This window comes from Rattus norvegicus, chromosome 1 (assembly GCF_021556685.1).
Source record: "Rattus norvegicus strain SHRSP/BbbUtx chromosome 1, alternate assembly SHRSP_T2T, whole genome shotgun sequence".
NCBI classification, from domain to species: domain Eukaryota; kingdom Metazoa; phylum Chordata; class Mammalia; order Rodentia; family Muridae; genus Rattus; species Rattus norvegicus.
In genome coordinates this window covers 91,823,648-91,945,891 of record NC_141534.1, presented here as the reverse complement: position 1 = coordinate 91,945,891, position 122,244 = coordinate 91,823,648, and the positions used below count along the sequence as shown (strand labels likewise).

The following is a 122,244-nucleotide window of genomic DNA, read 5'->3' as shown; positions in this document are numbered from 1 at the left end:
TTCCACCAGCTTGCTGTGCCTGCTTCAGTGGGCCTCTGGTGTCTGTGGGTCTCCTGTACCCATGGGACCATCTCCATTAGGAGACCTCTCCTTGCTTTCTGGGCTCTGTGTATGCTTCCTGGTTGCCCCTTCTGTGTATGGCTGACTCCCTATTCTGAGGAACCTTTCTGTGTCTTCTAACCTCTGTCTCTGGCCTCCCCACCTTCAGACACCTCTGTGTCCTATATGCTGTTCTCTTGTCCTCATGTGGCTTGCTTTTTATGTTTGGCTTTTCCCTGTCCTTGGCCTTGGGTAGTTTGTGGGCCTTGGCCCACCTCTCGAGGGTCTTGATGGCTGTCTTTCTGTTTCTCTGCATTTTTTCCATCTCTGTAGTCTCTCTCCCCATCTCTAGGCCCTTCCCTCTGTTCTCCCCACTCAGCTCCATGGGCTCCAGAACCCTAGGCTGCCTGGGCAGGGCGGTGGCATGGTGTGGTTGGAGGGGGTGGCCCCGGGGGTGGGCCCTTCATCCAATGCAGCTCGCTCTTCTCATCAGCATTCTCCTCGAAGGGCCCCCCAGCCCCGACCAATACGATCTCCCCCTCCTCTGCTCCCCTCCCTCCTTGCTCCCTGCTTGCCTCCCTCCCTTCCTCCTGCCCGCCCTCCTCCCTGCCTCCCTCCCTTCATCTCTCCCCACCACCACCACCACCACCACCACCACCACCACCACCACCACCACCACCGCAGCCGCCGCCGCCGCCGCCGCCACCGCCACCACCACCACCACCACAACCACCATCACCACAACCACCACCCTACCCACTCCCCCACCCCCCCGCGCTCCAGGACTCAGCGCGGGCGGCGTCGGCCTAGGAGGGGCGAAGGAGCGGTGGCGGCAGCGGTAGTAGCGGCCGACAGCAAGGAGGCAGGCCGGGCTGGGGACACGGAACCGCCAGCGGCTGCCGCTCACAGGGGACCAGAGTCCGCGGCCAGGCCCTCCCACCGCGAGCGGGCCGGCCCCGGGACACCCCACCCTCCTCCGCCTGCCCGTTCCACCTGCTTCTCTCCATCCTCTCCTCCCACCTCATCTCTCCACCTCGTCTGCCCCTCTTCTTGATCTCACCAGGGCTGCCAGTTACCCTGTCCTCTCCAGCCCCTTCATTGACCGGCCTCTCTTGGCCCCCAAGCATGCTTTTCCCCTGGGGACTGAGGGCTTGAGGACTCCCGGCCCTAGCCTCATCCAGGGCAGGGCCAAGTCTCTGGGGGGAGGGGGGGAAGGGGGCGGCCCCCTCCCCCCCGGCAGGCCCTCCCCTCCCCCACTTCCCCCGATGGCCGGCTTTCTTTTCTCCACCCAGTCCTCACCCCCAGTGCCCCCCCCAGGCCGGCCCGGCTAGGGGAGGGGGCGGGGGCCCTTTCCTGGGCCGGCTTCCCCCTCCCCCGGCTTTGCCTGTGCCCCCCTCCCTTCCGTTTTCACCTTCCTCTCCTCCTTTCCTCCCTCCTTCCCCTCCGTTTGCTCCTTCCCCCTCTCCTCTCTCCCCTTCTCTCCTCCATTTTCTCCTTTCCCCTTCCTCCCCTCCTGGCCCGCCCTTTGCTTTTCCACCTGTCCTTCCTCCCCGCTGCTGGGGAGACACCGTTTTGGATTAGTTGGGGGCCACCGCCGGCGGCGGGGGAGGGGGCCCAGTGGACTGCCCTCTCCCCCGGCCCCAGCCTCACCAGCACCCAGCGTCGGAGCACCTCCTGGTTGTCGTTCCTCGGGCCTCGAGGGAGCCCAGCCCTCCGTCCCACCAGGATCCGTAAGTGTCTGCAGGGCGGGGATTGGGCTGGGTCCTGGGTCCTGGAAGGCCAGGCTCCCTGCCCGGCTGTCCCCCCCCCCCCCCCAGTCCCTGCTCCCTGTGGATGGCAAGGAAGCTATTCCTCACTGCCTTGTGCCCTCCCTGTCAACCTCTCATTCTCCACGACCTCTTCTCCTTTTCTCAGCCTTACTTCTGGGTACACACCTCACACCTGCCCTCAGCCCAGCTTTCCGGGGTGCTGCGGGCTGACTGGCTCCCAAGGTAGCCAGCTCACTTCACTGGCTCCTGGTTTGTTCCTCCCCCAAGCTTGGGTCCCAGACCCACACTGGCTCCTGACTTGTGTGTTCCTCACTTGTGTTGGTTCTCTCTCTCTCTCTCTCTCTCTCTCTCTCTCTCTCTCTCTCTCTCTCTCTCTCTCTCTCTCTCTCTCCTTTCACTAAGCCTTACCATAGGCCCTGTCCCATTGCACCTCCTGTCTGTCTTCTGGAAATGCCTTTCTATCGTCAAGTCTGCATTTCTCCTGTGTCCGGGGCCTGTCCAACTCTGCCCAACTTCTCTGTTCCCGGCTGTGTCTCGCCGGGCTCAGCGTCTGTCTCTGATGAGATGCTAGTTCTCATCCAGTCTTCTTCCCACTCTGTCTTTCCATTCTCTCCTGATCCTCTCCACCTCCAGCCTTCATCTCTCACCCTTCCGCTTCCCTCCCCCAGACCCCACTGAGGGCCCCCAATCTTCCCCATCCACCCTTCTCTCCTCTGTTCTAACCTGGCGCTTCCGCCCACCGCCCAGTCTCTCCACTTCCGAACCACACCATCGGCCTTTTAGCTTCCACCCCTCCCAGTACCTATGGACTGGGGACTCTGGGATCATCTGTGCCAGCTGCTGTGGGCATCCAGTTTGACTCAGTTTCCCTCCTGACTCATCCCCTCTTTAGCCTTTGTGGTCAGTCTCCCTGTGCACTTCTTCCTCAAGCCTTTTTATCCTCCATTCTGCCCCCTGGCCTCAGCCTCTGTAGGCTGCTATGCAGCTGGTCCCTAGCTCACACTCTGTGTATCTGTCTCAGGTTGTCTCTGTCCTCAGAGTTTCATGTTTCTTTCTCCGCTCCCTGTCGTTTTGTTTGTTCTGCTTTTGGAGATAGGGTTTCCTATAGCCCAGGCTAGCCTGGGACTCACCATGGAGCTCAATCTGGCTTTGAACTCCTGACCCTCCCGCCTCTGCCTACTGATGGTAGGTATGGCAGGCATGTGTCCCTACACCCTGTTAGCCCCTTGGTTGTTATACTTGTTGTTAGTCATCTTCTGTCGGCCCCTTGTCCTTTACATGTGTCTCCCCTTGCTCATCTCTCCTCCAACCTGTAGGGCCTGACCCACTCTCCTCAGCTCCCCTCTGTTTCTTGCTCTGTTTCTGTCCATTTGTATCAGCCTGGCCTGAGTCTCCTGGTCTGTGAGTCCTGGACCTGCCTGACATTTCCCCTCTGCTCCTGTGGTACCTCTTTGTTTTTGAGACAGGGCCTAACTGTAGTCTAGGGATTCACTCTGTAACATAGGCTACCCTCAAGTTCACAGTGATCCCCTTGCCTCCAGAGCAGGAATTACATCCTGGTGTGAATGTCTTAGTGTCTGTTCTTTCCCCCCACCTAGCTGTAGTCACCACTTTCGGGAAGGGGCTATCTTTCTGTGCATGGCCCTCTCTGTGTTTATTCACTCCCCATAAGCCATTTCTGCACTGTACCTCTGTCCTTTGGTTCCCATCTGTCTGCCACCTGTGGGTCCCTGCCCTTCTGCCCTGCCTCCCTCTTTTTGTCTGATCCCCATTTATTCCAGATGTCCCAGGATGAACCCCTCCACCCCCACTCTTCCCCTTGAGAACTCTCCTCTAGCTCTCCCAGAATTCCTTGCTCCTCTGTCCTGGTCAAGTCTCCACATTAGATCTAAATTGCAGTCTGCAGCCACCAGTCTGTTGAGCATGTCCTCATATCCCTTAGGCTGTCCTCATCAAAGGCTGAGGAGTGTGGGGACGACTTTCTCAAGGTCACCCAGTGAAGTAGGGGCAAGTATGGGACTGATTAGGCACCCTTTCTCCTTGACCTGAACTTTTCAGGCCAGAGAAGTGCATTCTGAGCCTGGGCTTGTGACTCTGGCCTTTCTCGGGAGTTCTTTCCATGGTGCCAGGTGGGATGTCAGAGGACACTAGACACATGTCACAGTGCTCTGGGCTCCGCAAGAACCCTCTTCCATTGGACCATGGTCTACAGCCAGGTCCAGGGATCCATGTGCACATCTGGCAAAACACATCCTGCCCCGTAGTTACACTGTCAAAGGCCTGGAGTGCCCAGAACAAACCTGGACTCCCCGAGGCTGGATCTGTAAGGAGAAGTCATGTACCACACCCTAGCTCCCCCAAACAGGGTGCAGGCAGGGTTTCAGCACCCACCTCTTACAGGCAGTCTTCCAGCTTTCCTTTCTTCCTACCAGACTCTCTGGTCTCTTGAGTCAGCCTGTGCCTCCCTGTCCTCTGTCTTTCTCTTCCAGTCGCTCACCCACACCCCATGCACTGACAGCCCCTGGTCTGGCCTTGCCCTGCTCCCCTTCTCTGGTGTGTGTCCCTTGTGTCTACATCTTCCAGTCCCTTCCCTGCCTCTCTCCCAGTCCTGTCTCCGATCTCCTTCAGCTCTCCTTCCGTGTCTCTGTTTTTAGCAGTTTCTGACATCCGTCTGCGCTTTCACCTCTGCCTGTTTCCCTTCCATTCCTGTATTCTGAGTCCCGGCGTCTTTACTTTTGCGGCCTCTCGTCAGATACTTTTTCTTTTCCTTCCGTTCTCTCTCTTCTGTACTCTCTCTTTAGGTTCTTCGCTATGTTCCTCCCTCCCTGACTCCCTCTCTTGCTCCTTCCTCCCTTCCTCCCCTTCACCAAGTTTCCCAATTCTGAGATTCTTTCACCCTTCAGACCCTGGGTGCCCAGGCCTCTCTCCCATGGGATTGTGGGAACCAGGGACGTCGGGAAGGTGGCAAGTGAGGCTTGGGATGGGGTTGCCTAGCAACCACTGCATCCTCTCCAGCCAGTTTCTGTTGCCTAGTAACAGCTGCCTGCCCAGAGACAGGGCGGGACTGGGGTGGTGGTAGCACTTTTCAGTTTCCTGTTGGGGTGGGGCTGGTCCCCAGGATCACTCCTACTTGAAATTTCTAGTAATGCCTGTCCTTTCTGTAGCCTCTGACCTTTCCATGTTCCAGAGCTCAGGACTAAATGAGCTTGGTGTCCCCAGTGAACTGGGCCTTTCAGAACTGTGGCTTCCTCCCCAGTGATGTCTGGGAGGACTGTGCTTGCCACCCTACCCAGCGGCTTTCCTAAGGGATGCTGCCCCCTCACATCAGCCATCTCCCGTGGGGCTGGGGGGTCTCTCCGCAGGTGGCGAGTGGGGGCCGCGGCAGCTGCGTCCCCATGAGGAGGGGAGGAAGATGCCGGCTGAGCTGCTGCTGCTGCTGATAGTCGCCTTCGCCAACCCCAGCTGCCAGGTGCTGTCATCACTGCGCATGGGTGAGGCCCCAGCACCCTGCCTCCTCAGAAACTCTCCCTCCAGGCCCCTCCTGGGAGCTCAGCCATACTAGTACCAAAGTGCTCTGGCCCCAGCTTCTCCTCCTCTGGACCCAAGAGTGCAGATACTCTGCCATCCAGCCTCAGATCCAGGAGTCTAGGCCCCTTCATACCTATACCTCCCTCTACTCTAGAGGCCACAAATCTGAGACCCCACAGCTACCCTTTCTCAGGCCCCAGGAACCTGGCCCCTCCCAACTCCTGTCTCCTTTCAGCTGCAATCCTGGACGACCAGACCGTGTGTGGCCGTGGTGAGCGTCTGGCCCTGGCCCTGGCCCGAGAGCAGATCAATGGGATCATCGAGGTCCCAGCCAAGGCCCGAGTGGAAGTAGACATCTTTGAGCTGCAACGGGACAGCCAGTACGAGACCACGGACACCAGTGAGCGGGGTCTCAGGGGCGTGGGGTGAGGCAGGGCAGGTGGGGCCTTGGTCAGTCCCTCCATGCCTGGCCTCTTCAGTTCAGCCTTGTACTCCTCCGCCTGCACCTGCTCCCTCCCTGCCTGCCTGTCTCTGTTTCACAGAAGTGACTGCAGCTGGGTTGAAAGGCCCAGACTGAGGCTTGGGACTTTAAAATTCTCTGGTGGGTCAGAAAAGGTGTTCTGGGACAGTCTAGACTGGGGCATGCTGCAGCGAGCAGGAGGTGGAGTGTGGCACTGTTCAAGCTCTCCCTGCAGAGCAGGCTTGCCCTGTGGCAGGTAGGGCCACAGAAGTGTCTATTGATGATCCCAGACTCGGAAGTGCTAGTACCCGCTATCCTAGTGGCTTTCTGTGGCCGGAATAAAACACTGACCAAAATAACCTGCAGAGGAAAGGGTTTATTTTAGACTGCAGGTTAAACAGGACAGTATGGAGGGAAGCCAGGACAGGAACTCAAAGCAGGAAGCTGGAGTCAGGAACTGAAGCAGAGGCCATGGAGGAGCGCTGCTTACTGGCTGGCTCCTCTTGACTTGCTTTTCTATATTACCCCATTTCTACTTTCCCAGCAGTGGCACCACCCACAGCTGGTTGAGCCCCCTCCTCCACGTCAAGCAACAATCAGTTGCCCCTGTCGGCCAGTGTGATGGAAGAAAATCCCCACTTCCCCAATAACTGTAGCTTATGTCAGGCTGACAAGGAACTGAACAGCACACTGGCCTAGCTGTGCCAGCACGGATCATAGCTCTTTGTAACCCTCTGTATTAAAACATAACGGAGCAGTCTTGACACACACTTTTAATTCCAGCACTCAGGGGGCAGAGGCAGGTGGATCTCTGGGAGTTCGAGGCCAGCCTGGTGTACACAGAAAGACTGCCTCAAAAAACAAAATGAAAACAAAACCGAAAGACATGTTTCTATACTGGGCGTGGTGGCTCCACCTGTAGTCTCAGCACTTGGAAGGCTGAGGCAGGAGAGTTGCTGTGAATTTTAAGCCAATCCTGGCTACACAGTGAGATTCAGGCCAGTTTGAGCTATAGAGTAAGATCCTGTCTGAAAAACCAAACTAAACCCGAACTCAAAACAACAGAGCGGTTAGGACTGAGATGTGCCTCACTTAGTGTTCATAGACATGGGTTTGACTGTAAGCACAATAAATAAACAACTTAAACAAGTTTCTTTTCCACTGGCCTTACCATGAACTTTCTTAGATCATGTGGGTTTCAAATCACCAATGGGGAGAACAGGGTGTGTTTTCGGGCTTTTTGACAGGTACATCACAGACACAGTCTGGAAGAAGCTGGCCCAGATAGAGGCTTGAAGAGGCAGAGAGAGGGTAGAATAGGTGTGCTCCTAGAGTTGAGCCAAGGAACAGGGTGTGAGGTGAGGCCTTCTTGACCAGCTGGCATCAGTGTGTGTTTGAGGGGATCCTGAAAATGAAGCCAAGCCTGAGGAAAGTGGGGGCCCACAGTCAAAGTGAGATTCCTGGCATGTCTGTAGAGAAACTGGATCTAGCCATTCCTGAAATAATCCTAGGAAATCATGTTCCGTAGCCATGTCTGACATTAGTCCACAGTCCTGTCAGTGGTGTGGTCTAATTTATGTTCTTATCTGCTCTCCGTGTCTCTCTCCTTCCCTCCATTAACTCACCATGGCCTCACACATTCTAGGCAAGCTTTCTAAACAGTCATACTGTTCTCTTAAGCCATCCTGAGATCCTGCCATGGCTCGCTCACAGCATCTAAATGGGACGTCATGTCTCCAGCGGACTTGTTCCTTCTGTGCCCTCCATGTTGAAGGTCCCACTATTTGCATAGGACCAGATGCCTGAAATGGTCCATCTCTCTCCTGAGAGCCATTAGTCCCACTTCCTGTTTGTCTCCAGATTCTGTTCGTGTCCATCTCCTCTCTGTCCTCTGTAGCCCTGCCCTACTTGAGGGAAGGCCAGCTCAAGGCACACACCACCCACCTCATTCACCAGTCATCCGGCTTCAAGTGCTGCTTTTACAGGGAGGGCATTATGGGGAGTAGAGTGACTGAAGAAGTTGGAAGGGAGAGGAGGCCAGCTCTCAGTTTGTAGTTCTAAAGGAGGCTTACAGAGCTGGGCATAGTGGTGCAGACCTGTAGTTCCAGTACTTGGAGACCTAGGCAGGAACTTATGAATTCAAAGGTAGTCTTGTTTACATAGTAAGATCTAGGACAGCCTGGGCTGTATAGAGAGACCTTGCCCCAATACACACATACACACACACACACACACACACACACACACACACACACACACACACACACACACGATGATGTGCACATGCTTTCCCGTGTTCTCTTGGCTTGGCCTGTCTCTCTGTGCCTTTGTTCCCCCATGGCTCCCTCTGTATGAGCAGGCTAGGGACTGGTCTTCTGAGATCCAGGCTGGTGGAGGGGGAATCCACAGCTCTGACCCTCTTGATCCTCTCTTAGACCAGGTCAGTTTTCTGAGGGTGGGGCAAGAGCAGAAGCAGAGGGTCCCTGACTCTGGTTTCTTCTTTGCTCTTCACAGTGTGTCAGATCCTGCCCAAGGGGGTTGTGTCTGTCTTGGGACCCTCCTCCAGCCCAGCTTCTGCCTCCACCGTGAGCCATATCTGTGGGGAGAAGGAGGTGAGGTTGGGGCATGGTGGGAGAGGGTGTTGGGGTGAGACTTGAGTCCTTGACAAGCAGCATCTCCCCTTCTGTCCAGATTCCCCACATCAAGGTAGGCCCTGAGGAGACACCCCGCCTTCAGTACCTCCGCTTTGCATCTGTCAGCCTGTATCCCAGTAATGAAGATGTCAGCCTGGCAGTCTCCCGGATCCTCAAGTCCTTTAACTACCCCTCCGCTAGCCTCATCTGCGCCAAAGCTGAGTGTGAGCGAGGACTGGGTCTTCTGCCCTCATTCTCTTTAGGCACCCTTCCCAAGAGCCCTTGTGTTCCACAGGGTTCCCCAGTCCAACAGGAACCTGGCTCGTCTAGTTCCCACTGCGTCTTTCCCCTTCAAGAACTGGGTTATCTGCTTCCATGGACCACCTGCCCCTCTTGTCCTAGAGAGACCCATGTGACAATGAACTCCTTTTGCCCAGCTCTCATCGGGCTTTCGGGATAGCAGGGAGCGGGGCTGGCACATCATTTTTAGAAATGTATTACTAATTTTGAATTAGTGTACAAAATATTAGATTTTATTTGACATGTTTATACGTATTTATCATGCCATTTTGCTTATAACTGCTGCCCTCTGCGTGCAGCTCTTGGTCTAGGGAAGGCCTCAGGCCACAGAGTGGTCCAGGAGTTTAGAGAGCAGGGCACAGACACAGAGCCGGAGGAGATGTGCAGGGCCTTTGGAAGGGGTTCTGAGCCATCTGGGAGGCTCGGTGCCCATATCCTAGGAGTGCTGTCTCTAACTGAACTTGAAGCATTGGAGAGTATGTTCTGATCAGGGGCCTTGGTGGGACAGAGGCTTGGGGCCCCAGAATATAACTCCAAGAGGTCCTGAGGCCGGAGTATGGAACGGTGAATTCAAGGGGTCAGAGAACCCTTGGAGATTTCGAAGCAACAGCACAGAGTGAGGAGACATGGTCAGATCTGTGTATGGAGAAGTGACAGGCGGTAGCAACACACATGTATCAGAGAGACCAGAAGGACACAAAGCAGAAGTGGGTTAGGTGAGATGGTGGCAGTTGGATGTCAAGCCACGCCTCCTTGAGGAGAGTTGACTGAGGCAGGGCAGGGTGTGCAGGTGGTGAGTGATACCAGAACTCAGTAGAGAAGAGGAGAGCATTCTGTTCAAGTGAGCACATTGGCTGTGACATTCTTTGAGATGTTCAAGTGTGGTGGCCTGGGGGCGGGTTGTGAGTGTGGAGTTGGGGGAGGGTACTGAGCGTTGGAGCTCCTAGAAGGAATTTTTCTCGACGAGCAGCTGCCGTATGTCAGACTCTCGTGTTAGGACAGCCACGAGTGAGGTAGACACAAACGATTGTCCTTGTCAGACCTTTCCAATGACAAGTCAGGCAAAAGCCGTATCTGGTTGGTTGGTAGGGTCAGTTCTCTGGAGAAGGAGGAAGGTCAGACGATTGGAGTGGCTGTAGGGAAAGTAGTGGCTGTGGGCCTCTCAGAGACATCAGCTGAGGAAAGAAAGGTCAGGGGTCAGCCATCAAGGGACCTGGAGAAATGGGGTCCCAGGTAGAGAGACAGCCAAGGTAAAGCCACAGGACAGAAGGCTGACTGGGGACACTGAGGAGGCCCATGTAGATGGACCAAATACAAGCATTAAATGACAGAGGAGATGAGAAGCTTGGCACAGACCAGGGCCACATCTGTTTCCATCCGTCTGGCTGCTGTGTGGGGAGCAGGCTCAAGCAAGTGTGGCCGATGCAGTAGGCGAGAGATGGCAGTGGCTTATGCTGGGGCGGAGACCGTGTGGTGTGGTGTGGTGTGACAGGCTCCGATGTGTTTTAAAGATAGAGACTGGGTAAATGAGGGAAAGAAAGAGAGAACCCAGGCTGCCATCAAGGTTCTGGCCAGAGAACTGGCACATGGCTGTCAGCTGAAGGATGAAGACAAGTGGAGAGACAGTTACTTGCTGTGTCAGACATTGCAGTGAGTGATCAGGAAGGGGGGGGGGTCAGGCATTTGGAAATCTGGGAAGATTCTGTACAGGGGTTGTACTTGGGAGTCCCTCAAAGAATTAAGTCCCCAAGCCCAATGTCCCAAGAGACAGCCGCTTCGTCTTCTGAGCATGGCCTCCAGTCTCTGGCCCAGCTGCCATTGCTGGGAGAGGGAAGGAGCGTTTGCTGGCTGTGTCTGGGCAGGCAGAGGTAGGGCTGTAACACAGGGCCCGGCCCTCCTTCAGGCCTGCTGCGGTTAGAAGAACTGGTGCGAGGCTTCCTCATCTCCAAGGAGACACTGTCCGTGAGGATGCTTGATGACAGCCGGGACCCCACGCCGCTACTCAAGGAGATCCGAGATGACAAAGTGTCCACCATCATCATCGATGCCAACGCGTCCATCTCCCACCTTGTCCTCCGTAAGGTGGGTCCTCTCCTCTTATTTTCCATAGAACTGAAGCGGGAGCAGATAACCTCAGTGGTGGGAAGTGGGCTTCATAGGGTCTGTTTTGCAGCTCCCTGGTCACATGACCTGGGACTGTCCCTTTTTTTTTTGTCTGTGGAATGCAGCCATCAGTTGGTCTTACCTCTTTGGCTTGTGATGGTGGTGAGCCTACAGTAGGGAAAGTCCTTAGAGTGAGGCTGTCCCAGAGTAGACGTCAGAGTCATCAACAGGACTCTGTTGTTGCTATGCGTTTGTGTCTTATAAAAAAGAGTTATTATTTTAAGTATGTATAGGCGGGGGTAAGGGTGTGTGCAGATAAGTGCTGGTGCCGTTGGAAGCCAGAAGTGTGAGATTCCCCTGGGACTGGTGGTGGAGGCAGTTGTGAGCCAGGGGGGTGCTGGGAATTGAACTCGGGTCTTGTGCAGGTGCAGCACACACTCCTAACTGCAGAGCCATCTCTCTAGCCACTGTTGTTTTTGAGCCACTGTTGTTCGTTTTGGGTAGTTCAGGCTGATCTTGAACTTGAGAACTTTAGGGTTTCTTTAGAGCTCTGTGTATACCCTTACCTGGGGCTCTTCCCCACCATTTGGGGTAGATATCTTGAACATTGTATAGACATGGAAGCTGGGATTCTAGGGATTTTTAGAGGCAAGGGCCCAGAGCACATGGGCCCCCATGGGCTCAGCACATCCATCTATCAGTGAGCCACACTCATTAATCATTCATTCCTTTCCCCCGTTTAATGTTTCTTTATAATCAAATTTGTATTATTTTTCTCCGTTTGTTTTTCATTTATTTTTCTCTTAATGAAAACTGTATGTCACTGCTGATTGTAGGCCGCCGGAAGAAGTGTTGATCAGGCTCTTGAGGATATAGAGGGCTTAGGGAAGACGCTCTGGGTTGACAGGCCTCCTGGGCAGAGACCTCTCCCAGGGTACTGTGTGCATTGATTGAGGTCTCCTCTCTTCTGTCTTGCCCTGCCCTGATAACCACGTGTGCAAGCCCAGCTCCCGCCTCACTTGCATACAAGCTAGAACCCTGCAGTGTTAGTGTGGGGTCAGGATGGGGGTTTCTAGTGTGAGGAAGATGGTACAGCCTGTCCTCCTGGGGGGTCATAAGATGGAGGGGTCAAAGGATGAGACTGAGGGCATTGCCTTAAGCTGCAGAATTTCATTTTCTCCTTTCCCCCCTCCTTCCTTCCTTCCTTCCTTCCTTCCTTCCTTCCTTCCTTCCTCCTTTCCTCCTCTCCCTTTCCTATCCTCCTCTCTCCTTGCCGTCCCTCCCTGCCCCTCCCTCCTCCTCTTTTTCTTTTGATGTTTCTGGGGATTGGATCCTGGGCCCTGTGACTGTTAGTTGTGGGCTCTGCCATTGAGCTGAATCCTCGGCTACTCTGTCTCATTTGAGCCAAGATCTTCCAAAGTTGGGCAGTCTGGCCTTAAGCTCGCTCTGTAGCCCAGACAGGCTTAAGCTACTTGAGTAGCTGGAATTACAGGCCTGTGCCCCTAGGCCCGGTAGCTGGGTTTCTTTTTGATGGATGATCAACCAGCCTGAGCCCTAAACATTGACAGTGCCAATGACATTGGGTGTCTTAAAGGTAAGGGTAAGGTTCTGTCCTTGCCTGCCCCATGTCCCAGGTTTCCCTTTGTCTCTGGTAGAAAGTGTTGAATGCCTTCACTGGAAACAGTAGACATCCAAGGGCCCTGTTCTCTGTTCTGCCTGGCTCCAGTCAGCGTGGTGGGACGCAAGGGACCCAGGTCCCTCCTGCCCTCACTGTGTCTCCTGCTTGCTCATTCTGTCTGGGTGTCTCTTACTGTGTTCCCACCGGGTGTCTCCTCACCAGGCCTGTCTCTAAATCTCTCTTCCCCTCTTGGGTTCCCCCGTTCTCTGCCTCTCGGCCTCTCCTGTGTCCTCCAGGCTTCGGAGCTGGGAATGACCTCAGCGTTTTACAAGTACATCCTCACCACCATGGTGCGTACCCTGCCTATACCCTCCCCACCTCCCACCTACCTCACCGTGGCCCTACTTCAGTCCTGCCTCAGGCCTCACTTCTTCCTCTTGGTCCCAGGACTTCCCCATCCTGCATCTGGACGGTATCGTAGAGGACTCCTCCAACATCTTGGGCTTTTCCATGTTCAACACCTCCCATCCCTTCTACCCGGAGTTTGTGCGCAGCCTCAACATGTCCTGGAGGGAGAACTGCGAAGCCAGCACCTACCCTGGCCCTGCGGTGAGACACCCTGTGCGCTGACTCTGGGGACAGGGCCTGTGACTCTCATTCTGATCATACCGGAACCCTCTGGTACCCAAGACCTCATAGTGAGGCCCGTGATGAGTCTGACCCAAGTCTCCTCTCTGTAGTGCAGGCTTCTCCATCATCAGCCCAGGGCAGCATGGCCTCAGGCGTTTGTACTCCCAGCCCTCCCCTCCCTCACCCCTCCCCCGTTTCTTATGCACTGTCCTGCAGAGCCAGCAACTCCCCCTCACAAGGCTTTTGTTCAGATGTCTCCTTGGTTGAAAGACCTAACTTGTGCCTCCTATTTTATTTTATTTTATTTGTTTATTTAGAGACAGAGCCACACTACGTAGCTCTCAATACTGCCTCCCCCCGACCTTTGTTCTGAGGTGTGTTATCCCCTTGATCCCCGGAGCTGGGCTCAAGGTGGAGACAACTGTTCCTCCATTCTACCGTGGAGGAATCCCAAGTTCAGAAAGGGACTGTGGAGACAGGAAATACTAGAACCAGGATCTCAGCTTGGAGAGCTTCCATGCCCAGGATCAATACTTAAACTCCTCTGTCTCCTTGTCCACCCTGTGTTCATCCTTCCCATAGCATGAAGTGCCCCAGGTATGCGCAGATGGTACAGTGACTGTCTTGCCCACTTACCTTAGCCATGCAGACCTGGGAAGCTCAGGAAGAGAACTGGCTGTCTAGGTTAACTCCTCCCAGATAAGTCAAGCATAGTGGCACATGCCTATAATCCCAGCATTGGTAGGTAGAGACAGAAGGATCAGGAGTTCAAGACCAGCCTCAGCTACATATCCAGTTCTAGGCTAGCCTGAGCTATGTGAGACCCTGTCTTATAGAACCAGAAAAAAACAAAAACAAAACAAAACAGCAAACTCAGAAATAACTTTCTCCAAACAGACATGGCCACGTACAGTCTCAGCAAGCACGAGACACTCCACTTTCCCCTGGCTGCCCATGTCCCCAGAAAACACTATTAGCCCCTCTCTCTCCCTGACCTACCAGTTTTCCACTCCTGCAAAGATTGGCTTTGTCTGAGGGTTGAGGTGACCCCAGAGGGAGCCTTGGGAGATCCCTTACTACACTGATACTCTCACGTCCTGCCTTACCTCCTCTCACTCAGCTGTCGGCAGCCCTGATGTTTGATGCCGTGCATGTGGTGGTAAGCGCTGTCCGAGAGCTGAACCGGAGCCAGGAGATTGGTGTCAAGCCACTGGCTTGCACTTCGGCCAACATCTGGCCCCATGGGACCAGCCTCATGAACTACCTGCGCATGGTGAGCCAGGAGCAAGGGGCGAGGAGGTGGACGGGAGCAGCAGCCTCCTCAGGCAGGGGCACTGACTGTGTCCACCCTGCCCTCCCTCCGCCTTCTCCCACGCTGACTGTCCTGTGTCCCGTCTGACCATGCCACTGTCCCTGTGGGGATCGTGTGCTCTCTGGGTCTTACTCCCCTGCATCTGTTCTCTTGCATGTGTATTGTCCTCTCTCTGACCCTCCTCTCCCTCCTCCACTTCTCTCTGTGCCTTTCTCTGCTGCTGCCTCATCCCTGCCTGGCCTTTCTATCCATCTCCGGGCCCTGCCTCCCCTCCCTCTGCCCCGCCTCCCGCCCTGCTAGGTAGAGTATGACGGGCTGACTGGGCGGGTTGAGTTCAACAGCAAAGGGCAGAGGACCAACTACACACTGCGCATCCTGGAGAAGTCCCGCCAGGGCCACCGTGAGGTGAGCAGGCCCAGGGTGACGCCAGAGCCCTGCTGGGATTTGGTCTTTGAGGCTTCCAAGAGTATGAACAGGCTCTGTGCTGATGACACCCTGTCTGTCCCCAGATAGGGGTGTGGTACTCTAACCGGACCCTGGCCATGAATGCTACCACCCTGGACATCAACCTGTCACAGACTCTAGCCAACAAGACTCTGGTGGTCACAACAATCCTGGTGAGTGGCCCAAACAGTGCAGGAGGCAGTAGGTAGAGGGCCCTAGTTCTGGGTTTTCCTGAACAGCTTCCCAACCTATCCTAACACCTCGGCACGGGGAGGGGTCCCTCAGCTGGCACAGGTTAATATACAGTGTAACAGGGGCCATATCCCATGCACAGAGCAAGCCCAGACTCTGACCAAGATGTCACCTCCAGCCACAGCCAAAGCAGGAGAGGCACAGACTCTGAGGGGAACCGGGTTCTGTGATAGGCTCTTGACAATCGCCATCGCAAGAACGGTCATTTTGTCATACCTGGCCAGTCTAAAGTGCTGACACACCCAAGCCTGTTCAGGGTCCACCTTGAAATGTGGACACTGAGGACCAGAGAGATGAAATACCAGCCAGTGCATGGCAGATCCAGGACTGGAAGCCCCGTCTCTAAGGCTGAGTCTGATTCATAAATGCTGTGCTTTGAAACAATAGTCCTTGACCCCAAGCACCAAGCCAGGATACAATCCAGTGTCCCGGGGGTTTCTGCTTTCTATCTCTGCCTACATTGAGATGTGGGCCTTGTGTGTCAACAGCTCTTACTTAGTAAGGGCTGGGATCCCCTACACCACAGGCCCTGTACTCAGAGACAGGAGGCTCAGGAGTTCAAGGCCAGCCTCAGCTACATAAAATCCTGTCTCCAAAAATGGACATGCACTAGGCCTTGTTTAGGTGTTTCTTTTTCCACGAACTGCTCCATGATGTTGATGGAGGGTTTTGTTGTCCTGCTGTGACAGTAAAGAGAGTCCCCTGCAAGTCTCTGTCTGCATAGAGTGCCAGGCCGACCCTGACCCTCTCTGTTGCACCCTACTGCCTCCTGCCAACACTATGCCCTGTAGGCAGGGGCCTACACACAGGACCTGGTGGGCAGGAGCTTTCCTGAGCAGCTGGACCTGGGGCCGAGGGAGCTGGACAGCTCAGGTAGCTTTACTGTTCACAGCAGCCAAGGCCATGGCCTGCACCCTGCCTTCTCCACGTGCTCAGCGGCACTGAGCGGGGCCAGCTCACCACTGAGATCGGAAGTTCAGAGATGCTTTCCACAGGGTGTTAGGAACCCTTATTAGCAGACAGTCCTCGGGAAACTTCTGACCTAACGTGGACCTTGAGTACCCCTGGAGAGAAGAGTCAGTGAACCAGTTATAGAGGGACAGATTGCTTGCAGACGGGAAGCCTAGACACTCCCCAATATCCCCACTGAAGGGCCTTGAGGCATGGTTGGTGGGGGCTGTAGGTACTTTATGTGCTGGGCTCCATCCTGGAATTGAAAAAGATGAGACCTTGGTGGATAGCAGAGCTAGAGGTCAGGGAAAGGATTTCAGAAGAGTCCCCGAGGCCTGAGAACCAATATTATTCTTGATCCATGACCTCCATTCTTTTCTTAATTCCTTAAATATTTGCTGAAGCTGCTGTGTTCCTGGCCTGGCCCAAATTCTAGAGAGAGACATGAGTCAACAGGTGCTTTGGAGGAGCATTGAGGGGAGGTAGTGCTGGATGGAGGAGACACGCCAACACCAGGACACCCATTCCAAACGAGATCGGGAGGGGTTCACAGGGATAAAGGCTGACACGGAAGCTGGAGGAAGGGCTCACAGATGTGGTGGCAGTGCACAGTGAACATCCGGGCAGCAAGACCATTGGATGTCTGTCAGTTTAGACAAACATCCTCAATGTGTGTGGTTGGATACATCCCATTGGTCATCAACATTCTATTCTATTCTTTCTTTTTTTTTTTTTTTCTTTTTTTTTTTTCGGAGCTGGGGACCAAACCCAGGGCCTTGCGCTTCCTAGGCAAGCGCTCTACCACTGAGCTAAATCCCCAACCCCCGTTCTATTCTATTCTTGACACAGTGTCTGACTGTGTAGCCCTAGCTGCCCAGCAACTCTGTGTAAACCAGGCTGACCTCAGGTTCATAGAGATCTGCCTGCCTCTGCCTCCTAAGTGCTGGGATTAAAAAACCGTGCACTCACAGGCCTGTCTGGACCACGCATCTGTAGTGAGCATGGCTGTCGGAAGTGCTGGGGCTGAGCACACTGCTGAGCCGGCCTTCAGCTCTCACAGGCCTGAGCCCAGCCCCTTTAGGAAGTCACTTTCAGAGGAGACAGAGGCAGGGGAGAGTCCAGGAGCATGTTGAAGACTGCCTAACCAGAAAGTCTTCGAGCTGATTGGAGGTGCTTGTCCTTGATGACCGTATCATCTCACTTTGCACTTCTTCCTGTCTGCAGGGTTGTGCTCTGGGCTGACACTGCCATCTACACCTCATGTGACCTTAGCAGCGCTCGCTCTCCTCTGCCCCAGTCCCTTTAAAGTGAGGGGATAAAGGGCTGGACAGATGGCTCAGTGGTTAGAACACTAGCTGTTCTTCGTAGGATCTGGGTTCAATCCTCAGCACCCCACATGGTAGTTGACACTTGTCTGTAACTCCCGTCCCAAGGCACCTGATGTCCTTTTCTGGCCTCCACAGGCACTGCTATGTGTAGTTCAGAGATAAACACGCAGGCAAGACGCCCGGACACAGAAAGTAATAAGATTAAAACTTCTAAGTGAGGGAATAAGCAGGGTATGGTTGTGTATGCCTTTGATCCTAGTACTTGGGAGACAGAGGCAGGCAGATCTCTGTGAGTTCAAGGTCAGCTTGGTCTACAGAGTGAGTTCTAGGACAGTCAGGGCTAAAGAGACCTTGTCTCAATAAAAACAAGACAAAACAATAAAAAGCAAAGGGCTAAAGGACTCCTAAACAAAGACCAGTTTAGGTCAGGATCCGATAGACTGCACTCCTAGAATTTGTGCACGTGGATTTCAGTCCTGGCTTAATAATAGACAAGCAGCCAGTCAGGATGATCTAGAACCATTCCTACTTTAATTTTTGTTTATATTTCCAAGAGATTACCTGTCCCTATCCTGTCTCCTGGTGGGGATCAAACCCTCACTGGGGGATTCTAGGCAGGGGCTCTACCACTGAGCCACGCCCCCAGCCCCTCACTGGGGGATTCTAGGCAGGGGCTCTACCACTGAACCATGCCCCCAGCCTCTCACTGGGGGATTCTAGGCAGGGGCTCTACCACTGAGCCACGCCCCCAGCCCCTCACTGGGGGATTCTAGGCAGGGGCTCTACCACTGAGCCACACCCCCAGCCCCTCACTGGGGGATTCTAGGCAAGTGTTTTGCCACTGAGGCATACCTCCATCTTCAAGAGAGTTTTACAAAGTGTAACATACTCATACATATACTCGTGACTGTCATGAATTATAAACTTTATATCTTTCAATTTTTACAAACTAAATACACATCACCAGCTCCTTATCCTGAAACCATGTTCCAGTCACTAACTGCCTGCCTTTGGACATACATGAGTTGTGTGTGTGGTGTCACATCTGCACTTGCCCGGCACTGCTTATAAGAGCCATGTGGTTGTGCAGTTAGTCTCATGACAGTCTACATATCTGTCACATGGAGATGCTCACTGGGTTTTGATGTCCACAGTCATTGCACTAAGACACTGTATTGTGTGACTCTTGTGACCTCGTCTCAGTGCTTCTGTGTGTGTGTTTTGAGGAGTGGAGTTGCTGTCACCTCATCTCTGAGCTTCAGAGACGTGACTAAAAAGCCTTTTCCAAAATGGCTGTGGAGCGCCTTCTCCCTGCCGTGTATGACTGAGAGAGTGCTTCTCCATGCAGAAAGGACCACCTTTGTGTGGACTGCACATTTGAAAAGTCCTCTCTGGGCATGTTTTTGAGAAGCTGGAGATTAATAAGTGGATGCATAGCTGTCATCCCCAAACTTGGAGGTTCTAGACCAGCCTGGGCCACACAGAGAGACCCTCTCTCAAAAAACCAAGGACTGGGGATGTGGCTTCTTTGTAAAGCATTTGCCTTGCATGTAAGATGCCCTGAGTCCTGTCCGCACTGCCCCCCAAAGGGGAGGGATGTGACCTTTTCATTAACTTTGGAGTTAGACTTTCTGGAGTCATGTCCTTTCCTAATATGTGTATCACAGACAGCTTCCCACCCTCCATGAGTCACCTTGTCTAATTTTTCTTAAATGATATATTTATAATTTTTAAATTTCATTTTATTTTTATTATTTTATGGGCATCTTGGTTGGGTTTCTCTTGCTGTGGTAAAACACTGTGATCAAGAGCAGCTTGGGGAAGAGAGGGTTTGCTCTGACAGCTGGTAGGTCCATCGTGCAGGGAGCTCAGAGCAGGAATCTGGAGGCAGGAACTGATGGAGGTCAGGGGATCGCGCTTAGTGGCTTGTTCTCCATGGCATCCTTAGCGTGTTTTCTTATAATTCCTGGGACCGCCAGCCCAGGAGTGGCGCCACCCACAATGAACTGAGTCCTCCTACATCAATCGCTAATTAAGAAAACACCCTACAGGGCTGCCCACAACCCTATTTGATGGAGGCATTCTCTGATCTCATTCTCTGAGTTGAGGTTCCTCCTCTCAGAGGCTCCAGCATGTGTCAGGTTGACATACAAACCAACCAGCGCAATGTGCATGAGCGTTTGCCTGCGTATGTCTGTGTGCCTAAAGAGGCTGGAATAGGCGGCGGCAGATCCTCTCAGGCTGGAGTCACAGGTGGTTGGGAGCTGCTGCGTGGGGCTAAGACTCAAACTCTAAAAGAGCAGCCCTGAGTGGGCTCCAGCCTGCCTTTCATTCTTGGTTGTATCTGTCGATAAAAAGGTCTAAGCCGGGCCAGCAAGAGAGCTAAGCCAGCTTAGCAAGTGAAGCACTTGCTGTGCAAGACTTTACCTGAGTTCAATCCCCAGAACCCACCCACAGGCCAGACCCTGCCTCAGAGTCAGAGTGAAATGAGGCCTGCAGCTAGCTCAGCGGCAAGCTGTCTGCCTGGCACGTGAGTGCCAAACCCGTACTCCATTTCCAGTCACACAGACAGGGCACGGGTTTTAATTTAATTCCATTTATCTATCAAGCTTTGTGTGTATGTATGTCGGTGTCTCTGTATGTGTGTGTCTGTCAGTGTGTGTGTCTGTGTCTCTCTGTGCATCTCTGTATGTGTGTATGTGTGTCAGTGGATGTGTGTGTGTGTGTATGTGTGTGTACAGTTTACAGGAGTTGATTCTTTCCTTCCATCATGTGGGCCTTGGGTATGGAACGATTTTCTTTAGGCTTGGTGGCAAGCATTTTTACCCACTGAGCCCTTTCATGGCCCCCTGACTTAACATTCAATGTTTCCATGTGTGGAGCTCAGGGGATATGACATCTTCCTGAGAACTGGCTGTTCTCCCGTCTCCTGTTCCTCTTACTATCATGTGTGCTCTACACAGGTTGGCCTGTGAGATTCCAGTCAGTTCTGTCTCTGACCCACCTCACCCTCTTGTAGGACTGCTGAGATTACAAACTCCACCCATCAGATCTGGCTTTTGGGGTTGTATTTTTCTTTTTCCCTAAGACAGAGTTTCTCCGTGTAGCCCTGGCTGTCCTAGAACTCACTCTGTAGACCAGGCTGGCCTGGCACTCAGAGATCCTCCTGCCTCTGCCTTGCAAGTGCTGGGACTAAAGGGTATGCCACAAACGCCTGGCCACATCTGGCTATCACTATTTCACTACTTTTACCCTCTAAGCCATCCTGCCAGCCCCTCCATCTTATCATTCATTCATTCATTCATTCAATCTGGAGTGTGTGTTCATATGCATGTACGTTTGCTCAGTGGCTCCACATTGCCATTGTGGATGTCAGAGGAAAACCTGTGAGAGCCAAGTCCCTCCTTCGCCATGTGGCCAGTGTCTTAATCCACTGAGCCATCTTGACAGCTCTCTGTCTTGTTTTGAAAGAGCTCTCCTTCTCTTCCTCTCTCTTTCCCTCTCTCTCTTGGCCCCTCTCTTCCTCCCTCCCCAAACCTCTCCCTCATTTCTCTTTTCCACTTTCCAGTCTAGAGCTTGATGTTTTGTTAGATTGGCCACAGGCCTTACTGCAGCCCCAGATCTGCCAGTTTCCTCCCCACAACACCATATACCTATACCATACCTACACCATACCTACATCTATACCTACACCATACCTATACCTATACCATACCTACACCTATACCATACCTATACCCACACCATGCCTATACCTATACGATACTTTTACCTATACCATACCTATCCTATAACTATACCTATATCTATCTGTAGCTTTTAAAGTCTTCATCAGCCCAGTGTAGTGATGCTCAACTGTAATCGCAGAACTTGACCAACAGTTTGAGGGCACAGTGTGAGGTCTTGCCTTAAAACAGAAATTTGAGGGGTTGAGGGTTTAGCTCAGTGGTAGAGCACTTGCCTAGCAAGCTCAAGGCCCTGGGTTTGGTCCTCAGCACCAGAAAACAAAACAAAAACAAAAGCAGAAATTTGATGGCATTGGTTAGGGGACAGATGATAAGGCAAAACAAGGGGGAGGGATGGGATTTTTATCAAGAGTTAATAAGGACAGAGGGACATGGTGGCACACACCTTTAATCTCAGCATTCAGGAGGCAAAAATAAATGCATTTCTGAGTTCGAGGCCAGCATGGTGTACATATAGTGAGAGCCTGTCTCAAGCCAAACAAAAAAGCCCCAAGTTAATAAGGACAAAAGTAGCCTCCCTCCCTCCCTGGACCCTCATTCCCTTTCTTGGAGGCGAGCAGCTTCCAGAAATGTCTCTATATTCAAGCACACCCCAGCTCTTTCTTTCCCAGGGAACAGGTTGTTCTGTAGCTGGCGCGTTTTCCCTCTTAATATATCTTATAGACCTTGCTATTTTAGTGGTTGCCTGGGATCCTTTTATGACACTGATGATCTCTTTAACATGTGCCAAATTAGGTCTTTGTTCCCACCCAAGCCCCGCTACAGTGACTTTTCTTGGACCTGTGTTTCTGTGCATAGATGGCAGAGTTGTGGGGCTGCTTCTTAGTGCTGGGCTCAGCAACACGCTAGCCCGTCCACAGGGCTGGGTTTCTTAGAGTCTGATAAACTCGGCTAACAGCCTGGGCTTCAAGGCCAGCCTGGGCTACAATTCAGTGCGACTCAGTCTCGAATGAATGAATGAATGAATGAATGAATGAGACAAACAAATGAAAAGCCCTAGGGGCATTGCTCAGTGGGAGCCTTGGGCTCAATCCTTACTATGGCAAAAGGGGGAGGAGGGGGAGTGGAGTTTGGGCCCTTTTGTTGACTGCCCAGGGCTGGAGTTATGTGTGTGGCATCCTTGCTGCCGACAGACAGAGCCCAGGTCCCCCGGTCTCAGATTCCGAGGTTAGCTTGGCACACGGACCCAGCAGAGTCCCAGCGTGTGCAGGCCATGTGTGGATCTCAGCTCTGTGCTCTCTTTCCCTCTGTTCTGCTTTGGCTGGTGGCCCTGGGCTGGATGCCCTACCCCTAACCTGTTTCCTCCTCTGTTCTGCCCTAGCAGGAGAATCCCAACCCCAGCACACGTTCGTGCTTCTTGTCTCTTACTCTCCAGCTCCCCTCCCCTGACTCCAGTCTGTCTGGCTGCTCCTGCATCCACTCCCCGACTCTGTCCACTTGAGCTCAGTCTGGCACAGGGCTTAAGAGCAGAACCTGGGGCTTTGGAGTCACAGTGACTTCCCTCTGTGTCCTCAGCTGTAAGACAGAGGTAATAATACCGCCCGCCCTCCCACGCTGACAGAGCTGTCACACAGCAAGCCCACGAGAAACGCTAGCGGCCGCCGCTATTATTAGTGCCATCTCACATCCCCGTCCCCGCGCGCTAGCTCCACACATTTGCATTTAGAGAAGCAGCTTGGGAGGGAGAGAAGCCCCAGCCTCCCTCTATCCCACTGGCCCTCAGCTTTGTGGTCTGAGCGCATGGGCCTGTGGTATAACCTGGTCTCCTGGGAAGAATGGCTGTCTATGGCTTTTCAAAAAACTCTCCCCAAACTCCGAGACTTAAAACTATTACTTTTTATGATTCTGAGGCTTGATTAGGTGGTTATCAATTTGTTCCCACTGGAGCTCACCAAGAGGTGGCTGGCCAAGAAGTAAGAGAGCCTGAATATCCATGGGTGCTCCTGTTGGCTTCCAATCCCTGACTCATCTGTCCTCCTTTTGGCCGGCCTTGGCTTTACTTACATGGAGGTCTCAGAACTGCTCTGAAAGCTGGGGCTCCAGAATTTAGCCAGCTACCAAGAAGTAGGTGGCCACCTGCTGATGGAAGGGGGTGATAAAGTGAGGGGGGCAGTGGAATAGGATAGCCACATCTGCCACCTGCTCTCAGGACATCAGTGCATGTGCATTAAAAACAAGCCCAGGCCTTTCATCCCAGCTATTAGGGAGACTGAGGCAGGGGACTCCCAAGTTCAAGGCTCCCTTGGTCTGCAGGGGTCTGGGCAAGTTAGTGAGACCTTGTTTCAAGACTCTGCCCGTGAGGAGCTGGAGGCCTGCCTTAGAGTTAGTGCTGGTTTGTCTACCCTGCCCTGGCCCTAGATTCAATCTCCAGCTTTGCAAAGAAAAAAAAAAAAACAGTCTAAAAATACTTCCTTTAGGGGTTGGGTATTTAGCTCAGTGGTAGAGAGCTTGCCTAGCACGCGCAAGGCCCTGGGTTCGGTCCCCAGCTTAAAAAACAAAACAAAACAAAAAAAACAAAAAGCAAAAAAACCCCACCCTTCCTTTAATATAGACTTCTGTGAGAATTTAAGGCCGAATCACCTGGGGTTGATGAGAGGACTCAGCAACCAAAGGCACTTGTCCCAAAGCCTGAGGAGCAAAGTTCATCCCTGAGACCCGTGAGGAGGAGAAAGGAGGGATAGACTATGTAGAGCGTCCTTTGACCTTTACATGTCTTCTCTGTGTGTGTGTGCTGTGTGTTTATGTGTGTGACATTTTTACCCACATAAACACACACACACACAGCACACACACAGAGCCTACATAGTGAGACCTTGTCTCAAAAACCAAACCATATTGGCTATTCTTGTAGAGGACTCGAGTTCAGTTGCCAACGCCCACGTGGTAGCCTCACAATCCTCCATAACTTCAGTTCCAGGAGATCCAGCGCCCTCCTCCGACCTCTTTGAGCACCGGGCATGTATATGGTATGCAGACATCCATATAGGCAAAACACTCTTCTGCATAAAATTTTAAAATCTCAAAAGGACACCAATCAAAAGAACACACACATAGTAAAAGGTCGGGCATTGCAAACTGGCAGGTGTGTGCGTGTGGCCTTAAAAAAAAAAAAAAAAGCAATATTACAATTTGAATGACTCGCTAACATTCATAATCAGGAGATTTTACAAAACAATCCAGGCTTCCAAATTCTCTGCAGTTTCACCATCTGGCATGTCGTGCCTGCCTGCCTCGAGGCAGCTCAGGCTGCAGTGAAATCCTGGTGAGGGACACTCTCCTGGGGCACATTGGTAAAGTTGGTGTAGTGACTCACCACTGGCTGTGTGAAAAAAATATGGAGAACGCTAAATTGAAACCACCCATGTATGCGACGACAGAGAGCGAGGGCTGTCTGGTGGCATCGAATCTGGTCGTGTGTGTACTTGTGCGTGTGATAGGGATAATTTGGGTAATTCGTGTCCTAAGAGAATCTTAGAAAATTTCGTTCTACTTCGATGCAAGCCCCAGTCGGATTCCCCTGAAGCTCCCCCTTGATCCTGGCATTTGGGTGGGGGGTGGAGCCCAGTGAGCTTTTTGGCTGTAGAGAGTCACTTGTCTCCCTGTGACAGTCTGATAAGAGGCTGGCAGAGCCACTGCCTTCATCCCCAAACCCCTCAGCTTTCGGACCTGCATTTCTAAAGGAATACGCTCAACAGCCAGGTGTAGTGTGTAGCCTGTAGTGTGAGCCCTTGGGTAGTAGACGCAGATGGACCAGGAGTTCAAGGCCAGTCTTGTCTATTCATTGAGTTCAGCATGGGTGACATGAGACCCAGTCTCAAAAAAAAAAAAAAAATCACAAACAGGGCCCTAGAGGCAGCTCAGTCCGGCTTGTGATCCCAGTGCTTGGGCAGCAAAGTCAGGCACACCCCAGGGGCGTGCTGGGCAGACAGCCCACCTTACACTGAGTGTCCCGGGCCCGTGAGACATTGTCTCTAGAAAACAACAGTGAGCAAACGCAAGGAGGGCTGCATAGATGGCTCAGCAGTTATGAGCACCGGCTGCTCCCAAAAGAGAGGGATTCAGTTCCCAGCACCGACATGGGGGCTCATACCCATCTGTAACTCAGGATTGTGGGATCCAGCCTTACTTTCTTGCCTTGGTTGGCAACAGGCATGTATACACAGACAAAATATTATACACATAAAATAGATTTTTTAAAAAAAATCAAGGCAGATAGCTCCTGAGGAATGATACCTGTGGTGCTCCACGAATGTGTACAATCATGTCATAAACGCACAATAACAAACAGAAGAAGCAAGCAAGCAGGGATTCCACTGTCCAACTGTCCATCCCTAGCAGATGACCCTGGGCCTCAGGGTCCCTGCCTCAGACTCTGACCCCTGCTTTCTCTTGCCCACCCAGGAGAACCCGTATGTCATGCGCCGGCCCAACTTCCAGGCCCTGTCAGGGAACGAGCGCTTTGAGGGCTTCTGCGTGGACATGCTTCGGGAGCTGGCCGAGCTGCTGCGCTTCCGGTATCGCCTGCGGTTGGTGGAGGACGGACTGTACGGGGCACCTGAGCCCAATGGTTCCTGGACAGGAATGGTTGGCGAGCTCATCAACCGGGTACGGCTGATAGGGGGTGGGGAAGGAGGAAGGGAAGGTGGGGCCAGATCACAGCCAGTGCAAAAGAAAGAGGCAAAAGGTTGAAGGTATGCCAGTAACCTCTGCCCCGAGTGTCCTGGGGCTAGGGAGGAAAGTCACAGCCTTGTGTCACCTCCTGTGTTTTCCCAGGATGCTCCTCTTGGGCGCAGAGGTTTGATGAGTGAATGATGGTGACATAGAGTAGGTATCAGGTAAAAACCTGAAGTAGTCAAAGGAGGCTTCGTGCAGGAGGCAAGGCCAAGACCAAGGTCTGCGGCCTGCACAGAACCACCAGGGAGGCCTGGCACACTTCAGGCACCAAGAGTTGTCTGTTTGGGTTTGGGAATGCAGATCTGTGTTTGGTAGAGTACTTGCATAGCGTTTGTGAAGCCCTGGATTCAAATCCACATAAACCAGGCATGGTGGTGCACCTGTGATCCCAGCGCTTGACAGGTTGAGGCAGGAAGACTCTTTGTTACATTGTAAGTTGGAGGTTAGTCTGGGTTATGTCACTTGAGACCTTGTTGCAAAACCAGCTTAAAAAACAGAACAAAACAAAACAGAGCTCTCATTAGGTGCTTGTGGAGCACCTACTATGTGCTTTGCCCTGTGCTGGATTCCGTGAACAAGGGACCTTGCCCTTCGAGCGCTTAAAGCCTTGTTAGGGTCCAAGAAGTAAATGCCCACAGTCCAAGGCCAAGTAGATTCTGATGGAGCAAACTCAGAAGAAAGGCCCTGGCCCAGCACTCAGAGCTTCCCAGAAGGGGCCATGCTGCCTGAAGTGATGAGCAGGGGCATACAGGGACTCAGGTGTGGGGTGCCCGCCTGCCGTCCGAGCACAGGGAAGGCAGAGGCGGGAAAGCATAGGTCTAAGGGTAACCTAGGCTGCAGGACAAGACCTGTCTGTCCCCCACCCACACAGACACATATAAACTCACTCCAAAAAAAAAAAAAAAACAAAAAACAAACAAAATAACTTCTTGGTGGCCCACGGCATGTAATCACAGCAGACAGGGAGCAGAGGCGGGGGATTACCAATGCCAATCTCAGTCCAGCAAGGACTACATAACGAGACCATATCTCAACCCCACTCCCAACCCACCCCACTGCCCCCACCACCACCACAAAAAAGGGGGAATGATGAAGTGAGGAGGTGAGGAGCAAAGGAAACCAGGTTTACAGAGGTGGAGCCTCTAAGAGTGAGACACTCTGGGTGAGCCAGCTGGGCCTGCCTGTGTGTGGGAAGAGCTTGGATGAAGGTGAGGAGGGGGAGAGCCAGGTCAGAGTGGAAAGAATATTCTGGAGTCAGACCAACCTGGACTGGAGTTTCCGGATGGGTCTTTTCTCTACTCCAAACCCCACTCTCTCCCCTCCCTATGGCAAGGATTATACCTGAGAGGGTCTGATGTGGTCGCTTGTCAGACACAGAAGACCATACTGTTTTCTCTCTCCATTTCCCGTGTGTGTGTGTGTGTGTGTGTGTGTGTGTGTGTGTGTGTGTGTGTGTGTGTGTGTGTTCCTGACTGTGTGTGCACATGTGTGGAAGCCTCAGTAGCTCAGGCTGCGTTTGTGCGCTCTCTCTCTCTCTCTCTCCCTCCCTCTCTCTCTCTCTCTCTCTCTCTCTCTCTCTCTCTCTCTCTCTGTTTCTCTGTATAGTTCTGTCTGTCCTGGAACTCTGTAGACCATGTTAGCCTGGAACTCAGAGATCCATCTGCCTCTGCCTCCCCAGTGCTGGGATTAAAGGCTTGCACCACCACAACCAGCTCCAGGCTGCTCTTACTCAGTTTGTAGCTGAGTATGACCCCGGTCATCCTGATCCGTCTCCAGTTACCGGTATCCGATGGCACTTGACACCAGTTTATAGAAGGTGCTGGGGTTTGAACTGAGGGCTTCATACATACTGACAAACACTGCTAATGAGCCCCATCCCTGACCCTGTAGGCTTTGTCTTTCAGTCCAGAGAAAACCAGGAGGGAAGTCATTAGAGACAAGAGGAGCTGATGTGCAGAACAGGGAACTGCAGTGAGGGCAGCCTTGACATTGGACTTGGCCCTTCTCTCTCCCAAGCCAGAATTTCCTACTTTGGAACCCCTGAAAGTCATACAGATAGACACAACCAGTGTACTTTGGCACAAGGACACTTATCCCTCCGGGCTTTGAGTCTCTGAAGTTATTTGACGATAGAACTTTTCCTCACTGAGAGCAAAGCCTTTTCTGAAGCCCACACAAAGCAGAACTGATCCTGAGGAGGAAGGCATGGGGTTGAGTCCTGACTGCTTGGTCCCCCCACTTCAGCCTGCAGGCAAGCCCCAAGGCGTGGTCCCCTGAGCCAGAGGGCTGGTTTAAAAGCTTCTGCCCCAGAGTAGGTAGTTGTTTAGGCCTGAATCCCCAAAAGGGGGGGCCTGGGCAGAGGGAAGGAGGGCCAAGGCTTTGGTCCTGTACCCAGGGTCAGATTCCCCAGGGTCTGTGTCCACAGCCTGCTCCTCTGTCTAAGAGTGTTTGTGAATGTGTGCAAACACCTATAGATCAGGCTTTACACACTGGCCCACGGCATCAGCCCCAGGAGTTTCCTTTGAATGGAGCCCCCAAAAATAGGCACCCTTCAGAGAAGGAAGAGCTTCCAGCCTGACCTTCATCTTGGTGGCTCTGGCTTCATGAGGTAAGCGCAGGGATTTGGTACCTGGGACCACTGTATCTAGTTCCTGCACAGCCAAACCCTTTAGTCCTGCTTCTGCAGTACAGTACCCATGTGACCTTTGGCAAATTACTCAACACTGTTGTATACCCTGCCTTCTTATGAAACTAGAGAAGGGCTCCTGGCCCGTAGCATGGCTGAGAGCAGAAATGAAGAAAGACCTGGGGCAGGGGCTGGGAGGCAGAGGTGCCCCTTCCTGTGACCTATCCTGTTACTGTTCTTACGCCTGCCAACCTGGTCAGATTGTGCCATCCAGCTGGCTTTTATTGAGCACCTACTGTTACCAGGATCTCTGCTTTACCCTGAAATAAGCAAACCAGACTTGGCCTTGCCCTCACTGGGCCGATAAAGGAGCCAGAACCAGCAGGTCAAGCTGGTTCAAGTGAGAGCCGGGGATAGGCTGGCCCGAGATTGTAGATGAGATAATGGGGCCAGGGCCGGAGTGCAGCAGAGATTAGAGGAAGAAGGGCCTGGTGATTGCAGGGCCCAATGGCTCCTGGGAAGTCAGGGCAAGGAGGAGGATGCAGTACAGCTTCCTCGGTGTCTGGCCAGGGCAGCTGTCGACATTTACAGAGGGAACTGTAGAGAAGCAGGCTGGGTGCACCAGGAGGCTGAGACTGGGTCCTGCCGAGTCTGTGCTGCCTGCTGTGGTGTGGCCATGCTTGCAGAGCCCTGTGGGCGTCCTTGCTAGATCACCCAACAGCAGCAGCTGCCCCTGCTTGACTTCACACCATGTGCTGGCAACTTCCCAGTTGTTACTTAACTCCGGAGCGTCCCTACCCACCTGTCTGTGCAAGGCCTGCAGCCCAGCGACACAGGGATATGTCTGAACTTCCCGGGGGTGCAGCCAGGTGTGTCTGCCCCCAAGGCAACATCCTTTGCCAACCTCCCAGCAGACAGTTAGGAAGCCTAGGCTACCAGGACAGTGGTTGCTGTAGCCAATCAAATGTTCCTTCAGGACTTTGTCCCAGTGCCCCATCCTCAGAGCCTCACAGTGGAGGAAGGATTAGTATTTACCTCAAGTGCAAGTGAGGCTGTTGGGTTAGTGACTGGGTGAGCCACAGTGGGCATCCCATCATCTGGTCGCAAGCCAGCGAATGACTTCTGGACGGAAGGCAACCCGATGCACTGACCTCAGCCAGGGATCCTTGGTTGTTCTCAAAATCCCATCCGTTTATCCCACCCAGTGACCACTGCTGGAGACTTCCATTCCCACTGTGCCAAGGATTCAGGCTCTGCCCCTCTTTTCTTTTTCAAAGATTGATTTATTTTTATGTACGTGAGTGTTCGCCTGCATGTATGTCCATGTAGCACATGCGTGCCTGGTGTCCATGGAGGTTAGAAGAAGACAAAGACGTCAGACCCCCTGAACTGGACATACAGATGTTTCTAGCTGCCGTGAGGGTGCTGGAACCAAACCAGGCTCCTTTGCAAGAGAAGGCTGTGCTGTTAGCTGCTGAGCTGTAACGTCAGCCCTAGTTTTTCTTTCGCCTCCTTCCTCCCTTCAACAAGGTCTCATGTATCCCAGGTTGGCCACCTGCAGACAGGCAGCTGCCCATCTTGAGTCTTAGGCCATCATTGGGGAATCAAACCCAGGGCCCCATGCATGCTAGACAAGCGCTCCCCTAATAGAATGGCTTCCCCAGTCCCATCCCTGCCCTCTTGCTAACCTCCTCACCAGCTGCCTCACCTTGGGCCATTCTACACAGTCTCCACAGTGCAGGTCTGACCTATAAGGTATACCAGACATCTTAGGCCGGCATCAGAAGGCAGAGGGCTTGGATTGAGGGAGCGAGGAGTTAAGCTCTGACAGTTATGCCTACTCCACCAGCCATCCTTGGCTGGATGAAGACATTCCCCCCTGACCTACCTTGAGGCCTTGAGCTCTTGATAGTCTTATGCTGTGAGCTGCCTCAGGGAGCCTTAGGACCTCAGTCAAGGGGTGTTACATTGACAGAGCTGTAAGCTTCCATCACCCAGGGCCGCTTGGGCAGCCAGTAACCTGAGCCTGATAGAAGTCTGAGGTCCACTGTGGCATCCAGGACAGTGGGCATGCACAGTGGTTAGTAGCTGGCCAGTGAACTTCCGGCCTGGGGGTGAGGGGATCATGTAGGATTTCTGGCAAGCCACCATATCACTCTGAGCCTCAGTTTCCCCTTTGGAAGTAGTACAATATCCCTCATCCACCCCCGACACACACATGCACACGTGGAACTTTGAATTAAGTGGGAAGATTTGTGAGCTGACGTGGGTGCTGGGAACTGAACCCAGGTCTTCTGTAAGAGCAGCCAGTGCTCTTAACCACTTGGCCATCTGTCCAGCCATCAAATGGGAGTAGGCCATAGCACATAGGAGCTCACTACTGATGTTGTGGTCCCAGGGTGTTAGAACATTGCCTGTGGGCTCAGGTAACCCTGATTTGGGCTGAACTTACTCATTAGGGTTGTGTGACCTGCAAGACAGGCAGATGCCTGTCTGAGTCTCAGTGTACCCCAAACCGGAAGGCCATCACTGGTAAAGAGATGAGATCCACACACATGCTGTCAGAACCAAGACAATGTCCACATCACTTAGGATATCAGGATATGGGTGTGCCCCGTGAGCTGATGTGGAACAGGGAACAGGTGGCTCTCCCAGGGGTCTGTGGAGCTGCTGCCCATCCCCGCATGTGCAGGCACACGGTGTTTCTTCAGACAAGCACTGTAGCTGATTCCAGCTTGCTTATGGTCTTTATCCAGCCCTGTCCCCGGGGACTGCACCAAGTCCCCAAGACTGGCATTTTTAAATACTCTGCTGTATTGCTGTTCTAGCTCCAAAAATTGATATGTTAAGGAAGTTAGATAGGTAGTGCAGAGATGGAAAGGAATATTACCATAAGCAGATCTTGTGCGCTTATAAAACCATCATCTTGGAGCTGGAGAGGTAGCTAAGAGCACTGGCTGTTTTTCCAGAGGACACAGGTTCGATTCCCACCCACCCACATGGTGCCTCACAACTGTCTATAATTGCAGTTCCAAGATACCCACTAACCTCTCTGTCCTCTGCTGACACCAGGCATGGTGCCAGCATACACGCAGGCAAAATACCCTACCCATAAAATAAAAATTAAAAACAAAAACAAAACCTCATCTCATAGCCAGGCATGGTGATGCATACTTAGAATTCTGGTGCTAAGAAGGTCAAGACAAGATGGCAAATCCAAGGCCAGTCTGGACTGGACCCTGATTCCAAACGAAACAGTAAACAAAATCAGTTTGCTGCAGGCATGGATTATCTAACTGTGTTATACAACAACAGTATAGCCGGGTGTGGTGGTGACGCCTTTAATCCCCACACTCAAGAGGCAGAGGCAGGGAGGATCTCTGAGTTTGGGGCCAGCCTGGTCTACAAAGTGAGTTCCAGGACAGCCAGGGCTACACAGAGAGACTCTGCCTTGAAACAAAAACAGTGTTATCGTTATTTTATTTTGCATAAAATACATATCAAAATTGCATTCCTACATGTTATCGAAAGTTATGATGTGACCGGAGGAGTTGCAAGCTCATCGGTAGAACGTTTGGCTTGCACAAGCTTGGCTCTGCGTTTCGGGTTCAACCTCCAGTGTTACAGAACCTAAACAAAAACACAAGCCGTTTGTTTGCCTTGGTTCAAAGGCGCAACACAAATTGATACCCATGGGAGGGATTAGCAGGAGCACTCAGTATGGCTTGGCATGGCCATGGTCTCACACCGCAGAGACAGCCAGGATATAGGGCAATCTCTCAGTCTTTTTCTTTAAATTCATTAACTCACATTTAAAAAAAAAAATTGAAACTAAGTCTCACATAGCCCAGGCTGTCTTGGAACTCATCATGTAGTCAAGGGCAACTGTGAATTCCTGTTTCTTCTGCCTTTGCCGCCCAAGTGGTATGATAGGCACACATGGCCACACCCAGTTATGTATCTACCACTTTTATTTATTGTTGCAAAAATGGAATCATGTTACGTGCAGTGATGCTGTGTAATCCACTCTTCTTCTCTTTTGTCTTCACTTGAGTGTGTATGTGCGACTCCTCCCCAGAGTAGTCTCACTGTGTAGACCAGGCTGGCCTCGAACTCACAGAGATCCACCTACCTCTGCCTTTAGTTCCTCTGCTGGAACTAAAGTTGTGGGCCACCACGCCCTACTTCATTTCTTTGTTGTCCACCTATCGTGTGCTGGTCTGTGCTCCAGACACCAGCAGGATGCTGTATACAGACCAGAGAGAGCTCCTGTCCTCTAGTGTGGAAACTCACAGCGAATATATCATATGGCAGTGGGGGCATTGTGGATAGAAACAAAACGTGATGGCGACAAAGGAGCCAACAGATGTGCATGTGTGCGTGCGCGAGTGTGCGTGCATGCGTGGAAGAGATCACAGAGGAGGAAGACAGCCCTGCGGGGACTAAGTACTATGTACTTCGAGTCTGTATCCTTAGCATTCTAGAACATTTTGCTACTCCACAGGCTCCCATAATAGGAGCTGAAATGAAAGGAGGTTCTGGTCTGAGGGAGGAGTATTCCCTAGCCGGAAGGTCGCCTGGAGGTTAGATTGAGCTCACTGGCATCTAAGGAGTAAAAACACCACTGTGAGAGGAGACGGAGTGAGAGAGTGGAGGCAGCTGTGTGGTCCAGCAGGGCACAGAGCACGGGGTGCTGACCGGGAGGTGGAGGTCTGGAGTGCTTTTGAATCGTGCTGGGAAGCCACTGTGTGATTTAGCAGGGACGCTATGGCAGGACCAAGGGTTGTCAGATGACCCGGGCTCCCTCTCTTTCTGAGACAGGGTCTTACTCTGGAGTCCAGGCTGACCTGTAACGTGCCGTGTAGTCCAGACTGGCTTCAAACTCACAGATCTCCACCTGCCGCTGCCTCCCTAGGGCCAAGATGAAAGATGTGCACCACCTCTTATAAGTCCTCGTTTGTTTCTCTTTCACATATTATAAGGTTAGCCATGTTATCCACCTGGCTGGTTCTTTCCAACACGTATTTATTGTGGGTGGGGGAGGGGAGCACAGAAGCACTCATGCTACAGCATGTGTGCACGGAGGTCAGAGGACAGCTCCTAGGAGTCTGCCCACTCCTTCCCCCATGTGGGTTCCGTGGACCACACTCCAATTGTCACTCGCTTGCAAGCACCTTTCGTCATCCAGCCATCTCACCGCCCTTAGTTTTGATTGTTTCTTGAGACAAGATCTCATAACCATGTTTGCTTTGAACACTAGACACACCTAGAACACTAGACACAGGTTCCCAAGTGCCCAGATAGAAAGTATTTTAACTTTTTAAAAAATGTATTTAACTTTATTTTACGTATTTGAGCATCTTGCCTGCGTGTACGGAAGTGCACCATGTGTGTAGTTCCCTCAGGGGCCAGAAGAGGGGGATGGATTCCCTGACACCGAAGTGACAGGTGGTTGAGCCTTCATGAACCAAACCCTGGTCCTTTGCAAGAACAGGAAGTGCTCTTCCGTCTCTCCAGCCCCAGAGAACCATTCTAAAACCCTTCAGCCAGGCACAGTAGTGATCACTGTGTATGTGTGTGCTTGTAAACCTAACATTTAAGATGAGGAATGTCGGGGTTGGGGATTTAGCTCAGTGGTAGAGCGCTTGCCTAGGAAGCGCAAGGCCCTGGGTTCGGTCCCCAGCTCCGAAAAAAAAAAAAAGAACCAAAAAAAAAAAAAAAAAAAAAGATGAGGAATGTCGTAAAGTGCAGCCTGGGCTACCAGGGCATGGATAGATGGCATAAAACATATTCATTGCTGTGAAACCAGCACCTATACCTGATTCCAAACTCATCACACACACGCACACCACACACACACACACACACACACACATGCACACACACCACACACACCACACACATACCACAGACACACACACCACACAGACACACACACCACAGACACACACACCACAGACACACACACGCACACTCACACACCACAGACACACACACACCACAGACACACACACACGCACACTCACACACACCACAGACACACACACCACAGACACACACACCACAGACACACACACCACAGACACACACACACACCACAGACACACACACACCACAGACACACACACACGCACACTCACACACACCACAGGCACACCACAGACACACATACCACAGACACACACACCACAGACACACACACAGAAAACACACACACATACACACACACCTCTGGATTCATTAGTAAATGTTTCCTATTCCTCCCTTCACTGACCCAGTCTCTAGAGGCCAAGAATCTTTCTGTCTCTCAGTTATCTGTCATGGATACTTCAGACACGTGAGATCATCCCGCATTCAGACTTTTCAGTCTGGCTCTTTTCACTCGGTGTGATTTTTTTTTAATGTTTTTATGTATTTGAGAGTGTGAGTATATGCCTGTGCGCCATACGCACGCAGTGCCTGTGGAGTTCAGAAGAGGGCACCAGGTCTCCTAAAACTAGAGTTAAAAGAGCAGCCAGTGCTCTGAGCGCTCTGCGCCATCTCTCTTCTGAAGTTCATCTTCATCATCACAGATATCAGCACCACAGTCCTTTAAAAAAAACAAAACACTTTGTGTGTGTGTGCGTGTGTGTGTGTGTGTGTGTGGGGTGTGTGTATATGTGTGTGTGTGGTGTGTGTATATGTGTGTGTGGTATATGTGTGTGTGGTGTGTGTGTGGTGTGTGTGTATGTGTGTGTGGTGTGTGTGTGTGGTATGTGTGTGTGTGGTGTGTGTGTGTGGTGTGTGTGTGGTGTGTGTATATGTGTGTATGGTGTGTGTATATGTGTGTGTATGGTGTGTGTATATGTGTGTGTGGTGTCTGTGTATGTGTGTGGTGTGTGTGTGGTGTGTGTATGTGTGTGATGTGTGTATGTGTGTGTGTGTGGTGTGTGTGTGGTGTGTGTATGTGTGTGTGGTGTGTGTATATGTGTGTGTGTGGTGTGTGTGTGTGGTGTGTGTGTGTGTGGTGTGTGTGTGTGTGTGGTGTGTGTGTGGTGTGTGTGTGTATGTGTGTGTGGTGTGTGTGTATGTGTGTGTGATGTGTGTATATGTGTGTGTGGTGTGTGTATGTGTGTGTGGTGTGTGTATATGTGTATGTGTGTGTGGTGTGTGTATATGTGTGTGTGTGGTGTGTGTGGTGTGTGTGGTGTGTGTATGTGTGTGATGTGTGTGTATGTGTGTGTGGTGTGTGTGTATGTGTGTGTGGTGTCTGTGTATGTGTGTGATGTGTGTGTATGTGTGTGTGGTGTGTGTGTGGTGTGTGTGTATGTGTGTTTGGTGTGTGTGTATGTGTGTGTGGTGTGTGTATGTGTGTGTGGTGTGTGTATATGTGTATGTGTGTGTGGTGTGTGTATATGTGTGTGTGTGGTGTGTGTGGTGTGTGTGGTGTGTGTATGTGTGTGATGTGTGTGTATGTGTGTGTGGTGTGTGTGTATGTGTGTGTGGTGTCTGTGTATGTGTGTGGTGTGTGTATGTGTGTGTGGTGTGTGTGTATGTGTGTGTTGGTGTGGTGTCTGTGTATGTGTGTGTGGTGTGTGTGTGGTGTGGTGTGTGTGTGGTTTGTGTGTATGTATGTGTGTGGTGTGTGTACGTGTGTGATGCGTGTGTGGGGTGTGTGTGTGTGTGTGTGTGTGTGTGTACATGGATGTCATGGGACATGAGTGAAGCCAGAGGATAACCTGTGGAAGTCAGTTCTCTGTCCACCACATAGGTGCCAGGCATGGGACTTGGGTTCTCAGGCTTGGCGGTGAACTCCTTCGCTCGCCACTGTGCTCCATCTCTGCATTCCCTTTTTTTTTTCTTTTTTCGGAGTTGGGGACCGTTTTTTTTTCTTTTTTTTTTTTTTCTTTTTTTTTTTTCGGAGCTGGGGACCGAACCCAGGGCCTTGCGCTTGCTACCACTGAGCTAAATCCCCAACCCCTTCTGCATTCCCTTTTATTTGTCTGCTTTTACTGAACAGATAGACCTCTTGGGTCTTTTAAATCACTAGGGGGAAATGTGTGTGCTCTGGATATTCTCTTGGGAAGCAGCTACAACAGGGAGAGAGCAGGAGCAGATGGCTCACGTGGGAGACTGCTGGATGAGAGGAGGTTTAGACATGGAAGACTTGGCCTGGGCTGGGGCGTCAGTCATGGCAGGTGTGCTCCCAGACCGGATGTGCATGGGAAGGATGTGTGGGGTTGGGCTGGACCAGCCGGACAGGTGACGTATCCTGTCTCCACCGTGCAGTGGTCAGATCGTGAAAGGGGAATTACATTTGGATGCCAGTGTTTGTTAGAAACTGAAAGGGAAGACTGGGGAATTCCATTTATGGCTGGGGCGTGAATTATTAAGCTCATCCCCTATCAAAGGCTGGCTGGCTGGCTTCCAGTCTTCACTGGCACAGCTGCTGCCCCTCTGAACTCGGCCTGTGGGTTTATGGGAATGTCCCTGAGGGATGCATTCTGAGAAGTAGGAGGGTCGGGTCAAAGACTAGGGATCGTGTTGAAGCACAGACTGCCAAATGGCTGTTCAGAAAGTCTCCACCTGCTTATATTCCTACGAATACGAGGATATGTGTCATCTGAGGATAATGTCAGGTTTCTTGAGCATTTGCCAACCGTGGATGTTATCAAGCTGGGGGTGGGGGTGGGGGAGCTGTGCCAATGTGGAAGGCCCAAAATAGTATCTGATTGTTTTAGCCTAAACAGCTACAGGGCTGCAATCCCCATGTAGATGCACTATTTAGCATTTAAATAGATTTTTAAAAAACTCTCTCTCTCTCTCTCTCTCTCTCTCTCTCTCTCTCTCTCTCTCTCTCTCTGTGTGTGTGTGTGTGTGTGTGTGTGTGTGTGTAGAGAGAGTTTTTACCTGCATGTGTGTCTGCATGTGTGTATGTGGTGCCGGTGCCTGTGAAGGCCAGGGAAGGTGTCGGTTCCTCTGAAACTGGAGTTACAAATAGACAGGAACGGCCATATATGTGCTGGGACTTGAACCTGTGTCCTCTACAAGTGCAGTACATGCCCTCTCTTAACCTCTGAGCTGTCTCTCTTCCATTCCACCAATGCCTTCCTTTCATCCTTTGATCCTTTCTTTCTTTGAGATAGAATCTTGCTAGTCGTCTGTGTAAACCTCCACTCCCTGGGCTCAAGTGATCCTCTCACCTCAGCCTCCAGAGCAGCCCCGAGTACAGGTGCCAGCCATCACACTCAGTTTCTTTTCTTTCTTCCTTTTTGGTTTTTAGAGACAGGGTTTCTTTGTGTAGCCCTAACTGTCCTGGAACTCACTGTGTAGACTAGGCTGGCCTCGAACTCACAGAGATCCGTCTGCCTCTGCCTCCCAAGTGTAGGATTAAAGACGTGTAGCACCACTGCTAGGCTTTTAATTCATTTTGAAATAGAATGTCACATAGTCTAGGCTGGCCTTGGAACTTGCTGACGATAACTTTGAACTCCTGATCCTCCTATCTTCCTCTCCTGAGAGCTGAGATTGTAGACATGAACCACCATTCCTGGCCCCTTCTTGTTCCCGGGCAGATTCTCACTATAGAATGACCAGTTAGTCAAGCATGGTGGGACACACCATTAGCCCCAGCAAAAGCTGGCATGTCTCTGAGTCTCTCAGGTCTCTTGAATCTGAGGTCAGCCTTGCCCATGCAGCCAGGTCCAGAGCAGCCAGGCCTACACAGTGAGCCCTGCCTTAGAAGGAGAAGGACAGAGAGAAGAAAAGGGAAAAAGACCAGATAAGGGCTAGAGATATAACTCAGTCATAGAGCAATCGCCTGTTATGTGAGGCTGTGGGTTCCATCGAGAGAGAGAGAGAGAGAGAGAGAGAGAGAGAGAGAGAGAGAGAGAGAATGCATGCCAGCCTTCTTAATGGCTCTGTTGTATATAGTCTAGTTGCTCTTCAGAAGGACCATGGCCACCCCTGTCACTTTCTGTAGGCCGTCCCCCAGCTTTGCCTGCTGGACCACGGAGAGGCTGATACGGTCATGTGGTGGACAGAGTCTAAGCCCAAATTCAACCCAGAATGTGTCTGATAGGGTGATGGGCCCGCCTTGTGCTTTCCCAGTTCCTGGCTGTAGGGTTGAAATTCACACATCTGGAAACGTAGAGCTCCAGGTTGGTGCACTGACCCAGGGAACCAGGGCCACCGTGGTAGCAAAAGCCTATTCCTTAGACTGCTCCATGTTTCCCTGCCTAGTAACTCAAAAGCAGCTCTTCCTCCTCCAGGGGCAGCTTGAAAGGAGCAGGGACCTGTCCCACCCCCATGTCACTGCCTGTTTGGTAATGCAAAGGCAGGCGGCTCCTGGAAAATGGTTGTGGGTCATTGTACCCACGTGGTGGCTGAACTGCAGCTGCTGTCCCAAGTGAAGTGTCTTCACCAGAGTCAACCAGTACACCTGTCAGCCCACATGAGTGCCCTGGCAGACGTCTTCTCAGCCAGACTGACTTCTAAGGACCACCCGGAGCCCAGTACACATCCTTGAAGCCTTGTCTTGGGGCAGCATCAATGTTTCCACTCTCTGCCCTGATACAGGCTCCATAAACCTTGGTCTCCAGGGTCCCTGCAGCCCCGTGTGACTGCTGCTTGGGTGACGCTACACCAATTGTGTCCAAGGAGCCAAAGCCTAGTTTCATTAGTAGGATTAGCAGTGGTCCCTGCTGATGTCAGTCAAGACCAGGCTGCAGATAAAAATAACCTCATACCTCACTACAGTCACCGAAGGCATCAGGCATGCACTGAGCCATGGCCATAGCCCGTAAACTTTTTTTTTTCTTTTTTTCGGAGCTGGGGACCGAACCCAGGGCCTTGCGCTTGCTAGGCAAGCGCTCTACCACTGAGCTAAATCCCCAACTCCGCTCGTAAACTCTTAATCCTCCTCCCTCAGGCTGCCAAGTGCTGGGATTGCTGGGCGTGAGCACTCATGCCTGCCTTGTGGCTATTTGAACGGAAGAATCGTGGTGTGTGTGTGTGTGTGTGTGTGTGTGTGTGTGTGTGTGTATAGTGTATGTGCATGCTCATTTGTGTGTGTGTGCAAAGCTCATGTGGGGGCCAGCGGTCAGTATCTGGGATTCTCTTCTGTCCCCTCCACTCTATTTTTACTTTATGTATATGAATATACACATTTTTAATATATGTACCTCACATGTGTGCTTGGTGCCCAGAGAGGCCAGAAGAGGGTTTCGGATCCCCTGGAACTGGGCTTATAGAAGGTTGTGAGCTGTCGTGTGGGTGCTGGGGATTGAAGCACCTCTCCAGCCCTCCATCTTATCTGAGGCTCTTCACTGAGCTTGCCAGCTAGACTGGCTGCCCAGTGAGCTCCAGGAATCCCTGTGTTCCTCCTCCCGCACGGACCGAGGTTACAGTGACACATCTCTCCATGCCAGCTTCTATGCGGGTGCTAGGCTTACACCTCCCCAGCTCCGCAGAGAATTGCCAACTAACCAGTAACGGCAGGGCCACCGAAATCCCAGCATTCACGTGGCTAAGGCAAGAGGATTACAAATTTAAGCCTACCTAGGCAACGTTGTGAGATTCTGTCCCAGAATAAAAAGGAAAGGGGGGGCCAGCAAGGTGGCTCAGTGAGGAAGATCCCTTGCTCCCAAATCTGATGGTCTGAGCTTAATCTCTAGAACCCACACAGTAGAGACAGAGACTACTCCTGCAGATTGTCCTCTCCTGCACACACGAGCACCATGGCCTGCACACATTCGCGCACGCACGCATGCATGCGCACACACAGTTAAAAGAAATCTGGCGGTGCAGCTCAACGCTAGGTAGGAGCTCATGGTAAGAGCTCCTGCCTGAAGCCTGAGGGATCCAAAGATCCCTGTTAGCGCCACTGTTAGCTTGGCGCTGTCGACACTTGGCAGGTGTTTGGGATTTCATGGCAATTTTCACCACATTCGATAGTGTGACTTCCACACACCTGTCTGCCAAAGGGCCCATCCAGCTTTGCATTTGGAGTAAGGCTGCTCAGTCCCCAGAAAGTATCAGGATGCTGGTGTCCTGTGAGATGCTGTCTGTGGCTGTAGCAAGTGCTGTGACACATGTGGAGGCAAACCCACACTCTCTGTGGTCACTTGTCCTTTGAGACACCCGTCCTGGCTGCTGGAGGGCCCCACAGGACACCCAACACCTGACGGTCTGTCTGAGGACTGTGTGGCCTGAGTGCCCATCGGGACTTGACTTTGCTACATCACTGACTTGCTGAGTGAGGGAGTAAAAGACCTCCAAGTCAGGATCTGAGACTTCCCAGTGAAGAACCACACAGGAAATACTTTTGGGACTCAGCCTTTCTGTCATATGGACATGCAGTCCCACAATATATAAACGAGGAGCTGCGTCCCAGCTTTGCAAAGGCACCTGAGCTAAGCTGCAGGGCCACTCTTGCCCACCCTTTCTTTCTGGTGCCGTGCTGAAGGTGACCACACCCTTAGTTCTGACAGCAAAGGGGAAAGCCAGAGCGGTTTATCAAAAGCTAAAAGATGCTGCAACTTGGCCCCCCTGAGGCTGGCACTGGCCGAAGCCAGCCCAGCAGTTGTTGCTAGGACAGAGCAAAGCAGAACCTGGAGGGAGGCAGGGAGCAAGCCCTCCATCCTAGAGCGGTGGTTCTCAACCTTTGGGTTGCTACCTTTCAGGGGTTGCACGACCTTTTCATAGGGGTTGCCTAAGAGCATTGGGAAACTGATATTTACATTACGATTCATTCCAGTGGCAAAATTACAATAGTAACAAATTGATTTCATGGCTGAGGGGCGCCACAACTCGAGGAACTGTATTAAAGGGTCGCAGCGTTAGGAAGGCTGAGAACCACTGCTCTAGAGCCCCCTAGGAGAGGAGCCTGGCAGAGCAAGCTTTTCTTCGCACTACAGCCTTGAAGCCTTCCCTCTAGCGCCCCTACTGGTGGAGCCTAGTAGAGCATTTGGTAAAACAAACGTCGGTTTCAGGCTGGCTTCCCTCCCCCCATCAGGAGTGTGGGTTTAGACATAACAATCACAGGGCTTCTTCCATTGGCTTTGGGTCATTCAAGTGACCTTTCCTCCATCGTTTCTTTTGTTGTTTTGTTATCAGTCAAAATAATAGGGTTTTTTTTTTAATTATTACAGTGTTTTCATACATAATTTACTTCTACTGATCTTCAATTTCCCTGCCCCAGCCTTGGGTCCTTTTACTTCCAACAGTTCTTTCTGCCCCCATATCACATGTGTTCTATTACCCTACCTCTCCCCCACCCCCTTTTAAATTCTTTCTATCTTATCTATCAGTTATTTATTTTATATTATTTTTCTCCCAGAACTGGCTTCACACAATCTAGCCAAAAGCCTATTTCTTTCTTCCCATGGACTCCTTTCTACACCCACATGACGGAATTTTATTCCACCATAAGAAAACAATCACCACAGCACTCCTCAGGGCTCGGCTTCTTACTGATCTCCTGTGAGGCTTTGCCCCGCCTGCTTGGCCAACTCTGGGGCTCAGTAAATATTTAGAGCTCTGTTGGATGGATGAATGAGTAGAACGGGCAGGTGACTGCAGTGTGGGGTAGAGAGTGAGATGGTGGGAGAGGCAGGTGGGGCAAGGCCTCATGGGAGATGTTTGAGGTAGGGTCTTAAGGATGCAGGCAGATGTGCTCAGGGCTTTACAAAGCCGCTGAGGATGCTGGTCAGTAGTTGAAGGAGTGTGGCTATAGCCAGGGTGAGGGAGACAGATGATGGGAACTGATCTCCAGGCTTCCCTCAGGGCAGGGTGAGGCAGACAGGACTCAGTACTGCTGGGGTACAAGAAAACACTGAGGTTGCTGCAGCTTCCCCAGAACTGGAGAGATGGCTAGGCAGTTAAGAGCGCTGGTTGCTCCTGCCAAGGACCAGGATTCTATTCCCAGCACCCACGTGGTGACTCGCAGCCATCTGCAGCTCAAGGTCCAGGAAGTCAATGCGCTAATCTGATCTCCACGGTACACACACATACGTGCAGGCAGACAAAACGCGCATGCATATAAAATAAAGTCAGTCTGCACTCTAGGCTGAGCTCCCTGCACACAGAGTAGTCAGGCCTGTGACTGACTTCAGATGCCCCCAACTTTGGACAGTGGGAACAGCAGACAGGAAAACTCCCATTGAGGGCAAGTGGCTCCAAATTCCAGAACCAACTACATCAAAGTGTCCGCTCCTTCCATGTTTCCGTTTCTTCAATTGTAAAGTGGTGGGTATGGAGGTTCCTCTGCATAGAGCAAGAATCTGGGGATCAGACACCCTGCTCTGGGGAGCACCCAGAATGGTGGCCATGCAGGGCAGCGTCATGTATGTGGAAGTGTTTAAACTTAGCAGGGTTCCAGTGTGGTACAGGGGAAGAACTTGGAGGCCCAAGAGACAATGGTGATATTTCAGGCCCCAGCAAAGGATTATGAGATGTGAGATTCAGTGGCACGTGCCCTGATCTGATCTCTGTGCAGTTGTCATATTGAAGGTCGACAGACATTTTTATAGTTTGAGCTAAGTGCTGTGGTCAAGGGATGTCTGGACCATCTGAGGGGCTTGGAGGAATGGCTGGGATCACCCCCCCAACCCCTCCCTTCTTTTTTCAAAAAAAATATTTATTTTATGTATATGAGTATACTGGTGCTGTCTTCAGACACAGCAGAATAGGTCGTTAGACCCCCATTACAGATGGTTGTGAGCCACCATGTGGTTGCTGGGAATTGAACTCAGGACCTCTGGAAGAGCAGTCAGTGCTCTTAACCGCTGAGCCATCTCTCCAGCCCAACCCTTCCCTTCATAAAGACAGAGTTTCACTATGTAGCTTTGGTTGGCCTGGAACCAGATATGCAGGCCAAGCTGGCCCCATAGTCACAGGGATCCACCTGCCTCAGTGTCTGGATCAAAGGTAGTCCATTGCTGAACAGACACTTGGGAGAAAAGAGGACCCTGGCGTGAGGGTGAGGTGGGCTCTGTGCTCTAGGGAGGCCTAACTCATTGACACTGACAAGTCAGCTGTCCTTGAGACCTGTCTTCATTTTCCTTGCACTCGAGTTTAGTTTTCAGCCTTTGGTGGTAAGGAGGTGCTGGGGAAGAACAAGTGCAGAGAGAGGTCCTGTGGTAGCCATTGAGTCTTCAGAGTCCAAAAGCAAACAGCAGGCCACAGAGGCCGGAGTAAACTAGATAGAGGCCTGTGCATGCAGACGTGCCAGGCAGGAGGTGGCTCTCAGAGCCACTTAGTGATGTGGGAAGCCATTGTGTACATTGGTCTGTTTTTTGTTTTTTTTTTTGTTTTTTTTTTTAAAGATTTATTTATTATATATAAGTACACTGTAGCTGTCTTCAGACACACCAGAAGAGGGCATCAAATATCATTACAGATGGTTGTGAGCCACCATGTGGTTGCTGGGAATTGAACTCAGGACCTCTGGAAGAGCAGTCAGTGCTCTTAACCGCTGAGCCATCTCTCCAGCCCCTACATTGGTCTGTTTTTAAGGCTTATTTAATGTATATGAGTACTTTGCCTGTGTGAAAATATGTGTACCACGTGAATGCCTGATGCCTACAGAGGTCAGAAGAGGGTGTTGGATTCCCGGGAACCTCAGAGACAGATGTTGTGAGATGTCATGTGGATGCTGGGAATTGAACCCTGGTCCTCTGGAAGAACAGCCCGTGCTCATAACCACTGAGCCATCTCTCCAGCCTCCCTTTGGGTTATGTGTGGGGAGTGGATATAGACTTGTGAGAGATGGGGGTGGTGATGATGACAATTTTGGAATTTTTGTTTTAATCCCAGGTGTGGGATATGGGGCTGCTTTGGACTGTCTGCAGCAGCTGACTAAGATTTGCCTTGTGCTGTGGCAGGGGTGTGATTTTACCAGCTGCAGAGAGTTTCTGCAATTGTGTGAGGTTTGGGATTCTGGTGACTTTCCAGAGGGTACATAAATGCTGGGGCCCCGAGAGGCACGGTGGGCTGCTGGTTGTCGTTGATTACAGTTTGTTAGGTACTCATGCACAAAGAAGAAACAAGAAGAAAGTAGATCTGCTGACAGCGAGGACTGAACTCGCCCCAATGAACTCAATGCATCTGTTCGGCAGGAAGTAGTCTAACGATAATGTCGCCCCCTTTCTGACCCCTGACCTTATCCAGGCATCTCTTTCCTCCCCTCTCTCCTTTCTCCTCTCCAGTCTAGTGTTAGGGGGTTGAAGGAGTGGACAAAAAGGGAAGGAGAAAGGTGGGAGAGAGAAGAACCCACAAAATAGTGAAAGACAAGCTACAGGGACATGAGGAGGAGGCAAGTGTGGCTGTCAGGAAAAGCCCTGGATGCCACAGACCTGCCCGAAGGTGATGGGGAGGAGTAGGCAGGCCTGGAGTATTCCAGAGCAGAGCCACGACCCTTACTGCTGGGGCCCAAGGCCTGACTGAGTCACAGAGACAGCAGAGAGCCAAGGGGAGCCCTACAGGCCTTCAGGGGAGGAGGGGTCTCCAAACAGTTGGCTCAAGGATCACAGAGCCTTGGGCCATGTCTAAAGGCTGATGTTTCTATCTGTTTCCATAGGATCCTGACCACCAAGGAGGGACTATTGTGAACACACACACACACACACACACACACACACACACACACACACACACACAAAATACTGAATGACCTCAAGCAGGGGCGTTCATGTGCCTGGGCCTGGTTTAAAGCTCTATAAAGGGAATTTAGACCACTGGGACACAGCTCCTGCGTGTACCCTTTCCTACACTTTCATCCCCTAGACTTGAGCCAGGGCTGTAGTATCAGGGGCTGGGGATAGAAGGGGATGCCCAAACCCAAATTTAGGAATCGAGCGCCTCCTGGAGGCCGAGGCTGAGAACACAAGAGCTAACAAGAGCTGGGCAGCAGGGAGATTGCAGCCCCTGGAATAGGCTAGGACTGGGGAGACAGGCTTCAGGGCCCTAACAGAGTCGGTCTCGAGGAAGGAGGACACAAACTAGGGTAGAGCCCATGGTCCAACCTAGGAACCAGATCATGAGCCTGGACAAGAGATCAGCCCTAAACCCGAGAGTCTGGAATAGGTGACATGTAATCCGAAGTCCAGGAGAGATGCCACAGCCCTGAAAGATAACCATAGCAGTAATAAAACTCTGCGCCAGCGATGGAGAGGGAACGCAGCCTGAAAGTGCTTTCCTGGCCAGCACAAGACCCCAGCTAAGTCCCTGCAACCTGCACGGAAAAGCTGGGCACAATGGGATTCACTTGAGACCACAGCGTCAGTCAGGCAGAGACAGGCGGACCCTTGTGTCTCACTGGTCAGCCAGCCTAGTGTAACTGGTGAGCCCCAGACCAGTGGAGACCCTGTCTCAGACAAGGTGGACAGCGATGCTGAGGACAATACCCAGGATTGTCCTCTGGTGTGCACACACAGACAGGATAGATGGGGTGTGGTTAATCCCAGCACCCGGAGCTGGGGAGGGGGAGAGGCAAGCCGTTCTCTGTGACTTCAAACCAAGGCCAGCCTGGTCTATATATCGAGTTCCAGACTAGCCAGGGCTATACCGAGAGATCCCATTCAAAACAAAACAAAAAACAACCTCAAAAAGCAAAACAAAACAAACAGAAACGAATGAACTCAAGGTCAAGGAGAGAGCAGAGAGAGCAGAGATCCCCAGTGAAATGCAGGGCGGGAAAGAGAGGAGGCAGATCTGAAAGACAACTTACTCTTCAGTGTTGGGAACCTGATGACTAACCAGAGCCAGGAGACCCAGTTCAGGTTGAGCAGGGAACGCAGGGCGAGTGAGGAGTAACCTAATACAGCCTGGGTGCCGGAGACAACTCAGCCCTGCGGCATCACAGAGGAGGAGGGCTGCGCTGATGTACACAGGGATTCCTGGGGACTGAGACCTCGGATTTACAGACAGTTGTGAGCTGCTGTGTGGGTGCTAGGAATTGAACCCCAGGTACCACAGGAAGAGCAGCCATGCCCTTAACTGCTGGGCCATCTCTCTAGCCCCCTCATCCCTTCTTTTAAGCTGGCCACATTTATGACTAAGATATGAATCGTTGTGAGAACCATCACTGCTAATGCAGGTGTGTGTGTGTGTGTGTGTGTGTGTGTGTGTGTGTGTGTGTGTGAGAGAGAGAGAGAGAGAGAGAGAGAGAGAGAGACCAGGACTCTTCATTCCTTTACCCACACTACCTGCTCTGTTTCTCAGCTGTGAGATTGAGTGTCACATAGCACTCATTGGCCCCTGAGAGATGTCACCGCATGTCCCTACTACATATGTGTGAGGTCACATAAGCATTGTGTGTCGCTGTTGGCCAGTATCCCAGCACACTTGGAGGCACAGTGTTGGAAACCCACTGTGTGGTAGAAGTTCCCGGACTGTGTGCCCAGTACTGCATGTGCGTGACTGTGGACGAAACATGGGCTCTTCCCTCTTCCCTGTCAGCCCTCAGCTCACAGCAGGCTAATGTCCACAAAGTGAGATGTTCCCATAGGATCACTCAGTTCATTCTGAAAGGGGTTCCCTGCAGGTCAGGACAGCCCAGCCTCCAGTCGTCTCTCTGTCCCTGCCGTCACCACTTCAGGCCTGTCCCCTGTCCCCCGTCCCCACTGGAAGCATGCAGATTTCCCAAGGCCATTCCTGCTGAGCTTCACCCTGGCCCTGTGTTCCTCAGACCCTTGTCTAGAGCACCCATGTCTGCTGGACACTTCATGGTCCCCAGCTGCTCATGTCCCCAGCCACTGCCCTTTCTCCTGGGTGCCTCTCCGAGACTCAGTTTTCCTATCTATAAATGAAACTAGCCATGGCTCAGAGAGTTTTGGGAGCTGTCCACAAGATGATTGATAAGAAGTTCTGCCCAGGGGTCCGGTTGGTAAAGCGCTTTCCGCACAAACGCGAGGGCCTGAGTTCACCCAGCACACGTATAAAGCTGGCCACGGCGGCAGAGACAGGAGCATCCCTCGCTTGCTGTCAGCAGTCCACCATGCTGATTCGGTGAGCTCCAGATTCAGGTGGAAAGTGGAGAGCAGAGGAGGAAGGCGCCCAACCTGGGCCTCTGGCCTTCGTGTGTGCACACAACACATGTTGTCCTCCGTGTACACGCACATCCACACACTGAAAACAAACAAAACAAAACACGTCTGTCTGCTCTTGTAAACAATTAAGTGCTGCCTGTTCCCGAGGTGAGAGCAAGCCTGTGTCTGGGTGCCTGGGTACCAGTCTCCTGCTTCCTCATGACGCAAGTATACAGGGCAGACAACCACACACATGGGGCTTTAAAAGCAAGGCCGTCACCAGTTACACTAGCATTTGGGAGGCAAAGGAAGAAGAGGAGTTCACTGCCAGCCTTGGCTATGTAATTAGTTCAGAGCTAGCCTGAGCAACCTAAGATTCTTTCTCAAGGTAAAACAAAAACAGGGTTGCCGTGATAGACTAGACCATAGTACAGGTAGGAGCCATGAGTCTAGAGGGACAGGGACATAGCTTCATCCAGTCTCAGCCTGCAGGTGTCTCTAACTGCCCACTTCTGTCCTGTGCCCCACCCTCCGCCCCACCCGCTTCCCCTCCAGCAGAAGGCAGACCTGGCTGTGGCAGCCTTCACCATCACCGCGGAGAGAGAGAAGGTCATCGACTTCTCCAAGCCATTCATGACCCTGGGGATCAGCATCCTCTACAGGGTGCACATGGTACATACGTTTCCCTGGGAGTAGGGAGTGGCTGTGACCTAGCATCGGGAGTTGGGGGGGGGGTGCTGAAGTGGACTTGCGGATGGATCGGCCACTGTGGTTTCTGGATTCTGAATTCCTGGAGATTGCCGTAGCTGAGCACACAGCTTGTGGCAGGGGTGGCTACTCTCACTTGTCCTTTGCCCCCTAGGGCCGCAAGCCTGGCTACTTCTCCTTCCTGGACCCTTTCTCCCCTGCCGTGTGGCTCTTCATGCTTCTTGCCTACCTGGCTGTCAGCTGTGTCTTGTTTCTGGCTGCCAGGTGAGTGGACTGGTGAGGGGGTGGGGAGCCCAGCCCACCAGCCTCCCACACCCGCACTGTCCTTCTTCTGTTGGCTGAACACTGTGGGGCCACAGGTGCCCTGTACCTGCCCTGTCTCCGTTTCTCATCTCCCCTCCCTCCCCCCCGGGGATCTAACTGGGCCTCTCTCCTTCCTTCTCTCTGCTTCTGTCTTCTTACCTCCACTGCAGAGTGTATTCCTGTGGTGTGTCAGCATCTCTGTTCCCTGCACCCCTGCCCCTTCCCTTCTCATCACAAAAGCTTTACTACCTCTTGAAACCCCTCCTTTCCCTCATCCACCCGCTTGTCTCTCCACAGGCTGAGCCCTTATGAGTGGTATAACCCTCACCCGTGTCTTCGGGCGCGTCCCCATATCCTGGAGAACCAGTACACGCTGGGTAACAGCCTTTGGTTCCCTGTGGGTGGCTTCATGCAGCAGGGCTCGGAGATCATGCCCCGGGCGCTGTCCACACGCTGTGTCAGCGGAGTCTGGTGAGCTGTTTTTATCTACACTGGGAGGCCTTCCATTCTGGGGATGTGGTCTGCAGTGCTCTCCCAGACGGCTTTCTCTCCCTCCCCTCCCCCCGCTCCCTCTCCCTCCCCCAACCACCCCCACCCCCACCACCGCACCCCACCCCCACTCCCCCACCCCCCCCACCCCCGCCATGGCTGAGCAATGAAGAAGAACTGAACGTCAACCAAGCAGCCCACTGTCTCCATGGCCTTGGCTAGGGGGCGCCCTCTCTCCTGACCTCAGTCTCCCTCAACCGAAATAAGACAGAAAGGCCCATGTCACATTTAAAATCACAGCATTTGAAAATGTCTGGGGCAGGAGAATTATGAGTTTGAGATTAGCCTGAGCTTTGAAATCAAGCTCAAGGCCACACTGGGTTACTAATAAGACAGGGATACGGCTCTGTGGCAGAGCATGTGGCTGGCATGTAGAAGCGGAGAAGTCTAATCCTAAGCACACGAGGAAAGGGCAGGCCCATGGTTTAGGTGTCACTGAGTTATGCAAAGGTGACGTGAGCTGAGCAGTCTTCGGAGTCATGAGAAGCATTGCTGTTAAGTCTGTGACATTGCCCTAGTTGTTAAAGACACTGAGTCCTTGAAGTCTCTTTGGTAAGATTCAGTTTCCCCTGGTGCACGCGCCGAGAAGTCCATGCCAGCTACAGGTCATGATGCCTGTATTTGGGTGCTTGTGTGTGTGCAGGACAGGTGCATCCATGTACATGAGGGTTATGCCCAGATCCAAGGGTCCCCAAAGACCTACAAAAGCAAAGAGTATTCAAGTTTGAGCTCGAACCCTCAGGACCCTCCAGCGCAGCAAGGTAGTGCAGAAGGCCCCAGCACCTTTCTATTGTGGTTACAGCTTATCAAGTCGGCAGTTACATGACTGGCTAACAGTGGTTTCAGTTGGCTTAAGCAACCTATCTCTACCTACAGCCTCTGGAATGTTAGGTATTTTCCTGCTGTGGCCCATGTCTAGGGTGGTTCCTTCCTGGAACGGTCTGTGGTTTTTCCAGTAATCAGAGTTCAACCTGAGGACAGGCCTAGTGTATAAAATGAAGGCCTGGTTACAAGATGGAGTCAGTCTTGTCAAGTTGGGGCCCTTCAGTTTTCGTTTGTTGTGTGTGTGTGATGCGTGTGGTATGTATGCATGGGCACATACATGCAGGTGTGTGTGCACAAGTGTGCAGGAGTGTGTGGAGGCTGACACTGTCTCTGTTGCTCTCCACTTTCTTTTTTGAGGCAGGGTCTCTAACTGAATCTATGGCACACTAACTTAACTAGAAGTCCAAAGAGATGGTTCAGTGGGTACAGATGCTTGTGGGACAAGCCTGCAACCTGAGTTCAGTACCCAAACCCACAAAAGGTGGAAAGAGAGAATCAATGCTGTAGAGTCCCCTCTGTCTTCCCCAGGCTCATGTGACTATGTGTGCACGCACACAAACAATAATAATAACAATAAACAAGCAAGTCGTGGGAGGGGCTAGGGATGTAGCTCTGTACATAAGCAGGGTATGGTGGTTCACCCTGTGATCTAAACACTGGGGATAAAGGCAGGAGGATCCGCTCAAGGTCATCCTTGGCTACAGACTGAGTTTGAGGGAAGCCTTGGCTACAGAAGACCTTGTCCCAAAAGAAAAGGGTTGGGGCTAGGAATATAGCTCAATATGGCCCACTTGTCTAGTATGCTCAAGGCCCTGAATTTAATACCTAGTGCTGGAAAAGCCCACAGTCAGATGCCACCTCTAGGTTAGTTCCTATGTCTGCTACAAAGATCACCACTGATTTGGTGGCTTAAGATGACACAAATATACTAACTTTTAGTTCTGGAGGTCAGTAACCCAAACTAGATAGGACAGGGCTAAAAGTCGTTAGCTGGCCTGCCTCCTGCAGCCCCCAAAGATCCCTTTCCTTGTCTTTTCCAGCGTTTAGAAGCCTCCTGCAATCTCTGACCTGTGGCCTAATTCTTCAGAAAAACAGCATAACATCATCAAATCCCTCTCTGACTTATTTATTTTTGCAAAGCTAGATATCGAACCTAGTGATTTGTGCATGTAAAGGAGAGTGCTATTTCCCCTCACTGGGGGATTCTAGGCAGGGGCTCTACCACTGAGCTATATATACTCCGGCCACATTCGTTGCTCTTGTATTTTGAGACAAGTTTTCATTAGGTTGCCTAGGTTTGTCTTGAATTCATTCTTGCAGCCCCAGCTTACATTGAGCTTTCTGTCCTCCTGCTCCAAACTTTGAAGAGCCAATGCTTTTCCACCAGACTCTTTTTTTTTTTTTTTTTTTTTTTTTGGTTCTTTTTTTCGGAGCTGGGGACCGAACCCAGGGCCTTGCGCTCTTGCGCTTCCTAGGCAAGTGCTCCACCACTGAGCTAAATCCCCAACCAGACTATGATCCCTTTCCTACCCCTGCTCTTGTCGTTCACCAGGCCTGCTGGGGACAGGGTCACTTCCTCAACATTTTGTTTTGGAGACAGGGTTTCTCTGTGTAGCCCTGGCTGTCCTGGAACTCACTCTGTAGACCACGATGACCTCAAACACAGAGATCCTCCTGCCTCTCTCTAGCTTCTGAGTGTTGGGATTAAAGGCGCGATCCAGCACTGCCCGACCTGCTTTCTTTTTTTTTTTTTTCTTTTCTTTTTTTCGGAGCTGGGGACCGAACCCAGGGCCTTACGCTTGCTAGGCAAGCGGTCTACCACTGAGCTAAATCCCCAACCCCCTGCTTTCTTATCTCAATCCTTAATTTCATCTACAAAGTCCCTTTTACCCTGCAGGTTGACAGGTCCACCTTTTCCAAGGATTAAGGTGTATATGTCTGGTGCTGACAGTGGGAGGGGCTTATTCTGTTCCCTCCCAGCCCAGGTGAAAACATTACTGTGCTCTGAGCAACGGTGCTTCTGCTCTACACTGTCTGCTTTTGAGGGGTGGCCAGGTACTCTGACAGAGCAGTCTAAAATGTTCCCAAGGTTATGAATCTGAACAGTCCTAAAGGCAGGGGACTAGTGGTCTCTAGTCTGCGAGCCCCCATGCTTTCCCCTCAGCCTGAGACCTGCTTCTTGAGGGCCATGCTATCTATCCAATCGTTCCCCACGGTCTCCCATTGCAGCCACCCAGGAAGCCATCCATCACACTGCCACTCACTGAGCCGGCTGCCTAGTCTCATGCTCTCCCAAACCCTGAGTCCTCCCGCACAACCCACTCCCTCAGCAGGCACCAGTTAATCTCCAAGCTTGACTCAGTGGCACAGTGACCTTAGCCACCCTGGGACCCACAATCCAGTGGGACTGTAGGGCATTGCTGCTACCATCACGGGATTCTGTGAGCACCCAGCTAGGACATGCCTCTGGGCAGCAGCCACAGTCTTCTGCAGCTATTCCTGCCAGCTCATCACTGAAGACAGGTTTGCCTCAGAAATCCGCACGCCTAAGGCTGCCTTGGACCACAGCCCTTCCCCCCTCTCCCCCCGGGGCTCTCCTTTGGTCACTGTTTGGGCAACGGGTCCCCTGACCTCACTCTCCTTGAGCCCTGCCTGCCTTCACATCTCAGTGTCCAGGTAGGTCTCCATGTTACCCCCTTAGCAACTGTCATCACACCTTTCTGACAAGAAACCTTGTCCAGCTATCAGGAGGTCCTTCCCCCAACCCTTAACTTCACGTGTGACTCCTTAAGCCATGATTCCAGGCACCACCTCACCTTAGCAGCATGTCCTCAGCTTGACACTGCACACTGCTCCTCGGCGAGCCCACGGGCACACACAGGGTCTGCATGCTTTTGTAACAAGTATTGATTTAACGCTTTTTCATCCTGAGCTGATACTCAAGGGTCAGGCTCTCTTAGGGTTTCATTGCTATGAGGAGACACCATAATCAAGGCAACTTGTATAAAGGCAAACCTTTAATCGGGGCTGGCTTACAGTTCCAGTGGTTCAGCCCATTGTCATCATGGTGGGAAGGATGGCAGCAGCCAGGCAGACTTGGTGCTGGAAGAGTTGACAGTTCTACATTTTGATCCATAGGCAGCCGGGAGAAGACTCTTTCCACACTGAGTAGAGCTTGAACACAGGAGACCTCCAAACCTGCCTACACCATGACACGTTTCCTCCAACAAGACCACACTTCCTAATAGTGCCATTCCTGTGGGCCAAGCATATCCAGATCATCACACACACACACACACTGAAATCTTTTTAGGACTGGTGAGATGGCTCAGTTCCCAGCATTCCCCTCATTGGGCTCCCAGCTGCCTGTAACTGCAGTTCCAGGGGGGTCCAACCCCCACTTAAGGGCTCCAGTGGTGCCACACTCACATGCACAGACACAAGATTTTTTTTTTAAACCTTTAGTATAATGCTCTAGTTGTAATGAGGAGAAAGGGGGATGTGATTTCTTTCTGTTTGTTTTTTGAGTGAAGGTTTCACTAGGTAGCCGTGGCTGTCCTAGAACTCACTCTGTAGACCAGACTAACCTTAAACTCAGAGATCCACCTGCTTCTGTCTCCCAAGTGCTGGGATTACAACCGGGCACCACCATGCCTGGCTAGGCGACATGATTTGTAATTGGATCAGAGCAGTAAGCCAGTGCTTGTGCATGACTATGTCAGAGGACATAAACTAGGAAGGTGACTTCTGTTCGCAGTGTCAGTTTTGGGTGCTGAGGAGTGAGGCCATTGGCTGGATCACTGCTGGTGCTCCACATCTGACACTTGGAAGCAGTTGGCAAAGGAGTGTGCTGGTGCCAGTGTGAGCCCCCCAGGAACTGGCGCCGCTGGCTTCAGCATCTTGACTGAGCGACTCAAATACCAATGGAGTTGCTATCCCTGCCATGACTTCTCAGAAAGGTGAGCAAGTCTGGCAGAGCTCCCCTCATGACTCGAAGTCCTCACGCTGAGTGAGAGCTCCCCTCTGCTGATTTCAGTCCATGCTGTGACTGTGCAGGAAGTATGTGTTTCCTGCATCAAGGAGTCAGCGTCTGGGAGTGGGTCCCTCAGGCTCTGTGGTTCAGGCCGGGTCTTGCATGGTCAGCCTGCCCACTGGCAGGAACCAGGACAGCACACTCAACCCAACACAAAACATGCATGTCCCCACTGCAGGCCACTCCTGTACACACCAGGCTGCAACTGGTCACTTCCAGAATCCTCATCTGAGCCTCCTCCCATATCCAGCTAACTTAGGCTGCTTCTATATTAATAGGTGACCCCAAATTCACCTTGTCCAAAATAGCTCATCTCTTTGCTTCCAGATCTTTGTCTGTCTGCCTGCCTGCCTGCCTGCCTGTCTGTCTGTCTACTCTATCAGTAAGCAACCAGTCCTATCACTCCATACTTCATCACTACCACCTGCCTGCCATGTCCCAGTCTCGAGGGCCAGCAAGGCACCTGATGTGTGCTGGGCAGGCACTGGGTCATTTCTTCGTAGCGAGTAACATTGGCCCATGAGGATGTGGTGAGACAGTCAGTCCCTGAGCCTTGTTGTCAGGGTTAGAGGTTTTTCTACCTGAAACTGTATTCTTCACACTTCTGTCCATTCACTCCCAACCCAGAACCTAAGGCCAGCAGCCCGTTCTTGTTACTGTCTGATAATGAGCCCAGGTCAGGGAGGCCCTCAGTCTGTGGCCTGCAGGGGGCCTGGCCACTTTTATTTGGCAGGAAGAAGCCAGAGTACAATAAATGGCTGCCCTGGTTGGCTGCACCTTCTTCCCAAGTCAGGCCATGGCACTAAGATGATGACAGTAAACACTTGTCCAACACATTCTGTGTTGTGGGCTAGCCCAGTCTGCACAAAGCCCCTGTGGAAGAGCACATTCTGTGTTGTGGGCTAGCCCAGTCTGCACATTCTGTGTTGTGGGCTAGCCCAGTCTGCACAAAGCCCCTGTGGAAGAGCCAGCGGTGATGCGTACTGAGTAGGTGGAGGTGCCAGAGCACAGCCTCAAGGTCACCCAGCTAGATGCGGGTGCAGCCAGGACTTGGGGATTTTCCAGTTCTTTCCATTATTTATTTCTGCTCACTTCCACTGTGATGAGAGAGCATCCTCTGCAGGTCTTCAGTCCGTTTCAATTCACTGAGACTGTTTCATGGCTCTGCAGCCTGGTCTGTGTAGGGAAACGGTCCCTGTACACACCCTGGAGACGTCTGCTGTTGGTGGGTTAACTGTCCTAGAAGGGCTGTCCAGGGTGAGTGGGTTGTTGTCCATGGCTTCTGGCCATGGACATGTCATGGCCTCCTTACTCACTGATTTTCCATCTGGCTGTCTTGCCAACAAAAGAGAGAAATGGCAAGAGTGTTGCCGTGTGGTCTTGGAGAAACAGAAACTCCTCCTCTCTCCACTCCTCTGTCTTTCTCAATCTCTTGTAGCCAGGAGAGCGGAATTCCACACTGGGTGGAGCTTATGCATAAAGACCTCAAAGCCCACCCTCACAGTGACACACTTTCTCCAGCAAGACCACATCTTCTCTAACAAGGCCCCATCTAACAGTACCACTCCCCATGGGCCAAGCACACACACACACACACACACACACACACACACACACACACACACACGAGTCGGCGGGGCCAAACCTATTCAAACCACTACGTCTACTTGGCGGTCTCTTGCCAACCTTGCTTTATGAGTTTCGAAGCCCTGTGATTACATGCACCAGTGCCAGGGACTGTTCTGTACCCCTGAGCTGACTGACCCCTCTGTCATCAGGTCATGTCTCAGTCCTAGCTGCTTGTTTGTTCTGAAAGTCACGGTGCAGTGCAGCTCTCTGACTCCTGGTGTTTATGTGGTGTGTCGCTTGCCCATCATTTTATTCTACGTCAATCAGTGTGTGTGTGTGTGTGTGTGTGCGCGTGTGTGTGCATGTGCATGTGTTTGTGTGCAAGTGCGTGTATGTGTGTGTGTGTGAAATCCCAATTGATTATTTTATATGGATGGCTATTTTGCCCGCCTGTGTGTCTGTGTGCCGTGCATGTGCAGTACCCAGAGAAGGCAGAAGGGGGGTGTCAGATCCCCTGTCACGAAGGTGCAGGATATCAAATGCAGATCCTCTAGAGGAAAACACCAGTGCTCTTAACTACTGAGCCATCTCTCCAGCCCCTCCCATTGCTTATTATCAACTCTGCCTCCGCTTGGAGGAACCTCAGCTCTGTGAGAACCCCGTGGGACTGTTCTTTGCTTGAGAGGATTGCCCGTCTGTCCCTGTGGAGTCTCACCTCGTTCACCCACAAATTCAGCAAGAGGCTCATACTTCCCACCCCTCAGGTGGGCCTTCACCTTGATCATCATCTCCTCCTACACGGCCAACCTGGCTGCCTTCCTCACGGTGCAGCGCATGGAGGTGCCGGTGGAGTCTGCAGACGACTTGGCGGATCAGACCAACATTGAGTACGGCACTATCCACGCTGGCTCCACCATGACCTTCTTTCAGGTGGGGCTCCGCTAAAACCTCTCGGGCTGTGCGTGAGGGCGACGACATACTTGACCTGTTTGGGGGCGGTACTGACTTCCACCTGTCGAATGAAAACATGGAGGCAGACAGGGTTCTAATGTGGGTCAGTACTTGGAGGCTTGGGCCAAGGATTGAGTTGTCATCAGGAGGGTGGGAGAGCTGGAAGGTGAGAAGAATTTACAGGGCTCAAGGGAAATGGTCAGAGTGGCCCTCACCCGTCTTCCTTCATACTTGCTCTGCCAAGAACTCACGGTACCAGACGTACCAGCGGATGTGGAATTACATGCAGTCGAAGCAGCCCAGCGTGTTCGTCAAGAGCACAGAGGAGGGGATCGCCCGTGTCCTCAACTCACGTTACGCCTTCCTGCTGGAGTCCACCATGAACGAGTACCACAGGCGCCTCAATTGCAACCTCACCCAGATCGGGGGCCTCCTCGACACCAAGGGCTACGGCATCGGCATGCCGCTGGGTATGTGGTGAGGGGGGGGCACGCAGGCCAGGACCTGCGAGTGAGCCCAGGAGCAGACCACGCCCACCATGGGAGAGGTGGGCCCTGTGGCCCTGGGCAGGCGCAGTCACCCTCCTGAGCCTCTGCACCTTGAGCATGCAAACCGTCTGCCTAGAATCCAGCGAGCTCCAGCCTTGGATACTAAGGGAATTCTGTGATTGCATGGACACCTCAGCAAACATGAGCTAGGAGGCACACACCATAGCTGTCATCAGACACCAGAAGAGGGCATCAGATCCCATTGCATATGGCTGTGAGCCACCACGTGGTTGCCGGGAATTGAACTCAGGACCTCTGGAAGAGCACTCAGTGCTCTTAACCGCTGAGCCATCTCGCCAGACCTCATTGGTTTTTTTCTCCCCCCTTTGAGACAGAGTCTCGCCATCAAGTAGGTCAGGCTGTAGATGAGGATGGCCTTGGACCTCTGATCCTCCTGCCTCCACCTCCCAAGTACATGTAGTACACATACCGCCATGCTCAGCTAGGTCTTGGTTTTCCTTGCTTCATCTTCTCCATACGGAGCGGAGCGTACGTCCTAGCTCAGCGCAGGTACTTGGTGAGCGAGCGCAGGAAGGAAGGAGCGAGGCGGAGAGGCTTACGCTTCAGGACACACTTTTCCAGGGCTCGGGGCTAGAGACACAAACGCTAATTTGTCTCCCAACTTTGGTAACGTTTGGGAATCACGGTGAGCCCCAGAGGAGGACACTGGGTGGGGGTGGATACAGAAGCACTGTATGAGGAGCCACTAAGCAGCTGCTCCAGTGCCCTTCCAGGGGAGCAGGCGTGGGGGCTGCAGGGGAGCTTGTCCCAGTGCAGTCAAGGGTTGTGAAGCAAGTGTGGGGGAGACTGGCAGGGAGTGGAGGATTTGCCGCCATTTTGAGTAAAGCAGCCAAAAGGGAGCCAGTGTGTGCACAGAGACCCGAGGGGGTGTGGGAAAGAGCATCTCAGGTAGAAGTGAAGGCTCTAAAGTAGCGCTCTGCCTAGCAGGTGTGGGGAATTGTCAGGCGGCCAGTGCAAGCCTTGGGCGGGGGCGGGGGACTTGGGGAGGTGCTTAGGAATGGCAGCCCCATTACAGGAGAACCTCATTCTAGCTGCATTTGGATTGGAGAGGGCTGACCTGTGGCTCAGAGGGCTCCCTCCCTCTGGCTGTCCAATGGAAGCTGGGAGAAGTGGCAGGGCAGGTGTGCTTTCTGTTAGTGGGGCCCATGGTGAAGCCCTCATGTGCCCTGCCAGGCTCCCCATTCCGGGATGAGATCACGCTGGCCATCCTGCAGCTCCAGGAGAACAACAGGCTGGAGATCCTGAAGCGCAAGTGGTGGGAGGGCGGCCGGTGCCCCAAGGAGGAGGACCACAGGGCCAAAGGTCAGCATCCCCTCCCACCTTGCTCTTTCCCAGAAACCCCTTGATCCCACGCCCACACCCTAGCTGTGTCCACCCTCAGGTTTGGGCATGGAGAACATTGGCGGTATTTTTGTCGTGCTGATCTGTGGCCTCATCATTGCTGTCTTCGTGGCGGTCATGGAATTCATCTGGTCCACGCGGAGGTCAGCGGAGTCTGAGGAGGTGAGGAGATCGACCAAGGTTTGGGGCCAAGCAGGGGAGACCCCTAGGGAGATTAAGGACACCAAGTGATGGGTGGCAGAGTCTTGGATGGAGGAGGGATGCAAGGTATGAAAAGGGGTGGGGGAGCCAAGAGGTGAGAGATGAGCTCAGAAAGTCCTGGTCAGATAAAGGGGGTAGCAGGTCAGAGGGGGGACAAAGGAGGGAAAGGACAGAGGAGGGAATTGACAAGATGAGAATTCAAGAGAATTCAAGGATCCGGGGAAGGAAGGGTATGGAGGACCCCAGAGTCTGAGAGCAGGACACTGGAATAAAAGCAGCCGGTGTCGGTGTCAGGTTGGGGATTTAGCTCAGTGGTAGAGCGCTTGCCTAGCAAGTGCAAGCTCCAGAAAAAAAAAAAGAAAAAAAAAAAAAAAAGCAGCCGGTGTCAGGGTGCACTCAGGAGGCAGAGGCATTGCATGGATCAGCAGTTCAAGACTTCTCGTCTATATACTGATGAGTTCGAGTCCGGCTCGAGCTACTCAACATTCTATTTGCGAGAGGCAGAGACTGGCAGACAAACGAAGCATAATGGCTTCCTAATCCTCATACTTGGGAAGCCGAGGAAGGGGGATTGCCGGTTTGCCTCAGCCCCTCAGCACTGTAGGAGCATCCCGTTCTACCCGCACCTTCCCCCATGAAAGACCATCCCTGAGAGGCCGTTTATTGCTTATGGTCTCTAAGAGGAGAGGGATACGTCCAAAGAGGGAAGCAGGGAGGAAGTGGCTGGGCCAGGCTTCATTATGGTTTCCCTGGAAAAGGCAGGGCAGAGAATAGATATGGCAGAGAAGGGAGCAGGGGATCTAGGAGAGGAGACAGGACAAAGGAGGGACTGGCTGTTTTGAATCACGTTGGTAGGTTTGAAATAGGGGAGCTGTTTGTTTGCTTGTTTGGTGTGTGTGGTACTGAGACCAGAGCCCAGGGCCTCATGTGTGCCAGGCAAATGTCTACCATGACGCCGCTACCACTGAGCTTCATCCTCACCCTTACGTTTTAATTTTTAAGACAGGGTCTCACTAAGTTGTCCTGTCTGGCCTTAAATTCACTCCTCAGCCCAGCATGGCCTTGACCATGAATCCTGCCTCAGCCTTCTAAGGTGCTAGAGTCAAAGGTCAGCAGCCCCGGGCCCCTCTAGATTCACTACTATTTGGTTTGTGTGTGAGAGGTGGCTCAACCCTTCGATCTCTAAAATTTGCTTGTTTCTGAGAGGCATGGCCCACTTAGTGGAAGCCGGCAGCAGGCCTCTCAGTTCCTTGAAGGAGGGTGTCTTCTCCGGGCCGTTTAAATGCCCTCCTCCCTCTGCAGCTCACGCCCGCCAGCAAGTGACCCAAGCGGGAGCAAGGCGGGAGGAAAATGGGTGATTCTGGCCACATCCAGTCGCTCCGAGCAGCCCTGCTAGAATGTCAGAGAGGACTGGCGGGCAAGACTTAGAGACTAGCCGCCATGATGCCCAAATGTGCATTTCCCCCACCAAGATTTATTATTGGTTTGGGTTTTGTTTTTGTTTTTAGTTTTGTTTATTTTTTTTAAAGATTTATTTATTTATTTTATTTGAACACACTGTCGCTGTCTTCAGACACACCAGAAGAGGGCATCAGATTCATTACAGATGGTTGTGAGCCACCATGTGGTCACTGGGAATTGAACTCAGGACCTCTGGAAGAGCAGTCAGTGCTCTTAACCGCTGAGCCATCTCTCCAGCCCTTAGTTTTGTTTATTAATCCATGATTGCAGATGGGCGTCCGCACAGCGTAACCTAGAGTTTGGATGTGTGTGGTAGTCAGAGGTCAACTTTTAGGAGTCAGTTCTGTCCTTCTGCCTCGAGGGTTCCAGAGATGGAATTGGGTCATCAGCCTCCATGGCTGGGTCATCTTACTGACCCCAGTTTGGATTTTTGGGATAAGGTCTTGTTATGCAGCCCCCGCTGGCCTGGAACTCACTATGCTGGCTTGACACTTAGAGCCATCCTCCTGTCTCAGCTTCTAAAGCGCTGGGATTTCAGGCATGTGTCATCACCCAGCTCCAAAGTCTGTAAACACAACCCCCTCTCTGGTGCCCAGGGTCCAAGCTTCGCTCACCCCACCCCCACGGCAGAGCCAAGTGTCCGGTTGCTCAGCCCACTGTGGGCCTTTCTCAGCCACTCCCTCCTTCCTCTCCACGGTTTTTAGCAAAGCCCGTGGGTTCCTCCGCAGCATAGCCCAGGAAAGGCTCAGTCCCTGTGCCCCAGCCTGCAGATGATATCCGCAGCCTCCTCGCAGGGCTCCCCGCTCACTTGGTCTCCCTCCAGTCAGTTCTCAGCACAGCTCAAGTGATCTGACCAAAGCCAGCAGCCACCACTCCAGATACCCAGTGGCTCCTGGTAGACCCTGGAGAAACCATAAACTTTGGGATGGTCTAAGGGCCTTACCAGTTGGCCTCAGCTCCTCGGGCCTCAGCTACACCTCTCCCCACTCCTCCCGAGGCAGGCCAACCTCCATCCAGTACCTTTGCACTGGATTTCTGCCTAGAATGCTCTCCCAGGTCTTTTATGGAGGGCTCACCCTTTACATAATCTCACTGGGGGCCTCCTCATCTGCCCTGCCTTAGATACAGCGTCCTGCCCATGCGCACTCTGCCTCTGTGTGGTGTCTCTCGGAAGCACTTCTCTGACAGAATGTCTGTGTTGATTTTGTCGTTTTCTGTTTCTGCATACCTGAGGAGGCTGAGGGGGATTTTTTTGGTTTGGTTTGGTTTGGGGTTTTTTTGTTTTTCCTTTTCTTTTCTTTCCTTTTCCCCTCCATTCCTGGGGATGGAACCCAGAACCTTAGACGTTTTAGGCAAGCCCTCTACCGCTGACCTATATCCCAAGTCCTAAAGTTCTGTTTTATTCTTTGCTATAACTCAGGTGCCTGGCACTCAGTAAAGTTGCCTTGTAATAGTGTGGGGCAGAAATGGTGTGGTGCGGTTATGGGCAGTCAGAACATATTGTTTAGAAAGACGAGTCAGGAAGTAAGTGGCAGGTTCCGGGACAAACCCAAGAAATGATGGAGCCGAGAGACGAATACAAGGGGATGGGGGGAGGGGTGCGGTACGGGAAACGAAAGCGTTGACTGAAGGAACAGAATTGGGAGGGATTGAGGGGTGGGAAGTGGGGGGGGTGCAGAAGGTGCAGAAAGGAGGTGGGAGGCGGGAAGGGAGGACTCGGCGGGCCTCGCAGTGACTGTCTCGCCGCCCCAGGTGTCGGTGTGCCAGGAGATGCTGCAGGAGCTGCGCCACGCCGTGTCTTGCCGCAAGACCTCGCGTTCCCGCCGGCGCCGGCGCCCTGGCGGCCCGAGCCGGGCCCTGCTGTCGCTGCGCGCGGTCCGCGAGATGCGACTCAGCAACGGCAAGCTCTACTCGGCCGGCGCGGGCGGGGACGCGGGCGCGCACGGGGGTCCGCAGCGCCTCCTGGACGACCCCGGGCCTCCTGGGGGACCCCGGCCCCAGGCTCCCACGCCCTGCACGCACGTGCGCGTCTGCCAGGAGTGCAGGCGCATCCAGGCGCTGCGAGCTTCAGGGGCCGGGGCGCCCCCGCGTGGCCTGGGCACTCCGGCCGAAGCCACCAGCCCGCCTCGGCCGCGGCCTGGACCCACTGGACCCCGCGAGCTGACTGAGCATGAATGACCGTGGACGGGGCCGGGCGTGCGCCCCGACTGACTGCAGGGACGCGATGCGCCCCAGGCGGACAGGACGCCGCGATTTTGCCTTCAGTTTCTGGTGAAGTCCAAGCCCGGCTCCGGAGCAGGCCTGCGCCTCCTAGTGGACTCCAGCGAGGGTGTCGCGGACGCCCGCATTCCATCCCGCGCCGCGGGCGGGAGGAGCGCAGAGACCGAGGACTCTTAAGGGCCGTGGACTGTGAGGGCCGCTCCTGGCGTTGGAAAGCGGTCCGCGGGGAGGACCCCAACCTGGGACTGCCCAGATGTCCCAAGACTTGACACGGCTCTCCACACTTCTGGAGGTCGAGAGGGCCTCTGGACATGTGGGTGTCCCCTGGTGCCCCTCTCTTCTTTCTCTCTTTTTTGGGGGGAGAAACCTCAGAATTTCTATGAGACGCCCCCAGGAGAGGGTCTCTTGGGCCCCTATATCTCCCCCTGCCACATCTCAGACCCTGTTGGAATAAAAAAAGAACAAAACCCCAAAACTGGGGATACCTGGGTTTGATTTTCTGGGTCTGGGAGGTCAACGGGAGTTTTTAGGCCCTTGGAGTTTGCGGAGAACTGCAAGAGATTTGCATACTCGCCACATTGCGCAATGCCTGCTGCATGCAGGTCAGCTCAGGTCCCAGCAGCCGCCCCCTCTCCATTGACCTTCTCTCAGGACAGAAGGAGGCTGCGACAGAGACCCTGAGACAGATGGAGAGATGCAGGATCTGGGAAGGCGGAGTAACTGGGAGGGAAGACTCGAAAAAAGGAAACCAGATGGGGTTGGGGGGGATGGGAGAACCTGGGAGCTGTTCCTGTTAAAGCCTGAGGTGGCATCTATAGTGTCGACATGGGACTGGACTATAGTGAATTGAGAACTTGGGGGTCGTGTGTGTGACCCCTGCTAAGCCACCTTTAAGAATGGCTAGCCCTTGAAGTCATATCCCTCTCCAGCCCTCAAAAGAGGAAGTGAGAAAAGTGGGGGGTGGGGGGAGGAAGGGGCCTGAGGGCTGGTTGAACAGGGAGAACGGTGGGTCTGCCTTCTGTCCCCGCCTTTCTCACCACTCTGGAGGTTTCTGTGGAGAAAGGACGACTGAAGGTCACACAGCCAGAGCCAGAACGAGGCCGAGCAGAAAAGGGAAAGAGATGCAGCGGGGGTGGGGAAGAAGCAGACGGGTAGAGAAGAGGAAAAAGATCTTGATGCGGACAGAATGGGTGAGGGCTGGAAAGAGAGGCGAGAAGAGGGCGGGCAGAGACTTTAAGAGGCAAAGAGATTGCAGAACGGGACACATTCCTGTGGGCGAGACTCAAATGAAACATGGAAGTGAAAGGACACAGGGAGTTAAGGTGACAGACAGGAAGCCGTAGAAAGCTAAAGGAAGACCGAGGGGACCCGAAGGATGAAGAAGACGAGATTAAGGAACCCGCAGCTGGCGAAGCCCGCCCTTCAGCCTTTACAAGGACTCGGGAGCTGTCCGTTCAGCACCCCGCTGCCTGCCTGGCGCAGAGACCCAGGGTCTGGTCGGTCTTACGTGGTCCCCCGGCAGAAGGACACGTCCCAAGGTTCCCTACCCCCGCCCCCGTGTCAAGCTGCTTCGTGCGGTGTCCTCGGGCTCCACTTGGCCGTCTCTGTATCTCTGAGGACTTTTACTGTGTGTGTCATTCCAGGCCAGCCCCAGCCTCTTTGCCATCTCCCTGTCTCTGAGAGACTGACTAATCACCCTGTCCTGGGGCTGGATGCAGTTGAAGTGGCTACCATCGCGGATTTTTCTGTTCGCGCCCCCTCCCTCTTTGTGCTCTTCTCTAATTTTGAACCCACAGAATTTCTCCTCTTTTTCTCTACATTTGGCAAATCTATCTTCTGCCTAGCTCTCTAAGGTGCCCCGTGTCTCTGTCACCCTCACTGAACACGCCTGCTACAGTCTCCCTGGCCTTTCATTTCTGCCTTTGCAAATCCTTTGTCATGCTTCCGTAATTCTCTCTATATCTGGGATGGCTCCTGTCTGTATTTCTTCTCTCTCTCCTTCCTCCTTTCTCTGAGCTCTTCCGCCCTCCTCCATCCCTGTGACCTTCCAAAGTCTTCTTTCCCCACCCCCACCCCCCCACTTCTGCAGAGCCTCGCACTGGGAGCACGATCACCAGTCATCAGTCTAGCCAGCCTGGTGTCTAAGGAAGAATTTCATGAAGGAGCTGAGCCTGTGTCTGGGGTGGGACCTCCATCCCAGTCAGAAGGCAGGAGAAGCATGTATCTCCTGAGATCTATGACCCCCCCAACCCTTCCCTCCCCCCGCCCACAGCCTCCCCTGCATTTCTAACCTGTCCTCTGTGGACCAGGCACAGACCTCCAGGCTTATTATGTCTTGAGAGAAGGAAAGGATAAAGGAATAAATGTTGGTAAAATTTCTCCATCCCGGGGGTAAGGAACAGACTTGAGGAAGGGGTGTTTGAGAGCCATGCACCTGAGCTGAAAGGTGCGGCTTCTCCTCCTTTCCTCGTCTCCATGGCAACAAGCCTGATCCGCAGGCCCAACCTCCTTTGCTGCAGAGTCAGCCTCCCTGTAACTATGGCAACAAGGGACAGCAGGAGAGATGGGAACGGGCCAGAGAACAGAATTGTGATGAAGCTCTAGGTGCTGGGGGAAGCCCCCTTCCTCCATCTAATGTGGCACTGTCTCTATCCCTGCCGAAGGCCATTGCTCTGTGTCTCTGGGTCCCTCCTTTCCCATGTCCCCTTGAGGTCAGGATCATCTTAATCCCCTAACCCCTTTTTGAGCAAGGTCTCACTCACTAGAGTGTCTTGGTGCTTGCTGTGCAGACCTGGCTGGCCTTGAACTCAAAAAGATCTGCCAGCCCGTGCTTCCCGAGTGCCACCATGACCATCAGATCCTTAATCTTAATGTGCACCAACCCCTAAGCCTGCACACCCAGCTCACTCCTGCTCCAGACCGGAGTGCTCTTCCCCCTGCTGTCTTTTACCAGCATCCCTAGGGAGAGTCTGAAATGTTCCCATGAGCAAAGTGGTGTCGGGGTGGGCACGGGAGACTCTGGCTCCTCAGGCTCTGATGTGAAGGAGAGTGGGTGCTGTGTATGTGTGGAAGAGCGGGAGGCGGGACACAAGCGCACCCTTTTATATACACACACGGGGATGTGGGTGTGGTGTGTGGGTAGGGACGTTGGGATATGTTTGGAGGTGCAACAAACTCATACATGACAGTGCCATACTGTGGGATGTGTGAGATGGTGTCCCGTGGCTGAGTTCTGAATGGCTGTTATGTGTGAGTGTGTGCACATTTGTGCCTGTCACTCACAGCAATTATTTGGCCAGTTTGTACCACGAGCCTTGTCTCATGCCCCGACACACTAGGGTACGTGCAAGTGTGTCTGACAGTATGCTTGTGCACCAGTGGCCTCACAGGTCTCTGTGGGTGTCTAGAGGAAATGTGGGTCCTATGCTTGTGCAATGGTGCTAAGTGAAGCAATCTCTTGGCTCTCCGTGTGAGATGGCGCAAGGTCAGTTGTGGTGCAGTGTGATGGGAGTCTGTGAGGTGGTGTTCTGAGGGCGTGGGCCCTCCACAGCACTTCCGCATCGTGACTGGGGTTCTGCTGTGATATGGTGGGTGTGAGCCCTTCATGGATTCCCCTTCTGCTGGTTTTTGAGCTTCTGGTTGAAGGATCGTGGTGGTGGTGGTGGTTTCGTGTGCGTGCGTGTGCGTGCGTGTGTGTGTGTGTGTGTGTGTGTGTGTGTGTGTGTGAAGGTGTGATTGGGATGTGGTTAAGAGCCTTTGGTGGTATATGTGGAGGTGATGGTGGTACCTAACTGTAGTGGGGGCATCTTCAGAGCCTCCTGGTGTGAGCTTCTGGCTTTGTTGTGTCTCCTTTGTGCTGTGTGGGGTGGTATGTCTTAGGTGTTCAGTCATGGGGACACAGTGCAGAGGATCTTAGGAGCCCCCTCCCATCTCTGTAGCACCCCTCCACCAGTCTCCCCATCACGCGTACCATCTTCTTCCTGAACAGTATCAAACACAGATTCCTGGGGTCCCCTCTACATACTGCAAGATGGTGGTACTCTGGGGCCCTGCATTACTGCAGTTCCTTGAGGCGTCCCTCCTACCCTGAATCCACCCCACTCCCAGAAGGAGGTAGATTCTGGGGTGCTTCCTCCCTCAAAGCCTCAGTCCCTAAGGTCCCTCCCTACATTGAGCGGGGTCTCTAGGTCCCCACCCTGGGGGTGTCCGGGATCCCCACCCCCCACTGCGCTTAGCTTCTCGGTGGCGCCGCCACTTTGCAGAAACAAGGTTGGAGCGGTGAAGGGGGAAGGGGGAGTACAGCTGCAGTACCGGGGGCCGGGCCTCTAGCTGTCCGTCTGCTCAGGGCCGCTCCTGATTGGCCAGAGCCGCCTCCCCCCGCGGGCGCGGGCATATGAGGAGGCGGAGGCCCGGCCGCCGCAGCCTCTGTGCCGTGGGACCCACGGACCGACAGACGCACGCTCCCAACGCGGCGCGGGCGCTGCAGAGGCCCCCAGCCCGAGCCCGCGCCTGAGCCCGTCCTGCGGCCACCGCTCACCAGCCTGTCCGCCGCTCTTCCCGCGGAGCCGCCAAGATGGGGGTAGGTGCAGGGGTCGGCCGGACGCTGTGTGTGTGACATTGTGGGTCCATTGACTTTGGGTGTGTGCGGGAGTTGGGGGGCTCCTGCACTCCTAAGCCCCGGGGCTGAGTCTGCGGGGACCCGGGAGCTGGCTGACCTGACTAGTTCATGGGGCTGGGAGGGTGGGCTACTGAGTCTAAGGGGGGGGGGGTGTCTGTGGCGCATGTTGGTGGCTTTGTCCACGGGAGGCGGAGGGCTGACCCTTAGCATCTCGGTTTGACCTTGTGCGGTTGCTCGTGTGCCCCTTGCATGAGTGTGGCGGCACGAGTGCAATTGCTTGAGGGTGAATGCGTGTGCGCGTGGCACTGGCTTCATCCAGCCCAAACAGCAGGGTCTGCAGCCATCTGTGCAACCCCCCCCTAAAAGCCCGCAACCTGTCTGGGTGTGTCTGAGAGCTATGTCAGCGTGTTTAGGGGGCATCAAGACCCTATTCCCTCCTTCGGTCCAATGGAGACAGATAGAGGTTATGGGATAGACATAGGATGACCTCTCTTTCTCCTTGCAGACCTGGATAAGGGTGATCTGCAGTGACCGACCTGGGGCTGCAGAGTTTTCGCAGCCCCTAATCTGGGGAGGGGGGGGCGGTGTACAGACATGAGGGCTAGGAAGAGGGGGAGGAGCAGGAGATGGTTGACAGACAAGTGCCTAGCTGAGGGTGTGCTAGCACAGACGTGTGGTGGGGGTGGGGGGAGCCTGCATGCCTGCTATGTCCTTGCCTCCGTGTCCGTGTGTCCTTCTCTGTCTGTGCATCTCTCCAGCAGATGCAGCCTCCTTCCTTGACCGACCACTTGACCCCTGCTGCAGCTCTGGATTCCTCCCTGTGTGTCTGGGGTGGGACTGGGGGAGGGCTGTCAGTGACGGAAGTGGATGGATTGGGGACCCCCCCATAAAGAGAAAGGGATCAGCATGGGGATCCAAAGGGAAAATGAACGATGGGGAGAAAGATGGCGGATGAAGGCTGAAGGGCCTACGGATGAAGATGGGGGATGGAACTGCAGATCTGTGGGTTGGGGTGGGTGAGGGGGGATGGGAGGGAGAACTAGATGGGGGAGGGTTAGGGGAGGAAGGGGGAGATGAGAGTTAGCGATGGCTTTCAGGTAAGTGGAATGGAGGTGGGGAGACGAGAAGGAGCAGTGCTTTGGGAAATGGGGGTCTTAGATAAAGGAATGGGGATGGGAGAGGAAGGAAGTGATTCAGATGTGGGAGACAGATAAGGCAGAAACAGAAAGAGACCCTGAAAAACCAAAGAAAGGGACAAGACATCGAGACAAAGAGGGAGACTGAGGTAGGAGACAGATGTGGAAAGACACAGAGAGACAAAATGAGAAACTGAAAGATGTTTCTATCCAGAAACCAAATAAAAAAATAAACAAACAAATAAACAAATACACCTGAATGATGGGAAGACGGGAATGAGGTCAGAAGGGGAGGTCAAGGTAGGGGTATTTAGAAAAGACAGTCACAGGTACCCCGAAATGGAGGCTGGGGAGGTGCAGACACTGCGTGAGCCATGCAGGTGTCAGGGAGGTGGACAGATGGCACGGAAAATATCTAGGAGCCACAGAGGTGGACTGCAATGAGTCAGGCAAAGCCCCCACCCCTAGAGGTGCTCCCACCCTGCCGTGTGCCCATCTGAGCTTCCTGCCGTCCCTGGGAAAGCCTCAGGTTCTCATGCCAACAGATGGGAGCCACCCCGAGGGGAGTCTGTCCATGGCAAGGTCCCCGGGGACATGGCTGCCACTGTCCTCCCAGGAGACCGGACTCCCAGTCTTCCCTTCTAATATATGAGGGTTCAGGCCCTCAACCCATTTCCTCAGACTCAGGATGCCAGGCCAAGCCTCCTCCCTCAGACTCAGGAGGCCAGATCCAGCCTCCTCCCTCAGACCTAGGAATCTAGGCCCCAGAGCTTCTGTGCCAGGGCCAGAAGTCCAGCCCACTATTTCTCATAAAGACACTGCAGCTCCCAGTGATTCAGGGATGGGGCGGTCGATTCCCCTTTTCCTGCCAGACCCTATCTCTCTCACCCCTGCCACACTGCTCACTTCTCTACCTTGACCTCAAGACTGGCTGTCTCCACATCTCTCCATCTGTCTGACTCATCTGCAGGGGCTGACATGCCACCCTGTAGCCCGTAGTCCAGGATGAAGGATCAGCCTCTCGTCCCCAAGTCTCTGTTCCTCCTTGTCTGAGACGCAGTCCTGCTGCAGGGCTGGCCCGGGGCCAAGCTCCCGGCTCCCCAGTGCACTCCTCCTTGGCATTCCCAGGCTTCCAGGGTTAGGGCTCTCCCTATACTCTGAAGCCAGCCCTGGGTCTGGGGGCAGACAGCAGGCAAGTCTGGCTGCTCCAAGGTCACGAGGAGATTAGCGCTGAGCTGCACTGAGCCTCCGATCCCAGCTTGGCCCTGGGCCTGCAGGATCTGTCAGCAGCCCTCTGCAAGCACTCAGCCTTAGCCCACCTCTCCTGCCAGCCTCAGACACCATGCTCCCGTCTGCCCAAGCCACCAAACTGTCTCAGACCGGGCCTAAGGCTTTTTTTCCTGCTCCTCTGTACCCCAAATCTACCCCCTCCCAGCTCCCGCTTGTTCCTCGAGGGCAGAACATGCCCATCCCCTGTTCAAGACTGTCTGCAGGACACAGCTGTCCATGGCAGAGAAGTCAGGGTCACATGTTGTCCATGAAGTCCCTTGGGAATGACTCCTTATAGGTGGCACACTGCCTCCCACCGGAGAGCCTTTGTCCCAGCTGACATCTGGAGTGCCCTTTCCTCTTGTGATTTGCCTTGCCTGTGTGTGTGTAGGGGGTGAGGGGTGGGGCCTCCCAAGACCTGCTGAGTCCTCTGAGACATGCACAGTGCAGGAGACAGGTCCAACAAGGAGCTGCGCTGGGCAGACAGGCATGACCTCCACAGAGACCTTGTGCTGGAAAGACAGGTACCAAAGGCAGGAAGAGAGAGAAATAAGTAGAGCGGGGAGAGACAGACACACAGACACAGAGCCGGGCATCCTACTCATGCCTGGCAGCCAGACATTTAAGAGGCAGGAGAAAGAAGAACGTCAGGATTTGAGATTAGCTTGGTCTACACAGTGAGACACCTGCTAGAGATAGATAGATAGATAGATAGATAGATAGATAGATAGATAGATGATAGATGATAGATAGATAGATAGATAGATGATAGATGATAGATAGATGATAGATGATAGATAGATGATAGATGATAGATAGATTGATTGATTGATTGATAGATAGATAAATAGATTGATTGATTGATAGATAGATAAATAGATTGATTGATTGATTGATAGATGACGATAGATAGACAGGCAGATAGATGCTTGGTAGAAAGAGAGATAGATGATAGATGAATGAATGGGTAGATAAATGATAGATAGACAGAGACAGACAGACAGAATGTTCTGAGAAAGAGAGAAGACCCTAGAGTGGGACAGACACAGAGAGAGGGAGAGTGGAAGATCTCAGCGTGGGATAGCAGCAGAGACAATGACAGAGAGAAAGATCTAGATCAAAACAGAGAACCCAGAGGAGAGGGAGACACAGGCAAGAGCTTGACAGTAATCTCAGGAAACGCCCTCAAAAGATGACAATGACAACGCCAAGCTGAGCAAGACAATAGCCAACACAGGTCCACAGAGACCATCTGCAATCCCAGCAGACTCCAGGAAAGAGAGGACCCCAGAGGCTCAGGGATAGGGAGGACCGGGAACTAAAGAGAGACAGAGACAGCAGGAGGAGAGGAGAGATAAAGGAGAGACGCTGCTTAGATGAGACACAGAGATAGAAAGAGACAGAGGTGAGCTGGCAAATAACAAATGCAGACCCAGGGACACAGAGAGAAAGAGTTAACCACAAAACCAGGAAAGACACAGAATGCCGGGAGGGTGGCTCAGTGGGCAGCGTGCCTGTCTGCCTTACATGGACGGAGCTGTGGGTTCCAACAGTAATTCCAGCCCTGCAGAGGTGACTACATAGGGAGGTAAAGGCTAGCTTACACTATATGGGACTTTGTCTCAAATGTGAACACACACACACACACACACACACCAGACATGGTAGTCTATGGCCATAGTCCTAGCACTTGGGAAGTTGAGGCAGGAGGATTGTTATGAGTTCTCATCTGGGATCCATAGCGATTTCTGGGACAGCCCTGGCTAAAAAAATAAGAGCCTATTTCCTAAAATAGTGTTAATATTAATAATAAATAAAATGAGACAGAGAGTAGAATCACTGAGCAAAGGGGTTTTCCTCCTACCCCGATGATCTGCATTTGACACCCCCCCACAAGCACACAGTGAAAGGCTGTCCTCTGACCTCCACCCGTGCACTATGGTAGGGACACACACACACACACACACACACACACACACACACACACACACTAAATAAATAAATAAAAATAAATAAATAAATAAATAAATAAATGTTTTTTGAAAATAAAATGGCAAAGGGGAGAGACTCATAGACACGAGGGAAGAGAGACAGACAGGGACCTTGAGTCCCAGAAATACCTGGAACCAGACACAGTGAGACCCTGACAGACACAGAGATAACCCCAGTCTAGAGATACAGAGGCCAGGCCAAGAGGGCACGCAGGGCCGGTGTCGCTCTGGAACCCCTTCTCGCCCGCAGTCTGGTGGTTCTGACAGCTACCGTGTCGCCACCTCGCAGGACAAAAAAGATGACAAGAGCTCGCCCAAGAAGAGCAAGGCCAAAGAGCGCCGGGACCTGGATGACCTCAAGAAGGAAGTGGCTATGGTAAGTGCCGCCCCCTCTCCAGTGCCATCCCAGAATAGTCCCCCGTGCCCGGAGAACTTGTGTCTCACAATCTCCCCCATATCGTTCTTCAGACAGAGCACAAGATGTCAGTAGAAGAGGTCTGCCGGAAATACAATACCGACTGCGTGCAGGTGGGGATGGGCGGAGCCAGGGCTGACGTTGGGGGCTGGGTCTGAGGGAGGAGGGCTCTGGGTACTCGTGGGTGCTGGTTTTGATTTGGGGTACCAGGGCTTCTCAGGGAAGGTTTCTATATGAGCCCCATGTCTTCTTTAGGGTCTGACACACAGTAAAGCCCAGGAGATCCTAGCCCGGGATGGGCCTAACGCCCTCACACCACCGCCCACCACCCCAGAATGGGTCAAGTTCTGCCGACAGCTATTTGGTGGCTTCTCCATCCTGCTGTGGATCGGGGCGATCCTTTGCTTCCTGGCCTATGGCATCCAGGCAGGGACTGAGGATGACCCTTCCGGTGACAATGTGAGTGTGCCCCAGCACCCTGGCAAGTGTAAGCCCACACACATTGAGGAACACACCCACAGCTCATCTAGACTCCCCATGCCCACACCATCCAACTGCCACCATTGCCTCTGAGAAAACAAGGTCAAAAAATAAAGAAATGGCAGCTCCCTGCAGCCTAAAACAGCTGGGGTGTGGCTCGGTGGCTGGGTATTTATTTCCCAAGCTTTCATGAGAGCCTAGGCTCAATTCTCTGCGTTCATAGAGGACACATGTTGTGGCACGCAATGGCTATCCCCTCACACAGGGAACTGAGGCAGGAAGACCATGAATTCGAGTCCAGCCTACGCCTCATAGCAGAGTCCTGTCTCAAAAAGTGTTGACTAGGGAAATGGCCCTTGCTGCACAATGAGGAGGGCCTGCGTTTAAATCCCCAGCACCCACACGAAGCGGGGCACACTGGCACGTATCTGTAGTACCAGGGCTTCTGTGGGAAGATAGGCAAAGACAGGGGAATTCGTGGAAGCTCACAGGTCAGCCTATAGGGAGGGGGGGGAGACGGATGGCGAGAGGGAGGAGGAAGAGAGAGAAAAGGGGGGTGGAGAGAGGAAGGGAAAGGGAAGAGAGAGAAAGGGGGGAGGGAGGGAGGGAGATGCATGGGGCTCAGTGACTCAGAGAACTTGCCTAGCAGAGGACCTGGTTCGATTCCCAACACTCACATGGTCGCTCACCACCCTCTATAATACAGTTCCAGGGCTTAGGTCCAGTGTCCCCTTCTGGACTCTGTGGCACCAGGTACCATGGTGTGCAAACGTATATGTAGGCAAAACACTCATACACATATACAAATAGATCTTTAAAACAAACAAACAAGGGCTGGGGATTTAGCTCAGTGGTAGAGCGCTTACCTAGGAAGCGCAAGGCCCTGGGTTCGGTCCCCAGCTCCGAAAAACAAACAAACAAACAAACAAACAAACAAAAGGCCCTCTCCCAAACAAAATGGACGGTGAAGACCAATACCAAATGTCATCTGACTTCCACAAGTATGCCACGGTGTGTGCACACATGCACACACACACACGCACACACACACACACACACACAACCTTGTTCACACAAAAGAGTGCATTACACTCACTTTTTAATTATAAAAAAAGAAAAACTGTGTCATTCACACGGTAGAGCCCTTACATAGTGTGGGTTTGGTCCCTAGCACCACACAGGACTGACTGGATTTGGTGATGTAAGCCTGTTGTGTAAGCACTGGGGAGGCTGAGGCAGGAGGATCAGGACTTTAAGGCCGACTGAGCTACATGAGACCCTGACTAAAAAGAAAAGGAAGTGAGTTACAGTTCTGGTCGAAGGCTCTCTGACCTCAGCACCTGGAGACAGGTGCCACCAAGTGGTCACAGCCTGACAATGACCAGAGAGGATGATCATCTGCCCCACAGAGGAGACAGGTGTGAGACAAGGCTGGCGAACCTCACATCTGTGGACACAGATCCTCACACAACCACTCAGACACACACTCGAACACACAGGAGTGATCCTGGAGAGTCCCAACAGGAGGATACAGGTCCTACGGTCACCTCATATAGACACAGTCACACCACACACGTGCAGCCTGGACAAAAACAGGATCTACAGAGCCGGGCATGGTGGCCCATACCTGTGAGGCCAGCATCAGGGAGGCTAGCCCAGGAGGATCAAAAGTTCAAGGCCAGAGGCTGGAGGTAGAGGTGGCACCTGCCTTTAATCCCAGCACTTGGGGGGCGGAGGCAGACAGATCTCTGTGGGTTCAAGGTCATCCTGGTTTAGTGAGTTCCAGGACAGTCAGGGCTACCCAGAGAAACCCTGTCTCAAAACAAACAAACAAACAAACAAACAAACAAACAAAATACAAAAAGTCCAGCTAACAAATAAACATTCTTATAAAGGCAAGATGAGGCCTTCAGGCATACAAGCAGACAGACACACCACACAGAGCAAGGACACAGACGTGTTCACAAAGCTCCCTCGCAGACTCCAGTGGCCCGGGGATGGAGGTCGGTGGGGAGTGGGGACAGCTGCGGTAAAGCCCTGTCGGCGTGTCCCCGCAGCTGTACCTGGGCATAGTGCTGGCCGCTGTGGTGATCATCACCGGCTGCTTCTCCTACTACCAAGAAGCCAAGAGCTCTAAGATTATGGAGTCCTTCAAGAACATGGTTCCCCAGGTAAAGAGGGTTCCGAAGGGGACAGGAGGGAGTGGCCAGGTGGGCTGTGCCCAGGGACTCCCTCCCAGGCAGACGGAGTCTGAGAGGTGACTGCTCTGTGTCACACAGCAAGCCCTTGTGATCCGGGAAGGTGAAAAGATGCAGGTGAATGCGGAGGAGGTGGTGGTCGGGGACCTGGTGGAGATCAAGGGTGGCGACCGGGTGCCCGCTGACCTGCGCATCATCTCGGCCCATGGCTGCAAGGTGAGGCAATGCCCCGGGTTCCAGCTCTGATTTTTTTTTTTTCTGAGGAATAAGGAGGAAAAAAAATCTCTGAATTTCTCCTATAGACCGACCCTAGAATTTCAGGTCCCAGCCTTCCTCCCTCAGACCCAGTTCAGGCCCCAGCCCTCTTCCCTCAGACCTAGGGGGTCCAGGCACAGCCCCCCTCCCTCAGACCCAGTAGTTCAGGACCTGCCATCCTCCCTCAGACCCAGTAGTCCAGGCCCCAGCCCTCCTCCCTCAGACCTAGGGATCCAGGCACAGCCCTCCTCCCTCAGACCCAGTAGTCCAGGCCCCAGCCCTCTTCCCTCAGACCTAGGGGGTCCAGGCACAGCCCTCTTCCCTCAGACCCAGTAGTCCAGGACCTGCCCTCCTCCCTCAGTCCCAGTAGTCCAGGCCCCAGCCCTCCTCCCTCAGACCTAGGGATCCAGGCACAGCCCTCCTCCCTCAAACCCAGTAGTCCAGGCCCCAGCCCTCTTCCCTCAGACCTAGGGGGTCCAGGCACAGCCCTCCTCCCTCAGACCCAGTAGTCCAGGACCTGCCCTCCTCCCTCAGTCCCAGTAGTCCAGGCACAGCCCTCCTCCCTCAGACCCAGTAGTCCAGGACCTGCCCTCCTCCCTCAGTCCCAGTAGTCCAGGCACAGCCCTCCTCCCTCAGACCCAGTAGTCCAGGACCTGCCCTCCTCCCTCAGACCTAGGGATCCAGGCACAGTCCTCCTCCCTCAGACCCAGTAGTCCAGGACCTGCCCTCCTCCCTCAGTCCCAGTAGTCCAGGCCCCAGCCCTCCTCCCTCAGACCTAGGGATCCAGGCACAGTCCTCCTCCCTCAGACCCAGTAGTCCAGGACCTGCCCTCCTCCCTCAGACCCAGGGGTCCAGGCCCCAGCCTTCCTTCAACCTAGTAGTTCTGGCCCTGGCCCATCCCACAGAAATTCTGAGGGATTTTTGACCTGGGCCTTTCTACTCTCTTTCAACGTCTTGCCTCCATTTTCCCAGATACCTCAGGCCAAACAGGGCTCCCCTGCTTTTCTTCTGTAACTTCCTGGGACAGGCTCTACTCCAGGCCCCACCCCACTCCCACCTCTGTTTCCTTGGTCTCTGATCCTGGGCTTGTGCTGGACATAACTCCCTGCTCTATCCGCAGGTGGACAACTCTTCCCTGACTGGCGAATCTGAGCCTCAGACCCGCTCCCCGGACTGCACACACGACAACCCACTGGAGACCCGGAACATCACCTTCTTTTCCACCAACTGTGTGGAAGGTGAAGGGGAGGGGACCCCCAAGGACACAAAACCAGAGATGTGGCTCAGGAGGTGGGGTACCTGCAGCCTTCTGAGTCCCAGCCGACCTGAGCCTCTCCCTTTGGTCCTGCAGGCACCGCTCGTGGTGTGGTGGTAGCCACAGGTGACCGCACCGTCATGGGCCGCATTGCCACCCTGGCCTCAGGCCTGGAGGTGGGCAAGACGCCCATCGCCATTGAGATCGAGCACTTCATCCAGCTCATCACTGGCGTGGCCGTGTTCCTGGGCGTCTCCTTCTTCATCCTCTCCCTCATTCTGGGCTACACCTGGCTGGAGGCTGTCATCTTCCTCATCGGTATCATTGTGGCCAATGTCCCAGAGGGGCTGCTGGCTACTGTCACGGTAAGGCGGGACCCCAAGGGACAGTCACCCCGGGTCTGAGGGAGGGGATGGGGGTCTGATCCCTGGGTCTGCGGTGTGCCAGATGCCCTGGAACTGGAGCTAACAAAAGGTTGGGTACCATGTAGGTGTTAGGAGCAGAACCCAGGTCCTCTGTAAGAGCAACAAGCGCTCTCCCTGCTGAGACCTCTCCAGCCCTTCCCCACCATTATTATTTTATCTTATTATTTATATTTTATTTTATTTTGGTTTTTCTTTTTTTTTCCTTTTTTCTTTTTTCTTTTTTCTTTTTTCTTTTTTCTTTTTTCTTTTTTTTTTTTTTTTATTTATTTATTTAGTGTGAGTGCCCTGTTGCATATTTATCCGCCTGCCTGTAGAGGGCACCAGATTTCCCTATAGATGGCTGTGAGCCACCATGTGGTTGCTGGGATTTGAACTCAGGACCTCTGGAAGAGCAGTCAGTGCTCTTAACCGCTGAGCCATCTCTCCAGCCCTATTTTGGTTTTTCAAGACAGGTTCTCTCTGTGTAGCTTCAGAACTCACTTTGTAGAACAACCTGACCTCGAACTCTCAGAGACCTACCTGCCTCCCAAGTGCTGGTGTTAAAAGTGTGCACCACCACGCCCAGCGCTTTTTTTTATATTTATTTATTTTATGTATATGAGTACACTTGTTATCTTCACACACACCAGAGGAGGGTATCAGATCCCATTTCAGATGGTTGTGAGCCACCATGTGGAAGCTGGGAATTGAACTCAGGTCCTCTGGAAGAGCAGTCAGTGCTCTTAACCACTGAGCCATCTGTCCAGTCCTTACTTTTTTTTTTTTAAATCACTTTATTTTATGTGTCTGAGTGTTTTGCTGGTGTAGATGTCTGTGCACCATGTGAATACCTGATGCCCCTGAAGGTCACAAGAGGGCACTGGATCCCCTGGAACTGGAGTTACAGACAGTCGTGAGCCACCATGTGGGTGTGTTCTCTGTGTTCTCTGCAAGAGCAACAAATGTTCTTAACCACTGAGCTGTCGGCCCAGCCCCTGCCCCTCGTGCTTTTAATTCAACCCACAAAGTTAGGATGCACCCACTCATGGCAAAAGTGAAACCGATAGGTTTTTCTTGTATTTATTACATTTGTGTGGCCCAGCACGGCAGCACACGGTGTACGTTTGTGTGTGCGCAGTGTGTACACACTGTGGTCCCCATGTGGAGGTGTGCAGACAACTTTGTCTCCTTCCACCATGTGGGCCTTGGGATCCCGTCATCAAGCTTGTCAGCGAGCCCTCTCAGTCACTGAACCATCTTGTCAGCCTTTTTGTTCTGAATAAAGTAATGTGCCACTGCCCCCCCATACCCAGTCATCAGCCCCACCTCAGACACACGCAGTGAGTGCTTTGCTTAAACATGGTCCTTCTATCCTTCCCTCCCTCTTTCTTCCTTTCCTCCCTCTTTGTTTTTTGCTTTTAATATAGTGGTTTATTACTACTTTAAGAACCCCATACTGGGGGCTGGAGAGATGGCTCAGAGGTTAAGAGCACTGTCTGCTCTTCCAGAGGTCCTGAGTTCAAATCCCAACAACCACATGGTGGCTCACAACCATCTGTAATGAGATCAGATGCCCTCTTCTGGTGTGTCTGAATTGAGTGACAGTGAACACATAGAAAATAAAAAAAAATAGTTGTTTTTTTTTAATTTATTGATTATATATGAGTACACTGTAGCTGTTTTCAGACACACCAGAAGAGGGCATCGGATTCTATGACAGATGGTTGTGAGCCACCATGTGCTTGCTGGGAATTGAACTTAGTGAAGAGCAGCCAGTGTTCTTAACCACTAAGTCATCTCTCCAGGCCTCTATCTGGCTCTTTTTAACTGAATGCTGCTTTACTGAGTTCCATCCGTGTGCTTGTAGACAGTAATAACTTACTCTTTTTCACCAGTATATAATATTCCACCCGAGCCCCAAGTTTACTCTCCCTGCTGTGGTAGATACTGCTGTTTTGTTTTGTTTTGTTTTTTCTTTTAAAAGATACTAATCTTTTATATATATTTTTTTAAAGATTTATTCATTCATTATATATAAGTACACTGTAGCTGTCTTCAGATACACCAGAAGAGAGCATCAGATCTCTTTTTACAGATGGTTGTGAGCCACCATGTGGTTGCTGGGAATTGAACTCATGACCTCTGGAAGAGCAGTCGGGTGCTCTTAACCGCTGAGCCATCTCTCCAGCCCCCGATACTAATCTTTTTTAAAAACCCATTTTAGTTTTCTTAATGTTAATTGTTATTTGGGAGCGGGGGGGGGGGGGGGAGTGAAAAGGTATCAGATCACCTGGAGCTGGAGTTACAGGCGGTTGTGAGCTGCCTGGTGTAGTGCTGGGACTCAAACGCGGGTCCTCAGAAAGAACAGTATGTGCTCTTCATCACGGAGCCTCCCAGAACATTCTAGCATGTGTTTGGGGGCCACCTCCGAGTCTGTCTATTGTTTAACCCCTGCGGCCCCGACATTGCTATTCAACAGGCGTTCCACGGCCCTGGGTGCTCCCCCTGAGCTGAGACCGGGCAGGTGAGCTGTGAACATCAATCAGTGCAGTTCCCCTGTCCTTTCCTGTCCTTCAGGTGTGTCTGACGCTGACCGCCAAGCGCATGGCTCGGAAGAACTGTCTGGTAAAGAACCTGGAGGCGGTGGAGACGCTAGGCTCCACATCCACCATCTGCTCCGACAAGACCGGCACCCTCACCCAGAACCGCATGACCGTCGCCCACATGTGGTTTGACAACCAGATCCACGAGGCCGACACTACTGAGGATCAGTCAGGTCAGTGGTGGCTCTGCGTGGGGACTGGGGCACGTGTTCCAGCAGTTTCTTGGTCTCACATGTGACTCCTACAGGGACCTCTTTCGACAAGAGCTCACACACCTGGGTGGCCCTGTCCCACATCGCCGGTCTCTGCAACCGGGCTGTCTTCAAGGGCGGGCAGGATAACATCCCTGTACTCAAGGTGGGTGCAGCTGCCTGCCCACCCCGACCCTGCATCCCACCTCCCCACTCTGCCCTGCTGACCCACCCGGCTCTCTCCTGCCGCAGAGGGACGTGGCGGGTGATGCCTCAGAGTCCGCCCTGCTTAAGTGCATCGAGCTGTCCTCGGGTTCCGTAAAGCTGATGCGCGAACGAAACAAGAAAGTGGCCGAGATTCCCTTCAACTCCACTAACAAATACCAGGTACGAGGGAGCTCCAGCTCCGGGTGCTGTGTGAGTTCTCCTGGGACGCTATAAAGAAATGTCTGTTTAGCTGGGCTATGGTGACACACACTTTTAACTCTAGCCCTGGGGAGACAGAGGCAGGCAGATCTCTATGAGTTCAAAACTACAGAGTGAGTTCCGGGACAGCCAGGGCTACACAGAGAAAGCCTGTCTTGAAAAAGAAAAAATAACAATAGTAATAAAATACATGTTTGAGCTGGATGTGTCCGTGCACATCTGTGAGCCCAGCATTTGGAAGGTAGAGGCAGGAAGATCAGGAGTTTATGATTATCCTCAGCTACGTAGTGAATTCGAGGCCAGCCTGGGCTACGTAAGACCCTGTCTTAAAACGGGGAAGTCAGGCATAATGGTACGGGCTGTAATCCCAGCACCGAGGAGGTGGAGGTAAGCGCTCGGAGCTATCCTCAGGTACCCAGCAAGTTCCTGGCCAGCCCGGGCTATATGAGACCCTATCTCGAAACAGGAAAAATACGTAAATAAACCCACAGGCAGTCCAGATAGGTAGGACGCTAACAGACCAAGGAATGGTTTCACCCTGGCGCAGCTTGGCAAAAGAATGGGATGGTTAGAGTTAATTATAGGAACAGGGGCGGAAACGACTTACAGTGACTCAAAAACAGCTGTACCACCCAGAGCGGGTGGTGACTCATGCATGCCGCTGAGTTACTGGAGTCCCAGCTCCCGACCAGCTGTGGGAGGAAGGCGAGGGTGGGCGAGCGAGTGACTCTCCCCTTCCCACCCTTCCATGAGGGACCCTTAGCGACTGACCACCATTAGCACAGCCCTAGCCATCACTGTACCATCCTATGTGGGTAAAGGCCTCTGGAACTGTCCTATGACGGTGGCCATCATGACCAGAGGAAGTAGTCACATTACCAGTAGCATTGGGACAGCCAGCAGGGACCTCGTGGTTTCTCTATAATTCCCAGATGCAGCCACCTCTCTTCCACTCCCTTACAGCTTTGGGGCAAGATGCTAACTTTTTATTAATTAGTGCTTTAAGTTCCCATCTAGAAAATTGAGGATGATGCTAGCCAGAGTGGGGGAGAGGGATAGGAGAAGTTGAAACGGGAGATGCGGGAGCAAAGAGCTCCCTAAAGTAGAGGGTGGGTCCTGGCCACCATCTCAAGCGTAAGGGTAGCAATTTCAACACATTTTTCCCGATATGTTTTTGAGGCTTTTGGTCTTGTTTTAGGTACTCAGTCAGGTACATGAGGTGGTGAGCTCTAGGTACTAGCTCTAGGAGACAGACACTCAACAGATGAGAGGAGGAGCCCTGAGGGTATAAAGGAAAGAGGGTTCAGAGAGTGGCACGTGCAAAGGTCTTGCGGCAGGAGTGCAACCTGCCTGAACTGTGCGGTGAGGGAACCCAGGCAAGGCATACAGAGCTGTGGGGCTCCAAGGGCTGTGGGGGGAGACCCGGCCTTGTCTCCGAGGTCAGCGAGAACCATGACAGGAAGCAGAGGAGAGCAGATGGGACTTGATGCATATTGCAAAGCTACAACTCACCTACCATGAGTGCCTATGCTATACTTGGACACAGGCGACGACCTACACGGTTACGTTTAGGTCATCTTTATAGCCTCAGAAAGAGACCCCACAACCTCTCAGCTACCACCCATCCCTTCGCCTGCACACCCTGCCCCCAGCCTCATGCAGATGCTAACCTACTTTTTGTCTCTGTGGATTCACTTGTTCCGGACATTTCATCCAAAAAAAAAAAAAAAGGAATTGTGTAACATTTGGCCTTTTTAAAAGTCATTTTTTCAAGGATCCATCCACACGTCTACCCAAGCCTCACTCTTTTTAAAAGACTTTTATTAGTGTATGTTTGTAGTGCAGGTTGGTGTAGAGGTCAGAGGGAGTCGGTTCTCTCCTACCTATGTGGAAGTTCCAGGGAATGAGCGCAGGCCTTCAGGCTGGCAGAGCAAACACCTCTAACCACTGAGCCATTCTACCAGCTTCCTCCTGACGTTTTGTCACCCCACCCCCAACCCCTTTTGAGACAGGGTTTCTGTCTGTACCCCTGGCTGTCCTGGAATTTTCTCTATAGTCCCGGCTGACCTCAAACTCACAGAAATCCACCTGCCTCTGCCTCCTGAGCACTGGGCTTAAAGGTGTGCCCACCACACCTGGCCATACCTCTTGACTTTTTTTTTTCCTCTTGACTTTTTTGAAAATAAGAACATGAATAAATTTTATTTATTTATTTATTTATTTACTTATTTATTATGAGTACACTGTAGCTGTCTTCAGACACATCAGAAGAGGGCATGAGATCCCACTACAGATGGTTGTGAGCCACCATGTGGTGGCTGGAATTTGAACTCAGGCCTTCTGGAAGACCAGCCAGTGCTCTTAACCACTGAGCCATCTCTCCAGCCCCCCTCTTTTTTTTTTTTTTGGTTCTTTTTTTCGGAGCTGGGGACCGAACCCAGGGCCTTGCGCTTCCTAGGCAAGTGCTCTACCACTGAGCCAAATCCCCAACCCCTTTCTCTATCTTTTAAGATGAGGCTTCACACTATAACCCAGTCTGGCCTGGAGCTCCCTGGAAAGCCCTGACTCAAACTCATAGTGATTCTCTGCCTCAGCCTCACATATTCTAAGGCTGTAGATGGGAGCCACCATCACCATGCCCAGCTGCTGTGGGAGAAAAGAAAATGCATTCCGTTGTGTGAATGTCACATCTTGTTCATCTGTTGATGGACAGTTGGGCTGGTGGCACCTTTTGGGAAATGCTGAGCTCTTTATCAGTGTGGCCGCATTTCTCACTCACTGACTTATGGTTCCCTTTAGGTTTTAATTTTCGTTGGGACTAGGGATGGAAACCAGGACCTTATATTAGCAAGGCTTGGCCTCTGAACCACACCCCTACCTCTTCTTGATGGATTCTAGGCAGGGGCTCTACCACTGAGCCACGCCCCCAGTCCCTCATTGGGGTATTCTAGGCAGGGGCTCTACCACTGAGCCACGCCCCCAGCCCTCATTGGGGTACTCTAGGCAGGGGCTCTACCACTGAGCCACGCCCCCAGTCCCTCACTGGGGGATTCTAGGCCATTGTTCTGCTGTAGAACAATGCCAAGATGCTCTTAGACATCTGTCCTATCCTGGCACTGGGACAGTGCTCTCCCTAGCTGAGTACAGGCAGCCTCTGGGTCCCTGCATGGTCTAAGCATACACTGTGTTTCATTACAGCTATCCATCCATGAGACTGAGGACCCCAATGACAACCGATACCTGTTAGTGATGAAGGGCGCCCCTGAACGCATTCTGGACCGCTGTGCGACCATCCTCCTGCAGGGCAAGGAGCAGCCTCTGGATGAGGAGATGAAGGAGGCCTTCCAGAACGCCTACCTGGAGCTTGGTGGCCTGGGCGAGCGTGTGCTGGGTGTGTATTATGGGTGGGGCAGGAACACGCTGAGCTCTAAGGGCCTGTTAGAGCACAGGAGGCACACCATGAATGAGTGAATGAATGAGAGTGTGAATGAATTAATTAATTAATTAATTAATGAACAGATTAATGAGGCCATTGCTGAGAAACAAATGGCTGTGTGGGGAGACTGCAGGGAATCCAGACCCCAGCAATCCACCCCATTGCTGCGAGCAATGGGATGCAGCCATGAAGGTCCTGAGGCTGGCGCCTTCCTTCATATGCCCTCTGTGTCCCTATCACCAGGTTTCTGCCATTACTACCTGCCGGAGGAACAGTTCCCCAAGGGCTTTGCCTTTGACTGTGATGACGTGAACTTCACCACAGACAACCTTTGCTTCGTGGGTCTCATGTCCATGATCGACCCTCCCCGGGCAGCTGTCCCTGATGCTGTGGGCAAATGCCGCAGTGCAGGCATCAAGGTGGGTCCTGGGGCAGCCGGGTAGATGTGATGTCAGGGTGTTTATGCAGGAGCCCAGGCCGTCCCTAAAACACAGCACTTACAGGTCATCATGGTCACCGGCGATCACCCCATCACTGCGAAGGCCATCGCCAAAGGTGTAGGCATCATCTCCGAGGGTAACGAGACTGTGGAGGACATCGCTGCCCGGCTCAACATCCCTGTCAGCCAGGTCAACCCCAGGTGAGTGCCACACCCCCTCCAGGCCGTGCAGGGTCGAAGAGGCAGTCACCACACAGATCTTACTCCTCTAACTCCTCCCTTCCTCTCTGGGACCCTCCTATCTGCTCCTGGGCCTGGATCCATCATTCTCCCAGAGTAAGAGAAGCAACCACAGGGGTTTTGAGAGGTTGAGTTTCCCTCCTCCTCGCTCCTCCTCACCCGCTGTGTAACTGTAAGCAAGTCAGTCACGCTTTCTGAGTCCCGGCTTCTTCCTCTTCTACAAGGAACTGGGTGGAGTGGTTCACACATTTAATCCCAATATTAGGGAGGCAGAGGCAGGCAGATCTCTTTGAGTTTGAGGCTAGCCTGGGCTACATAGTGAGTTCCAGGCTAGCCACAGTGATGCAGTGAGACCCTCTCTCAAAAAAACAAAAGCGACACCAGAAAACCAGCCAAACAAACAAAACCACGCTACGAGGGTGAGGATAGGGTTCAGGGAAGAGGCACTTGTGGAAAATGAATGCACAAGGCCCTGGTCTGCATCCTCAGTACTGCCCTAAGCAATACAAATATAAAATAAAGTAAAACCAGGTATGGTGCTGCACACCTGTACGCCAGCACTCAAAAGAGAAGGCAGGAGGATCATTAATTTGAGGCCAACCTGAGCTACACAGCAAGATCCTGTCTCCAAACACTAAGGACTAGGAATGTAGTTCAGAGACAGTGCTTTTCTAGAATCCCCCAACGAGGGGCTTGGGGGTGTCTCTCAGAGGCGAATGCTTGCCTAGTAAGGAAAGGCCTTGGGTTCCATCCCTAGAACCACAAAAAATGACATTGGGGAGGGGGATCAGGTTACAAATAATTATAGATAAGTACTTCTTTTGAGACACGGTCTCACCTTGTAGCCCTGGCTGGCCTAGAACCTGTTATGTAGACCGCACTGGCCTAGAACTCTTAACTTTTGCTTGCCTCTACCTCCCAAGGGTTGGGATTAAAGGCATGCATCCCCCTGCCTCATGCTTAGATTATAAATAGTCACAAACACGTGCTGTCAAGGATTAAAGGAAGCCCCGTATTTCTTTGCTTTGCCCCCCTATACATCTGTATATTTGTGTTTGGCTTTTCTGACTTCCAGCCTTTCAGTCCCTGTACCTGTCTCTGTCTCTCTTCTGTTGTTCCATGCACTCGTGTGCCTATTTCTGGCCCTTCAGGCTTGGCTGTCTCTAACCTTATCATGTCCCTCCCTCAGACCTTCTCCTCTATCTCCCTTGTCCATGGTTTGTCTCTGTCCTGTCTCTCTTTCTTCCTATCAAATTCCCCAACTCCTCACTCTGCCTTGGCCACTTTCTGCTCTTCTCAGGGATGCCAAAGCCTGTGTGATTCATGGCACCGACCTCAAGGACTTCACCTCTGAGCAGATTGACGAGATCCTACAGAACCACACTGAGATCGTCTTTGCCCGAACCTCCCCTCAGCAGAAGCTCATCATCGTGGAGGGCTGTCAGAGACAGGTGAGTTCCCCAACCAGTCTTAGTGAGGAGAGCCCAGGACCCCTGGGTCTGAGGGAGGAGGGCTGAGCCTTGATCCTAAATCTGACGGAAGAAGGCTGGGTCTGGACCTTAGGTCTGAGTGAGGAGGGTTAGGCCTGGGTCCTTTGGTCTGAGGGAAGAGGGCTGAGCCTGGAACCTGGGTCTGAGGGAAGAGGGTTGAGTCTGAGGGAGGAAACCTGGGCCTGGATGCCTGGTCTGAGGGAGGAGGGCTGGGTCTGAAGAGTTGGTTCTCACCCTCACCCTTCCTGCTTCCAGGGAGCAATTGTGGCTGTGACTGGCGATGGTGTGAATGACTCCCCTGCTCTGAAGAAGGCTGATATTGGGGTGGCCATGGGCATTGCTGGCTCTGATGTCTCTAAGCAGGCTGCCGACATGATTCTGCTGGATGACAATTTTGCTTCCATTGTCACTGGTGTGGAGGAAGGTGAGTGGTCTCAGGGGTGGGGGTGGGGTGTAGGGTCTGAGTCACTGCTAGAATAGAAGCTTTAGGGAGGGGAGCAGGCCAAGGCTGCATGGGAATCGCAGGGCAGGCTTGGCTTCGGTCAATCATGCAGTCTAGTGGACGTACAGTATAGGACCTGTAGTCATTGTGAAGCAGAGGATCCTGGGAGGTTTGGAAGGCGCCCTCTCCTGACATGGGCTGGGCTTCAGTCATCCTCCAGAGTGGACATTGAGACATTTGAAAGGATTGGGACGGGGGTCAAAGGCAGATAAATGTCAGGTCCTGCGAGGTTAGGTGTGGGGGCCTGGTGTGGGGCTGGGATGGTATGGCAGGGAAGTCCCACTGCAGAGCTGACTGACGACAGCCCCACCTCCTGGAAGGTCTAGTGTAGGCATGAAGAAGGCTGGTTCATGTTTTATTTTATCTAATTGTCAATAATTACATCGATAATTGCAGAAAACGTATAAAACTATTAGGGACACCATGTTCTCACTATGGAAGAATAACTGTTTATGCTTGTATCAGTTTTACCCCTGGGTCTAACCCCATCTGAAATGTCACTCCTTGCTGGGAATGGCATTTGCTGGGAGTGGGTGATGCCTCATAAGCCCAGGGCTCAGGGACAGAGGCAGGTGAGTTGCTGTGTGTTCTAGGCCAGTCTGGGCTATGGGTGAGACCCTGTTACACACACACACACACACACACACACACACACACACACACACACACACACGAAGGGAAGAGGGAGGGAGGGATAAAAAGGTCAGTACTACAATGAACTGAATCGATAACTCACAGGAGTCGCCTAGCATGTGCAGGATTTGAGTTTCATCCATAGTACCAAAGGAAAAACAAAACAAATGAACAAACAAACAAAAACTCATGATAAGCAGGGCTATGATATTGCACGCCTTTAATCCCAGCATTCAAGAGGCAGAGGCAGGTGGATCTCTGTGAGTTCAAGGCCAGCCTGTTCTACAGAGTGAGTTCCAAGACAACCAGAGATACATAGTTTAGTCTGTCTTGGGGGGGAATAAAAGGCATAGTCAACCAGATGTGGTAGTTCCACACTTTTAGAACTCTGGAGGCAGAGACAGGAGGATTTCTGTGAGTCTAAGGCCAGCCTAGTCATACAAAATGAGTTCTGGATTCCCGGGGCTCTGGGACCCTGTCTCAACACAAATAAAGCCCAGAGTGGACTCAATAAAGCTGAGCCCGCTGGGACAGGCTAGATGCCGTTAGCCCTTGCCTCCAGCATCCCAGGGTAAAGCCCAGCTACCTCTCTCGTTCCCTAGACATCTCTGCTGGACAAGGCCGGCACTCCTAAGTGGCCTCTGCCCTTGGCATCATGCAGGCTGATGGGTGCACTCTAGGTCAGTCCTTGCTCTCAAGGCTGGGAAACAAGTAATCTAAAACGATCAACACATAGTAAAGAACGAATTCGGGGAGGTGCTAGGAAACCCACAGAACCCAGTTTGGTGGTGCAGGCCTGTAACCCAAGCTACTCTGGAGGCTGAGCGGGATCTACAACCCTGTGCAGCTTACTGGAACTTACTACTGCCTCCAAAGGCAGAACTTACAAAGAGAGCTGGGGGTGTGGTTCAGCAGAAAAGCACAGGGGTGGGGGTGTTCTGGAGGAGACGGAGGGGGAGAGGAAAAGGTGGGAGGAGACAGAGGGGGGAGCGGGGGAAGAGGGGAGAGACAGAGAGACAAGCCACAAGGGCAAGACCTGGAGGTGGTGTTGGTGGGGTTTTAACTTCCCCAAAGGAAAATTCCAGATACTGAAAATACAGTGAATGGCATCTCCTATTATTGTCATCCAGCTCCAAGCGAGCCAACTTCTTCTCTGCCCACTCCGACGTGCGTGCGTGCGGTGTCCCTGGAAGCCTCCTTAATCCTTTTTCCTTAGGAACAGTTTAGAAAGAGGAGCAAAGGGGCTGGGGATTTAGCTCAGTGGTAGAGCGCTTACCTAGGAAGCGCAAGGCCCTGGGTTCGATCCCCAGCTCCGGAAAAAAAAGAACCAAAAAAAAAAAAAAAAAAAAAAAAAAGAGGAGCAAAGAGCTTCGTGAGAGGAAAATGATCATCTCACGAGGACACCATGAGGGAGGGCAGAGGTCTTTGGTACAGTGACCACTGTGCCAAAACCTTTGTTTTGTTTTGTTTTGTTGTTTTGTTTTGTTTCGACAGGGTCTCAGTTAGTAGCCCAGGCTGGCCTGCAATTCACTATGTAGGTAGCCCAGACTGGTCTTGAACTCAGAGCAACCCTCCTGCTTCAGCCTTCTGGGTGCTGGAATTACAGGTGTGAGCCACAATAACTGGCTGGATTTGTTTTAACCGAGACATAAAAACATGGACAGTACACTTATTAACCAGGCGTGCTTGGTGTATGCAGGTAATACTTGGCAAAAGACTTAGTTCCAGGCCAGCTGGCATTACCCAGCTAGATCCCACCTTGAAAAAGATGAGGTCTGGGGCTGGGGATTTAGCTCAGTGGTAGAGCGCTTACCTAGGAAGCGCAAGGCCCTGGGTTCGGTCCCCAGCTCCGAAAAAAAAGAACCAAAAAAAAAAAAAAAAAAAAAGATGAGGTCTGAAGATGGCTCAGCAGTTAAGAGTGAACCGTTAAGAGGGCCCCAGTGTAAAAAAAAAAAAAAAAAAAAAAAAAAAAAAAAAAAAAAAAAGAGGGCCCCAGTGTGGTTCCTAGCATCCACACCAGGCAGCTCGCTAGTGTCTTTAATTCTAGCTCCGGGGCTTCAGTGCCCTCTTCTGGCCTCCACAGGCACTGCACTCATTTACAGAGCAACCGACACTCACCCCCATACAAACCCATATACACATAATTTTAAAAAGCAGCTAGCCGAGCCTTTGATCCCAGCACCCGGGAGGCAGAAACAAGTGGATCTCTGAGTTCAAGACCAGCCTGGTCTACATAGTGAGTTCCAGGACAGCCAAAGAGTGTAAGATTCTGTCTTCAAACAAACAAAGCAAACAAAACTCCAGCTGCTGGGTGGCATATGCCTGTAATCCTAGAACTTAGGAGGTAAAGGTCGGGAGATCAGAAGTTTGAGTCCAATCTGGACTACATGAGACTACGAAAAATTGTAGCTCCTAATGGGTTGCTGCTAATGTGATATTTTGATATACGTGCGTGTTAGTGACCGGTTAAATGAGCTTACACGCATTTGTCTCCCCAGTTAGCATTTCTTTTTTTTTTTAAGATTTTTTTTATATGAGTACACTGTAGCTGATTTCAGAAGAGGGCACTGGATCCCACTCACTACTGATGGTTGTGAGCCACCATGTGGTTGCTGGGAATTGAACGCAGGACCTCCGGAAGAGCAGCCAGTGCTTTTAACCACTGAGCCATCTCTCCAGCCCCCAGTTAACACTTCTTAGGGGAGAAAATATTCGGCGCCTTTTCTCCTGGCCTTTGAGACATTTGCTGTGTGTAATCTACGATTGACCAGTTCCACAGCAGCATACCGGAGTTTCCTACGTCTGTGGATTTTTTTTTCCCTTTTAATGGTGTTGGGGATGCAGCCCAGGTTCTTGTGCTTCTCAAGCACATGCTATGTCTGAGCTACACCATAACCCGTTCCTCCGCATCGTACCTTAGGCCAGCTCTCACCTGTGCAGGGACCCAGAGAGGCCAGGAGTGCTGGATGTCCCAGAGCTAGAGTTAGAGCAGGTGGGAGCCATCTTACAAGGACGCTGGCAAAAAAACTTGGGTCCTCAGCAAGAGCAGCATCCACTCTTAACCATGGAGACCGCTCTTCAGAGCCCCCTTTTTAGGGGGTGGGGAATTTTTGAGACAAAAGCTCACCATGTAGTCCAGGCTGGCCTTCGACTCAAGGCAATCTCCCTGCCAAGGAAGGCTTCCTGAGTACTGGGATTACAGATGCGTAACACCACACCCGAATAAAATGAACTCTCGGATCCCATATGTGAGGGAGATCATGTGGTTCTTGGGCTCCTGTGCCCAGCACAGAGACCTTCATTACCATCTATTTCATTTTTTAAAATTCTTTTAAATTATTTTATTTGGGCTGTGTGGGTGGGTGTTTTGTCTGCATGTTAATGCCTGTGCACCACATGCGTGCAGTGCTCATGGTGGCCAGAAGGGGGCAGTAGATCCTCTGGAACTGGAACAGTTGTGAGTCACCGTGAGAGAACCTGGGACCTCTGGAAGAGCAGCCAGTGCTCTTAACGACTGAGCCATTTCTCCAGTCCCCATTATTAAGTTTTTTAAAAAAGAAACCCTGTGTGCTATTTTCCGTGATAGCTGTACTAATTGACATTGTGGAAGGCAGCTATGCCCGCCAGTGGGCCACCACCGCCACACCTAATGTGTGTCCTGACCTTTTCCCTGCCTCCCCTCCAGCACCAGTCTTGTCATTTTGATAGTAGCTACCCTTACTGGGGTAATGTAATGTCTCATTGCTGGTTAATTTACTTTGTATCCCCGGCCCTTTGCTTCCCCAGTGGTGCAGCCCTGATATTGAATACAGTGTATCTTCTTTGTTTTTGTTTGTTTGGTTTTGATTTCTTGAGCCAGGGTTTCTCCATGTAGCCCTGGCTGTCCTGAAACTTGCTCTGTAGACCAGGCTGGCCTGGAACTCAGAGATCTGCCTGCCTCTGCCTCCCAAGTGCTGGGATTAAAGATGTGTGCCACCACTAACTCCCACCTCTGGGCTTTGTTTGTTTTTAATATTCTTTTTTTGTTTTAAGACTTACTTATTTTATGTGAGTACACGGTTGCTCTCTCCAGACACAGCAGAAGAGGGCATCAGATCTCATTACAGATGGTTGTGAGCCACCATGTGGTTGCTGGGATTTGAACTCAGGACCTCTGGAAGAACAGTCAGTGCTCTTAACCACTGAGCCATCTCTCCAGTCCCATTTTTAATATTCTTCCTTCTGCTTTTTGAGACAGGTATCACTCTGCACAGCCTGGGATTCCTGGAGACCCAGCTGCCTCTGTCTCCCAAGTGCCCTGGTTAGAGGCGTGCACTGCCATATCCAGCACTGGTTTTATTGTTGAAACAGGCTGCCTGTACAGTCCCGGCTGGCCTGCAACTTGCTATCTAGACCGGCTTGGGCTCAGAGTTGCTCTGACCTTATTCCCTTTGCCTCCTGAGTGCCAGAATCACAGGCATGTGCTGCTATGCCTGGCCTATTTGTGTATTCTCTTCTGAGAAATGCCTATTTTAGTCTACTGCCTGTTTTTTTTTTAAGATGGTATTTCATGTAGCCCAGGCTAACTTTGACCTCACTATGTAGCTCAGGATGACCTTGAGCTCCTAATTCTCCTGTCTCCTGTGCACTATCGCACCTGACAGTTTTAAAAGTGGGTTATTAAAAAGAACCAATAAAACAAAAGTGGGTTTTTTTTTTAATGATTTCCCTACAGCTTGATACATGGGGAAGACCGTGGGTGGGGCCGGCCATGCTAATTCTTAGGTTTTGACCTGGTGTGCATCATACTGATGGCGTGTTTGTGATTGAGCATTCGATCAGGCGTGAGTGTCACAAGTTAACTTGATAGGGTTTTGCATGTAGGGACACCCATACGCTCTCCAGATTCTAGACAGTAGAAACAACATTGAGAGAAGGCTTGCCTGGCATATAAAAGGTCCTGAGTTTGATTCACAACACTGTAGAAATAAGAGACAGACAGACAGACAGGCAGACAGACACTCCTCTCCATTAAAATCCCTTCCCGGCCTGACCACTTGCACTGCAGATTCACTGTTTTGCTTGTTGTCTTCTATATAAGTGGGATTAGTCTTTTTTCTTGATTTTCTTTGTTGTTGTTTCAATATTAATCTGAGACAGGTCTTAGGTAGCCCTGGGATTAAAGGCCACCAGGTTCAGTATCCACACCTGGTTGGTTTGTTCGTTCGTTCGTTTGTTTGTTTGTTTGTTTGTTTGTTTGTTTTGTGGTGCTAGGAGTTGAACGCAAGGTCTTGCCCGTGTTCGACAAACTCTCCCAGCTGAGCTACAGTCGCAGCCCTGGGTCTGACCTTTGTCACTCAGTGTAATGTCTCAGACTCACCTGTAGGTTCGTGAGTCTCCCTTTCCCTTTCTGTAAGGCTCCACAGTTTAGGGTCTGCTCACCTGGCTTGAACTTTCAAGGTTGGCTCTGGCTTGAGGCTACTATGAACGATGCCATGGAAAACCTTTGTGAACATAAACAGTCATTTCTCTTGGGTGTAAACCTGGAAGCAGGGTTAAGGATGTTTAACCTTGATAGAGGCTACCAGACTCCACACCTTCGGTGTGGCTGTGGTCCAGAGGTGTAGATGTGAATGTGAGTGGGTGAGGGTAAATTAGATAGCATACAAAGGTCTGTATGTGGGTAGAAGGTCTCACTGAAAGAGCCCCTGCCTAGAATCCCCCAGTGAGGGGCTGGGGGCGTGGCTCAGTGGTAGAGCCCCTGCCTAGAATCGCCCAGTGAGGGGCTGGAGGCATGGCTCTGTGGTAGAGCCTTGTCTGGCATGCAGGAAGCCTAGGTTCAATCTCTAGTATCTCTATATTAAAAATGTCAGTTCTAGACAGGAAAGGAGATGGGGCTCCAGTAGACCCCAAGTTCTAAGCCTGCTCCTCCCTGTACAGGCCGCCTGATCTTTGACAACCTGAAGAAATCCATCGCCTACACTCTGACCAGCAACATCCCTGAGATCACACCCTTCCTTCTCTTCATCATGGCCAACATCCCACTGCCCCTTGGCACCATCACCATCCTCTGCATTGACCTGGGCACCGACATGGTAAGCCTGGCTCACTTAGGGGAGGGGAGGGCCACCCTCACAGGCTTGCGCTTTCTCTCTCCCCGTTCACACAGCATGCCTCTCTCCGGTCCAGGTCCCTGCAATCTCCTTGGCCTACGAGGCTGCAGAGAGTGACATCATGAAGAGGCAGCCCAGGAACCCACGCACAGACAAACTGGTCAACGAAAGGCTCATCAGCATGGCCTATGGGCAGATCGGTGAGGACTGCCGGGGCTCAGAGTCAAGGGCCAGTCCAGCAGAGTGGAAGTGTGCCTAGTCTGAGGGCTCAGAGTATGGGGCGAGAGACCTACATCCCCCCTCTTCTACTTCTTGGGGGGTGTGGGGAGGCACGTAAGCAGAGCCCTAGAAAGTCTAAGAGAGCAAAGCCCATGAGGCCGAAGCAACCAGTCTAGCCTCCTCTCGGCTGCCTCGTTGTACTTGTGTCTCAGATAACCGATTCACTGGCTTCCAACTCACTGAGTGGGCACGACAGCCTTGAACTTCTGATCCTCCTGCCTTTACCTCCCAAGTGCTGGAGTTACAGGCATTTACTAACTGTGGGTTAAACCCGGGACTTCACCGCATGCAGGCAAGCCCTTTGCCCCAGTACATCCCCAGACCTCTTACCTTTTGTTTTGAGATGGGGTCTCACTAAATAGGCCAGATTGACCTTGATTCATGATGGTACCCGGCCAGGCCCTGAGCTCATCCTCATGTCCCAGTCTCCGAACAGCTGGGGTCACAGCCCTGTGGGATTAAGTCGGGTTCCTCTGGGGTATTTACAGTGTTTGGGAAGCTCCCAGTCAGGGAACAGTGGGCCTGGGAGTCATACATATGGATAGCCCCCTCCCCAAGGGGACCGCCGTGGTGGCCATCTCAGGACCCAACCACCAGGGGCTGGAGATGACGTGGCTTTGGCAAGTTAATGGAGCAGTCCACAGGCTGCTGTGATGGTCTCGGCTGGTGTTGGGGGAGCACGGAGCTGCCAGCTCCTGCCTCATCCTCCCCTCCACTCCCTTCCCCTCCAGGGATGATCCAGGCCCTCGGTGGTTTCTTCTCCTACTTTGTCATCCTGGCAGAAAATGGTTTCTTGCCCGGTAACCTGGTGGGCATCCGGCTCAACTGGGATGACCGCACTGTCAACGACCTGGAAGACAGCTACGGGCAGCAGTGGGTGAGTGGGGCTGGGCATTGAGCCTCAGCAGCAGACCAACATCTACCCCCAGTCCCATGCTCACCCCTCTGTCCTGAGGGCTGTAGCCAACCACTCGCCCTGAATAAGGGACCTCTGGGACTCCCTACATAGCCCAGCTCAGGCTTTCTTTCACAAACCTGCCCATCCCTTCAAAGCCAGGCTGCTGTCTGTCCTTCTTGGAGACCCACAGGGACATGATTAAGGCTGTCTAATTATTTGTTCTTCTTGGAACACATGCCTCTTTCAGTGGTCCCAAGAGGCTATGAATCCAAGAAAGAGGGCACGTCTGAGGTCCTGGGAACCCAGCACAGAGGGCAGGGTGGAGAGGGAGCCTGGGGTGTGGTCCTAGGATGCAACCCAACTCTCATATCATTTGGTTTTTTGTGTGTTTGTTTCTGTAGACTTATGAGCAGAGGAAGGTGGTTGAGTTCACGTGCCACACAGCCTTCTTCGTGAGCATAGTGGTGGTCCAGTGGGCTGACCTGATCATTTGCAAGACCAGGAGGAATTCCGTCTTCCAGCAGGGCATGAAGTGAGGGCCTGCAGCTGCACCCCATCCTGGGTCTGGGGGTTGCCTGAATCTCTCCTCCCTCATTTCACTTTCTGTTTTGCCTCTGTTGATTTCCTCTTGAGGGTCTCGTGTTTTAGACCTTAAGCTTGTCTATGTGGGTGGAGGAGGGGGCCTTGGGTCCCCAGATGTCCCTTTTTGCCATTGCTTCCTTGAACCTGTCCCTACTTCTCTTTCTCCCTCCCCCTCTCTCCTTCCTTCCTCCTTCACTTCCTTATCATCATTGGCTGGTGACTCAGCGTTGTGGTCCATTCATGTCCATTTGTGTCTGAGTGTCTGTCTGCCTCTGTCTCTGTGGGTCAGGGGAGCCTGGTGTGGGGTGCCCCAAGTCTAGCCTCTCACCTGTACCTCTAGGAATAAGATCTTGATCTTCGGACTGTTTGAGGAAACGGCCCTCGCTGCCTTCCTGTCCTACTGCCCAGGCATGGATGTGGCCCTTCGCATGTACCCGCTCAAGTGAGTGCCCGGTCCACGTGGGAACTCCACACCCCCATACCCTCTGTAGCCTCCACCTCAGACTTAAATCTTTGACCCATTTACCCTGGTGTTTCTCTGGATGTCCTGTCCCCTATCCCCTGTTGCCACCCCTAGGGTGATGCCACCAAGTCTCCCCACCATCCTCACAGAGGGACACTGCAGATCCCAGCCCTATTCAGGATCCAGGGCATCAAAGATCCTGAGAAACTGGCCATCTGGTCTACACACACACACACACACACACACACACACACACACACGCACGCACGCACACACACACACGCACACACGCACGCACATGCACGCACGCACACGCACACACACATGCACACACACACGCATGTATGCACGCACACACGCACGCACGCACACACACACAGGCACGCACGCGCACACGCACACAGCCAATATAATAAATCTTCCGTGTCCCCTTTCCTCTTTCATCTCCGCAGGCCCAGCTGGTGGTTCTGTGCCTTCCCCTACAGTTTCCTCATCTTCGTCTATGATGAGATTCGCAAACTCATCCTGCGCAGGAACCCCGGGGGTGAGGGCTGCATGGCCAGGGGCAGTAAAAGGCTGGGAGGGGAAGCAGAGGGCAGGCGGCTCCTTCTCCCTGTGCCTCTCAGAGTGTCCTTTCTCTTCCTCTTTCCTCTCCCCCACTCCCTTTCACTCTCTTTCCAAGTGTGACTGTACGTCTGAAAATAGGTTCTCCTTAGGCGGCTCGGGCTGCGTGAATCATGTCCCTCTTGCCCTGAGTTTCTCAGTGCTGGGATGACAGACCTGCCACCACACCTGTGTTTGTGTCAATGCCCCTTGTTAAGATGGCTCTCCTGCCTGCCTTCCTCTCTCACTTCCTCTCTGTGTCCTTCCAGGTTGGGTGGAGAAAGAGACCTACTATTGACCTCAGCCACCACGTCGCCCATGTCTTCCCTGCCCCCCAGCCCAGGACAGCCCTCTCCGGTCCCCCATTTTGTACTCTGGGGGGAGGGGCCTTCTCTCCCCATGGCCCCCCTCTCTCCTTGTGGCCCAGTCTCCTCTCCCACACCTCGGTTACCTCTCACTTTCCCTCATTTCTCCCTCTGGCTGGCTTCTCTCCCCCCACAGCCCCTGCCTCTCTTCTCCTTCCCTTTTCTGTGTCTCTCCCCCTCTCTCCCTTGCAGCCCTGCCCCTCATTTTCTCCCTGGGCTCTTTTTTACACCCCTGGGCCCTGTCTCCTGGCTAATGCCATCTCCGGTTCTAAATCTGAACAATTATCAAATATATCAGTGGGGAGAGAAAAGACGTGTGCGTGTTGTACTTGCCTGCCAGAGCTGTGGGCAGATGGGGTGCCCCCTGCCAGCGCCCACTGTTGGGTGACTCACACGAGCCCTGTTTAGCTCGTTGCAGTGCCACAAAATCTTTCAAGGTGCAGAGTCATGGGTTTTGGATTCTAAGGAGCTAGATTTCTCGACCCAGTTGGATTGTGGACAGGGAAAGCAGAGACAGGGACAGGGATGGTGAAAAGGTTCTGCCTCCTGTGGAGAGGGCCCTGAGAGAGACCATGGCCTGAGAGTGGTGACGAGAACCTTCCTGAGCACAGTCCTAACACTCATCAGTATGAGGGACAGGGACGGAAGCAACTTGATGGCCACAGAGCTGCGCAGATGATGACAAATCTGGGCTCTGCACTGAGACCGTATCCCAGCTCTGAGTCACCGCGCTCACCTCTGTCACTGAGGTCAACCCTCACGCCTTCACACCACCAAGTCACGAAAAGAACAAGAAACTTCGGGGGGACACACAAACGGCTCAGTGCTCTTGCCCAGGTTCAATTCCCAGCATCCTCATGGTGGCTTACAACGATCTGTGACTCCAGTTCGAGGGGCTCTGATGCCCTCTTCTGGCTGCTGCAATCACTGCATACACACAGTGCACAGACGCACACGCAAACAAAACACACACAAAGTCAATCAGGCCAGGCATGGTGACCCACCCTTTAATTCTGACAGGCAGGTGAATCTCTCTGAGTTTCAGCCAGCCTGGTATTCATAACAGGTTTTAGGCCAGCGATAAGGTCTCATAGTGAGACCGTGTCTTAAATAAATTGTTTTTAATTTAAAATTTAAAGAGAAAAATTAAACTGTGTGTTTTAGTGTGCATATGCAATACCAAAACTGGAGAGGTGGAACAGGTGACTGCTGGTACTCTGAACCACACCTCTACCTCTTTTTGATGGATTCTAGGCAGGGGCTCTACCACTGAGCCACGCCCCCAGCCCCTCATTGGGGAATTCTAGGCAGGGGCTCTACCACTGAGCCACGCCCCCAGCCCCTCACTGGGGGATTTGCTCTTGAAGTTCATACAAATGAACTCTTAAAGAATGTGCTTTCATGGACTGGAGAGATGGCTCAGCGGTTAAGAGCACCGACTGCTCTTCCAAAGGTCCTGAGTTCAATTCCCAGCAACCACATGGTGGCTCACAATCATCTGTAAAGAGATCTGATGCCCTCTTCTGGTGTATCTGAAGACAGCTACAGTGGACTTATATATAATAAATGAATGTGCTTTCGTGCTTAGGGCCCTGTGGCACACAGATGAGCATCTCCACAAAGCCATGTGCATTGTCTCTGCTCTCTCCATGCTGGGACTCTAACCCCATTTTTGTTATTGTTGTTTTATTTGGTTTTCTTTGTTTTTTTTTTCTTTTTTTCGAAGCTGGGGACTGAACCCAGGACCTTGCGCTTGGTAGGCAAGCACTCTACCACTGAGCTAAATCTCCAACCCCGTTTTATTTTGTTTTTAATTGGGTCCTCTGTGATCCATGTTTGAATTATGTCCACATTGGGGCTGCTGGCAATAGGAAGAAATAGCCAGTCATCTTTTTATGACTTATTCCTTTGTTTATTTGTTTGATATTCGTTTGAGGTAGGATGCTCATATATAACTCTTACTGGCCTCAAGCTCATGGCAATCCTCCTGTCTCAGCTTCCTAAGTGTCAGATACCGTACCTGCTTTTGGGTTGTTTTGGAGGGGGTCAGGGTGTTGTTTTGGGGTGTTGTTTTGTTTTGTTTGTTTGAATTTTTAAACAGGGTATCTTCGCGTAACACTGGATATCCTTAAATTTACAGAGATCTGCCTTCCTCTGCCTCCTGAGCTGGGATTAAAGGAGTGTGCCACCACCATCTGGCCCCTTTGTTCTGTTTGTTTTTAGAGATAGGGTTTCTCTGTGTAGCCCTGGCTGTCTTGGAACTCACTATGTAGATCAGGCTGGTCTTGTCTTGTACGCAGAGATCTGCCAGCCTCTGCCTTCCGAGTGTTGGGATTAAAGGTGTGCACCACCATCCCCTTGGCATGGTTTTTAGGGTTTTCATTTTTTTTTACTTAATTTTTAAAATAGGGTCTTGCAATGTAGACCAGGCTGGCCTCGCATTTACAGTGATCCTCATTCCTCTGACTCCCGTGTCAGGTTTACAGGCGTACACCACCACTCGTACTTCTTGGGCTGTTTAATTTTATCTTTTTTTTTCTTTTCTTTTTTTCGGAGCTGGGGACCGAACCCAGGGCCTTGTGCTTGCTAGACAAGCGCTCTACCACTGAGCTAAATCCCCAACCGGGCTGTTTAATTTTAATAGACCCAGAACCTATTTCCAAAGCATACACTGGGCATTTTGTACCCAACGGTGGAAGAAAAGCCCCATCTATTCCACTTCCCCGCCACTAGGTGGCAGCAGCGATCCTTCTAATTTTAGCTACCCTAATTGGATAGTTAAACTTCTTCCCTGGAGGTGAGCCACTCAGCACGCCCGTTTGAAAGAGGGCATCAGGCCTATCAGCCTCCCAGCGCATGGATCTAGGTAGTGGCAAGGATGCTCTGGGCCCCTATGAGTGAATGTGTCACATGCCAACACACCAGAGCCAAGCTGACCATCTTAGTTAGGGTTTCCACTGCTGTGAAGAGACACCAAGACCGGGGCAACTCTTATAAAGGACAGCATTTAATTGGGGTTGGTTTACAGGTTCAGAGATTCAGTCCATTATCATCATGGCAGGGAGCCTGGCAGCATCCAGGCAAACATGATACTGGAGAAGGAGTGGAGAGTTCTGCATCTTGATCTGACTGCATTCGGGAGGGATTACCTCCCTGCCAGCCAAGAGGAGGATCTCATTGCCCACCTCACACTGACGTACCTCTTCCAAGAAGGCCACACCCACCTCAAGGCCACACCTCCTAATAGTGCTACTCCCTGGGCCAAGCATATTCAAACCATCACCCTGATGCTGTGCATGGTACATATATATGCCTTTAATCCCAGTTTTCCAGAGGTGGAGGCTGAAGGAGCTGAGTTTGAGGCCAGCTTGGGACTACATAGTAAGACCCTACCAAAAGGCCAATGTGGTAATCCTTTTTCAGGTTACAGTATCATCCAGCCGCCAAGCCTGGCAACCAAGTCTGAGCCCAAAACACATAGAAGAGAACCATCTCCAGAAAGCTGTCCTCTGATCTCCACACACCCTGTTCTCTCTCTGTCTCCCTGTCTCTCTCTGTCTCTCTTTCCCTCCCTCCAATGATAAATAATATAAAGGTTTTAAAATAACCAGGTGCCTGGGGTGTGGCCGTGGTGGCAGACTACTTACTAACCAAAGCTCTGGGTTTGACCTGATCCCTGCATACATAAGGTGACTCAGACATCTGTGATCCTTTAGTTGTTTGTTTGTTTGTTTGTTTGTTTGTTTGTTTGAAGCCAGGGTTCCACTGTGTAGCCCTAGTTGTCCTGAAACTCACTTTGTAGACCAAGCTGGCTTTGAACTCACAGAGATCCACCTTCTCCCCTCACTCCCCCAAGTATTGGAATCAAAGACATGTGCCATCAATGCCTGGCCACCTCTGTGGTCATACAGAATTCTTGAACTGGAAACAAAAAGATCAGAAGTCCAAGGTCATACATACACCCCTTGACTGCACAGCTGTGGTAAAGAAAGAAAAAAATATTAAAACTGGCCATTTTCTAGTGGTACACATCTGTAATCCCAGCACTTGGGAAGCAGACCAGGGAGGATCAGGAGTTCAAGGTTATGCTTGGAGCCCTTTGTACTGTGACCTCTGGTGATCTCGGGAAAAAAATGATTCTGGGAGGGGTGTCCTGGGACACCCACAAATTCTGCTTCAATCATCTAGTGCCAGGGAGGAACATGGCTTTGACAGAGGGGCTCAGCACAGGACAGAAGTGGGGAAGGCTCCTTGAAGTCATGCATTGGGCATTTTTATCCAGTTTTTGAGTTCCTGTTAATATTTTTCCTGGCTTTCGCAGTGCCACAGAGAGCTCAGAGCCAAGCCCCATCTCCCACAGCCTTCACGGGTACCATCCTCTCTTACCTATCCACTGATTCAAAACCCATCTACCACGAGCCTCCTCTCTCAGGAACCTGATTACCACCACCCACCACCCCATCACATCTCTACCTGAGGGTCCTGGCTTCCACTGTCCCAAAGGACTCCTTTCCCAATTGCCCCAGACACCAAACGTAAAATCCCCTGTATTCAAGGCTCCTGCATTCTCCCAATTAGCTTGCCACTTTCTGCAACATACCTCTGCCTTCTCCGGAAACCCTGCCTCCCACATGGCTGCTCTCCATCTTTGCTGTGTTTGAGGAGCAGAGACTTGAGAGTTATGAAATAGAAAGACTTTTGCGTAGTCCTCAAAAAGAAACTGAAATGATTTCCACAACTGTCAAACCCAGCTGACCTTTGCCACCAAATGGTTCCCAAGGCTGGCCTTGTGGTGTCCCTCATTAGTCTTTAGGCTAACTGTACACTATATGGTCGTCCACTGACCTTCTGAAGCAATGCTGGACCTCAAGTGGGAAACCCAAACACAATTTCCTGCTGAGTGGCCCAGACTGGAACCCCAACTGCTCATGATTGCCCTGTAACACCAGTTCCAGGAGATCTAAAACCTGTTCTGGTGGCGCACACACATAAACATATAAAAGTAAATCTTTTCTTTTAAAATAAAAACACTTATTTTGATATTTAGTATATGAGTACACTGTAGCTGTCTTCAGACACACCAGAAGAGGGCATTGGATCCCATTACAGATGGTTGTGAGCCACCATGTGGTTGCTGGGATTTGAACTCAGGACCTCTGGAAGAGCAGTCAGTGCTTTTAACCACTGAGCCATCTCTCCAGCCCCCGAAACACTTATTTTTAAATAATGTGTATCTGAGTGTGGACATGTACACATGAGTATATCTGATCCGCTAGAGCTGGGGTTACAGGCAGTTGTGAACCACTGGGTGTGGGTGCTGGGAACCAAGCTATGATCCTTTGAAAGAGAAACAAGTAAGCTCTCTCCAGCCCCACTTCCAAAGTAAGTACTTTTCCTTTTTTTTTTTAAGATTTTTTTTAAAGATTTTTTATTTATTGTATATGAGTACACTGTAGCTTGCTTCAGGCACACCAGAAGAGGGCATCAGATCTCATTACAGATGGCTGTGAGCCACCATGTGGTTGCTGGCATTTGAATTCAGGAAGAGCAATCGGTGCTCTTAACCACTGAGCCATCCCTCCAGCCCCAGTACTTTTCTTTTAAGGAAAGAAAAGGTAAATGAACTCTTTCCCAGGCTTGCCCAAACAGAATCAGCTTTCTGGAGTCAGAACGACAGCTCTGCATGGTCCACGGAAGCATGTAGATCGCCTGTTTTCGCCTGTTTTTGCTATTCCAACTCCTATCAAATCCTCTGTCCTGACAGCCCACCTGCTGTATTCCACTCTGCGCCTCTTGAAACTACAATTCCCACAATGCCTAGTGGCTCCCGAGCTCTTAGCATACATCTCCCAAGATGTCTTGCGAGGCAAACCTGCCTCTTGACGCCACGAGGACTACAACACCCACAATGCTCCGAGGCACAACTACCGCCCCCTAGAGCTCCCAGCGGCGCCACTTCCATTGAGTCCGGCTCGGGTGGGGCCGCCTAGGTGCTGCTGGGCTCGGGGATATTTACAGCGGTTCTATTCACTGCAGCGCAGACATGGCGGCCCAGAAGGACCAGCAGAAGGATGCCGAAGTGGAAGGGCTGAGCGCCACGTGAGCAAGCAGGGTGTTACCCCCAGATCCGAGACGCAGAAGTCCCTGCCCCCGCAAGCATAGATCTCTCCCCTTCAGAGACATCTCAGCCCCTCACCCCCTGGGAGGGACTCAGTTGTGTTACCTTCCTCCTAGGACCCTTCCCCCCCCAGGGTTCAAGGTCAACCTTGGGACCATGTATGCTAGAATCTGGGGTCCGGTACCCTATTCCTGCCTTCATCTTCTCTGCCCCGTCCTTTAGGACCCTGCTACCCAAGCTGATTCCCTCTGGCGCAGGTCGAGAGTGGCTGGAGCGGCGCCGTGCTACCATCCGGCCCTGGGGCACCTTCGTGGACCAGCAACGTTTCTCGCGACCCCGCAACGTAGGCGAGCTTTGCCAGCGCCTGGTTCGCAACGTGGAGTATTATCAAAGCAACTACGTGTTTGTGTTTCTGGGCCTCATCCTGTACTGCGTGTGAGTGCCTCCGCGGCCCCGCCCTCGATAGTCCGGCCCCGCCCCCGGCTGCCAGGCCCCGCCCAGACCAGTTAGCACCTTTGTCACCACAAGACCTGGTCAGTCTGTACTCTTGCATCCACTTGACCAGGGTGCAGTGTGACCTTCGCTGACCTAGAAGGACGTAACTTCTGTTTGTCCAAAGCTACAGGGACCTGGCTGATGCAGCCTCGGATACCTAACTCCTGTCTCCCACACTCTTCCAGGGTGACATCCCCCATGCTGCTGGTGGCTCTGGCTGTCTTCTTTGGCGCCTGTTACATTCTCTATCTGCGCACGTTGCAGTCTAAGCTTGTGCTCTTTGGTGAGAAATCCCCTGCCCAAATGGCTTCCCAAGCCTTTCTGATCGTGGTCTCACGGAATGCAAACCTCCGAATATTTGGGACTCAAGTCGGCCCCTACCGAGATGCACACTAGAGTCATTTAACCTGGTCCTTAAGGGCTTAGACCTACCAGGTGCTCCCCTCCAGTCTCAGCTTCTCAAACCCAGAGAGACCCCAAAGCCCCTGGCACCTCTGTCTCAGGTAAATGACTTAATCCAGTTCCTCCCAAACCCCGACGTAAAACATCAGCTGCAGATACCCATACTGGACACCAGATGGCGACCTTATGCAGGCTTAGATCCGTGTTCCTTCCCAAACCTTCGGATTCTCAGAGGGGAAAGGCCCCACTGGGAAGAAAGGTGTCAAGGAAGACTCTCTGAGGAGAAATCCAAGGGTTTCCAAGGAGACTTAAAACAAGTCTTTCGGGGGTTGGGGATTTAGCTCAGTGGTAGAGCGCTTGCCTAGGAAGCGCAAGGCCCTGGGTTCAGTCCCCAGCTCCGAAAAAAAAGAACCAAAAAAAAAAAAAAAAAGTCTTTCGTGACCCAGCAAGTTTAAGTACCAGACAAAGATGGGCTGTGGCAAAGGAATACTGGAACTTGGCTTCTGCAGATAGTGGTCACTAGGGTGCACACGTTTCTCAGGCATAGGAGAGCCTGGCCAGGGGGTGGGGGGGTGGGAGGGGAAGCATATATATTCTATATATATTGAGAGCAGGGAATGCGTCTCGTTCCAATTATGTCGTCTCCCAGGAACTCACTAGGCTGGCCTCCAATTCACAGATTCCCCCCACCTCTGTGTCCAGAGTACTAGGGTTGAAGAAGAGGGCCAGCATGTCCTAGCCTTAAAAAATGTGTGGGCTGGGGATTTAGCTCAGTGGTAGAGCGCTTGCCTAGCAAGCGCAAGGCCCTGGGTTCGGTCCCCAGCTCCGAAAAAAAGAAAAAAAAAATGTGTAATGCAGGAGCCCCTCTGGAAGACAAGTGCTTTTAACTGCTGGGTCACCTTCTCCAACCCTCACAAACCAAATTCTTGTGAAGCTCATCAGAGAACACATCCCCAAAACAGAAGCTGGCCTGTGCCTGGAATTCCAGCACTTGTGAAGCTGAAGCAGGAGAATTGCTCCAAGTTCAAAATAAGCCTGGGCTTCAGAATCTTTAAAAAAAAATAATAATCAGACTAAGTGTCTAGAGAGATGGCCCAGTGGTTAGAATTGAATACTGTTCTTGCAAAGGATGTGGGTTTGGTTCCTAGCGCCCAAGTCAGGTGGGTGCACCATAGCCACCTCCTCGGGCACCTGAACTCTCGTGTACATATGCCCACGCAGGGCATATACACATAGTTCAAAATAATAAATCTTTAAAAAGTAAAAAAAAAAAAAAAAAAAAAGGGACAAAAATGCTCAGGTCAGATTTGGCTCGGAGCCACCTGGTAACCAGACTGGAACATCAGGCCCTAGACTGAGGTGGCCTGGGGCTCCTGGGGAAGGTGGAGCAGGGGCGGAGCTGAGGAAGGTCGTTATGGGGACAGGTCACTTTGGGGAGGTGGGGTAGGGCCAGGGGTGGGAGGCCCTGATGTGAGGAGTCTGTATTATTACATGGAAGGTTCCAGAGTCACACTAGATGGGTGCAAAGTGGCTCTGGTTACCTCTGGGAACGGCTGGCTGTCTTACACCATCTGTCCCCAGGCCGTGAGGTGAGCCCAGCACATCAGTACGCCCTGGCTGGTGGTGTCTCTTTCCCTTTCTTCTGGCTGGCCGGTGCTGGCTCCGCTGTCTTCTGGGTCCTGGGTGAGTACAGGGTCTGTGTAGGGAGAGGCTGGGAGCCAGGTGAGCGAGCCTGTCCTGAACCACCTGTCCTCCTACTTCCTACAGGAGCCACCCTGGTACTTATAGGCTCTCACGCTGCCTTCCACCAGATAGAGCCTGCAGATGGTGAGGAACTGCAGATGGAACCTGTGTAAAGTGTCCTCCAGGACCTGCCAGCCTCTCCTGCCGGCCTCTCCTGCCGGCTGGCTGTCCCCTCTCTGTCTGTTCTTGCCCTACCTGACCTAGACACTCAGCTCAACTCAGAGCCTAACTCTGAGCCTTCCACCCTAGACCTCAAACCCGGGGAGAGGCTTTTGTCTTCGGAAATAAAACTGTTACAATTGCTATTCCTGGTATTTTCTCGTGTAAGGAGGGGTTTCACTAAGAAGTGAGGTCTGGGGTTGGAGAGATGGCTCTGCCGATAAGAGCACTGGCTGCTCTTCCAGAGACCTGGGTTCAGTTCCCAACACCCACAGGGCAGCTCACAACTGCCTGTAACTCCAGCTGCAGGCAATCCAGAGTTTCCAGCCTTCTTAGGCACTTGTAACACACACACACACACACACACACACACACAGAGTTAGCTGGGTGGCGAAAGCACACAGGCACCTATAATCAAAGCACTCTGGAGGCAGAGGCAGGGGAATCTATGAGTTTGAGGCCAGCCTGGTCTACAGAGCCACTTCAAGGTCAGGCATAGCTATACAGTGAGACCCTGTTAGAGGGAGGGAGGGGGGAAGGATGGTGGAGAATGCCTGTGACCAGAGAAGTCCTCCCAGTGTGAATGAAGCTAAGCAGTTAGGGAGCGCTGCAGGTCCTTAAAGGAGAAGCTCCGGACAGAAAGGCAGCAGTGACTGACCTGGACGAGCTTGAGGGAGGCTGGAGGTTGCAGGAAGCTTTGTCTGGAAGAACGTGAGAAAGTTAGCAATTGTTTTTGGTTTTGAGACAGGTTTCATGTAGCCCAGGTTACCCAAACTCACTATGTAGCCAAGGCTGGCCTTGAATTCCTGATCTCCCTGCCCCCACCTCCCAGGTGCTAGGGTTAGAGATTGCACGGTGCCCAGCGTGTATCGCTAAGCACTCGTGCCACTGGTTAAGTCGGCATGTTAGAGTTGGCAGATTGGCTGTACAGAGACCCAGGTGTCAGGGAAGCACAGACTGATAAACCGAGCCAAGAGAGGCCCAGAGGGGTTGACTCTTGATTGGACTGGCCTTGAACTTCTCTGAGGTGGTGGTGACATTTCTGGAAGCCCGGAGGGACACAGCAAGACGTCAGGAGAGCAGGAAGTGGGGTCTCCCAAGCCTTGCCATGCACAGTCTCCTCCCATCCCGTGTCTCTACAACATTGCCCTCTCAGGTCTATGTCATGGGCTCACAGGGCGCCCAGCACTGCTGTGGAATCCTGCCTTCATTGTGTGAGTCACCGGCACAGCATGACAACCATTTGCCTGAAGCAAAGCTGATATTAGGTACTATGTACCAAATGGAAACCCAAGGACTAGAGGGATGGCTCAGCGGCTAAGAGCACTTCCGGAGGGCCTGAGCCTGGTTCCAAGCAACCACTCTGGATGGCTCACAACTGCCCATGACTCCGCTCCAGGGGATCTGATAGTCTTGACTGGTCTCCGCAGGTATCCACATGTACACACACTCACACTCATGCACACACACTCACACTCATGCACACACACCTAAGCACACACTGACACCTAAGCACACACACACTGACACCCAAGCACACACACACTGACACCCAAGCACACACACCCAAGCTCACACTCACACCCATGTACACACACGTGCACACACACCCGTGCACACACACTGACACCCAAGCACACACACACTGACACCCAAGCACACACACCCAAGCTCACACTCACACCCATGTACACACAACCATGTACACACACACCCGTGCACACACTCACACTCATGCACACACACACGTGCACACACACTGACACCCAAGCACACACACCCAAGCTCACACTCACACCCATGTACACACACACACACGTGCACACACACTGACACCCAAGCACACACACCTAAGCTCACACACTCACACCTATGCACACACAACCATGTACACACACACCCGTGCACACATACACACTCACACCCAAGCTCACACACTCACACCCAAGCTCACACACTCACACCCAAGCTCACACACTCACACCCATGCACACACACTCACACTCATGCACACACACACCTAAGCACACACTCACACCCAAGCACACACACTCACACCCGTGCACACACACACAGAAACATGGATTCTGAATGGAAAAGAGTAAACTTCAGAGACCCCATATGAAGGAGGTACGCCACACTCATTACTTATGAGTAATACATACACATATGGCAGGTGGCATGTCACATGCCTCTAATCTCAGCACTTGAGGCAGAGGCCAGCCTGGTCTATACGGAGAGCTCTAGGACAGCTAGGGCTATATATTTGTACATATCTATACACATACGTACATCCACATATCCACGTATGAAGGAAGTGGGAAGCCCAGGCTGACCTTTCTGTGTAGCTGAGGGTGACCTTGAACTTCTGATCCACCTGCCTCTTGCTCCTGAGTTCTAGGGTGGATGATGGGCTTGTGCTGCCCACCATGCCTGGTTTCTGTCATGCTGGGGAATTGAACCCAGGGCTTTATGCATGCTTGGTGAGCACTCTACCACCTAGGGTAGAGTCAGAGTCCCTTGTTTTAATATTGATCAGTGTGTGTGTGTGTGTGTGAGAGAGAGAGACAGAGAGACAGAGAGATAGACAGAGACAGAGATGGAGAGACAGAGAGACAGAGAGAGAGGGAGTCTTATTGTCTAGCCCAGACTGGCTTGGACTTCACAGTGTAGCCCAGGCTGGCCTCAGCTTTGTGGCAGTCCTCTGCCTTAACCTTGCAAGTGTTAAGATTACAGACAGGGGGCTGGGGATTTAGCTCAGTGGTAGAGCGCTTACCTAGGAAGCGCAAGGCCCTGGGTTCGGTCCCCAGCTCCGAAAAAAAGAACCAAAAAAAAAAAAAAAAAAGATTACAGACAGGGGGTTGGGGATTTAGCTCAGTGGTAGAGCGCTTGCCTAGCAAGCGCAAGGCCCTGGGTTCAGCCCTCAGCTCCAAAAAAAAAAAAAAAAAAAGATTACAGACAGGAGCTACCACCCCAGGACTTTGGAAGAAATGCTATTTTGGATAGATTCAGTAAAATTGTTTGACTTCATATGTGTGTAGTGTATATGCATGTGTATGAGTGCACAACATGTATGTGCATTTCTGTGGAGGCCAAAGGTCAGAGGTTTTTTTTTTTTTTTCTTTTCTTTTCTTTTTTTTCGGAGCTGGGGACCGAACCCAGGGCCTTGCGCTTGCTAGGCAAGCACTCTACCACTGAACTAAATCCCCAATCCCTGGTCAGAGGTGTTTTGCTCTCCACTTTGTTTCTTTTCTTTTCTTTTTTATGTATATGAATACACTGTAGCTGTCTTCAGACACACCAGAAGAGGGCATCGGATTCATTACAGATGGTTGTGAACCACCATGTGGTTGCTGGGAATTGAACTCAGGACCTCTGGAAGAGCAGTCATTGCTCTTAACCACTGAGCCATCTCACCAGCCCCTCCACTTTGTTTCTTGTTTGTTTTTCGAGACAGGGTCTCTCTCTGTGTGTAGCCTTGGCTGTCCTGGAACACTTTATACACAAGGCTAGTCTCAAACTCATGGAGATCTGCCTGCCTCTGCCTCCCCAGTGCTGGCACCACCATGCCTGGCCAATCCCTACTTTGCTTTTGGAAACAGGATCCCTCATGGTACCTGGATCTCATCTATTTGGCAAGACTGGCAAGACCAGGGATCTTCCTGTGTCTGCCTGCCCAACACTAGGATTGCAGACTATGTTTGCATAGCTGGCTTTTCACAGGGGATCTGAACTCAGGTCCTCAGGCTTGTGTTGCAAGCACCTGACTGAGCCATCTCCCCAGCCCGTTTTTCACTTTTTAAAATTGTTGTTGTTGTTGAGACGGGATCTCAAAAAACTACATAGCACTGGCTGTTTTGGAACTCACAGAAATCTGCCTTTCTCTGCCTTTCTCTGCCTCCTGAGTGCCAGGACTAGAGGTGTGTGCCACCACTCCCAGCTCCAAAATTTCACTTTTTAAAAACTTGAGGGCCTCAAGAGGTGTCTCAGTGCACTGGTCACTTTTCCAGAGGACCCAGATTCAATTTCCAGCAGCCACATAGCAGCTCACAACTGACTGTAATTCCATTCCGAGGGTATTGGTCTTCCTCTTCTGGCTTCCTCTGATACCAGGAAAAATACCCATGCACATAAAATAAATCGTATTTAACAACAACAAAACCTTGAGGCCAGCCTGGGCTACATACCAAGTTCCAGGCCAGTCTGGGCTACATAGTAAGACCCTGTCTCAAGAAGATAGATAGATAGATAGATAGATAGATAGATAGATAGATAGATAGATAGATAGATAGATAGATAGATAGATAGACAGACAGACAGACAGACAGACAGACAGACAGACAGACAGATAATCTTTATTATGTGACTGAAAAGAATGGAAAGTCTCCTTTCCGGATCCAAGCATAGTGATACACACCTTTAATCCCAGCACTAAGGAGGCAGAGGCAGGTGGATCTCCATGAGTTCGAGGCCAGCCTGGTTTATAAAAGTGAGTTCCAGGACAGCCAGGGTTACACAGAGAAACACACCCCCCCCCCCCGTCTCAAAAACAAACAAACAATCAAATGAAAAAACCTTAAACCAATAGTAAAGCTAATCTGGCCCATAGGGGAGACCTTGACTCCCAACAAGAAACCTAGGAGAATAAATATAGCTCAGGAGTAGAATGCTGGTGGCTCTCGCTCCGCTCTGTCGGCTCTGTGATCTCAGGTTTCAGCATCAAATCAACCAAGCCTGGGGGTCTTGTGGGATCCCGTGGGAAGCGGGCTGCAGGGCATAAGATCAGGGAAACCAATCTTAGCCAGAAAAGATAATAGAGATGTGGCGTGAAAAGAGAGTCACGGAGGAGCGATTCCACAGTTTCTGTGTGAGAGTTGACTGGAAGGGACCAGGTGACCCACCCCACCCACCCCCAGACTTCAAGCCTTTACCTTGGAGGAGTCTAACTCAGCCACTGAGGCCGCTCTTCCAGGATTGGCCACCAGAGGGCAGACATGTGCCTCCCCTGGCCTTTCTCGAGCATTCACTAGAGACCAGAGCTGGTTGGGGACCTGAGGCTAGGTTAAGTCACCTTTACACACAGAGGTCAGGATCTCTATCCCAGTGTTTTGGTGGCAGAAGGCCTTTTATTTCTTGAATTCAATACTAGTTATCCAGGGGAGGCTGAAACTCTCGGTCCATCTGGGTGGATAGACACGATGGCCAGTTTATACCCAGAAGGGGAGTCTGGACAGAATGTGTTCTAGATGCCTTGATTGGAAATGATGGGCTGAGCACTCCATCGAGTGGCTGGGCTGAGTGTGTTGGTGGCAGGCAGAAATTGAGACAGACCTGGAGTTTAATCTGAGGCTGACTAGTTCATTCTCTATTTTCTGTCCCCTCCCTCTCTCCCTCCATGCCTCCCTCCCTCCCTTTTCCCTCCTTCCCTTTCTCTGCCCCATCCCTCCCTCCACCTTCTTCTCCACCCCCATCCCTCCCTCCATCCCTCCCTCTCCTTCCCTCCACCCCCCTCTGCTTCAAATAAAGGGGAGGGGGTCGGTGAAGTGACCCAGAGGGCAAAAGCACTTGTTGCCAAGTCTGACAGTCAATCCTCAGAAACCACATGGCCGAATGAGAGACTCCAACAAGTTGTTCTCTGACCTCCATTTGTGTGTTGTGGAATACACCCCACCCGCACGCGCGCACACACACACACACACACACACACACACACACAAATAAACAAATATTTTTAAATAAAACAAACGCTGTGTAGTTCTGGATGGCCTGGAACTTCTGTTCTTCCTGTGTCCACCTTCCCAATGCTAAGGTCACAGGGCTGTCCCATGACGACATCGGTCTCTACTGATCCCTGATTCTGGTGTTGAGTCACCCAGACACCAAGATCAGCAGCCTCTGCTGGAGATGGTCAAGACAAAGGGCCTGTTCCCCCTTCTGCTTGTGCTTGAGGTCGAAAGGCTTGCTTCTGGGTAACCTGGTTGCACTTTGGAGACAGAAAACAAAGACGTGGCTATATGGGGTCCAGTTGCCTGGCTGGGACTGACAGACTGAGGATCTGGGCGGAGGATGTGGTTCAGTTGGCAGAGTGGGTGCCAGGTGCCCATGCACAAAGCCCTGGGCTTCATCCTAAGAGCTGCAGAAACTGGGTGTGTTCATCCACACCTGCAACCCCAGGGAGATGAAAGATGTCCCTCCGGGGTTCAAGAACGCCCTCAGCGGGGGGTTGGGGATTTAGCTCAGTGGTAGAGCGCTTGCCTAGCAACACAAGGCCCTGGGTTCGGTCCTCAGCTCCGAAAAAAAGAAAAGAAGAAGAAGAAGAAGAAGAAGAAGAAGAAGAAGAAGAAGAAGAAGAAGAAGAAGAAGAAGAAGAAGAAGAAGAAGAAGAAGAAGAAGAAGAAGAAGAAGAAGAAGAAGAAGGCCCTCAGCTACAGAGAGAAGTAGGGGAGAGGAGAAAGAGAGAGGCGGGAGCCAGAGAGAATCAAAGAGAGCAAGAAAAGTATTTTTAAAGACAAGAGTTCCCTAATGAGCACACATCCTGTACTTCGTGGGGTCTACTTTGCTACTTTGTAGGTTTCCATTTTGGTTTTCCCAGACTCAGACAGACTCAGTTCTAACCCTGGGCCCCACACAGTGGACAGCAAGAACTGGAACTGAACAGACTCCTGAAAGTTGTCCTCTGACCGCTGAGCATGTGGACACGCATAAATAAATGTAATCTGAAAAGGAAGAAAGACAGAAGCCGAGGGTCACCTTGAAGACGGGGATTCCTTAGCCCAGGTATCTAAGTGGTGATGTGGGGGAGGTGACCCTGAGAGTTCTCAGGCCCTAGTGTTGCTGCTCAAGGCAGGGATGGATGTGCCTTTGTTAGACAGAGGTCCCGAGGGCCTAACCAGTGGTGATAGAACCTGAGGGTCCTACTGCGTACATTTCGATAACAAAAGATGAACTGATTCTCGTTGTTCCCAGAAAGCAATCTTGGGACTGGGGAATCATTTTGCTTTCCCAAATGTCTGCTCTTCTGCCTGGGGGTTAGTTCTGAAGTTTCAAGTCACAGGTAAGGAGATTCTTTTTTGTTTTTCCTTTTTTTTGTTTTATGAGACAGGGTCTCAATCTGTAGTTTTGGCTGGCCTGGCACTTACTATATAGACCAGGCTGGTCTCAAACCAAGTGCTAGACTCGAAGGCCTGTACCACCACATCTGGCAGACTGGGAGTCTTCTCTGGCTGAAAGTGACAGGGATCAGAATTGCTTGAGGGGTCAGGAGATTTGAATTCCCATCTATCTTAGGGTGATGGGAGTTCAAGTCTAAGTATACTAGTATGTAAAGTCTTGACCACCAAGAATGTCATCCCAAACTAGATAAGCAATCCTTTGACCTCTGTAACCCCTTGGTCTGTGACAAATGTCTAATTTGGAGTGAGTACTATTAGGGGTCCTAAAAATGAAGATTTAGTTAGAGATGAAAGACCTTGAGTTGGACAGTTTAAGGGTACAGACACCAGAGGTTTGGCTGTGTACTTTAGGTGACAGACCTGCTAGTCACAGATCCCTGGAACTGGAATTACAGAAATATGAGCCACCATGTAGGTGTTGGGCTTTGAATTGGGGTCCTCTGGAAGAGCAACCAGTGCTCTTAACCACTGAGCCATCTCTCTTGACCCTATTTTTATTTTTTTCAAGATAGAAATTCTGGTAGCCCAGGCTGGCCTGGAGCTCACTGTGCAGCCCAGGCTGGCCTTAAATTCTTGATCCTACCTTTATGTTCTGGGATTACAGGTGTGTACAATTGCACATGGTTTCTAGAAGTCAGAGACAAACAGAACACCCTTATCAGGTGGGGATTTCAGAGATCATGGATGGTCTCTGACTGCTATGAACTTGAAATAGGGATCCAACCAGGTGTGGAGTATCTCAAGTTGGGGTTCATTTCTTTAGTATAGGAGAAACTAGAATTCTGTTTATCTATCTATCTATCTATCTATCTATCTATCTATCTATCTATTAATCAATCAATCATCTATTTATCTATCTATGTCTGTCTATCTATCTATCTATCTATTAATCAATCAATCATCTATTTATCTATCTATGTCTGTCTATCTATCTATCTATCTATCTATCTATCTATCTATCTATCTATCTGTTTTGTTTTTTCAGACAGGATTTCTCTGTGTAGCCCTGGCTGTCATGGAACTCTCTGTGCAGACCAGGCTAGCCTCATCTCAGAGATCCACTTGCCTCTGCCTCCAGAGCGCTGGGAATAAAGGTGTGTGCCGCCAGTGTTACTTTGTAACTAGGAATCGGTTGTCCAGTTTGGAGTGAAATGAATTTAGTTCTAACATCCAGCTGAGGGGCCAGACAGGATTTCCTGTTCTGTTTGGCATGAGTGGGGTAGGCACCTGTTTTTCTAGGATATCAGACAACTGAAGAATGAAGGGCCGTGGCTGTGGGTTTCTAGTTGGAGTGGTATTCTCCACACACTCACCTTTTTCTTTCTTTTGTGTGTGTTAGGAAAGAGGACTATGGGTAACCTCAAAAAAAAAAAATGTCTTCCACCCTTTTCAGATGGGTCCTCCTTGGCCCGGACCTCACCTTTAAGACAAGGCTTTACGGGGTTGGGGGTTTAGCTCAGTGGTAGAGCGCTTGCCTACCGAGCGCAAGGCCCTGGGTTCGGTCCCCAGCTCCGGGGGGTGGGGGGGGGGGTGGGGGAAGACAAGGCTTTACTGGCCTGGAGCTTACCAGTTAGGCTTAGAGTGGCCAGCCACCCTGAGATCCTCCTGTCTCTGCCTCCCCAGTACCAGGATTAGAGATGTGCACCCATGCACTGAACCCCAACCCCGTGCTGGGGTTATAGGCGCACACCCGTGCATTGCCGAATCTGACATTTTAGATAGCTGCTGTGGACTTGAGTGAGGGTTTGTATCAGCTCAGTCACATCCCTAGTCCTGCTTTAGGAATAGCATAGATGGGGACAGTCTCCCATTCCGGGTGACCACAGATGGAGACATGGAAGCCGGTGTATTTTCAGCCTAGAGTGTTGAAGGTGTCATTCCGGTCCTCCAGTTTCTGGGGCAGGGAATGTCTTTCAGGGGCATACAGACCCAGTGCCAGGCATAGCAGTGGCTGAGTCTGAGAGCACCATTGTTTGAGTGATGATCCTGGAGAAGAGACGGCCGGCAGCAAAGGCCCTCGGCAAACGAAGATCTTGAGCTGGGGAGACAGCTCAATTGGTAAAACGCTCGCCTTGTAAGCTCGTGAACCTGAGTTTGATCCCCAACATCCACATCCACGTAAAAGCCCGCATGGTGGCGCAGGGTGGAGTTTGGTGGTGCATGGTTAGTTATACTCCCGGTTCAAGAGATGCAGACAGGAGCATCTCTTGGGCTGTTGGCCAGAGAAAGGCCCTGCCTCAAAAAACCAAGATGAACGGCTCTTGAAGAATGACACCCAGACAGCTGTGTGCACACACCTTTAATCCCAACACTGGGGAGTCAGAGGCAGATGAATCTCTCTGAGTTCCAGGCCAGCCAAAGCTGAATCCCACCTCTCTCTCTCTCTCTCTCTCTCTCTCTCTCTCTCTCTCTCTCTCTCTCGCTCTCTCTCGCTCTCGCTCTCGCGCTCTCTCTCTCTCGCTCTCGCTCTCGCTCTCGCTCTCTCTCTCTCATTTGTTTTCCCAGACAGAGTCTCACTATGTAGACCAGGCTGGCCTCAAATTCACGTCCTGCTTCTGCCTCTTGAGTGCTGGGATTAAAGGTGTGGGCCACCACACCTAGCAGAGTCTTCTTTTACCTATGTGCACACACAAACACACACTCATAGCAAAACAAAACATAAATATGGGGTTCTGAGGAAGTAGATACCTATAGTCCCAACCAATTAGAGGCTGAGGCAAGAGGATAGCTTGGGCCTAGGTGTTTGGGGCTAGCCTGGGCAACATAGACTCCATTAAAACAGAGCAGAACAAAACAAAACATAACACTAAGTTTGTTGTAACCGAAGTACCTTCTAGCAAATTCTGGGGCTGCTGAGGAGAATGAAGACCAATGAAATCATTTGTAATGACAGTGGAAGACCTCAATGTCCAGATCAAGGGGTGTTGTCAGTGTGTATCCACATCCATGGCACTTAAAAGTCTGTGGCAGGAGGATTGCTGTGAGTTTCTAGTCAGTCTGGACAACAAAGAGGCCTTTCTGGGGAAAAAAAGAAGAGACCAGGTGTGTTAGCACAAGTTTTTAATCCCAGCACTCGGGAGTCAGAGGCAGGCAGATCTCTGTGACGTCAAGGACTGCCTGGTTTACTTAGCAAGTTCTAGGTCAGCCAAGATTACATAGTGAGACCCTGTCTAAAAAAATAATAGTAATAATAAAAAGATTTTAGAATAAAAATGACTATTTACGGGGCTAGAGAGATGGCTCTAAGAGCAGTTAAGAGCACTGACTGCTTTTCCAGAGGCCCTGAGTTCAATTCCCAGCAACCACATGGTGGCTCACACTCATCACAGATGGTTGCCGTCTTCTGGTGTGTCTGAAGACAGGTACAATGTGCTCACACACATGAAATAAATAAATCTTTTTAAAAAAATGCCTCTTTATGCATGAGTGTTCTATGTGCACGCACACCTGCAGGCCAGAAGATGGCGCCAGATCTCATTACAGAGGGTTTGGTTGCTGGGAATTGAACTCAAGACCTCTGGAAGATTGACAAGTGCTCTTAGCCACCGAGCCATCTCTCCAGCCCCCAAAATGACTCTTTTCAAAAATGACCTGGTTGTGGAGCTGGAGAGATGGCTCAGTGGTTAAGAGCACTTGCTGCTCTTGCAGGGAACCTGGGTTCCACTTCCACAACCCACGTGGTGGCTCACAGCCATCTGTAACTCCAGTCCCAGGACATAAGACACCCTCTCCTAACCTCTGAGGTTACCAGAGAGGTACACAGTGCCCATATATACGTGCAAGCAAAACACTCATACACATAAAATAAAGTAAATAATAAATCTAAAAATATCTATAAATAAATAGGAAAACAATGAAAACCCAGTAGGTAAGATTTCAAATTAGCTGCTGTGGCCCCTTATATCAGTTTAATGGAGGCGGTGTTTGGAGTGGGCTGTCCAGAGATCCGAGGCTAATCACGTTGTAGGGAGAGTGACAGGATGATTCAGGTCTTGGAGATTCCATGTATCTGGATTAGGGGTTGTTTAGTTCGAGGGCTCTGATACCTAGTTCAGAGGCTATCTGAACTTGAAGCTCAGATGATGGAGTCAGGGTTTGCTAACTGGGGGTGGGGGAGTCTAGTGCTATTTTACTGTTTTTCAATTTTTTAAAAGTGCTTAAGGGCTGGAGATATGGCTCAGAGGTTAAGAGCACTGGCTGCTCTTCCTGAGTTCAACTCCCAGCAACCACATGGTGACTTAAAACCATCTATGATGAGATCTGGTGCCCTCTTCTGGCCTGCAGGCATACGTGCAGGCAGGATGCTATACCTACATCATGCATTAATAAAATCTTTTAAGAAATACTTTATGCCATATAGATAATTCTGTCACATGAGCGAGCCCCAGAGACCACAGGCAGGTAGGCAGGTTTGGTGGCAGGTCCCTTTACCCTCTGAGCCGGTTCACCAGCTCCTGTATTTATTTAGTAGTGAGAGTGGCTTTATCACATGTGTGCCCAGGGACCGTGTGCACCTCTGGACCCAGATAACCCATCAGACGAGTAATATGGGTCCCTGATGATGGGTAACTGAGCTGAGACCCAGAGTCCGGTCTAAGAAGCTGAGGCCAGTTTAGCACACTAGTTTTAGGGGTTCACGAGTCTGTCTAAGGGTGTGAAGCTTGGCTTGGAGGACATCCACTTCTCGAGGCTACTGTAATGATCTTAGAACCTATAGGACACCAGCCACTGCCCTGGTTAGAACGACAGAAATGGGTTCTCCATAGCTGGGTGTGCCAGCACACAACTGCAATCCCAGCATTTAGAAGGCTGAGGCAGGAGGATTGTCACAAGTTGGAGGGCAGCCTTGGCTGTTCCTGTCTGTAGCTGCAGCAGTCTGGCCTTCACATGACCCCATGATGACCCCACATGACCTTCACATGACCCCACCCTCCATCCTTGTCTTCCCCTGTTCCTTATGTGAAGTCACATAAGGGAGGATGCAAGACAAACTCATCCCCAAAGCCCACCCGCTCTCTGCAGAGACCCTGCTAATGTGGTGGTTCTCAACCTGTGGGTCTTGACCCCTTTGGCATGGAATGACCCTTCTGCAGGGGTCGCCTAAGAGGATGGGGAAGACACGGATGTGTATGTTATGATTTATATCAGTAGCAAAATTACAGTTATGAAGTAGCAACGAAATCAACTTCACGGTTAAGGGTACTGCAACATGAGGAACTGCATTAAAGGGCCGAGGCATTAGGAAGGTTGAAAGCCCTACTCTAATAGGCCTCCTTAGCCGGTTCCAGGATTTGGGCGTGGCTCTCTCCTGAGGGAACCAGCATTCAGATTGCTCTGATGGAGTCTGAGGAAACACCCTAAGTCACGGGGAGTGCTCAAGTTATGTTCCAAACATCCTGGGGTCTGGATGACCAACCTTGAGAGAGAACTATGGGCACCTAAAATGGGGGGGCCCCTGACTTGCTTACTTAGTGGCAAAATGGTGTGGAGTGGGGTTCTCATGGTGTACGGGGTGAGTTTAGTCTGTTTGAGCTTTGAAGATGTCTGAGGTTGGAAGGCCAGGAGGCTGGTGGGAGAGCTTTCCCATGTGTTGGGGTGACTGAGGCGAAAACTCTGGGGTGTATATTAAGGGCATCTGATGCCTAAAGTTCCAGAAGTCAGGGCAAGGAAGGGCTGAGGTATTAAGGCATTGTTCAGAGGGGGTGCACACCTATAATCCCAGCACCAGGAGGCTGAAGCAGGAGGATTGCACTGTCAGGGTTAGCCTGTGGACTAAACATACAAAGCCTGTCTCAAGACAGCAGAAACCAAATAAAAAAAAAAGAAAAAGAAAAAAAAGAAAAAGAAAAAAAAAAGACAGCAGAAACCAAACAAAAGCCACACGTCTTTTAGGGTATCGGTGATCTGGCCCTGGTGTCATATGGGGACGGGGGCAGCGTACCATCTACCAAGATGACTAGATATTTGGGGGAAACATGCAGAAATTACAATTTAGAATCAACACTGGACATCCTGTTACACAGTTTGGGGAGTTCCTGTCCGATATTGTAATTTGAATGTGCTAAGAATAGGGAGGTCACATGAGGAGTGGAGTCCCAAAGCCCATTTGGCCAGGTCTCTGAGGCCTTGATGTCTGTCAGAGGTTCACTGAGGAAAGCCTAATTTGTTTGCCCACTACAGAGCCCTTGATTCTAATTTGGGGGTGAATGTTAGTTTAGGGGTAACTCATAAAGTAACTGCTATTGATTTTGGGAAGGCTGAGCTGAGACCATTTCCCTTATCCTTAGGAGTCTTTTGGTCCAGAGTCTTTGTTTGGGGATGAAAGGGACAAGGGCCCCAAATCCTCTGTGGTGTCTGAGGCTGGTCTACAAGTAAAGAAGTGGGGGTTTATTCAGGTCACCTGAAATAACCCATCTGGAGACCCGGGCCTGATGCTGACAGACGTCTTCTCAGAAAAAGAGGGGGCTCACAGGCCCGGTTTTGTGGGTATCTAATGTGTCATTTATGGAAATCTGACATTAGGGCTCTGGGTCCTATGTCAGCTCAGAGAGCTGCTCCTGAGGCTGAACTCCACCCTCGAAACGTTCAGGGAGACTGGCCAGTTAGGAGTGCCTTTTGGGGGGGCGTCACAAGCCTAGAATACATGCCAGGGATGAGGTGAGGTGGGGCACTGCGGAGGGAGCGGGCTGCAAGCAGGGGTTCCCGCGGGAAGCGGAGCGCAGCGGGGCAGCCGGCGGCGGGAGGGCGAGCGCTGGAGTGACAGCAGAGGAAGAAAAATGGGCCGAGAAATCAGAGTGGACGCGCTGGGGGCGCGAGTCCGGGAGCGGGTGGCGGCGACGGCAGCGAGTGGGAGCCGCGCCTCGGCCTCCAGGGATGCCGCCCGCTCGCCTGTCGGGTCCCCGCCCTGGAGGCCACATCCAGCGATCCGACCCTCTCCCCTAACTGTCCTCCAGCGCACCCCCTCCTGGTCCCAGGTCCTCGACCGCAAGATGCAGGTCCTCTCTGGTGTGCACACAGCCCCCTTCCGTGTTCTAACCCTCTCCCCAAGTTGTAGCCCCTCTCCCCATGTTCTTCTCTCCCTCAGCCCGCGTTCTAGACCCCTTGTCGGTGGTCTAGTCTCCCTCGTCGGTGTTCTAACCCCTCCTCCCGCGTTATAGCTCTTCTCCCCAGGTTCATCTCGCTCTCGCCGCCTGGGTTCTAGTCGTCCCGGCTTCATGCTAATTCCCCAATCCACCCCTTCTACTCTGCCTCGCCAGCCTTCGAACCCCTCTTGCTGGCGTTCTAGCTCTTCCGCCTGCACTCTAGCGCCCCCCGCCTGAGTTCGAACCTCTCTGCATGCGCTCTAGTCAACCCGATCGAGTTCTAACTCTCCGCTACGTTCTAATCCGCCCTACATCCTGAGTCGCCCAGGTTCTGAACTGTCTGGGTTCCATCACCTTCTTTCCCCGCCCTGCCCTAGGCCGCCTCCCCTTTTCTAACTCTGCCCCTGCAATCCAGTCCCTTGGGTACCCCTCGGTGCCCCCCAAGTCCCTTGCCAGGCTTGCAAGCGGAAATGGGGAGCGCACGGCGACGGCGACGGCGACGGCGACGGCGACGGGGGGAGGGGCAGGGCGGGGGCGGCGGCCAATGGAGCGGGAAGCAGGACAAATGAGGCCCGGCCCGCGCGGCCGACAGGCCCCTCCATCTTCCCATTAGCGCCTAATGGCCCCCCCGCCGCCGCCTGATGAAGATTTATCGGCCCCGGAGCCCCCGCCCCCCGGCCCGGCCTCGCCGCACCGGGCCCCCGCCGCCCGCCCGCCGCGGACACCTGATGAAGCCGTCACCGCGGCGGGAGGGGCAGCCCGCGACCTCGACCACCGCTAGGCCGAGACCCGACCGGGCCGCCAGAGTTCTGGGAGCCAGAGAGTCCCTGAGATCTGGGGACCCGATGGCTAGAGAGCCCCAACAGTCAATGGACCCTAGGTCTGAAGGAGAGCTGGGCCTGGATCCTGGGGCTAAGGGAGGAGGACAGATGGGGTCCGGACCCCTGGGAATAAATGAAGGAGGAAGACTGGGGCCTGGACTCCTGAATCTGAAAGAGGAGGAGGGTTGGGGTCTGAAGCCCTGAATCTGAGGGAGGAGGGCTAGGGCCTAGGCTCTTGGGCCTGAGGGAGGAAGGCTGGGGTTTGGACCCCTGAGTCTGAGGGAGGAGGGCTGGGGTCTGGACCCCTGAGTCTGAGGGAGGATTGGGGTCTGGAGCCCTGAGTCTGAGGGAGGAGGACTGGGGCCTTCACTTCTGGGAGTGAGGAAGGAGGGCTGGATGTGAACTCCTAGGCCTTAAGGAGGAGGAGTCTGCACCTAGGTTTGAGGAAAGAGGGCTGGAGTCAGGACCTTTCAGTCTAATTGAAGAGGGCTGGGGCCTAGACCCTTGAGGCTAACTAAGAAGGGCCGTGAGTCTAACTGGCCTGGCCCCTATTGTCTGAGGGAGCAGAAGTTCGGAGGTTGGGGACTCTTGGAGTCTTGGGGAGCAGAAGACTGGGATCTGGGACTCCTGGGCCCCAGGCTGGGAGCTCGGCATTGGGGGTTGGGGGGGTGGGTTGGGAGGCCCCTGATTGATTTCTGTTTACCGGCTGTCCCCGCAGGCGGAAGAGCGAATCGCGCCCCATCCATCAACAGGCTCGAAGCCTCCCTAATAAAAACATTTTACTCCTAAATGATCTCGAACTAATTAACTCAAAGTGTTAATTAAAGTTTGCGCAGACAGCATTGTCATCAGGGAGGGCGGTGGATCCATCTTCCTGAGAGAGAGACAGGGTTTGGGGGGGGCATGCGGAGGAGGGGGGTTCCCCATCCCCCAGCTGAATTCTGTCCACTAGGGGTTCTTGGTGTCCGCCCAGCCTTCATTGTTTCTGCAACTGGTCCTATTTTCCAAATGTCATATGTCTGTCCCTCAGAGTCCGTGTGTCTGACTGTCTCCCATCAAACCCTCATTAACATGGAACTTCTGTCTTGAGTATGAAGTGGTGCTCTATGTGGACATACATGTGTTTGTGTCAGAGTCTGCCTGTGGACACATTTGTCAGACTATCTGTGTGACAGCCGTGTGTGTAGAGATGTGTGCATATCCCTGCGTGTGTGGACCTGTGTGTGTATTGGAGTTGTGTGCATGTTTTGGACTTTGTGTATGCAGGTGAATTTGGGTCCAGGTGCGTGTATGGACATACATGTGTGAACCATGTGTGTCAGGGTTCGTGTGTGCAAAGGTGTTTTGAGTCCTGGTGTGCATGGGCCCCGGTATGCTGGGTTGTGTGTGTGTGGGTACTCGTGCAGGATGTGTGTGTACAGACCTCCCTGTGTGAGGGAGCATGTGGTGTTTAGATGTAGTGGCTAGGGAAGCCTAGCTGCCTGGTGTCCCTAGACAATAAGGACCTTGGGGCCCCAGCTGTCTCCCTCAGCATCCCCTGGGGAATGCAGGAATCTAGGTCCAGGGAAAGGCGAGTGAGAGACCTGGCTCAAGTTTACTTGTCCACTTCCTTCTTGGTCTGCCACTGACAGAGGGCCGAGGAAGCTGAGGCCAGGACAGGCCACCAGGCCATGGGCATCGGTGGGGTGGCTGGCTGGGCGGCCCCGGTGTGAGCTCATACATCAGGGCTGACAGGCTCCGAAAGCCCCGGAATTAAAACCTAAATCGAATATTGATCACCCGCTCCGGCCGTGGCGCCCACGACGCACCCCCCCACCCCCGCCTCACACTTGCTCCTTGCTCCCAGCACTCAGCGTCGCCTGCCTTCACCGTCTTTCTCTCTGTCTTTCTTTCCCATTTTCTTCTCCCTTCCCCCTGCCCCTGGCCTTCTGGTCACTCTTCTCTGGTCCCAGTGAGTGCCTCGTCAGCCACTGACAGAACCAGACACACACACACACACACACACACACACACACACACACACACAGGAGACATAAGGATGGACAAACAGGCCCAGATACAGAAATGGTTAAACACTGACAGACTGGACAAGCAGAGAGAGGGACACACTGACAAATGCAGACTGATAGACACAGGCGTCCTCTGAGACATACTGCTGCCATATGCCTTCCAAAAATCCTGCTCACAGTGGCAGTGACGCTTCGACATAGGCCAGCAGACACCTACAGGCCACCGGTTTAGGCACACACAAGATCACGCGGGCATGGGGTGGTGACATAGACAGGCATTCATGTAAGTAACACAGATAGAGACAGAATCAGAAAGCATAAAATGTCCATGCAGACAGACACACCGAGTGACAGAGGACACAGACGCACCCCTGCACCCCCTTATCCAATCGTCTTCCACTTCCCACCCTAAACAACACCCTCAGTCTGAGTCTAAAACCCAGAAAGGTTCCCTGTACAAGGGAGGGGCTCCTGCACCTCAGCCTTACATATCCCCAAGAACTGGGGCTGGTGTAGGTAGACAGCTGAAGACGTCAGTCCTCTATCTGAAACCCCATAAATGAGGAGAAGGATCCCCATGGACAGAGGCAAGGACAGCACCAAGGTCACCCTGTTCAACTGGCCAAGAAGCTAAGCCTCTGTCCTTGGTACCACCTGTGGGATGGAGGCCAGACAATAAGAAGGACTTTCTGGGCCATGAAGGTTGAGAAGGGGAAACTCAGAGCAGGCAGGGGTGCTGCCCCAGCCCCCACCCCCACCCTGAGAAGCTTCCTAGCTGGGGTGGGCAGCAGCAGAGGCAGGCGGTGGTGGCGGCTGCCGGGAGAAGATGA

The 122,244-nt window shown here is 52.1% G+C and overlaps 3 protein-coding genes across 10 annotated transcripts; all 3 read left to right on the top strand.

Moving 5' to 3' along the window:
* Nucleotides 1-873: 873 nt before the first annotated feature.
* Nucleotides 874-62,625, top strand: Grik5 (glutamate ionotropic receptor kainate type subunit 5). Of its 7 annotated transcripts, none has more exons than XM_087613262.1 (20): nucleotides 874-1,769; nucleotides 5,171-5,277; nucleotides 5,572-5,736; nucleotides 8,311-8,408; nucleotides 8,488-8,653; nucleotides 10,633-10,811; nucleotides 12,747-12,800; nucleotides 12,898-13,059; nucleotides 14,201-14,353; nucleotides 14,693-14,797; nucleotides 14,902-15,009; nucleotides 25,515-25,718; nucleotides 47,979-48,092; nucleotides 48,283-48,392; nucleotides 48,729-48,902; nucleotides 56,172-56,337; nucleotides 56,603-56,828; nucleotides 58,101-58,229; nucleotides 58,309-58,430; nucleotides 61,683-62,625. In XM_087613262.1, coding segments are annotated over exons 3-20 (2,697 nt in total). In that variant the 5' UTR covers nucleotides 874-1,769; nucleotides 5,171-5,277; nucleotides 5,572-5,735; the 3' UTR covers nucleotides 62,109-62,625.
* A 3,948-nt stretch (nucleotides 62,626-66,573) lies between these two features.
* On the top strand, nucleotides 66,574-95,726 carry Atp1a3 (ATPase Na+/K+ transporting subunit alpha 3). Of its 2 annotated transcripts, none has more exons than XM_087612192.1 (23): nucleotides 66,574-66,729; nucleotides 71,415-71,540; nucleotides 71,633-71,692; nucleotides 71,835-72,038; nucleotides 74,117-74,230; nucleotides 74,339-74,473; nucleotides 75,633-75,750; nucleotides 75,864-76,132; nucleotides 78,749-78,947; nucleotides 79,022-79,131; nucleotides 79,218-79,352; nucleotides 82,590-82,782; nucleotides 83,071-83,246; nucleotides 83,331-83,467; nucleotides 84,807-84,957; nucleotides 85,252-85,420; nucleotides 92,051-92,205; nucleotides 92,300-92,423; nucleotides 93,234-93,379; nucleotides 93,802-93,932; nucleotides 94,323-94,424; nucleotides 94,898-94,989; nucleotides 95,318-95,726. In XM_087612192.1, the coding sequence occupies exons 1-23, from the start codon at nucleotides 66,724-66,726 to the stop codon at nucleotides 95,344-95,346; spliced, it is 3,081 nt and encodes a 1,026-aa protein (XP_087468318.1). In that variant the 5' UTR covers nucleotides 66,574-66,723; the 3' UTR covers nucleotides 95,347-95,726.
* A 5,625-nt stretch (nucleotides 95,727-101,351) lies between these two features.
* Nucleotides 101,352-104,476, top strand: Rabac1 (Rab acceptor 1). The gene is made up of 5 exons (NM_031774.2): nucleotides 101,352-101,512; nucleotides 101,754-101,966; nucleotides 102,212-102,309; nucleotides 104,010-104,111; nucleotides 104,196-104,476. The coding sequence occupies exons 1-5, from the start codon at nucleotides 101,457-101,459 to the stop codon at nucleotides 104,282-104,284; spliced, it is 558 nt and encodes a 185-aa protein (NP_113962.1). The 5' UTR covers nucleotides 101,352-101,456; the 3' UTR covers nucleotides 104,285-104,476.
* Nucleotides 104,477-122,244: the final 17,768 nt, after the last annotated feature.

Bases quoted from the DNA above. Each gene is read 5' to 3' on its own strand.
- Rabac1 (NM_031774.2), top strand. From the start codon at position 101,457: ATGGCGGCCCAGAAGGACCAGCAGAAGGATGCCGAAGTGGAAGGGCTG. The intron at 102,310-104,009 runs GTGAGAAATCCC...ATCTGTCCCCAG, and splicing joins GTCTAAGCTTGTGCTCTTTG to GCCGTGAGGTGAGCCCAGCA. The intron at 104,112-104,195 runs GTGAGTACAGGG...TACTTCCTACAG, and splicing joins CGCTGTCTTCTGGGTCCTGG to GAGCCACCCTGGTACTTATA.
- Atp1a3 (XM_087612192.1), top strand. The intron at 74,474-75,632 runs GTGAGGCAATGC...CTCTATCCGCAG, and splicing joins TCTCGGCCCATGGCTGCAAG to GTGGACAACTCTTCCCTGAC. The intron at 93,933-94,322 runs GTGAGGGCCTGC...CTGTACCTCTAG, and splicing joins GTCTTCCAGCAGGGCATGAA to GAATAAGATCTTGATCTTCG.
- Grik5 (XM_087613227.1), top strand. From the start codon at position 5,221: ATGCCGGCTGAGCTGCTGCTGCTGCTGATAGTCGCCTTCGCCAACCCC. The intron at 48,093-48,282 runs GTACATACGTTT...TTTGCCCCCTAG, and splicing joins TCCTCTACAGGGTGCACATG to GGCCGCAAGCCTGGCTACTT. The intron at 58,230-58,308 runs GTCAGCATCCCC...GTCCACCCTCAG, and splicing joins GGAGGACCACAGGGCCAAAG to GTTTGGGCATGGAGAACATT.